Source organism: Heteronotia binoei, chromosome 21, assembly GCF_032191835.1.
Source record: "Heteronotia binoei isolate CCM8104 ecotype False Entrance Well chromosome 21, APGP_CSIRO_Hbin_v1, whole genome shotgun sequence".
Classification (NCBI taxonomy): Eukaryota; Metazoa; Chordata; class Lepidosauria; order Squamata; family Gekkonidae; genus Heteronotia; species Heteronotia binoei.
The window spans coordinates 110,411,715-110,555,893 of record NC_083243.1 but is presented as its reverse complement, the minus strand read 5'-3'; positions in this window follow the sequence as shown (position 1 = coordinate 110,555,893).

Sequence of the window (144,179 nt, the reverse complement as noted above, 5' to 3'; positions counted from 1 at the left end):
TGTTGTATTTCCAGACACTATTGGATATTAACATTCAGATGCCTCTTCCCTGTGACAAAGATCACAATAAGAACAGATAAGGACACTGCTTGAATCTTTTCTTATGACAAAGGTAATCAGGAAAATGGAAAATAGTGGGAACTCTGTACATTCTCATGACATTGTTCAGATTGCTTCCTGTTTTATGTATCCCTTCTTAGACCTCACAACAGTAACACAAGTTTTGTTAATTTTCTGCAGTGATGTCTCAGTAGCCTTTAACAATGCATCAGTAAACTTCAGGTAACTGTAGTTTCCCTCCTGTTTTTGATGAGGACCTCAACACCTGAAGGAACTAAGGAATGCTGAGGACAGACAGGCTTTTATAGCCAGTGTGGTAGTGTAGCATTTAACATGTTGGACTAGGCTTAGGGAGACCCAGGTTCAAATCCCTGCTTATCCTCTGTAAGGATAACGGCCGGATCGCCCACTAGGCAAACTAGGCATTTGCCTAGGGTGCCGGGAAGGGGGCGCTGAATTGGGCTCCCTCTCCTTCCAGTACCCTAGACAAACACCTAATTCGCCACCCCCCTGATGCGCTGAGAGGAGTGATGTGCCAGTCTCCCCTTACCCACTTCAATGTGGGCATCTCTGTAAAGCATTCTTTTAAGAGAGCACAGGACACAATGAGGCTTTGCTCCCCCCTCGGAGGGGAGCAAAGCCTCATCGCATCCTGTGGTCTCTTAAGAGAATGCTTTACAGAAATGCCCACATTGAAGCTGGTAAGGGGACACTGGCATCACTCCTCTCAGCTCGCTGGGGGGGGGGGGCGCGAAGGTGGCCTGCCCACCACCACCCCAGAGTGCTGAGAGGAGCACACCAGCCTCCCCTTACCCGGGCCACTTCAACTTGGGCATTTTTGTAAAGCGTTCTCTTAAGAGAGCATGTGGCGTGACAAGGCTTCACTCAGGATGGGAGGGCTGGCAGGTCTCACCACTGCAGAGGGGACACTGCTGGGCAACGTTGCCTGGGACATGGGACACGCTAGGGTTGGCCCTGACTCTGTCAGGAAGTTCTTCCTAATTTTTAATGAAAAACTATTTTAATTTAATTTCAACCTGTTGGTTCTGGCCAACCTCCTGGGGCAACAGAAAACAACTCTACAGTCTGCACCATTATAGCAGCGCCCACCTCACGGCCTCCCTGGATCTCTATATTTCAGTCTCTTCGGGGTATTTTACTTGTTCTGTTGATGGGACTACAGCAGCTTTGTTTATTCTTCCCACAAAATATATAGGCTCACGAGAACTTTAACTTAAACCACAGATTTATTATAACAAAATGTCTTAAACTGGGGATATGGGAGATAATTACATAGGCTAGTACGTTTGTTCTGTTGTTCAGGCTTTACAATCACTTTTACTTTCTTGAGTCTTTCACAGTTACATGGTTCACAGTTTCCCTTCAACTCACTCTCCACCTCTAGCCAAGGTCTGGCCTCTGGGGATTGATGTGTCTAGTCTCACCCCTCGACTGAAGTCTCTCCTCTCAGCCCTTCTTGGTGTCTCAGACCCACATCCACTCCCTCAACCTCCTCACTAGATCTTCAGAGTGGTTCCTAGGTGTTTGTGACCATTCCGGTCTTAACTGACTCACACACACACAGCCCTCTTGGCTGGTTTTGTCCAGCTGGCAGTCTCTGGAAGACTTCCCCGTCTCCATCTCCAGCTTCTTCACAGGATCAGCTGCCCTCTCAGCCCTTCTGGCCGGCACTAACTGACCCTCTCAGTCTCTGTCAGGCCCCAACACTGACAGACTTCCCTGACAGGCCTCCACTCTGTCAGACATCAACTGATTGCACTCTTGCCTCAGCAGTTTCTCCCACTGAACTACTTTTTTCCCTCCCTGAGAGCTCTGAGCACTTTGCCCCCCACCCTCAGGTCACCTGATGCAGCCCTGTGCGTCTTCAGTTTATGCTTAACCCATTGCTTTCCGTCACAACCATCCTCTATATGACAGCCCTTCAAGTACCTGAAGATAGTTATCATATCACTTCTCACTGGAGAGCCAGTTTGGTGTAGTGGTTAAGTGTGCGGACTCTTATCTGGGAGAACCGGGTTTGATTCCCCACTCATCCACTTGCACCTGCTAGCATGGCCTTGGATCAGTCATAGCTCTGGCAGAGGTTGTCCTTGAAAGGGCAGCTGCTGTGAGAGCCCTCTCCAGCCCCACCCACCTCACAAAGTGTCTGTTGTGGGGGAGGAAGGTAAAGGAGATTGTGAGCCACTCTGAGACTCTTCGGAGTGGAGGGCAGGATATAAATCCAATATCTTCTTCTTCTTCTTGTCTCCTCTTCAGGATAAATGTACCATCCTCTCCAGGCTAAACATAGCTTCCATTGTCTTCTGCGATGCTGCCTTCGTGCTGCTGATCACATGACCTCGAATCCTGCTGCTACTGAACTTGCTGCTGCTGAACTCTGCTGTTCTGTTGCTGTCAAAGGGGTCCTGCTGTGAAAAGCCATGATGCTGACTGAACCCAGCAGTGCAATGAAGTCCCTTAGTAATCCAGTCAGACAAACCAGATGGTAGACTCCAGGTCAAATTTGATCAGACTGGTCAGGGAAGGGGACTGGAGAAAGCTCATGTAGGTGCAGATGCCTCTCCAGTTGTTACCCTGCTATGCTGCTGATCCCAGATGGCTTCTGAGCAGCATTGCCTCTTTCATTGCCCCCCACTACATACAAATGGGGCCTATGTAAGTCTGGTGTCTCTAGGTTATTTTAGTCTTAACATCTCAGCTTATTGGTTTGATCATTTATGAAAAATTACACTCTCTAGTGTGAACTAAACCATGGGCTAAAATTCATCAGAAAAAAAATTTGTGAGATTCTATCATGTCTAACATTTCAGACAAGTTATTGATAAAAAATAACATGTTGTGAGCTCCTTATATTTGTAGACACAACTTCAAATTGTGCAGAACACCTTATTCCCTACACTGTTCTACCATTGAACTTCATTAGTTGTAATTACTGTAGTTCATGTTCAATGGGATAAATATGATTTTCCCTCATGTCTTTTTCATGGTAACCTTTTCCTCATGGCAACACATTCCTATAGAAGCCCTGGTGTTGCTGCACCTGCTGATGTAGTGCAGTGCCACTGGTGTTTCTGGGTAGCAGCTTTCACTGAATTTGCCCTTTCTCAGTCCTCACAGTTGTCAGTCTCCTTGCATAAACACACACTGAGAGTGGGAATTTATCCACGTTTATTTTTTAAAGTGGTAATGGATATACAAAGATACAATTATAAGGATATATCAATTGCATTTTTTTTTGCAGGGGAATGGAAAAAGCCCCCTGGTGCTTATTTTTTTAGGGGAAGAAATAGCTGCTGAGGCACTGGTGCAGGAAAAATTGATGGGACTTGGTAAATCATTTTCCTGCCCACAAGGTAGTCCAGATTTGTTATAATCTTTCTCAAACTTCAAGCAAAACAGGTTTGGAAAAGATCTCAAAACAACAGAGGCAAACCAGGATGGTACATTAAAGGACCACAGTGGTGTGGGAAAGTAGGAAGACAGGATTTCCAAGCCACAAACTTTTTTTTCTTACAGAGGCCTGAATGTGTGGAAATGGCCAACGAGGTGATTCATCTCTCTATTATCAGTATGGAACAAAGCATTCCTGTGATTATTAGAATGTTAATAATGTGTGTGGCCCTTTTCATAAACAATAAATTACATAAAATAAAAGCCCAGGTCTTTGTCTCCATTATTCGGCCCCGCCCCGGCCGGGCTGCGAAAGCGGCTACGCACCACGGGGCGGGCTTTTGCATCCTCGGAAGGATGTGAGGCTGCGTGGAGCTTCCCAGGCATCCGGGTGCTTCAGGAGGGCGGGGCATTGGGGCTATATATAGCCTCTACCCCGCCCGTCCTATGCAGTTCTTTGAAGGCTCTCAGCTGGTTAGGAGGTGCATCTGGTGCCTGCAGCCGAGAGCATGTGGCAGTGAGGACGCGGGTGGCGGGCCTGCCGTTGGAGGGACAGGAAGGCAAGCGGCGAGGGCGGTGAGAGCAGCATGCTTGCAAAGCACGTCGGCTGCTCTCCACAAGTGGTCCAGCATCGTCGAGCCCCAGAAGGGGCTAAAGTAACTGTGGGGAGGGTGGGGATGCCTGGGTGCAGTGGCCTCGCGTTCCGCGGCTGGGAGCCTGGTGGGGTGTTGGGCACAGCGTATTGTCAGAAGGTTGGGGGGAGGTAGTGTGCAGGGGTACTGGCCTCATTTACGGAGTGCACTCTGCTAGCTCACCCCCCGCACTCCCCCCCTGGGATTATCTATAGGCCCCCTTTGGCTGATTGGGGGTTATTGGTAGGTGAGGGTTGCTACCCCATTCATCCTACCCTCACCCCCCCCTTATAAAAATTTCTTTGGGGTTGGGGTGTCCTTGTCTTTTACAATGGGGCCAAAGAAGGGACAGGGCCCTTCCAAGGGAAAGCAGCCTGCTAAAGGCCCTAAAAAGTGGGTCTGGCCGGGGGCTCCGGGGGAGGACCAGATGGACAGAGTTGAGATGAGGCAGGCCATAATGGAACAGCTGAGCGCTTTGGAGAAGGAGCGGGGCACGTCTGGGTTGCTTATGGTCTGGCCGAGGCATCACAGTGCCACTGGGCGTTTGGATACCCTTACTTTTGAGAGAGAGGTGCTATCAAGACTTTCTGCCTTGCAGGAAGGTATGGGCTCTAGGATGACGCCCGAATGTGACCAGGTGGTGAACATGAGCAGGGATGCGGTGCTGAGGGATGACATGGTGGAGCAGGAAGTGGTGGAGGACAGACAGCAGCTGGCCCAGCCAGTGGCAGTGGTGGTGACACTGGCTGGTGTTGAAGGTAAGATAACAATGACACAGCAGCACACCACATGGACCTGGGGACCGTGGGGTCATGGCGTATTGCCAGGGCCTGTGGGTGCGAGGCAGGTGTCTATGCTGGTCGAGCAAGGTGGACAGTGGGTTTTTCCGGCTCAGCCCGGGCCAGAATGGGCATCAGGGAATCCGGCTTTGGGGTTGATACAGAGCACACCGGTGGGTTGGTGCCAGCCACTTCCAGCTTCCTCGGGGAATGAGGCCGCCCAGGGGTCGACAGCATCGACGGTGGCGACAGGGGTGTTACCCTGGGGAGGACAAATGTCCTTGACCCAGCCATCAGGATGGGCTTGTGCCTTGTAATCCATGGAATTATCCCCCTAATCCTTATGGGTCAGTCCCCTTTTTGGCTCTCCCTTTTGGAGACTCGGCAATGCCTTTGGGGGACCACTTGATCCCCGCGACACGGGAAAAAATTCTGAGGGGTGAATATGTTGATGTATTCAGTCTCTTTTATAGAGAATTGGAAAATAAAAGTAAGGAAGAAATGGACAAGAAGGAGAAGGAGAAGCTCAGATGTAGGTAGGTGAATAGGACCTGGGCCAGTTGGCTGCCGGGTTTTCTCATATTCGTGGGAGTGATTGCAAGGGCACAGCCGGGTAGGGCTGCTCCATTGTTTCAGTATTGTGACATCATTTATAGGGCATACACTGATTTTGCAGGAGCGGCCTGGTTACAATATGACGAAAATTTTAGCATGAGGGCAGCAATTAATCCGATGTTGCCGTGGGACCAAATCAATCAGCAGTTGTGGTTGCAACTGATGGCCCCGGCTAAGCCCAATTTTGGTGTGGGTGATAGGGCTGACAATGGGCATTTAGTGCATAGACAGCCTGGTACCTCAACAGCCCGCTCCACGGCGGGTCAGTCGGTTCAACCCCGGCTGTTGTGTTGGGAGTTCACCTCTCAAGGAGTGTGCTCACGGAAGGCATGTAAATTCAGGCATGAATGCCCATTATGTGGTGGTTCCCACGCATTTTCAGCATGTAGTAAAGCCAAACAAAAAGGGGGGTCAAAGAGCCCTGGAGGAGGGGGCAATTCACAGGCACCTGGTAAAGGGTCCCAGTCCCAGTCAACTGAGAGTTCTTAGACATTTCCTGGAAGGTTATCCCAGGGGCGCTGACAGAGATTATTTGTGGGAAGGGTTTAATTTGGGGTTTAGGATACCATTTCAGGGGCCTAGGGTGCCTTGTAGGGCATCCAACCTTCATTCTGTTGTGGGGCTGGAGCATGTTGTTAGGGCAAAGATAGCAAAGGAATGTGCGGAAGGGCGTGTTATTGGTCCTTTCGAAGCCCCCACCCAGTTCCATGTTTGAGGGTCTTCCCATTGGGAGTGGTTCCTAAGAAGGCCGCGGGTGAATATAGGTTGATTCACCACCTTTCATATCCCAGCGGTGGGTCTGTGAATGATGGAATTCCCAACCACCTTTGCTCAGTTAGATACACTTCCTTTGACCAAGCGGTCAAGGTCGTGTGGGGGTGCAAGTTGGGCGCAGAAATGGCGAATTGCGCTATTTTGTCTTCTACCAGTGCACCCGGAAGACTTTGAGATGTTGGGGTTTCAGTTCAAGGGAAAGTTTTACATGGATAGAGCATTACCGATGGGGTGCTCTGTATCCTGCGCTGCCTTCGAGCGGTTTAGTTCCTTTTTGGAATGGCTGCTGAAGGATAGATCGGGGCACGTGGAGCGGTTCATTATTTAGATGATTTTCTGTTCATGGGTGTGGCAGGGACCGGGCATTGTGCCAAGCTTTTGGAGCTTTTCATTAGGCTGGCGGAAGAGCTTGGTGTGCCGTTGGCACACGAGAAGACGAAGGGCCCTGCTACCCGGCTTACATTTTTGGGTATCGAGTTGGATACCGTCCAGCAAGCTTCTCGGCTGCCAGTCGAAAAGGTCCAGCAGCTGAGAGTGAAGATAGCAGCATTAAAGCGAAAACATAAAGGTGTCACTTTTGGAGCTTCAGCAACTGGTAGGGCATCTCAATTTTGCCTGTAGAGTGGTGGCGCCGGGCAGGGTATTCCTTCGGCGCCTTTGTGATGCCATGGAGTCTCTGCGTTTACCTCATCATAGAGTGCGCATAACGGCTAGCATGTGCAGCAATTTGGAGGTCTGGGAGAACTTCTTGGAGTCATTCAACGGGGTATCCTTTTGGCGTGAGGATATGAAGGTCGAAGCCGACCTCCACATATCCGCAGATGCTGCAGGTTCTACCGGTTTTGGTGTTTTGTTTAGGGGGCACTGGTGAGCGGAGCAATGGCCTGAGGAGTGGCAAGCCAGTGGCATCTGCAGGAACTTGACATTTTTGGAGTTTTTTTCTAATTGTGGAGGCGGTATTTGGGGGGAACAGTTGGCCAACCAAGTTGTGCACTTTTGGTGCAACAACTTGGCGGTTGTGCAAGTCATCAACTCCTTGTCCTCCAAGTCCATACCAGTGATGAACCTGGTCAGGGTGTTCACACTGCGCTGCCTTCGTTTAAATATTTTGTTTTTAGCTAAGCACGTGCCTGGGGTTAATAACAGGGTGGCAGATGCTCTGTCTCTCTGACAGATGGAGTGCTTTCGTCAGCTGGCCCTGGAGGCCGATCCTCAGCCGGTTCAGATGCCTTGGGACCTGTGGCAGCTTGGCAGGCAGAAGCCGGTAGGACAATTCTTTTAGCATTGGCCCCGAGTACCCAGAAAGCCTATGAGTGGGCTGCCTTGCAGTTTAGGGTATTTAGGAATTCGGTGGGACAGGGGGATCGCTGGCCCATCCCGGTCTCACACCTGATGCAGTTTTGTGTGCACCAAAAAAGCAGGAGTTTAGCGGTTAAATCCATCCGGGGCCAGTTGGCGGCTTTAGCTTTTATTAGTAAGGCACAAGGGTACCTGTCGGCCGTAGATGATTTTAGAGTAAAAAATATGCTAGAAGGCTGGTCTAGGGAGCGTGGGGGGCGAGCAGATGCCCGACAGCCCATCTCCCCATCTATACTTAGAGGGCTGGGTGGTGTTTGGCCAGAGGTTTGCAGTTCAGATTATGAAGTGGCACTGTTCCACGCAGCAGCACTGGCATTTTTTGGTGACTTAAGGGTATGTGAACTAGTGCGGCTGTCATGGAGCGACCAGTCTGATGGGGCATTGCGGTGCAGCGATGTAACATTTGCTGATGGACACGCGTTGTTGCATGTCCGGCGATCCAAGACGGACCAAAAGCAGAAGGGCATCACGGTTAAGCTCGGTCCCTGTGAGGAGTCTGGTTTATGTCCAGTGCACGCGTTACAGCAATATGTGGCTATCCGAGGGAACGCCCAAGGGCCGTTTTTCTGTCATACGGTGGGGGGGGGGGCCTTTCACAAAGTATCAATTTTGGGTGGTGATGGCACGGGCTCTGGATAAGTGAGGATTAGGAAATTTAAGTTCAGGACTCATGCATTACGAATTGGGGCTGCATTGACTGCGGCAGCAATGGGTTATCCCGGACCGGCCATCCAAAGGGTGGGCCGTTGGCGCTCGACTGCTTACCATGTCTATGTGTGTCCATTGCTGTTTCCCTGAAGGGCTGGGAGTTTTGGGTTTGGTTATGGTAAGTTGATGTTCAGTTGTTGATTGTTTTTTCATTCCAGGTGCTGTGGCTCATCAGGGGAGGCTGCGGATCTTCATATGCGGGCACAGTATCATATTTTGGGCCGCCCACTTTGCGAGGAGATCGCCAGTCAGCTCACAGTTGGGGCTGAGTGAGTGGGCTATGGTTGAATGGCAGGGGCGTCGGGGGTTAAGATGGCCTGGGCTCCTGCCTTTGCTGTTTTCAGGAAGGGTCGGTTCCCCACCGCACATACCCGTTATTCACCTTGGGGGGAATGATCTGGGTTTGATGAAAGGGAAGGCCCTATCCTTGCAGGCAGTGGCAGATCTCCGAGCCATCATGCGGAGGTGGCCTGGAGTTTGCCTGATTTGGTCTGCCATCCTGCCACGGAGAGTCTGGCAGGCCGCTTTGGACCCTGCGGGGATTGAGCGGGCCAGAAGAAAGGCAAATCGGGCCCTGAGGAAGGCCTTAGCAGGGGGGCAGGGTACCTTCCTTCCCCACCCTGGAATTAGGGTGGATAGGGCAGAGTTGTACTAGCCAGATGGAGTCCATCTGTCAGACGTGGGAAATCAGGCCTTTTTTAGTGACTTGCGGCAAGGTCTTCGAGTGGCTCTGGGCTGCCCGGGGGGCGCTAATGCCTATGCAGAGGCTTGGCATTGGCGGTGGCAGAAGGAGCAAGGGGTTTATACCTTGCTGGTGAGCACCTAGGCCTCTGCACCTGATTAGTGCAGTCAGTCCGCAGGAACGGCAGATGGGCTTTACGGCTCAATGTTGTAGAATGCAGATCGTATTCATGCCTCTCCTTATTTGCCTCCTTCTGGTGATTGGGGCTGAAGTGGAAGGGGAGGGCATTTGTTGGCCTGGCACTAGCTACATTTGTATGGCTGGTGCTGGGGGCAAGGTGGCTCGCCTTTGTTGGACTTGGTGGGGTTGGTGGAAGACCCCAGGGCTTGTCCAATAGCTGTTTTACCTTGTCGTGTTAAAATTGTGTAGTTAATAAAGTGGCCTGTTTTCCCAATATTATGTGTCAGTCTCTTTATTCCAACTGGGGGTACAAATTTGATTACACATGCTTTTGCGTTTTTTTTGGTGGGTCTCCTTAGGTTGCTACTGCTCAATCAGCAACTTAGTCACCATGAACTCGTTGACTGACTCAATTTGCTACTTCAGTTAACCAAGTTTCAAGTTCTGACCAAGTTTCAAGTTCTGACATGATTGTAAAGCTTCTGGGAATTGTCCCCTTAGAGTCACTTTGTGCCTCAATTTCACACTGAAAGGAACAAGCATATGGATGTGATCTACTAAATGAGCAATGGTGAGTAGAAGTCTCAAGGATACAGTTTGACTTTGTTTTAGTTCAGCACCCCAAAACTTTAGCTAAAGTCTGCAGCTGTTTAATACTATATTGGAAGTGCCTAGAAAACAGTAATCCATATGACCTAGATAGTACAAATACAACTTGCAATAGCACAAGACAACTGTATTTCTACTATTATCCTTCTTTGAATTTCTCATAAGGCTCACTAACAACTATCTATGGAATGGTTTAGTTAGAAAAACAACTCATAAAACTCAAACCATAGAAAGGGGTGGCTCCACCTCTGGAGTGAAATAATTCTACCTTTGGACTGTGGAAGCGTTATTAAAGAGATTGGAGAATGGAAGAGATTGGAAATCTGCCTGGCTTCCACCAGGTCCATGTATGGAACTTTTTGCTTTTTTTCTTACAGAGGCCTGAACATATTAGCTAACTGCATAATCATCCAGAAGATGGCCCAGTTTGTTTGCTTGCTTGTTTGTTTCTTTAGTGAATTTAAATGCTGCCCTTTCCCATGACAGGCTCAGGGCAGATTACAGACACAATAAAACAGTTAAAACCTACGCTAAAATAATAAAACAGTCAAAGCTCAACTAGGTAAAAAAGGTAATGTTTCCATCGTTTTCAGATTATAACTGATTAATTGGAAGCTGTCATTATTTAGATGAGATGGGCTTTACAAGTCTAACATTTTCTGTAACTTTATTTTTAAAAAGCACATTTACAATTAATCTTGTGTCTGCAAGAAATGATACTCATGAAACAGATATGTATTTTAGAGGATCCTACGGAGTCCCTGTGGATCATTAAAAAATCAAAGTGCAAAAATTATCTCCTGTAGTTACTCTCACAGCTGTCAACTCCTGTGGGCTCCTGCATTTGTTGCTGGGCTCTTGTCTTTTATGTGGAGAGATAACATTAAAAAAATGGATTTGTAAAATATGAGGTGCACAGTCAGAATATGTGGAGCACTTGAGAGCCTTTAGCAAAACTTGGGGCTTCTTTAAGTAAGCATAACAAAGGTAATTCATTAACTTTTTTCTTAGAAAAAGAAAATATTTAATATTATTTAGATTAGAAAATCATAACACTTTTAAATTATATTTTAGGAAAATGAATAATGTGTTGAATCCTGCAAACTCTAAGTAGGAATTTACAGAGATGGACCTTTCTCACCTTCCTCTCCTCCAGTAAATCCCTGTGGTCCCTGAAAGGCTAATGCTGATGGTCTGGGGAGCAAAATGTCATTGAACATTTTCGCACACAGCTAACCTCGCAGTCACAATCCTGTTCCCTCCGCAGCATCCAATCGGATTTTGCACCATCTGCACCGGAGTTACAGGAAGTGCCGTGGCTTTTGCGTAGCAAACGTAAACCGCTAAAACCCAATTTACATTTGCTACGCAGAAGCTGCAGCATTTCCTGTAACTCCGGCGCAGATGGTGGGAAATCTGACTGGATGCTGTGGAGGGAACAGGATTATGACTGCGAGGTAAGCTGTGTGCGAAAACGGTAATAGATTATACAAGACAGCAATTAGCAAGGAGAATGGGATGAAATCATTCCACTAGTGGAAGAAGTTGTGCGGCATCCTTGTGTAGGATCCAGCCAACCTTTGTCAAGTTTCTCATCCATCCTTCCTGAGTATTTACAGCCCTAGCGGCCCTGGTAGTATAACAGTCTGTTTTTTATTGTTCTTTCCTGTATTGTGTCTTCAGAAAGAATGTGAGGTGTGACATCCTTTAGTTCCCAGGTTCTTATCAGTTCCCAAGTATGTAGTAGAAGCCTGTGTAGTGAAATTTACAATATTGATGTAATCCTGTGACCCCTCACTTTGAATAATGCCCACCATTTGGTAACTGTCCATACCTATCTATCAAGTCCCTGCTTTGCCTTTGCTTCTCTGTTCTTCTCATTGAACCATCAGTGATGAGTTCAACCTAGCTCTAATAAATGGATCTATTTGAAATAACAAAGGATCTCATTATTTGGAGTATTGGGGACTTGACAATCTTCTTATATTAAGAAGGTATAATGGGGGGGGGGTGGCGTCGCATGCATAGGGAATGGACGCCTGAAAACAGAGCTCCGTACTTACCCCTGCCAAATCCACTTAAGCAAGCGCCCAGCGTTGTTGTTTGTTTTCTTTTTTTCCTTTAATTAGTATGGGAACAGTAGATGGTCAAAAACCCAGATCAAAAAGAAATTCAAGGAACTCTGTTAAAGACTATTTTCCAAAAAAGCCTAAGGCTAAGGCCTCAGGAAAAGCAAGCAGCCCTGCAAGCAAGATGGCGTCGGGAGGAGGGGAAAACACAGCAGCAGACCTAGCTTCATTTCGTTCTGAGGTAATGGAGGCTTTTCAAAAACTGGAACAAAATATGACTGACAAAATATCTGCCATGATCCAGCCCCTTTCTGCTGAAATGGAGGGTTTCAAAACGTCCTTAGAGAAGGTGGCAGAAACGGCAGATTCTGCTTTTAACATGGCAAGTGCTGTGCAGGAGGACACTCAGTATTTTTATAAAAGAGATGAATGGGCCACTGATAAAATTATTGCACTTGAGAACCAACTGAAAATGGGGAATGTTAAAATTCGTGGGCTCCCCAAGAATTCTGCCTCCCCCTCTGATCTAAAAACTCTTATAGCCTCCTGGCTATCGAAGGCATTGGGTTTTTCTGAATCTGATCTCTGTGCCCTGGAGACAGTATATAGAATTGGCCCATTGCGCAGACAGAAAACTTCGTTGCCTAGGGACATTTTAGTCCGTTTCTCTTCTGCCTCAGTTAAATCCAAGTTGCTGCAAAAAGTCCGGGCTATAAATCCTCTTCTGCTAGGAGATTACAACATCCAAATTCTACAGGATTTGTCTTCTGAAACCTTGCAAAGGCGGAAAAATCTGAAGCCAATTATAGAAATCCTGAACAGGGAAAACATCAGATATCGATGGGTTGCTTCGTACAAGCTGCAAGTTACAGTACAGGATCAGTCATTTGTAGCTGCAGACCTTGACTCAGGCCTAAGCATGCTGCGCGATATGAATCTTCCTGTTCCCACCGGCCTTATGGAAGCAGCCTCCCATGCTCACTCAATAACTTCAGACACTAGATGGCGTCATGTGCCTATGAACCGTCCTGATCGGCCTGTTTCTTCTAGAAGCTAATCGCTGGAACTGTTGCTATGCAGAAATCCTCCCCCCCTTTTTTTTTTGTTGAGGATTCCTGACGTCCTTTCCCCCCCCGACATATAAGCTTTGCCTACTGAACTGCTGACTTATAAGCTTTGCCTACGTGGTGCTTATGAAGCAGTGTTTATATATGAAATTGGGGGGTTCCCCCCCTTCCCCCCCCTTGTTATTTATATTTTTTGAAAGCAGTGTTATGAATGTGAGGGAGTTATTAATTTAAATCAACTCATTAAAGGAAATCTTCTTGGTTGATTGGGTATGCATGATTGGAAGAATGGAGTGACTTGGAATATATGGTTTAAAAAGTAAGTGGAAGTAGGTGTTTGAATGGGGAGGCTGGGTGATGAGAGAGGGTGTGGGAGTGAGTGAGAGAGTGAGAGAGAGAGAGGGGGGGGGTAGATCTGAGTGAGAAACTTGAATAGTATGATCAGGGTTTTATATCAATATATTTCTTTCTACTGTGAGTTAATGAATTGTCAGGACCTTTTCCCTTCCTTTGTGAATTCTTGAATGGAAATGAGTGTGTGAGACAGAGGGTTGGTAGGGAATGTATGTGTGTGTCAGTTTGTGCCTTATGCTATTATGAAGGTTTGGAAATTTGTTTCCCTTACTATCACATCTCCCTACATAGGCTTATAAGTGGCTGAAGGATAGTTGGTGGGGAGTGTTTGGGGAGATCAGTATTTAATAGTGTTCATAATTCTGTTTAAAGTTTCATTGTATTTTTATCATAGTGTCTTAAGTCTCACTATAACTTTGTGATCGAGATCTGATGCTGTTACACATGGTATATTAGTTTGCCTGTACTTATCTTTAATTCACTAATCTGAGTTGATAAAAGGCACAGATTTTATTATATGTGGCTTTCTAGGCATTTTAGCCTTGATTCAATCAGCTTTATGTGGCCTTTCATTATAAAACTCTCTATACATTCGGCTCTGTTATTCTGTTTATAAATTTTAATTTTGCTGGGTTGATATTGTTAAATATAAGCATTTTTGGCAGAGAGGGAGAATGGAGAACTTCGGGTTTTTTTAAATAGCTCCATTTGGTAGTTGTTGCTAGTTGTGTGGTGTCTTCAGTAACGAAGACTTCCGCTTCAAATTTAACCTTTTAAGTAAGTAGTTGTTGTTTTCCCAAGTTTGGGTTAACAGAGTTGGAGGGTGAGTTAGTGGCTAGTGTCTGTTAATGCTAGACCACTGGTGTTGGTTATGGTTTTTTGTTTTTGTTATGGGCAGCATAACTGTATTGAATTATTATGGTTTTAGCTGGAAGTTTTTTAAAGCCTTTGATTTGAAATCTGTCCTCATACCTTTGAAATTTGATCTACAGGATTCATCTCGAGCTATCCTGGTGGCACCTGGGTTAAATGCTTTAAATTGTAATAATTTTGATAACCTTGGTTATTTCCTCTTTCAATTATGGCGGAGTGCCACTTGAAATTTCTTTCTCTAAACTGTAACGGGCTAAATAATTTAATTAAGAAAAAACGGGTTGCCTCTGCCATCTCTCGTCAGAAACCAGATATAATTTTTTTGCAAGAAACTCACCTTAAGGGTAACCAGCCCAGGGTCTTCCAGTCCAAATTTTTTGTTCATCAATTTCAAGCTTATGGGTCTTCCAAAGCAAGAGGTGTGGCCATCCTAATAGGTAAATCAGTCCAATTCACTTTTGAAAATTCCTCAATTGACCCTGGGGGTCAGTATATTTTTATCAATGGGGTCTTTAATGGTAGCCCTTATACTCTGGCATCGGTGTATGCTCCAAATGATGGGCAAATTGCATTTATTAAAGATACCTTGTCACAACTTCAAACCTTTCATACAGGGCCCATTATCTTGGGAGGAGATCTCAACTATGTTGTCAATCCTTCTTTAGATAGATCTCAAAAAAGCCTGCTACCTCTATCTGCCAATAAACGGTCTCAATCAAAAGATTTGAATGGCCAAAATGATTTAGCTCAAGTTTTTCAATCCTATAATCTGTCAGACATTTGGAGAAGCAGACATCCAAAAGAAAGAGATTATACCTTTTTTTCTTCTCGTCATCAAACTTATTCCAGAATAGATTTTCTTTTAGTTTCAGATTCTATTTCTAATCTTTTTTCTAAAGTAGAAATTGGCCCAATGATTTGGTCTGATCATGCATGGTTGGAAGGGTATATGTCAGGCGTTACTGACAGATCTTTTTCTTTTAATTGGAGATTGGATAGTAAACTTCTGTCTATGAAATCGGTTACAGATTCCATTGAAAAAGACATTAAATAATTTTTTCAATTCAATATGGAGTGTGGAGTACCCCAGCATATAGTTTGGGATTCTTTTAAAGCTGTAATTCGTGGCAGATTTATGGCTATTGCCTCTTCGTATAAAAAAGAAAAAGAAAAATTAGATCTGATTTGGTTGCCAACATTACCAAATTGGAAGAGAAATTTAAAAAATTTGGTAGCAAAAAAACTTATTCAAAACTTCTTATAGAAAGAAAAAAATTAGAATCTTTTGATGTCTCCAAGATTCAAAAACAAATGGCTTTTATAAAACAAAAATATTGGTTTCGAACTCCTCAATCTCTTAAACTCCTATCTTGGAAGGTTAAAAAGAGAGTATCCTCAATGGCTATTTCTTCCATTCGTTCTAAATCTGGTACCTTGAAACATTCCACTAAGGATATTGTAGGAGTGTTTAAAAAGTACTATTCATCTCTATATTCCTCCCACCATCCATCATCAGACCTTATTTCATCTTTCTTAGACACTCACTCAGTTATTAAGCCTGTCTCTCCTGAGGTTAAATCCTTTTTGGACAAACCTTTTACTGCACTTGAAATACAGGAGACTATCAAGTCTATGAAATCCAATAAATCTCCAGGCCAAGATGGCTTTATACCAGAATTTTATAATTTTTTTAACATTTTGTTGGCTCCCATCTTGGCAGACGCCTGTAATCAGTTTGTACAGTCTGGTTCTTTCCCTGTTACTTGGTCACAGGCAAAAATCATACTTCTTCCAAAGAAGGACAAAGACTTACTAGACCCTAGTTCATACAGGCCGATATCGCTCCTTAATTGTGATTATAAGATTTTTACAGCAGCCCTGGTGGCTAGGCTTAATACCTTTATAGGGAACTACATTCATCCTGACCAATCGGGCTTTATCCCACACTGTGAGTTAACGGACAATACTAGAATGGTCCTTGATGTTATTCAATACTGCCGGAAATTTAATATTGAGTCTTCTTTTATCTTATCTATTGATTTTGAAAAAGCCTTTGACTCCGTTGAAGTGCCTTATCTTACAACCTTACTGCAGAAAATGAACTTTGGCCCGAATTTTCTGAAGATAATCCATTCTTTATATAAATCGCCTTCTGCTATTCTTTCTATTAATAATTTGGATTCTGAAGAATTTAATCTTTTCAGAGGGACGAGGCAAGGTTGCCCCTTGTCTCCTCTGCTTTTTGCGATCGCAATAGAACCTCTTGCTAATGCTATCCGTGATACCAATATTATCGCTGGTCTCTCTCTCTCTCTTTCGGCTTGGCTTTGCGAACGAAGATTTAAGAAGGGTGCAATAGTCCACGTCTGCTGCAGGCTCACTGGTGGCTGACAAGACCAATGCGGGACAGGCAGGACCGGCCACAGTGGCTGCAGGGAAAAGTCTGATTTAGGGTTGGTGCTGTAGCAGTGCGATTCTTCCTCAATCTCCTTTTGTCCTCAAGACCAGCTATGCGTGCGTTCTCAAAAGAAGAGACAGCCTGGTGGATGGTGTGCCTCCATGCTTTGCGATCTGAGGCTAGGTCAGACCACTGGTGATCTCGCTGGTATCCCTATTAGAAAGAAACAAATTAAGGTGTCTTTGTTTGCAGATGACCTAGTGCTTTTTGTTACAAAACCTAAGTCTTCTTTACCGGCTGTCTTTGATTTATTATCTGTATTTTCTTCTATATCAGGCCTTCGAATAAACCCATCCAAAACCATTCTTTATCCCATCACAATTTCGGATGCTCTCCAAGACTCCATCTACTCTAATTATCACTTTAAAAAAATTGATAGATATTGGACATATTTGGGGATCAATATACCTTTGAAATTGGGAGATATTTTTAAAGTTAATCATCATTTATTGATTAAGGACGTTCTTACCCTGCAAAAGAATAAAAATTCTTCACTCATTCCCTGTAATGAAAAAAAATCAGATTATTAAATCTTTTATTTTCCCCAAATTTCTGTTTTTATTTCGAGCCATTCCTATTCTTATTCCTGAGGATTTATTTGTGGGTTGCCGTTGTTCGTTCTTAAGATATATTTGGAACAAGGGCTTGTCTAGAATAGGGTATGCAACTCTTATTCGTTCTAAATCCTCAGGGGGTCTGGCTCTTCCGGATCTGCATAAATTTTATGAAGCTGCCATTTTAGGTGGCCTTATTAGATACCATGATGCTGACTTAAATTCAGGTTGGAAGGCCCTAGAAGATACCTATCTAAATAACAAATCGTTTCACTCTATATTATGGGAATTTCCGAAGAATAGACCTCCTATTATCTCCTCCAACCTTTTTCTTAAAGCTATTTTTCAGATTTGGGACAAACGTCGCCTCTCTTTAGCCCCTCCAATATCTCCACTATCTCATTTTGTGGATGTTTCTTGGTTTCAACCGGGGTTTTTTTGCAAGTCTTTTCCAATTTGGAAAAAATATAACCTTTATAGGTTTGTGGATATTTTGTCCAATGGAAAAATGCTCGACAAAAAATCTTTGGAAGAGAAAACTGGTGGGACAAAAATCCCATGGTTTGAATACTTGCAAACTAACAACTTGGTGACATCACTCTTAAAGAAATACAATTTCAATTGACCTCTTACTTTCTTTGAACACTTGCTATATTCTCCTTTTTTAAAGCGGAAGGGACTGATTTCATTTATTTATAAGGGTTTGCTAGACATTGATGCTGTTGATTTGTTATCCTATCAAGAAATTTGGCAAAGGAATAGTTCAATTAATTTTCAGGAGGATGTTTGGTAACAAATCTGGTCATCTCCTTCGTTTGTTTCAAAATCATTGAATATACAATTACAAACTCAAAAAATTTTGTTTTGGTGGTATTTAACACCTCAGAGATTAAGCCATATGGCGATAAATCAATCCTCCAAATGTTGGAAAAATTGTGGAGAGGTGGGCACATTTATACACTGCTGGTGGTCTTGCCCGAGGGTGCAGTCGTTTTGGGCAGTAATTGTGGCAAAAATCAAGGATATCACGGGCTGTAGTTTACCCTTAAGATTGGAACTCATTTTGCTTGACTGTTGGAAAGATATTTCTATTACTTCTCTCAATAAATCCCTGATATCCCTTTTACTAGTTACTGCTAAAATGGTGTTAGCCCAATTTTGGAAATCTCCCAATATTCCTCCAGTTAAAGCCTGGTATGCTAAAATCTGGGAGGTCTATGCTATGGACAAGATAGCAGATAGTTTATGCAATATAAACAATTCAGAAAGTAACGAATCTCTGATGTACAAGTGGCTTCCATTTCTTAAATTTTCTTTTGGTCCTGTAGATCAGATGCGTACATGTATACCTGGTAGATATTATGACATTATTAATTTGATGTAATTAATATATGGACAGAGTACTTATTTTTTAATTCAGCTGCCAATTATGTATGTGTGTGTGAATGTATGTATGTGTTGTTTTGTTTGTATTTTGTATATATATATATATATATATAAATATATATAAATATATATAAATATATATTGTTTTCTGCTGGTATGCTATGCTTATACACAAAGAATGATTGCAGATACAGTCATTGATTGCTTTATTTGTATGTTTATTAAATTCAATAAAAAAGTTTTTGGACAAAAAAAAAAGAAGGTATAATGTATATATGAAGTTATACATCATGTTGGGTATATGGATTTTTATATGGCTTCCATCACATCTGCTAGTTCTTGCCAGGTTCAATTATTTAGAATAATCCACTCTCTTACATTCCTTTCAGAGAGGATCCAGAATAACTGCAATTTTTTTATAAGCTGTGAGGCATTTGTGAGCTCCTTGCAGATAAAGTCATGTTGTTCCCCTGCAACCTCTCAGCCAGTGTTGCTACAGTACACAAACTGGAGGTGGGCAAATGTCCCCATCTTCAAGAAGGGGGAAAAGGAGGATCCAGGTAACTATTGACAGGTAAGCTTGACATCTATACCTGGAAAAGTTTTAGAACAAATCATCAGTCAGTCAGTCCTGGAACATTTAGAAAGGATGGCTGTGATTAGTAAGAGCCAGCATGGGTTTCTCAACAATGCAAGTCATGTCAGACTAACTTGATCTCTTTTTTTTGAGAAAGTGACTATCTTGCTGGATCAGGGGAATGCTGTAGACATAGTTTATCTTGATTTCAGTAAGGTTTTTGATAAGGTTCCACACACTATCCTTGTTGACAAGTTGGTTCCTGGATCCTGTTACCACTAGGTGAATTTGTAACTTGTTGACAAATCATACTCAGAGTGTTTGTGAATGGTTCCTCATCCTCTTGGAGAGGAGTAACAAGTGGAAAGGATATGTCCTGGGGCCTGTTTTGTTGAACATCTTTATAAATGATTTGGATGAAGGAATAGAGGGAATGCTTATTAAATTTGCCGATGATACTAAATTGGGAGGGATTGCAAATACAGTAGAAGACAGAAACAGGATACAGGATTACCTGGACAGGCTGGAAAACTGGGCTAAAACCAATAAAATTAATTTTAACAGGGATAAATGTAAACTTCTGCATTTAGGTAGGAAAAATCCAATGCATGTCTGAGCAGTAGTATGTGTGAAAAGGATCCAGGGGTCTTAGTGGACCATACACTGAACATGAGTAAACTGTGTGATGCAGTGGCTAAAAAGGCAAATGCAATATTGGGCTGTATTAACAGGAGTACATATCCAGATCACATGAAATGATGGTATCGGTTTACTCTGCTCTGGTAAAACCTCACCTGGAGTATTGTGTTCAGTTTTGGGCACCACATTTTAAGAAGGATATAGACAAGCTGGAATGGGTCCGGAGGAGGGCAACAAAGATGGTGAGGGATCTGGAGACCAAGTCCTAAGAAGAAAGGTTGAAGTAGATGGGCATGTTTAACCTGGAGAGGAGGCAGCTGAGAGGTGATATGATCACCACCTTCATGTACCTGAAGGGCTGTCATCTAGAGGATGGTGTGGAATTGTTTTCTGTGTGGACCAAACCCAATAGGTTGAAATTGAATCAAAAGAGTTTCCAACTCAACATTAGGAAGAACTTCCTGACAGAGTGGTTCCTCAGTGGATCAGGCTTCCTCGAGAGGTGGTGGGCTATCCTTCCTTGGAAGTTTTTAAACAGAGGCTGGATGGCCATCTGACAGCAATGTGGATCCTGTGAATTTTTTGGGGGGGGCAGTATTTGTGAATTTCCTGCATTGTGCAGGGGGTTGGTCCCTTCCAATTCTATAATTCTGTAACTAGAGGACACATGGCCATCTTCAGATTCAGTTTTTGACTTCTTCAAAGCTGAGGTTGACAGGATTCTAGATGCTGTTAGGCCAACCACCTGCTTCCTAGATTAATGCCCCTCATAGCTGGTGAAAGCCAGTGGCGAAGGGCTACAAGGTCCTCTGAAAGATATCAGTCTATCCCTGGTCTCAGAGACTTTTCCAGCAGGGTTGAAGGAGGCAGGGGTTACCCCGCTTTTGAAAAGATCAAACTCAGACCCTATGGATCTGACCAATTACTGCACAGTTTCTAATCTTCTGTTTCTGGGCAAGATAGATGAGAGAGCAGTGGTGGAACAGCTCCAGAAATTCCTGGATGACACATTGGTGTTGAACTCATTCCAATCCAGCTTCTGCCTCAGCCACAGGACAGAGACGGTGTTGGTCACCCTCACGGACAATCTCCTCTGGCAGCTGTATTGAAGTGGGTCGGCATTCCTGATACTGCTCAACTTTTCAGCAACATTCAACACAGTCAATTACCACCTATTGATTCACCACCTCACTGGCAAAGGGATTTGTATTGTAGCCCTTGAATGATTCACCTCATTCTTTTATGGTTGGGGACAGAGGGTGGTGTTGGGAGGTACAGTGTCCCAAGGTATCTGATAGAAAGCAGGGTCCCTCATGGGTAACTTCTCTCCCAATGTTATTTAACATCTATATGTGCCCCATCACCTAGCTGGTGTGGCGTTTCAGGCTAGGATGTCATCAATATACTGCGGGCACCCAGCTTTTTCTTCTTATGGGTGGCTAACCAGATACCATTCCTGTGAATTTAGCTGAGGGTTTGGAGGTCATGGTTGAGTGGTTAAAGCAGATCTGGCTGAAACTGAATCTGGGTAAGATGGAGATTTGGCTGGGTGAGGAGAGTTGTTATCTCCCAGCTCTTATCACTTGCCCTGTCGAGAGCTTGGGAGTAACTCTGGATGCCACCTTGTCTATGGAGGCCTAAGTCGTGAAGGCTGCCAAACTGACATTTCTCCAAATGTACCAGGTTAGGCAACTGGCTTCCTACCTGTCTCACCTTGACCTAGCCACAGTAATCCACACAACCATCACCTCCAGGGTAGATTGCTGTAATTTGCTCTGTGTGAGCCTACCCTTGTGTCTGACCTGGAAGCTTTAACTGATCCAGAATGTGGCCACACAGATCCTAATAGGGACCCCTCAGATGGCACACATACAACCTGTACTGCACAAGCTGCACTGGCTGCCAGTGGAGCACCAGATCTGGTTCAAAGTTTTGGTTTTGATTTTTAAGGCCCTTACCAGTCAGGGACCCACATATTTTGGGGGCTGCGTCTCTTGTTATGTCCCTGGAAGAGTTTTATACTCTGGGAATAACAACCTCCTGGTAATTCCTGGCCTGATATAGATAAGGCTGTCTTCAGCTAAAGCCAGGGCCTTTTTGGCCCTGGTCCTCACCTGGTTGAACTCTCTGCCTGAGGACATCCATGCCCTGTGGAATTTATTATCATTTAATAGGAGTTGCAAGGCAGAGATATTGTGCCAGACATTCAGTTGAGGACAGCAATGGTCTGACACTCTCACATCCCAACCTCCCCACTTTCACTTTCCCACATACGCTCTACCCAGGGGACAAGTAGGTACTGAATTTTTTATCACCATCTCAGATAGTGTATTGTTTATTATGGATGTTAAGAATTTTTTAATGTTAACATTTCTGTTATTTATTGTATTTATTGTTATTGTGTTATTTATTGTATTGTAAATATTTGTTATTAATTGTATTTCCCCCTGATGTAAGCTGTCCTGAGCCCTGCTTGCAGGGAAGGACAGCCTAATAAGTTTAATCAAATAAATAAATTAATATTTAATTTTTCACGCCTCCAGATGTATCCATCTTGATTCTGAACCAGTGCTTTGAGATTGTGGGCAAATGGCTAAGGCAGAACAAACTGAAGCGGAATCCAGATAAGACAGAGGTGATGCTAATTCAAAAGACTGATATTCTAGAGTAGGGGCATCAAAATGATTTGTTATGAGGGTCAGATCTGACATAAATGAGACCTTATTGGGCAGGGCCATGTGTGTCATAAAATGTAATGCTGGTTGCAGAGATATAAACTTTATAAAGAACACAAACACAATTAAAGATTTTTTTTAAAAAAAGAACAAAACATGCTTAAAAGATTAGCACTCTTGCAATATTTTGTTTATTTAATAGTCTCTGATAACTTGCTCTGAATTATTGTAACAAAACCTGGAGACAATGTCTATGCTGTAGCAATCTTGAATATGCTGTTCAAGTGTGTCTAAGACCCAGAGGAAAACACGAAATGACTGGGCACTGATAGCCTTTGTACCTCAGTTGCTTCATGTGCTGCTCAAGAACATGTGAAGGCACCATGACACAGACTGAGAACAATGTGCCTGTCTAAAAAACTATAGGCTTCCCCAGAGAAATAACTACAACTCCTATGAGGCAGTTCAAGAATAGCAAGACAGCCATGTATAGTGGTTAGCAGGGCTTTTTTTGTAACAGGAACTCCTTTGCATATTAAGCCATACACCCCTGATGTAGCCAATCCTCCAAGAGCATACAGGGCTCTTAGTACAGGGCCTACTATAAGCTCCAGGAGGACTGACTACATCAGGGGTATGTGGCCTACTATGCAAAGGAGTTCCCGCTAAAAAAAAAAAAAGCCTGGTCAATATCAGCCTACTTATATGGGAAAACTAGGGTAATATCCCCAGTTTATAAAGCAAATGTACTGGGTGAAATTGGTCTGGACATATGTCTCAGCCAAATTCACCACAGAGGCTTGTTGTTGTTATTCCTCAACATTGCTTTCCTACTGAGAAAGACTGGATCATGAAGGCATGAATACAATGAAAAGGGGGAGGCAAACCCAGTTGCATCCATGAGATCCTTAGCAAAATGAGCCAACAAAATTCTCTCTCTCTCTCTTTGTAGCAAAGTGAAAAGCTTATACCTTGAATAAAACTTTGTTCTTAAAGGTGCTTTCTTTGAATCTCTCCATGGGATTGAGGGAACTGGGCAAAGGAAACTCTGGCTCTTTCCCTCACTTCCCAGGGGATAAGGAGGAGGAGGAGCCTCAGCCAATAGAAGGAAGATATGCTTGGCTCAGTAGCTCTGCTGTGCGATTGAAAGCCTGGCAAAGTAAACTCTCCCTCCCCTCCTTCCTCCTCAAGGGAGGAGCCTTAGCCAATGGAGATAATAGAGGCTTTGCTCTGTATCTCCTGTGCAATTGAGCAAGCCTGGCAAAGCAAGCTGTGATGCAGAAGGAAGCAAGAGAGAGGGAGAAGGAAGCAGACTTACTCGTGGACTTGATATGAGCCCTCCAGAGGCCTGATCTGTCACCGGGGCCACATGTTTGACACCCCTCTTCTAGAAGAACTGCATCCAGTTATACTAAATGGATTTTCCAAATCTGATAACATTATGCAGTTCTGCAGGGCATGAAAGGCAGAGATGTTCCACCATGCTTTTGGTTGAGGACAGCAACAGGCACCATCTTATCTGACACTCCCTTCCCTTCCCCTCCCCTTCCTTTCTCCTGCTTTTGGAACAGTAATATATATTGTATTTATTTTGGCACCGTTTGATGTTCATTTAACTTTAAGTTACCTGCTTTATTCTTGGTTTTATATTGTGCTTTTGTTGTATTGCATTTTTGTTGTCAACTTCCCTGAGCCCTGTGAACTCAGGGAAGAGAGGGATATAAACTGAAATTAAAAACAAAATAAATAAATAATAGTGGTGGAATGGGGGCTCTTCTTGCACCATCTGCTACTTTTTTGTACTCCTTTGGCATGCTCACCTTTGTGGATGTTGACAAGATCCTGATAGCTGTGAAGCCAACTACATGCCATGAAATTTAAGTGGTCCTAAGAGATGATTCCCTCTCATGGATTGCTGCCCTGATGTGGCGAGAGGGCTTGCGGTTCAGTGAGACTGTGGGTTATGTCATGCAAGGCCACCCAAGATGGACAGCTGAGAACCCAGAAAAAATGTGATCCACAAGAGAACGAAATGGCAAACCACTCCAGTATTCTTGCCAAGAAAATCTCATGGACAGGGGGGGAAAAAAGGCTAAAAGATATGGCGCTGAAAGATGAGCCCCTCTGGGTCAGAAGGTGCCCAATATGCTACTGGGGAAGAGCAGAGGGCAAGTACAAGTAACCACAGAAAGAGTGAAGCGGCTGGGCCAAAGCTGAAAGGACACTCAGCTTGCGGATGTGTCTTATGGTGAAAGGAAAGTCTGAAGATGCAAAGAACAATACTGCATTGGAACATGGAATGTAAGATTTATGAATCAAGGTAAGCTGGATGTAGTCAAACAAGAGATGACAAGACTGAACATTGACATCTTGGGAATCAGCAAAATAAAAGGGTTGGGAATGGATGAATTTAACTCAGAAGATCGTTACATCTATTATTGTGGCCAACAGTCCCGTAGAAGAAATGGTGTGGCCTTTATAGTTAACTAGAGAGTAAGGAAGGCAGTAATGGGATACAATCTCAAAAATGACAGAATGATCTGGGTACATATCCAAGGCAAACCATTCAATATCAAGAAGAAGAAGATATTGGATTTATATCCCACCCTCCACTCTGAAGAGTCTCAGAGTGGCTCACAATCTCCTTACCTTTCTCCCCCACAACAGACACCCTGTGAGGTGGGTGGGGCTGGAGAGGGCTCTCACAGCAGCTGCCCTTTCAAGGACAACCTCTGCCAGAGCTATGGCTGACTCAAGGCCATTTCAGCAGGTGCAGGTAGAGGAGTGGGGAATCAAACCCGGTTCTCCCAGATAAGAGTCCGCACACTTAACCACTACACCAAACTGGATCTCCAGTAATCCAAGTCTATGCCCCAACCACTGATACAGAAGAGGCTGAAGTGGACCAGTTTTATGAAGATCTACAACACCTTCTAGAATTAACACCAAAAAAAGATGTCCTCCTCATCATAGGGGACTGGAATGCCAAAGTAGGAAGTCAAAAGGTAACCAGAACAACTGACAGGTTTGGCCTTGGAGAACAAAATGAAGCTGGGCAAAGACTAATAGAGTTTTGTCAAGAGAACAAGCTGGTCATAGCGAACATTCTCTTTCAACAACCGAAAAGGCAACTCTACACATGGACATCATCTGCTAGGCAACACAGAAATCAGATTGATTATATACTATGCAGTCAAAGATGGAAAAGCTCCATACAGTCAGAAAAAAACTAGACCTGGAGCTGACTGAAGCTCAGACCATGAGCTACTCATTGCAAAATTCAGGCTTAAACTGAAGAAAACTGGGGAAGCCATTAGGCCATTCAGGTTTGATCACATCCCTTATGAATATACAGTGGAGGTGAAGAATAGGCTTAAGGAACTAGAGTTGATAGACAGAGTGCCTGAAGAACTATTGTACAGAAGGCAGCAGTCAGCACCATCCCAAAGAAAAAAGAAATGCAAGGAAGCAAAGTGGCTGTCTGATGAGGCTTTACAAATAGCTGAGGAAAGAAGGAAAGCAAAAGGCAAAGGTGAAAAGGGAAAATTCACCCAACTGAATGCAGATTTTCAGAGAACAGCAAGGAGAGATAAGGAGGCCTTCCTGAAGGAACAATGCAAAGCAATAGAGGGAAATAATAGAATGGGTAGGATAAGAGATCACTTCAAGAAAATTTGAGAAATCAAGGGAATGTTTCATGAAAAGATGACCATGATAAAGGACAAAAACGATAGGGACCTAACAGAAGCAGAAGAGAGCAGGAAGAGGTGGCAAGAATACACAGAAGAATTATACAAGAAGGATCTCAATGTCCTTGACAACCATGACAGTGAAATCGCTGACCTTGAGCCAGACATCCTGGAGTGTGAAGTCAAATGGGCCTTAGAAAGCATTACTAACAACTAAGCGAGTGGAGATGATGGTATCCCAGTAGAGCTATTCAAAGTCTTAAATAATGATGCTGTTAAAGTGATGCATACATTATGTCAGCAAATTTGGAAACTGCAACAGTGGCCACAGGATTGGAAAAGGTCAGTTTATATTCCAATCCCAAAGAAGGATAATGCCAAAGAATGTTCAAACTATCACAGCATTGCACTCATTTCACATTCCAGCAAGGTCATGTTAAAGATCCTACAAGCTAGGCTTCAGCAGTATGTAGATTGGGAACTACCAGAAGTTCAAGCTGGGTTTCGGAGAGGTCGAGGAACTAGAGATGAAATTGCCAACATTCGCTGGATTATGAAGAAAGCACAGGAGTATCAGAAAAATGTCTATTTCTGTTTCACTGACTATGCTAAAGCCTTTGATGGTGTGGATCACAACAAACTGTGGCAAGTTCTTAAAGAGATGGGAGTACCAGACCATCTCACATGCCTCCTGAGAAACCTGTATAAGGGTCAAGAAACAACTGTCAGAACAGGATATGGAAATGATTGGTTTAGAAGAGGAAATGGGGTTCGACAAGGATGTATATTGTCACCCTGCTTATTTAATTTATATGCAGTGTACATCATGCAGAATGCTGGTCTGGATGAAGCACAAACTGGAATTAAGATTGCCGGGAAAAACATCAACAACCTCAGATATGCAGCTGATGCCACTCTAATGGCAGAAAGTGAGGAAGACCTTAAGAATCTCTTGTTGAGGGTGAAAGAGGAAAGCACAAAAGTAGGCTTGAAACTCAACATCAAAAAACTAAGATTATGGCATCCGGCCCCATTACACCTTGGCAAATAGAAGGGGAAGATATGGAAGTAGTGACAGACTTCACATTTCTGGGATCCAAGATCACTGCAGATGGTGACTGTAGCCATGAAATTAAAAGACGTTTTTTCCTTGGGAGGACAGCTATGCTGAACCTGGGCAGTATAATAAAAAGTAGAGACATCACCCTGCCAACAAAAGTCCGTATAGTCAAAGCTATGGTATTCCCAATAGTAATGTAGTGCTGTGAGAGCTGGACCATAAGGAAGGCCGAGCGCAGAAGAATAGATGCTTTTGTGATGTGGTGCTGGAGATGACTCTTGAGAGTCCCTTGGACTGCTAGAAGATCCAATCAGTCAGTCCTAAGGAAAATCAACCCTGACTGTTTCCTGGAAAGTCAGAAGCTGAAGCTCAAATACTTTGGCCACCAAATGAGAAGGGAGCACTCAATGGAGAAGATCCTGATGCTGGGAAAGACAGAAGGCAGAAGAAGTTAACATGGATGGTATGGTATGGTAGGGATGGGATGGTAGCACAGTGGTAGAGCATCTGCTTGGTAAGGAGAAGGTCCCAGGTTCAATCCCAGGCATCTCCCAAAAAGGGTCCAGGCAAATAGGTGTAAAAAACCTCAGCTTGAGACCCTGGAGAGCTGCTGCCAGTCTGAGTAGACAATACTGACTTTGATGGGCCAAGGGTCTGATTCAGTATAAGGCAACTTCATATGTTCATATGAAGAAGGGGATGGCAAAAGATGAAATTGCTGGACAGCATTACTGATGTAACTAACACAAATTTCAGCAGACTTCGTATGATGGTGGAAAACAGGAAGGCTTGGCGTGACTTTGTCCATGGGGCTGTAAACAGTCAGACTCGACTGTGCGACTAAACAACAACAAGGGATGATTATTCAGTTCTCTCTCATATAAGTCTGTTTCTCCAGTTTTCTTGAGGAAGTTATTGTTATACCTTTGCTAAAGAAACACTCCTTTGATAAAAAGGAGATGGCCAATTTGATAGATGAGGTCACTTATTTGCATAATTAGTTTACATTACCAACCCAGAGGCACACCAAGAAATCACAATTTATACTTAGAACCACATCAGAATATGAGTTAAAGTTCATTTTAACTCCAGTAGCTTCCTAACATAAGATAGCCAGCAATAGCCACCAATGTCCTTGAAGAAGATAATTAACTTCTCAAATGAGCTATCATTCCAATCACAAGACACCAAGTTCTAATCTTTTTTCTGGGGAAGGTAATTAAGCAAGTAGGGGATGAGCAACTGCAGATTTTTCTTAGTTGGTTCTCCTTATTTCTCCAGGGATGGTCTGAGAAGATTTCTAACAAGGAGGAGATGTCTTCCTGATCGGACCTGAATAGTGGAGTTCCACAGGGTTCAGTCCTTTCTCCAATGTAACATGTATATATACACCCTCTTGCCAAAATCATCAGGAGGTTTGCAGTTGGGTGCCATCAATACGCTGATGGCACTCAGCTCTTCCTCCTGCTGAATAAGCTGTCACCATGGGAAGGACCTTCTCAGTTATGGCCCCTATCCTGCAGAATGCAGTCTCAGATGACTACCCCTCTCCCCATGCCCTGCTAAACTTGCCTAGTTTCTGCTGAGCATGTAAGGCCAAATTGTTTATGTTAGCTTTGGAGGGTAACCTCCAACATTTGGGTTGTTTTTATTTGCAGTAGCTTAGTATTTTAATGTTAATATTCTATATTTGTTTTTTTGTTGTTTTTACCTTATTGGTTTTAATCTAAGTCACTGTGAGACGTGAGCAGTGACTACATAGTCTAATTAATAAATTATAAAAATAATGGCTATAATGACCAACCCACTCTGGATTAATTCAGTAATGGCTGGTAGTAACAAGTAGCCTACCATGATACCAGCATTTTGGGCAAATCCATCCTGCCTCCAAACTTAGCCAGAATTACTGCTGGCTTTGTTTATCCCTACCTATACTGAAGCAACTTCCGCTGTTCTTATTTGTAGTATCTTGTTTGATCCAGGTGTAGAGGATAGTCACTTTTCTACATCCATACAACAAATAGTCTCAGAAATACCTCTACAAAGATGACTATACACTAAGTTGAGATAAACAGGCTGCCAAAATAGCACTAAGCTAATACATATTTTACACCTGTGCTGAGAGACTGCTCCTGATAAAGGGACATTACATCACATCCAGTGTTCCCTCTAAGCTGAGTTAGTGTGAGCTAGCTCACTTTTTTTAGCCTCCAGCTCACCCATTTTTTTCTCAGCTCAAGAAAAATGTCCCTAGAGCAAACTAATTTATGCAGTAACTCACAACTTTAAAGTCAGTAGCTCACAACTTTAATACCAGTAGCTCACAAAGTAGAATTTTTGCTCAAAGACTCCACAGCTTAGAGGGAACATTCACATCTCCCCTTCACAAAAAATAGATACAATAAAATAGATAAAAACATGATTTACAAAAGAAAATATGTATTATACAAAGGAGAAGGAGGGTGATGAAGATGGTGAGGGGTCTAGAGACCAAGTCCCATGAAGAAAGGTTGAAGGAACTGGGCATGTTTATCCTGAAGAGTACGTGAAGGGCTGTCATCTAGAGGATGGTGTGGAATTGTTTTGTGTGGCCCCGGAAGGTAGGACCAGAACTAATGGGTTGAAATTAAATCAAAAGAGTTTCTGACTCAACATTAGGAAGAACATCCTGACCATTAGAGCGGTTCCTTAGTGGAACAGGCTTCCGCAGGAGGCGGTGGGCTCTCCTTCTTTGGAGGTTTTTAAACAGAGGCTGGATGGCCATCTGACAGCAATATGGATCCTGTAAATTTAGAGAGGGGGCAGTATTTGTGAATTTCCTGCATTGTGAAGGGGGTTGGACTAGATGACCCTGGAGGTCCCTTCCAACTCTATGATTCTATGAGTCTATGAATATAATCAGACCCCAGATTCAGTGGGAGCTCACAGGAGCACAGCTCCTGAACCTTTCTGAGAGTTCCATCTCCTCCTTCTTAGCGTTCCACCTCCTTGTCCATTGAATAGTATATGCAGCTGCATAACAATCCCTGGATGAGCTCCACCACCTATTTTTCTACAAAACGACTCCTGAATATAATCATTATGGTGTATATCTTTCTGGTGAAAAACATGTCTTCCATGAGTTGCTATATATCTTGGACACCTTTCTTCAGCCTGCAGAACACATGTCTTATGATTAATATATTCCATATTACCACTAGACATATAATGAGGCCTCCACATTGCATATCAAGTTATTTAATAGTAGACACATCATGCCCTAAACCCATAGGATCATTATTTCCAGACACCCTATGTTGACACATTAACTTGCATCTATTTTGTCAATAAACACATCACTCAATATGTGTGGGGTTTATCACACTTTTTCTGTTACAACTGCAGGGAACCAATGTTTGCCCCCCCCCCAGTCGGATAAAAAAGCTAACATGGTATGTTGGGTAATATGGGCTGTTTTATTAACATAATTAAAACAACTAAGGATGGCAAGGGCAAAACCTAGCAGGACAAGCCCCGTGGTCAATCGTGACCCTTCCTTGTCCTGCAACGGGCGAGACACCTCTGCCCTCAGCATGAGCCATAGTGTTATGGCTGGAGCCAGGCTGGCCAGGCCCAAAATCTGTCAAGAAAGATCCGCACACGGGAAACCCCCTATGTGATCAGCACTCCCAGCATTGAGCTGTAAAGCCCATCTACTGTTCATACCGACCACCTGCACTCAAACTGGTGCAGAGTCATGGGTGCTCACCAATTAACTTAAACAAACTTATCAGTCCATCTGTCCTGTCCAATTATCAAGCAGTATAAGATAGGCAAAAAACGCTCCCACTCAAACCAATCATGTGAGAGTGAAAAAATTCCTACGTGGCCCCAAATATGGCAACCGGCCAAACCTATACTGCTAAAGGGTGGGTGGGCCAAGAGCCGAAATGAACTGCAATAAAGCCCCGATGCTCCGCCCCCTTACAGTTCCCCAGATGCCTGGGAAAGGTCCCAGCCTCCAGCCTGTAGCCGCGGCTCGGCCAGAAGGGGCCATATTATTAGATGTTGACTATACTGAATCTCTTTGTTGTAAAGGTTTAAGGAGTTCTGCTATATGGTCATAAAATATTTTTGTCTATCCTAAACTCTCTGAAGGTCTTCTTGCACCCCAGCCGGTATTTTAGTGTAAAATAAACCAGTAGTTACTGGCAGTTTCCTTCTTAATATTCTGCCCATTAGCATCTGAGCTGGTGACTACAAAATTCCAGTAACAGGTGTATTATGATATTCCAGCAATGTCAAATATGGGTCCCTTTGTGCATCTTCTTAATAAGCTGTTTTATGGAACACATTGCTCTTTCAACCATTCCATTTGGTTGTTGGTACTCTAGGCTACTAAAACATCGTTCAAATCCCCAATCATACACAAACTGCCAAAACTTATTACTAGCAAAAGGCATATCACCCACAACTATCATAGGAATGCCATCTTAAGCAAACACAGCCTTTAGTTTGGCCATCACAGTTCTTGCAGTCTTATCAGACAAGCTCACTACTTTTGAATAATTTGAAAAATAATTTACCACAAGAAGGAATGGGGAGAAGCTATATTCAAAAATATATATACCCACATTTTCCCACGGTAATTCAGGAATCTCATGTGGTATAAGTGGATCCTTTTGATTTTTTGGTGCAAGACATGTGCACAGAAAATAATTCCCAACAACTGTTTCAATATCATTATACATATCAGGCCAATATATTAACACTCTTGCCCTAGCCTTGTTTCTCTGCATGACCTGATGCAAATCATGAAGTTGAGAAAGCGTATTTCATCTTTGGCTCAGAGGAACAACTACCCTTTCTTCCAGAAACAATACCATCCTCACAATGCAATGAATCCTTCACAGACCAAAATAGCTTTGCAACAGGATGAACATCTCTCAAATACTGTGTGGCCATCCTTGTGTATAAGGGTTACTACCCCCTGAAGTTGACAATCTTGACTTGTAGCTTCCTGCATAGTAGCTACTCCTTCTGGATGCATAGGTATTGTATTCATTTCATGTACTACTTTCTACTAATTCTTCATCATTTACAGGAGAGTCCAGAGTAGCCAATGATAATGCATCAGCCAGATACATATACTTCCCTATGATATGCTCTACATTACATTGATGTCTCTGAAGCTGTAAAAACATGTACTGCAAATGAGCAAAAAAAACCTCCAACGGACTTCTTTTTTAAAAAAATACTTCCAATGGTTTATGATCAGTCTGAACTAAAAAAAAAACTTTACTAAATATATACTGATTGAATTTTCTCATTGCATACAATTCAGCAAGCAATTCCTTCTCTATTTGAGCATAATTCTATTCTGATTAACTAAGTGACTTTGAAGTATAGGAGACTGGTCTATTCTTCAGAAGCAAACATGCCCCCCAGGCCCATATTTTGATGCATCTGCCTGCATTACTACTGACTTGGTAAAATCAAAATATTAAGTACAGGTGCCTGACACAACTGCTGTTTAACCATTTCAAAAGCCTTCTGATGTTCTGGCATCTACTGAAATAAAACATTGTTTTTCAACAAATTTCTAAGCTTTGCCTCCCATGGAATATACTTTTACAGATATTGTACAAATTCCAAGAATCTGAGAACACCTTGCCTATACTGTGGTTGTGGCATTTCTCAATAATTGAAATCTGCCTCCATTCCTGAGGACTGGAAAGTAGCAAATGTCACCCCCATCTTTAAAAAAGGTTCCAGAGGAGATCCGGGAAACTACAGGCCAGTCAGTCTGACTTCAATACCGGGAAAGTTGGTAGAAACTATTATCAAGGACAGAATGAGTAGGCACATTGATGAACACAAGTTATTGAGGAAGACTCAGCATGGGTTCTGTAAGGGAAGATCTTACCTCACTAAACTGTTACAGTTCTTTGAGGGGGTAAACAAACAAGTGGACAAAGGGGACCCAATAGATGTTGTTTACCTTGACTTACAGAAAGCTTTTGATAAAGTTCCTCATCAAAGGCTCCTACCTCGGTGGGGTAGGGCGGGATATAAATCGAATAAAATAAAATAAAAATAAATTAGTAAGCTCTAGAGTCATGGAGTAAAAGGACAGGTCCTCTTGTGGATCAAAACTGGCTAATTAATAGGAAGCAGAGAGTGAGTATAAATGGGGAGTCTTCACAGTGGAGGACAGTAAGCAGTGGGGTGCCGCAGGGCTCAGTACTGGGTCCCATGCTCTTTAACTTGTTCATTAATGATTTGGAGTTGGGAGTAAGAAGTTAAGTGGCCAAGTTTGCAGATGACACTAAATTGTTCAGGGTGGTAAGAACCAGAGAGGATTGTGAGGCACTCCAAATGGATCTGTTGAGGCCGGGTGAGTGGGCGTCAACGTGGCAAATGAGGTTCAATGTGGCCAAGTGCAAAGTAATGCATATTGGGGCCCAAAATCCCAGCTACAAATACAAGTTGATGGGGTGTGAACTGGCAGAGACTGACCAAGAGAGAGATCTTGGGTTCATGGTAGATAACACTAGAAATGTCAAGACAGTGTGACGTTGCAATAAAAAAGGCCAACGCCATGCTTGGAATTATTAGGAAGGGAATTGAAAACAAAGCAGTCAGTATCATAATGCCCCTGTATAAATCGATGGTGCGGTCTCATTTGGAATACTATGTACAATATTGGTCACCACACCTCAAAAAGGATATTATAACACTGGAAAAAGTGCAGAAAAGGGCAACTAGAATGATTAAAGGTTTGGAACACTTTCCCTATGAAGAAAGGTTAAAACGCTTGGGGCTCTTTAGCTTGGAGAAACATCGACTGCGGGGTGTCATGATAGAGGTTTACAAGATTATGCATGGGATGGAGAAAGTAGAGAAAGAAGTCCTTTTCTCCCTTTCTTACAATACAAGAACTCGTGGGTATTCAATGAAATTGCTGAGCAGTCGGGTTAGGACGGATAAAAGGAAATACTTCTTCACCCAAAGGGTGATTAACATGTGGAATTCACTGCCATAGGAGGTGGTGGCGGCTACAAGCATAGACAGCTCAAGAGGGGATTGGATAAAAATATGAAGCAGAGGTCCATCAGTGGCTATTAGCCACAGTATATTATTGGAACAGTCTGCGGCAGTGATGCTCTGCATTCTTGGTGTGTGGTGGCGGCAAAGTGGAAGGGCTTCTAGACCCACTTGTGAACCTTTTGATGGCACTTGGGGGGAGGGGAGGGTGGCCACTGTGTGACACAGAGTGTTAGACTGGATGGGCCATTGGCCTGATCCAACATGGCTTCTCTTATGTTCTTAATTAGCCTTTACCTTATAATCCTCCAGTTGAACACCTTGGGCAGTCACTAGGAGTCCCATATATTTTACAGAGTCAAGCTTAAATTGAATTTTTTCCTTATTAAATTTGATGCTTACCTGATGTACATTTACCTGATGTAAAAACTGATTATACTTTTCAGAAGTTTTTGCTGCTATGATTGTAGCATCAGCTATCATACATGCTCCTTTTATATGCCCAAAAGCTTCCTCATTTTTCTGCTGGAATTCTATATGGGAGGATTTAAGTGCAAATGGTAACCAGTAAAAACAATAGCTTCCCTAGGCTGTATTGAATGTAAACAAATGCGATGAAGCATTGTCCAGTTTCACCTGCCAGTACAGTACCCATGTTTCTTGTCTACATTAGTTTAACAAATAATCCCAGCTAATTCACTCAACATATTGTATACTGTAAGAATAGCATAAACCTTTGAGTTGCTTTATTCAAGTCACACAGGTCAAGATATATGCATAACTTCCCATTCTTTTTTTATGTGATAACCAAACTATTCACCCAGTCTGTAGCCCTACAATTTTAGATATCATTCCTGCACTTTCTATTTGACATAAAGTCTCCTTTAGACTATCGAGTTCTGCAAAAGGTATATTCCTACAACAATTAATAACAGGGGAAACCGATGGATCAACATGTATATGGTAAAAACCTTCACATTCCCAAAGACCTTCAAAAGCATCATAATACATTGCAAACAATTGTTCCCATAACAAAAGTTCAACTGGATGTATAACATCAACTAAATGAAACAAATCGAAAGCCTCGCACGCTACTCTCCCAATAAAGGGAGAGTTGATGTATCTGTTATGTAAAACAATAATCTAGCTTTTTTTTCCTTTGAAGTACAACCTTCAAGGACCATGGTTCCTAAAAGCTTTGTTCATAAATTGCAAGAGTTGTATCACTTTTAGTTAATGTTTTCTGGCCTGCCATTGAATATTTTAAGTGCAAAATATTTGCCTAAGCCCCTGTATCCAACTTAAATGTTACTGTGAGTCCTCTTAAAGTTACATCAGTTACCACAGAACCAGGGGTTTTTTGAGCAGGAATGCACAGGAACGCAGTTCTGGCTGGCTTGGCATCAGAAGGTGTAACTTTATACACAAATGAGTTCCTGCTGGGTTGGGTTTTTTTTAACAAAAAAGCCCTGTGTGAAACAATGGTTATGTCAGGGGTAGACCTAATATGCAAATGAATTCCTGCTGGGCTTTTTCTACCAAAAAAAGCCCTGCACAGAACCAAAAACATTGTGAGACAATGTGTAAAACCAAGTTATGAACTTGGTATTTTTGTTGACCTTTGTTGCAACTTATTGATGTTATATTACAAAATTTGGCATGGTGTTTTTTTTCTACCAAAGAGCCCCATAGTGCAGAATGTTAAAACTGCAGTACTGCAGTCCTAAACGCAGCTCACGACCTGAGTTCGATCCCCGGCGGAAGCTGGGTTTTCAGGTAGCCAGCTCAAGGTTGACTCAGCCTTCCATCCTTCCAAGGTCGGTAAAATGAGTACCCAGCTTGCTGGGGGGGGGGGAAGTGTAGATGACTGGGGAAGGCACTGGCAAACCACCCTCCAGAAAAGACTGCTGTGAAAACGCTGTGAAAGCAACGTCACCCCAGAGTCGGAAACGACTGGTGCTTGCACAGGGGACCTTTCCTCCTTTTTCCTACCACACTTATAACAAATCTTTCCAAATGCTGGACATTTTTGTTGCTTATGCACAATACCACACTAAAAACATTCTTCATCTCTAACATTCAGAGTGTGACTTCTTATGTCCCAGTACTTGGATAGGAATCCCCTCACAATCCTTATCTATTGCAGACTCTTTATACAGCTGTTCAGAAAAAGTTGCCATAGTTTGCAGTTGGGTTGTTGTTACTTCAGCTGATTGACATATCTCAATTGCTTTCTGCAGTGTAAAATCAGATTACTTTAGAAGTCTTTCCTTTAACTTCTCCGTAGTACTAAAAACAACTTTATCTCCAATCGTTTCATTAGTTGCAGAGCCAAACTCATAGCTGCCAGCTTTGACTTTAAGTTGAATTACAAGCTGTTTGATGGTGTCTTCATGTCTCCATAAGAGGTTCCAAAAAGAATGACAATCGAATATCACATTCCTTTGAGGAGTGAAGTATTTCTTAAACTGTTCAAAGACTTCTCCAATATATTTTGGCTCTTCATCAGGAAAAGTAGAAGTATTATAAACCAGCAAGGCTTCCTCTCCCATATAGGATAGCTACTTGCCATTTTTTAGATACATTATCAGCCCCAGCTACTGTAAGATATAGCCAAAAAGCTTAGTCCCAATGCTTCCACTTTTCAGCCAAATTGCCTTGCAACACAAGTGGAGGTGGAGGCTGAAAAAAACCCATAACTTCTGACACCATGTAGTATCTTGTTTGATTCAGGCATAGAAGATAGTCACATTCAGGCATCTATGTAACAAATAGCCTGGTTTACTAACATCTCAGAAATGCCCTTGACATAACCATTGTTTCACACAGGGCTTTTTCGTTAAAAAAAACCCAACCCAGCAGGAACTCATTTGTGTATAAAGTTACACCTTCTGATGCCAAGCCAGCCAGAACTGCGTTCCTGTGCATTCCTGCTCAAAAAAACCCCTGGAAACAAAAACCTCTGGGTGCATAAAACATGGATTCTGATGTCTACACTAATGCATAGAGTATGGGAAACAAGCAGGAGGAACTGGAAGTCCTAATACAGGAAGAGGACTATGACCTAATAGACATTTCTGAAACTTGGTGGAATGACACTCACAACTGAAATATTAGTACTACAATTTATTTAAAAGGAACAGACAAATAAATAAAGACAAAGGAGTTTTGTTATATTGAAAAGAGGTATATACTTGTGAGGAAATACATGAAACTGAGCATGGAAGTTCAGTTGAAAGTCTCTGGGCAAAAATAAAAGGAGTAAGAAATAACAGTGATATAATATTGGGGTCTGCTATAGACCACCAAGCCAGGCAGAGGACTTGGATGAGATACTTCTAGAACATATTTAAAAAGTTCTCAAAGAGATGGAACACAGTGGTCATGGGAGATTTCAATTACCCAGACATCTCTTAGATGTCCAAATCTGCTAAAAATGAAAGGTTAAATACATTCCTGATTTGTCTTGCTGACAATTTTATTTTCCAGAAAGTGGAGAGGGAAACAACAAGGTGATCTGCTATCTTGGATATGATTCTCACCAGCAGGGAAGAACTGATTGACAAGATGAAAAAAGTAGGTACCCTGGTGTTACCCTAAAGGGTTGTGAGGGTCTCCTGTTTGTTGGGGGAATTAGCTAGGAGGCCAAGACAATGTGAGAGAGGGTGACAAGCAGGATCTCCACCTATGTTTATGGGGATTTTTCCCTCAGTAGAACTCTCAAATGAACCAGGCCTTAATTAATGCAATGATTTTTATTAATAAAAGTTACAGAAATAAAAATGTTATCACTTGAAGAGCAATCTAAACACACATACAGGTTCAGAAAGTAAAGGTAGTAGTTCATAGAGACAAAAAGGAACTTATTCTATGGGACTATATTACCTGTCCAGAGAACACAGATCCAAGTAGAAGGATGAGCAAAACAAACCAGCGTTCCACTCAAGTTTACCCAACCTTGTGGCTGGAGGTGTAAGTCTGTGGATGTCCAAACACACACTCTTGGACAGAGGGTGGTTGATATAACTTTGGATAATAGTGTGATCACTCCTAGAGAAATGGTGTGAATGAAACAATGTATTTGAATCAGGGAAGCTGCGTAGCTTTCCCATGGGTTGTGAATGCAATGTAATGTTCATGTGAAAATGTCTATTGTGCTTGGTGACCTCTAATAGATGGGACAAGAGAACTATTACAAAGGGGTATCATGGAATTAAAATGGTTTTGACTATAGAGTCACATAGGATGAACCAGGTAGGGGGAAAATCAGGCAAGGTAGGGGAATGAGTTAGTTGTACTGTCTTTTCTGGAAATTAATCTTTGGCATTGATGGACTTAAAAGAAGGAAGAGAACTATCAAAAGCCAGAACTTTGCATCTTTAGGATCACTTTTCCCAGACAAGCCTCTGGCCAGTATTTGATGACACATATTCCATGTGATTGTAGGACCTATTTTGATCCTATTTGCAGACCAGGTAACAGTCTAGAGGCATGACCCTGTGAGATGTTGAGAAAGAAGGTTGCCTGTGTCACCTTGTCCAAGGTACCAGACTAGTCCTTTGGGGGAGGAAGGGCCCATGAAATAACACTGGGTTGTAGTGACTGTGTAATTTTGGAATTTACAGTCTTGGGGAAGGGAAAAGCTGTACATAGACATATATTGGACCTAAGGAAAGCAAATTTTGACAAACTTAGAGTTATGCTGGGTAAAATCCCATGATCAGAAATACTTAAGGAGAAGGGAGTTGAAGAGGTGTAGGAATTCCTTAAAAGCGAAATATTGAAAACACACTCACACACACATTCCTATGAGAAGAGAAAATTCTCATTTTCTATAGGAACCTATAGAAGTCAAAGTGGCTTCATAAACAGCTCTCTAAAGACTTGAGAAATAATAATAAAAAAAAGATTTGGAAATGGAAGGAGGGTCTTATAACCAAGAGTGAATATAAACAAATGACCAATGCTTGTAGAACGAAGCCTCCTGCGATGCAGCGGGCTAAAGGGGAAGTTTTGCCCCCCCTGGAGGGAGAGCGGACTTTTTCAGCGCGCTTTCCAGCGCGTCCTGAGGGGGCGGGGCTTCAGCGCTATTGCTGAAGCCCCGTCCGTCGCCGTAGCAGTCCGCTCGGCGTTTTCTGAGGGCTGGGAGTGTCTTGGCACGCTCTTGGTTCGAGCGGAGCTGTGCGGGCCTGGAGGGCTTTGGATCATCGTCGGGATCGGCTTAGTGGATCTGAGCGCGTCGTGGGAGCATTGCTGAAGCAGTTTGAATGAGAAGGGGTTGCTGTGCCCTCAAGCATTTTTGTGCTTGTATGGTTGTAGGGTGCCCTTTGGGCTGGGGGAGACTTTCTTTACAGTGGTTTTACTAGCTGCGCTTGTGGGAAAGAGCAGTCCATTTTGGGGCCCCCTTTATATTATCAGGGGATTAGGTGGCCATTTGACCTGGGCTGTGGTGATCAGCAGGGTGGGGTGGCCGGTTTTTGAGAGGCGGCCATTTGTCAGAAGTTCAGGGGTGCTTGCAAACATACTTCCCCCTGGGGTTTGGCTGGCCATTTTAGCCTTGCTTCTTCTTTCTCAGACCTCTTGCTTGGGGCGGCTATTTTTGGAGTTGCTGTTCTTCTCCCAGGTGCTTGGCGGCCATTTTGGCCTTGCTTCTTCTTTCCCAGACCTGGTGCTTGGGGCGGCCATTTTTGGTGTTGCTGTTCTTCTCCCTGGAGCTTGGCAGCCATTTTGGCCTTGCTTCTTCTTCCCCACACCTTGCTTGGGGCGGCCATTTTATGAGGAGTTGAGGCGGCGGCCATTTTAGAGTCCACGGGGGTGGTGGCCATTTTGAAGGCTGTTTTGCCCCCCCATCCTTTATTTGTTTGTTTGCCTCTGGCTTGGTTAAGCTAATTACAGAAATTCTGCTTTGTGTTGTGCTCTTTAGCGAGCATGTCGGGTCGCAAAGGCAGTGGGAAGTCAAAAGGGAAGCAGCCTGCCCCTAAAGCTTCTAAGCCTCCATCTAAGCCTCCGCCGCCCCCTTCGTCTTCGGACGATGAAGAGGATGATGAAGTTAATGCAGCCATTTTTCAGCGGCTGTGGGCACTTGAGCAGGCATCGGGGTTTCCACCTTCTCAGTTGCCTAAGAAGGGGCGGTTGTCTAAGCGTGCTTTGCAGGCAGATATTGACCCGCTTATCTCTTTTGGAGGGCAGATCTGCTGCGGTTGCTGCTGGAGGAGCTGTGGGGCCTGCTGGCTCTGATGTTGGAGCGGGCCCATCGTCCGGTGCGGGTGGTACTGGATCAGCTTTGATGCCTGCTTCACCTTCTGGTAAGTCGGGGGACGTCTCTTCGCCTCATACTGGGCCTGTGTGGCCTTGGGGGGCTTGGGGGTCTGCTGGTCCTAGTGCGGCGGGTGCGCCATTAAGTGGTGCTGGGGCTCCTGCAACTCTAGGCTTAGAGCAGTAGAACAACTGGATGTGGCCACAGGGTCAGTTCAGCCCATTTGGTAATTGGCCCGGGGTGGGGCAGCAGGGGTCAGCAGCGGCTTGGCCTGGATGCTGGGGTTTCCCATCTCCGTATGGGGCGGTCCCCTTTAGTGCTATGCCTTTTGGGGAAGTGGCTTTGCCTCTGGGCGATCACCTGCTGCCTGCCACGAGGGAGAAAATCTTAAAAGGGGAATACTTGAACGTATTCTCCCTTTTATTTAGGAAATTGGAGAAGAAGGACAAGGAGGAGCTGGATGATAAAGAGAAGGAGAAGCTGAGGAAGAGGAAGGTTGAGCGGACCTGGGCCAATTGGCTTCCGGGGTTTTTCATATATGCGGGAGTGATAGCACATGCGCAGCCCTGGCGGGCCGCTGTGTTGATTCAATATATGGACATCATATACAAGGGGTATATGATGTTCAGCGGCCCAGCCTGGATCCAATATGACCAGGAGTTCAGGATGAGGGCTGCTTCGTACCCTTCACTCCCTTGGGATCGGATTCACCAGCAGTTGCGGCTGCAGGTGATGTCACCTGCTCGGCCCAATTTGGGGGACCGATCTGACAGTGGTCACCTGGTGACTAAGGCTTCCTCTTCTACTTCTGGCGTGACCTTCTCCTCCTGCAGTGTTGCAGGGCAGGTGGTTTAACCCCGCTCGCTTTGCTGGGAGTTTGGGTCGCAGGGGGCGTGCAGTCGGAAAGACTGCCACTTTAAGCACAAATGCCCCTTTTGTGCTGGCCCACATTCCTTCAACAACTGCCCTAGAGTTCGACCATGCAAGGGTCAGAAAAGATCAGGCAGGGGTCCTTTTCAAACTGGAAAAGGGTCCCAGCCCGATAAAGGTGGGGCCTCTTAAAGAATGGCTTTGCAGGTACCCACGTAAGGAAGACAGTTTTTATTTGTTGAACGGTTTTAAGTTGGGTTTTAGGATTCCATTTCAAGGTTCTCGTGTACCAACTTGGTCCAGAAACCTTAGTTCAGTTGTGGGTTTAGAGTATATAGTTGAAGCAAAAATTGCTAAGGAGTTAGCGGAGGGCAGGATTTTGGGCCCATTCGCCAGTCCTCCTGTGTTTAATTTTAGGGTTTCCCCGTTGGGGGTTGTGCCGAAGAAAGCACCTGGTGAATTTCATTTGATTCACCACCTTTCTTACCCCAGGGGTTCCTCTGCCAATGATGGCATACCTGAGGAGCTATGCTCCGTTAGGTACACCTCATTTGATCAGGCTGTGGGCGTCGTGCGACGCTGTGGTCAGGGGGCTGAGCTGGCAAAATGCGATATCAAGTCGGCATTTCGCCTTCTCCCTGTCCACCCGGATGATTTTGAGCTGCTGGGTTTTTTGTTTGCAGGGCAATTTTACATGGACAGGGCATTGCCTATGGGTTGCTCTGTATCATGTGCCGCTTTCGAGTGTTTCAGCACCTTTTTGGAATGGGCTGTGCATGAGAAAGTGGGTTTGCAGGATGTCGTTCATTATCTGGACGACTACCTGTTTGTGGGCCCTGCTGGCTCGGGTCGTTGCGCTCAGTTGTTAGCCGGCTTTATTGAATTGGCCGCGGAGTTGGGCGTGCCATTGGCCGAGGAAAAAATTGAGGGCCCAGCCCAATGCCTTGTGTTTCTGGGGATCGAGCTAGATACTTTAGAGCAGTCATCTAGGATTCCTGATCAGAAGCTGCAGGACTTGAAGGAAAGGATTAATTCCTTCCTGTGCAGAAAGAAGGTTACATTGCTTGAGTTGCAGCAGCTGGTGGGGCACCTTAACTTTGCCTGCAAAGTGGTTGCCCCAGGTAGGCCTTTTCTTTGCAGGTTCTGTGACGCTATGGTGGGCCTTCGCTCGCTACAGCACAGGACCAGGGTTACTAGCAGCATGAGGGAGGATCTCAGGATGTGGCAGGAGTTTTTGGAATCCTTTAATGGGATTTCTTTTTGGAGAGAGGACATGAGGCTTGAGGCTGAGCTTCAGGTCATGCCAGATGCTGCTGGGTCATTGGGTTTTGGGGTCTACTTCCGTGGACATTGGTGCATGGAAGAGTGGCCAGAGTCGTGGGTGCAGGCCGGTTTGAGCCGGTACCTCACGTTTTTGGAATTCTTTCCTATTTTAGTTGCGGTTTGGCTGTGGGGGAATGATATGGTTAATTGCACTGTTCATTTTTGGTGCGATAACATGGCAGTTGTTCATGTTATTAATTCCTTTTCATCCAAATCGCAGCGGGTGATGAGGTTTGTGAGGGCCTTCACTCTGCGTTGCCTGCGGCTTAAAATTTTGTTTTTGGCCAAGCATGTTCCTGGGGTGAATAACGGGGTGGCTGACGCTCTCTCTCATAAACAGATGGAGAGGTTTCGTCAGCTGGCCCCAGACGCCAATCTGGATGCGGTGCCAATGCCCCAGGAGCTATGGCTGATTGGAGAGCCAAGGCCTGCAGAGCGATAGGCTTAGCCATTGCACCCAGCACCAGGAAGTCTTATGAGCGTGCCGTGCGGCAGTTTGAGGACTTTAGGGCTGAGGTAGGGTATCGCGTTGTTTGGCCCCTCCCAGTGGAGCAGTTGCTCCATTATTGTGTTTCATTGAGAGGTAAGGGATTGGCCGTGCGATCAATTCGGGGACGCATGTCTGCGCTGGCCTTCGCTAGCAAGGCCTTGGGGTTTAAGGAGGAAACAGCAGATTTTCGTATTCGAAAGATGCTGGAGGGGTGGTCCAGGGAGGCTGGGCCTATGCCTGATACTAGGGCCCCTTTGATACTAGGGCCCCTTTGTCTCCTGAGATTCTTCGGGGTTTGAAAGGGGTTTGGAGCGCAGTGCGTGCGTCTCATTTCGAGGCAGTTTTGTTCCACGCAGCCTCCTTAGTGGCCTTTTTTGGGGCTTTGAGGATTAGTGAACTGGTGGCAAGCTCCAAGAGTGATTTTTCAGGTAGGGCGTTGTTATTGAAGGATATTACGTTGCTGGGGGGTAAGGCGGTCCTTACTGTCCGGCGATCTAAAACTGACCAAGAGGGCACGGGGACTGTGCTGGAGTTGGGTCCGTGTTCAGAGGTGGAGCTTTGCCCCAGAGGGCACTGAGGTCACCTGGGAAAAACCAGTTGAATATCCCTGGGCCAAGGGAGGCCAGACTGAAGGCCACCCGGGATCGGGCCTTCTCTGTCACTGCTCCACTACTATGGAACCAACTTCCTGAGGAAGTGAGGGCCCTAAGATGTTTAGATCAATTTCGTAGGGCCTGTAAGACCCACCTTTTCAAGAGGGCCTTCAACTAGTGACAGAATCAATAACAAAGCTAGGCATGCTGCTGGAAATGTTTTAATGTCTTATTCTTAGAAGTCTACCAAATCTAATGTTTATAATGCCATATTGTTATGTTATGTTAATTTTAATAATTTATAACTGTTTTAACCATGTTTTATAATGTAAAACCGATGTAATGTTTATTTTATGTTGTGAGCCGCCCTGAGCCCGCTCCGGCGGGGAGGGCGGGATAGAAATAAAAAATTATTATTATTATATTATTATTTGCCCAGTTTCCGCATTGGTCGACTATTTGGCTGTGCGGGGAGGCTGCAAAGGATTGCTGTTTTGTCATGCGGGAGGCAGTCCTCTGACAAAGCATCAGTTTTAGGCTGTGACGTCTAAGGCTTTAGCCTTGTTGGGTTTGTCTGGAATGAGGTTTGGTACCCATTCCTTTAGAATCGGGGCAGCCTCTACGGCTGCCGCCTTGGGTTATCCTACTTCGGCCATTCAACGCCTTGGCCATTGGCGTTCCCAGGCTTACAAAGGTTATATTCGCCCTCTGCTCCGCTAATGAGTTTTGGTTAGGAGCTTGGGTAGTTTGAGGTTGGGTTGTATAACTTGTCTGTTTTTCCTTTTAGATGCTTTTGTTCCTGGCCGGAGGAGCAGAGTTCTCATCTGCGGGCACAGTTATGTGTTTTGGGCGGCACATCAAGCTTGGAGAACTGCTGTTGGCTCTCAGCTGGGGCTCAGCAAACATGTTACGATAGAATGGAGGGGTCTTCAGTGGCCTGGCTTGCTTCCCCTTTTGTTTCATGGGTCTGGGGGCCCTCCTCCACAGGTATTGATTGTTCACCTGGGAGAGAATGATCTCGGGCTGATTAAGGGCAAGGCGTTGATCTTGCAGGTCCGAGATGATTTCAGGTACATAAGGAACAGATGGCCTGGTACCATTATAGTTTGGTCGGCCATGATTCCACGCTTGGTGTGGCACAGTCCCTGGAATCCAGCTGGGTTAGAAAGGGCTCGTTATAGAGCGAATAAGGAAATTCGCAAGGTTTTGGAGGGTGGTTTGGGCCACTATTTGCCCCATCCAGATATTTCTAAGGAATGTCCTGACCTCTACAGAGGGGATGGTGTGCATCTCTCGGAAAAGGGTAATATGCTTTTCCTGAGGGATTTATGGCAAGGGCTTGTGTTGGCTTTGGGCCTTTCTGTGGGTGCTAAGCCCTAAGTAGAGACTTGGCCTTAGTTGTGGCAGGTTTTACGGGGTTTATGGCACCATGTGACCTGGGGAGGACTGGTTAGCCTCCCCCTTTTGGGGAGTTAGGGGTCTGGCGGGGACCCCTGGCCCTGACCTGGCCGCAGTTCGGTTGCCCTTGCTGTTGCTGGTTATTTTAATAAAAGTGGCCCATAGTTTCACCAATCTAATTGTGTCCATCTCTTTATTCCATCTTGGGGGACAACGAAGCCTCCTGGAGCTCGCTGCATCGCAGCGTGGCTAAAGGGGAAGTTTTGCCCCCCCTGGAGGGAGAGCGGGCTTTTTCGGCACGCTTTCCAGCGTGTCCTGAGGGAGCGGGGCTTCAGCACTATTGCTGAAGCCTCGTCCATCACCGTAGCAGTCCGCTCGGCGTTTTTGGCCCACCCGCCCGCCCTGTTTGTTATGTAGGCAATTGCTGGTCGCTTCCATTTGGAGGGGCCGGGTAGGAATTTTTTACTCCCCGGCTATTTGAAACGTGACTGGGGGGTGTTTTTTGCCTACCCTGCATAGCATTTCAGTGGATTGAGGAATTGCCTTTGGGTTGGTGCCTTGGTTGAGTTTGGTCACTTTTTAGGGCAGGTTTTACGGGGTTTATGGCACCATGCAGCCTGGGAAGGACCGGTTAGCCTCCCCCTTTTGGGAAGTTAGGGGTCTGGCAGGATCAACCTTGGGTGTGGCCCGAGGTGTGTGAATGCAGACTGTCCTGGAGACTCGATTGGATGGGTGCCTTTCGCTGAGACTAGCGTCTGGTGTTTGGGCCCTCTGGTGCGAGCTTCCCTGCTGGCCCTGCCTAACGGGAGCTGTTGCTCACAGCTCTGGCTGGGGGGCCAGGTCTCTCGCCCGCTGAAAAAGGCAGGTGAGCGGTCTGAGGAGACCCCTGGCCCTGCCCTGGCCGCAGTTTGGTTGCCCTTGCCGTTGCTGGTTATTTTAATAAAAGTGGCCCATAGTTTCACCAATCTAATTGTGTCCGTCTCTTTATTCCGACTTGGGGGACAAAAAGAGTTAGGAAAGTTAAAGCTCAGTATGAGCTTAAGCTAGTGAGAGATGCTAAAAACAATCAAGAAAAAGGTTTTTTATGTACAAATTAAGAAAAAGAGCAAGGACATGATAGGCCCATTATGAAAACAGGAATGTGAAATTGTAACAGGTGGTGAAGAGAGGGCAGAATTGTTCAATTCCTAATTTTCCTCAGTCTTCTCTTGTGCAGGAAAAGGTGTTCAAGGTGGCAAAAACCGAACACATAATGAGGGAAGGGAGTTGCAGCCTAGGATCAACATAGGGGTAGTATATAAACACTTAATTTCTTTAAATGCCATTATGTAGGCAGTAAGCACAATATTGTCTCCAGGGCCGGCCCAACGCCCTGGGGTGCTTTAGGCAGACTTGCTGCCTGATGCCCCCCCAAAGCACCCCCCACGGCTCCCCACTTTGTGGCTCCGTGCCCCCTTTCCCTCTCCTCCCCACCCCGCATGGTGTCCCGCCCACCGCTTCTGGTGCTCCGCTCGCCTTCCCATTGCCGCTAAAAGCAGCGGTGCTCCACTCGCTCCCTTCCCCCTGGGGCTTGCAGGCTAAAAGTAAGACTTGCGGCCCATACCTGCGCATTTTGTTAAAAGACAAAATGTGCAGGAGTGAGCTGAGAAGCTGACTAAGCTTACTTTTAGCCGGCGAGCCCCAGGGGGAAGGAAGCGAGCAAGTGGAATGCCTGGGGGGGCGGGGGCAGGTGGGACGCCATGCCAGGGGGGCAGACGGTGGCAGCCTCGAGGGGGCTAATGGCAGAGAGGGAGGAGGGAGGCAAGCTAAGTGCTTGCCTGAGGCACCAGAGGCGGGGGTGAGAGCCCAATTTGCCACATCCCGCCTCTCGGCGCCCTAGGCAACTGCCTAGTTTTCCTAATGGGAGAGCCGGCCCTGATTGTCTCATTCAGATGCATTTATCATGTAAATGTGAACAAAGTCATGAGAGATAAGGGAATGACAGAGGCCACATTCTACGTAGAACTCTACATCCTTACAATATTATTACTACAGGAAGCTCAGATAATAAATATTCCGAAATAAAATGGCTCTTCTTGACTTTTTTTTTGCTGTTGAAGAAAGAAATAGAAGAAAGAAATAGAAACTTAAGAAAGAAACTCACTTTGAGACAAATAAGGAATGATGGAAATTAGAAATCAACATGAGCAAAGAGCTATAATTTGGCTGATGGAATAAAAAAAGAGGAAATGTCAAGAAATGAGGTGAACTGATGCAAACATAATTCCAAATACTCCTCACCCCTGAATATTTAAGGTGACATAGTTGGAACCTGTCTTAAAAGCCAACATGTCCAGCATTATCCCCTAATTGTAGTCCATAATGAAGACTTCATTCTACCTGAGAATTAAAAAGCCATTATTTTGCAATGCACTCCATTTTCCAAATGGCAATCATAAAATGATTGCAATTCATGATCTAGATGTCAGATTAAGTTGTCTTTCACACAGCTGGAGCCTGTTCAAGTGAAATGGAACTGCGAAGAGTGATTTTTTTTTTTTTTTTGCTTCTATCTCAGCAGCTTTTCACATTGAGTCCTGGGATGGCTGGATTCAGGTTATGACTAATTCTTTGAAAACATATTAAAATATGTACATGCTAGTTTTCTGCAAAATGTTCTGTGGATATTTTCTGATTTCATGGAGTCTCATGTTGCAGTTTTCAAATGTAGCCTATATTAACAGTTCATGCGTCCACATTCTCTCTGATGACTTTCCTACAGCAGAATTTTAAATGGTTTGCAAGTTCATATTTTCAGGATTTTGGGGTGCTTATATTTCTATGTATTTACTTATGGAATTATTTATTATTTATTTCATTTACAGCCTTCCTTTTTCACAGGGATTTAAAGTGGATTACAAAATACTGAAAATAACTCAGTAGTCAACACATTGCATCAAGCAGGGATGCAATAGGATCAGGACTACAGTAATAAATGCCAACGACTTGAGGTTGGTTACTTTTGCTATCCAAATGAATTTAGTACCTGTACTGAATTATTATTGGAGAGCCTGATAATTCTTCACACAGCCTCCTAGTTTAGTGGTTAATATATTACTTTAAATCAGTAAAAGAGACCTTTGGTTTCCATGGTAACACACTCAACACACGCAAGGGTTGGAGTAACTCCATAACACAGGCATTAAATGACTTTCACCCTACCATCAACATGACAATGAACCAGTCTATGCAAGAAATACATTTTCTGGTCAGCACTGTAAAAATACACAATGGACACATAGACACTACCTTATACCAGAAGCCTACTGATTGACAAACATACCTGCATGCCTCCAACTACCATCCCAAACATACCACATGATCCATTGTATACAGCCAGGCTCTACGCTACAGACGCATTTGTTTATTATTGTTTATTTTAGTATATTTCTATTCCACCCATTCCCTGTAGGGCTCAGGGTGGAGTACAACATATGATAAAACAATAAAATACAATAAAACATTTTATAAACAGACAACTCAACAGCACTCAGAAAACTTTACCATGTCATCACATTTGCTCCAGCCATACCGACACAGATTTTCACCTGAGGGATCTACAACAAACCTTTTTGGAAGCAAAGTATCCACCTGATGAAGTCAGGAAATAAAGCTAGAACGATACCCAGAGAAAACCTGTTACAAGACAGACCCAAAAAAGACAATAATAGAACACCATTAGTGGTCACACACAACTCTCAACTGAAAACAGTTCAACATATCATCAGTGACTTACAATCTCTATTGGATAGTAACAGCTCTCTTTCAAAAGTACTGGGGGGCAAACCTTTTCTTGCACACAGACAGCCCCCTAATCTCAAACAACTCCTCACTCACAATACATCTCATTTGAGCATGGACACTAGTACCAGAGCTTGCAATAAACCCAAGTGCCAATTTTGCTGCCACTTAAACCCAGACAATACATTCACTAGATCCAACAGCATTAACTACACCATCTCAGGCTCATTCACTTGTTCATTTTCCAACAGTATATATACTATTAAATGCCAACAATACCCTTCAGTTCTCTACATAGGGCAAATAGGACAAACTCTATGCCAAAGGATAAATGGACAGAAATCTGACATCAGGAATGACAAAACTGAAAAACCTGTAGGAGAACACTTTAACCTTCCAGAATATTCAATGGGTGGCCTCAGAGTAGTTTTTTTATTGCAAAGGAACTTCAAGAACAGAATGGAGAGGGAAATTTCTGAATTACAAATTATTATCAAACTTGGAACAAACACCTCCCTGGGATTGAACAGGAATATTGGGTTTTTTTCACATTATATGTGCTAAACCCATTCTCACCAAGTATAGCTATATATCCACAGTATTCCAATGTATTTCTTTTTTAGAATAGTGTATCAGAATGATGTTTTTTGTATACTCAAATAAGGAATATTGGCTGTTTATCTCATTACATATACTAAACCCATCTTCCACTATATTTTAATGTATTTTTTTTCTAATGGTAAACTAGAATGATGTTTTTAATGCATGTTACATGTTAAAAAGTAAATTAGGTTGACAAGAACACCTCTTGGAAAGACATGTTCTTAGTTTAACCCAGACTTGCAAACAATAGAGCAATTAACAGACAGCATTTATTGCCTCATGACACTCTCACCATCATTTTCCCATTCTGACATATTACTGTTTTATTGGTTTTCCACACTATCCAGACCAAATGTTCTTTCAATTCATTAATGTAATTATTTTGCCATTGGATTCTAACTTTGTACCACTTTTCATTTTTAATCACTGCCTACCAGCTATATGTAGCTCTGCTCACTGTACCCCATTCCATTGTCTGATGAAGTATGCATGCATACTTAATAAAACTTTGTTGGTCTTAAAGGTGCTACGGGACCCTACTTTGTTCAGTTGCTTCAGACCAACATGGCTGCCCACTTGGATTTATCCATAACATCTCGACATAGAAAACTGGAGAGTCACTGCCAGTCTGAGCATACAACACTGACAGTGATGAACCAATATCTGATTTAGTATAAGTGTATGTGTCCAGGGCTTTTTTTGAGCAGGAATGCACAGGAATGCAGTTCTGGCTGGCTTGGTGCCAGAGGGTGTGGCCTAATATGAAAATGAATTACTGCTGGCTTTTTCTACAAAAAAGCACTATGTGAAACAATGGTGACATCAGGGAGTGTGACCTAATATGCAAATGAGTTCCTGCTGGGCCTTTTCTACCAAAAAAAAGCCCTGTACTTATCTATGTATAAGTGTCCATGTGTGTATCACATCTAATTATCAGAACTTGAGACTTTAGAGATTCAGCCTTTGCAGTCAACAAGTACTGAAATACTTCACACAATAGTGCTGGGTGTGAACTAACTGATCCAGTGATAGCAGAGAAGTGGGAATCTTTGTTGCTCTCATCACTGCCTCATAGGTCCTCCAATAAGCTATATACTTATCTCTGTCTGATTAAAGTCTGATTATCTCTGTCAATTAGTTTTCTGCCAACCCCATTCTAGAAGTCTCCCGGACTTCAGTAGTTTTTTAGAGCTCCACAGCAAACCAAGCTGACAGATCCTTTCTTGAGGTTGGCAGAGGAGTATAATCACCTCAATAGCTGATCATTCAAAGATCCCACCACAGTCTGAAAATCTTCCTAGGCACTTGGGAAACCAGTTATATGTGAATCTCTAGGCTTAGTATCATTTTCACATTGACTTGTATCTTGAGGAGGAAGTAGTCAGACCATAGTACATGTTGAACTTTCATCCCCCATACCAGAACTTTTTCTAAAGGCTCAGTGCAAAAAAGGTCAAAAATATGTATTTATGTACTGGACCTTTTTTGTTATTGTTCAGTCACACAGTCGAGTTTGACTCTTTGCAACCCCATGGACAAAGTCACACCAGGACTTCCTGTCTTCCACCATCCTCCGAAGCCTGCTCAAATTTGTGTTTGTTACATCAATAATGCTGTCCAGCCATCTCATCTTTTGCCGTCCCCTTATTCTTTTGCCTTCTGTCTTTCCCAGCATCAGGGTCTTCTCCAGGGAGTAGTTGAATCTATCTTTACACAGTTTGAAAGCTCTATTATGACAGCAGGTGATCTAGCTGGCATGCTAGGTCACAGTGACCTTATCTACAGGCCGGTTCTAGCCGGCAGAAGACAGGTGGAAAGGACCTGCTAAGTCAGCATGACTGTGGACTGCCAGGATTGGCTGATAGAACTATATATGGACTGTGCGTGCGATGCACAGGTCTCTCTTCGAGAGTTCACATGCTGGCGGAGCACTTTGGTCCTGTGATTAATGTATTCTTCTGCACTAGTGAGCACGTGTTGTATATATTGTAAATACACTGTTTTAGCACTAGCTGCAGGTGTCTGGCTCACTTCTTTACTGGGGCTCACCGTTGAGCACATCACACTGCTCTCTCTGCAAACACCCGCACCGACAGGGTTATGGGCCCAGTGCGGTTCCGCTGTGTGGAGGAGCAACGTGAGTGTTGAGCTGACCGAGAGTTGTGAAGGAGCCGGAGGCAAGGAACGCCGGTTGAAGGACAAAGGAGTACCAGCTATCTCATTCCGAGAGCCAGAGGGAGGACGGCAGCCAGCTGTGTGGAGGAGTCGGCGTCATGGCTCAGCAGCAGCTTGCAGTGGCCGTTGAGAAGCTTAACTCAGCCAACTACGCGGTGTGGAGCCTACGAATGGAACACTATCTTAAGCGTGAGGGGCAATGGCTGTTTGTAAGTAATCCCCCTGCCGTGTTATCTCCTGCCGAGACTGTGTTGGCTGAGAAGGCACTTGCAAATATTGTGCTAGCAGTAGGAGATGACCAGTTGATATATGTGCGTGGGAAGGACACTGCCAAGGCTGCCTGGGATGCGCTCAGTGGGGTCTACGTTAGTACCACTGCAGGCTCCCTAATGGCCTTGACCAGGAAGATGTTCCACACTTTAATGCCGGCTGGAGGGTGTGTAAGGCAGCACATCAAGAAGCTGACAGACTGCTTCGTTGAGCTTGAAGCCAGGGGCAAAACTGTAGCTCCTGATGACAGGCTGTATATTTTGCTGTCTTCGTTGCCGCCGGAGTTTACACCCTTAATTACATCCCTGGAGACGGTTGATGCGGCGACTCTGACTATGGAGTACGTGTGTGCCCACCTGCTGGATTTCCAAGAGAGGATTGCAGCTGTGAGCTACCCGGGAGTGTCGGCTGGAGAGCGTGTGGCTATCGGCTCGTCTGGGAAGGCATCCAAGAGTGAGCTGGCTTGTGCTGCTGGCAGACAACCAAAGGCTGAAGTGGAGCCGACTGCACTGTTTGTCAGGCGTTGCTTTGGTTGTGGATCATCCTCGCACCTGTTGCGCGTTTGCCCAGAGAAAGGGAAGCGGCGTGGACGGAGGCAGCAAGGGCAGAGGATCACCAGCAGATGTGAGGAAGAAGCCCGGCTGGTCACTTCTGCAGGAGAGAGTACCGGGTCTGTGTGGATATTAGACTCTGGTGCAACGAGACATCTCTGCTGCGACAAGGAGCTGCTGAGAGATGTTGACATTCCTGAACTCAGTCATGTTAGATTAGCCGACGGTACTGCCTCTGCTGTTACATGTACTGGCTGTGTAGAGTTTCCTGTTTTGGATTGCACATTGCAGCATGTTTTGTGTGTCCCCTCATTAAGGTCAAATTTGCTAAGTGTCAGCATGCTAATTGATGATGGCTATCAGGTAAAATTTGAAAAAACCTGTTGTAAGATCTTAGGAGGTGGGGGGAAGCTGCTTGCTACTGGGGAAAGAGATGGGAATGTATATGTGGTCCAGAGTCATTGTGCCCAGGCTGCACAAGTGTCAAATGTGCCAGTGCACGACCAATGCATCCATCTGTTCCATAGAAGACTTGGGCACTGTGGGTTTAATGCATTGAAAAAGACCCTACAGATGGTGCCAGGTCTGAAAGTAAAGCCCTGCAGGTGTTACTTAGACTGCCAAGTCTGTAAAAAGACTAAGAGCAGGGCTTGTGCAGTAGCTAGGAAAAGCACCAGAGAGAGTAAGTGTGCTTTAGAGCTCATTCACCTCGATGTGATTGGCCCATTTCCAAAAAGTCTGTTGGGGAGGCAGTATTGCCTAGTGGCCACCGACGACTATACAAGGTATTCCTGGGTGTTTGCCATGAAGCACAAGTCCGAGGTATGTAAAGTGTTTACTAAATGGGCAAAAGCGGTGGAAAGGGAGTTGGATATGCATATCAAAGCTATTCAGACTGACCGCGGCGGTGAGTTTCTGTCAAATGAGTTTAAACGTTGGCTGGAGAGCCAAGGCATTGCCCACAGGTTAGCGAACCCGGCCACGCCCCAAGAAAATGGGCTGGCAGAGCGGCACGGAGCTATATTGCAGAATTTAATGTACAGCATGTTAGAAGATGCCAAGTTGCCAATTGCTTATTGGGCCGAGGCCATGTACTCCGCAGTATATCTTTGTAATAGGATTTGGAGTAAGGCTGTGAATGACCTACCTTATAAAAGGCTATATAATAAAGTCCCTGACTTGCGTTTTCTAAGAGTTTTTGGGACGCAGGCTTGGGTTAACATTCCCTTGGAGAATAGGAGGGAGGGAGCTGGCCGGGCAGTAAGCCTAACTTTTCTGGGCTACAAGCCAGAAGCAAGGTGTTATCGCTTTTGCGATAAGAGGGCCAAGCTAACTTTCAGTAGAACTGCCAGGTTTAATGAGCACACCAGGTGGCCTGAATTATACAGTACTGAAAGAGAACTTGTACTGCTGCCAAGTACTGATAACAGTGCTGGAGTCCTGCCAAGGGTGATTAAGCAGGAACAACAAACTACAGCCCAGGAGCTGGCAAGCAGACAGGCAGGAGAAGGTGAGCCCAACACTGGCACAGAGCCACAGGTGCCAAGTCAGGAAGTGGAACTTCCAAGTCAGAAGGTGCAACCTCTGAGTCAGGAGGTGGAACCAGCCCAGGAGGTGGCAAGCAGACAGTCTGGACAAGACGAGCCCGTTGCGAGTGCAGAGCTTCGAGTATCTGCCAGAGCCACAAAGGGTATCCCTCCTGCTAGGTATAAAGTGCCTTATGTAACACTGGTAGTTAAACCAGACCCACCAGGGTTCCAAGAAACGCTCAGGAAAAAGGCTGAGGCGTGGAAGGTCTGGGTGGCAGAGTGGGAGGCACGTAACAGGGAGGCTGAAGCCAAACGCCAGAGGGAACTGGCTGACCAGGACAATGATGATGAGTTCCTGGATTGGAAATTGTAAACCTGTAAATGTGATAAGTGTATGATACTGCTGTCTAGGAAACAATGTGTAGGCATGTGTGTGTAACATTGCATAACATTGTGTGTGGTATACAGCTGTCAAGTTTGTATGTAAACTGTGTCCAATGTTTAGATTCACTGTGTACGATAGATTAGGAGGTGTGTCAGTAGTTGAATCTATCTTTACACAGTTTGACAGCTCTATTATGACAGCAGGTGATCTAGCTGGCATGCTAGGTCACAGTGACCTTATCTACAGGCCGGTTCTAGCCGGCAGAAGACAGGTGGAAAGGACCTGCTGAGTCAGCATGACTGTGGACTGCCAGGATTGGCTGATAGAACTATATATGGACTGTGCGTGCGATGCACAGGTCTCTCTTCGAGAGTTCACATGCTGGCGGAGCACTTTGGTCCTGTGATTAATGTATTCTTCTGCACTAGTGAGCACGTGTTGTATATATTGTAAATACACTGTTTTAGCACTAGCTGCAGGTGTCTGGCTCACTTCTTTACTGAGGCTCACCGTTGAGCACATCACACCGCTCTCTCTGCAAACACCCGCACCGACAGTGCTCCCTTCTCATTTGGTGGCCAAAGTATTTCAGCTTCAGCATCTGACCTTCCAGGGAACAGTCTGGGTTGATTTCCCTTAGGACTGACTGATTTGATCTTCTTGCAGTCCAAGGGACTCTCAAGATTCTTCTCCAGCACCACATCTATTCTTCTGCGCTCAGCCTTCCTTATGGTCCAGCTCTCACAGCCATACATTACTACTGGGAATACCATCGCTTTGACTATGTGGACTTCTGTTGGCAGGGTGATGTCTCTACTTTTTATTATACTGCCCAGGTTCGCCATGGCTGTCCTCCCAAGGAGCAAATGTCTTTTAATTTCATAGCTACAGTCACCATCTGCAGTGATCTTGCATCCCAGAAATGTAAAGTCTGTCACTACTTCCATGTCTTCCCTTCTATTTGCCATGGTGTGATGGGGCCGGATGTCATGATATTAGTTTTTCTGATGTTGAGTTTCAAACCTATTTTTGTGTTCTCCTCTTTCACCCTCAACAAGAGGTTCTTTAGGTCCTTCTCACTTTCTGCCATTAGAGTGGTATCAGCTGCATATCTGAGGTTGTTGATGTTTTCCCCAGCAATCTTAATCCCAGTTTGTGCTTCATCCAGGCCAGCATTCCGCATGATGTACTCTGCATATAAATTAAATAAGCAGGGTGACAATATACATCCTTGTCGAACTCCTTTTCCTATTCTAAACCACTCAGTTGTTCCATATCCTGTTCTGACAGTTGCTTCTTGACCCTTATACAGATTTCTCAGGAGACATACAAGGTGGTCTGGTACTCCCATCTCTTTAAGAACTTGCCACAGTTTGTTGTGATCCACACAATCAAGGGCTTTAACATAGTCAATGAAACAGAAATAGACATTTTTCTGATACTCCCGTGCTTTCTCATAATCCAGAGAATGTTGGCAATTTGATCTCTAGTTCCTCGACCTCTCCGAAACCCAGCTTGAACTTCTGGTAGTTCCCAATCTACATACTAGCTTGTAGGATCTTTAACATGTCATTGCTGGCATGTGAAATGAGTGCAATGGTGCAATAATTTGAACATTCCTTGGCATTACCCTTCTTTGGGATTGGAATATAAACTGACTTTTTCCAATCCTGTGGCCACTATTGCATTTTCCAGATTTGTTGACATAATGTGTGCATCACTTTAACAGCATCATCTTTTAGGACTTTGAATAGCTCAACGGGGGTACCATCATCTCCACACACTTTGCTGTTAGTAATGCTTTCTAAGGCCCATTTGACTTCACACTCCAGGATGTCTGGCTCAAGGTCATTGAGTTCACTGTCATGGTTGTCAAGGACATTGAGATCCTTCTTGTATAATTCTTCTGTGTATTCTTGCCACATCTTCCTGATCTCTTCTGCTTCTGTTAGGTCCCTACTGTTTTTGTCCTTTATCTTGGCCATCTTTGCACAAAACATTCCCTTGATTTCTCCAATTTTCTTGAAGAGATCTTTCGTCCTTCCCATTCCATTATTTTCCTCTATTGCTTTGCATTGTTCTTTCAGGAAGGCTTTCTTATCTTTCCTTTCTGTTCTCTGAAAATCTGCATTCAGTTGGGTGAATTTTCCCTTTTCACCTTTGCCTTTCAGTTTCCTTCTTTCCTCAGCTATTTGTAAAGCCTCATCAGACAGCTACTTTGCTTTTTTGCATTTCTTTTTCTTTGTGATGGTGCTGACTGCTGCCTTCTGTACAATGTCACAAACCTCTGTCCATAGTTCTTCAGGCACTCTATCAACTTTAGTTCCTTAAACCTATTCTTCACCTCCTCTGTATATTCATAAGGGATGTGATCAAGGTCATACCTGAATGGCCTAATGGCTTCCCCAGTTTTCTTCAGTTTAAGCCTGAATTTTGCAATGAGTAGCTCATGATCTGAGCCGCAGTCAGCTCCAGGTCTTGTTTTTGCTGACTGTAAGGAGCTTCTCCATCTTTGACTGCATAGTATATAATCAATCTGATTTCTGTGTTGCCCATCAGGTGATGTCCATGTGTAGAGTCACCTTTTCGGTTGTTGGAAGAGGGTGTTCACTATGACCAGTTTGTTCTCTTGGCAAAACTCTATTAGCCTTTGCTCAGCTTCATTTTGTTCTCCAAGGCCAAACCTGTCAGTTGTTCCGGTTACCTTTTGACTTCCTACTTTGGCATTCCAGTCCCCTATGATGAGGAGGACATCTTTTTTTTTGGTGTTAATTCTAGAAGGTGTTGCAGATCTTCATAGAATTGGTCCACTTCAGCATCTTCTGCATCAGTGGTTGGGGCATAGACTTGGATTACTGTGATATTGAATGGTTTGCCTTGGATATGGACCGAGATCATTCTGTCATTTTTGAGATTGTATCCCATTACTGCTTTCCTCACTCTCTTGTTAATTATAAAGGCCACACCATTTCTTCTACTTGCCCACAGTAGTAGATGTAGTGGTCCTCTTAGTTATATTCAACCATTCCCATCCATTTTAATTCACTGATTCCCAAGATGTCAATGTTCAGTCTTGCCATCTCTTGCTTGACTACATCCAGGTTACCTTGATTCATAGATCTTACATTCCACGTTTCAATGCAGTATTGTTCTTTGCAGCATTGGACTGTTCTTTCATCATCAGACACATCCACAGCTGAGCGCCCTTTCAGCTTTGGCCCAGCCGCTTCACTCTTTCTGTGGTTACTTGGACTTGCCCTTCACTCTTCCCCAGTAGCCTATTGGGCACTTTCTGACCCGAGGGGCTCATCTTCCAGTGTCATATCTTTTAGCCTTTTGTTAATGTCCATGGGGTTTTATTTGCAAGGATACTGGAGTGGTTTGCCATTTCCTTCTCCAGTGGATCACATTTTTTTCTGGGTTTTCAGCTGTGGCCTGTCCATCTTGGGTGGCCCTGCATGGCATAGCTCACAGCCTCACTGAACGACGCAAGCCCTCTCGCCACGTCAAGGCAGCAATCCATGAGAGGAACTAGATCTTTTACAACCTGATGAAGACCCAGAAAGACCAGAAAGAAAAATCATGAGTCAGCCCAGACAAGGTGCAATTAGTGTCAATGTTGAAAACTTCAAGAATAATCACTCTAGGTATCTCCAGCACCAATCCCAAGATCACCTCCACTAGATCAGACAGGGTGCTCAATGGGGAACTGGGTAGCCAGTGCAAAAAACTGTGCAAAAGGGAAAACATTCACAAAAGATGGTAGCCACTTTGACCCCCAGTGTGGGGTTGATGAAGGACCATATAACCAGACAGATTTATTTGAGACAGATATACCTCATCACTTTCTTCCAACTGGGTTTCAGTCAGACAAAACAGATCAATGTTCTCTTCCTTCAGCAATACAGACAAAATTGTTGTTTTATTCCTCTCTGATCTGGAATTGTTCAATATTAATGGACTAGAGGCAGTAGGGTTAGTAGGGGTTCTTGCACCAACAGTACTCAGGATGGGGTGGAGGTTAAATAAGCAGTGAATTTATGTCATCTTCCAACTTTCAAAACTCCCACTACCATATATCCTAGCTCCCACCTGCAAAATAATAACCCTACCTAACCCTACCAAACACCCTAAACCAAGTTGAAAACTATCACCAGCACAACACTCAACATCTTGTGATTCACAAAAATGCTACAAATTATACAGATTTGCATTTCTGTGGAACTGTATGAAAATATTCTGCACAAAATAATGTGTTCTGGGTTATTTATTCATATTGACCTATCACTTTTACTAACAAGTATATCAGATGCATAGGTCGGGTATATGATGGCAAAGATGAACTTGTGGTTGCCAAAATCATAACCCACTGAGAACATGTCTATTCCTTCCCTCTTCAAAGAATACTTTTTTAACCGTATAGCAATTTTAACCAGTACTGTCATGTCATATGTATTTTAGAGTTGATTGATGTATCTTAGAGCCTATTGTGTGATCCTCCCTGAGCCCACTTGCAGGAAGGGTAGAATATAAATTTAAATAAATAAATATGTGACAATAGAGATTTGTTTTCTGTCTCAATTGCACTGATTTAATAAAAAGTTATGGCATTGTGTTAGTATTAGGCTCCCCTTGCACCAATGTGATTCTCCCACCCTCAGTCATCCTGTTTGGGATCAGGTATGCTCCCCCACAGGGGTAATTTTGTGGAAAAATAGGTGGTGGAACTCATTAGCATAGCTCATTAGCATATCCCCCAAGCCAAAAGCAACCCAATACAAGAAAGGAGAGCCACGGGCGAATGAGTCCTGCTTGGGCTGGTTAGAGATCCAGGTGTGGGTCAAAAGGCCAGCAAGCCACTTGCTGCTCAAAATCACATAAGAACTGGAGAAGCCCGGGCTTCTCCAGGGGTTAATGAAGGATGCTGGGGGCGTGGCAAAGCTCCTGGTGGCTGTCTCTCTGCCTGCTCTCCTAATCCAGGGATTGTTATGCACAAGGTAGGTGGGGAGGAAGAGGAGCAACCATCAGAAGGGTTCTGAAGCTGTGTTCCTGTGAGCTCCTGCTGAATCTGAGGCCTGCTCCCCCATAGAATGGAAAGAAGAGGGGGTTCTACAACCTGGGCCCTCTCTCTTTTTCTCTGTGGTACCACTGTAGCACAACCCTCTTTCTTCCTTTTGACTAGTCAGGGAATTTTCCTTTTAAATGACCCACCTTTTAAATGACCCACCTCTTTGGTCCTGCCTAATTTCTGCCTCATCTTAATATGATTAAAGGAGGAGGAGCAAACCCTGCCTTCTCCAGGGCCAACCATTCCGTTTCTGTTCCCTTACTGCTCTGCCGTAGGGTCTGAGTGGTGGTTCCCCCAGCAATTTCTCTTTGACTTACCCATCCCCATCAAGTGCTGTTTCCTCCATGGACTAATGCCAGGCTTGCTGTGGAATTCCCCTACTCTCTGGCCAAGCTACTGCCTCCTGCCACATTGGGACGCAGCAAGTCCCTCCTCTGTCTGCCAGGACCTCTGGCAATCTGTCACTAGCTGATAATCATGAGGTCTACCAGAGCATTCCCAGCCCTGTTCTCTGTGGCCACTGCATCCTGTCTCCCCTGGGTCAGTGAAATGCTGGCCAACAAACTGGGACTCACACCTGGAGCTGCTACTTCCTTTGTGGCCAGCTCCTCTCACTAAGCACTCTTTGGGGTCTCAGATGGCCCTGTCTGGGTGCCAGTGGGCCAGGGTGAGGCCAGGACAGGCCCTGGCATTGCACAGCTGGATTGCAAAATTGTTGGATCTGATCCTGAGCATGATTTGGCTGGCACAATATGTCACAGGACTGAATTGTAATTGCTGTCTTTCCGCAAGAACATTATGACTGCAATCAGAACATCAGTTTATCTTTTGTGAATGTTCTTACAAATGTGAGCAATCCTTTCTGGCTTTCTTTGATAAACAGATTTATTTACTTTCAGGACAACTGGAGCTGAAATATGTCTTGGGGCTATTTCCATTTCTAGAGAAGGCTGTAGTCTTTCTCTTTCCCTGACAAATCCCTTCCCTGGCCATTTCTGCTTGTGTGTGTGTGTGCGTGTGGGGGGCATGAGTGCTTACCATTGCTGAAGCAAACACAAAAGTATTTCAAATGAATAACATTGCTACATAATGTCACAGCTTCAGAGATATAATAAAAGAGAGGCCATCAAATGAAAACTCCTTGGAATGTTCATAAATTCAAATACTATGATCACTGCTTTGTAAAACAAGCACTACAGTCAGTAGCTTCTAAAACTGCCATCACTGAAAAGAAACCGCAGGTTTGCTAAGGTCATTTTGCAGCTTGCACTTTTATATTATCCTTATTTTAAGTGGTATTGCTTAACCACACAATTTAATAGACTATAGATGTGAAGCCATTCCACAGCATGATGGGGAAGGTGTATTTCCAGATTTGTTGTGGTTTCTTTTGTGCATTGATATGAATACTGAACATTTCATATTGAAAGATATTGATTCATTTATATTTATTCATTTAAGATATGGTTGAGAGTGGCACAGGAACCATGAGCATTAAATGTTTTCACAAGTAACAGAGTGAACATATTAACTGAAATGTAAGTAATGTAAGGACAGGAGTGAAACAAATAGAGTATATATCTCCTTCGTGAAATCTGTAGATTCTGGGCAGGGCAAAAACTTGCCTCTTTGCTGAAATGATTGCTCTTGGTAGGTAGCCCTTTTCTATTGTTGAGGGTTTTGGATTCTGCAGGCTGTTCTCAGATGTCAGTTTCTGTTTGTACCACTCTGAGTAGAGCTATGGTGCCTTCTCTTTTTAGGTCTGCCAGGGACCCTTTGAAAACACAGTTGTCCTACAAGTGTCAGACCTGTGCACTTCACATCTGACATTTGGACTTTCCCTCAGTCACAGCATGGTGACCTGTGAATGTTCTGGGTGGGAGTGGGGCAACTAACCAGGGTGAGAGGGTTCATAAGGGCCAAATATTGCCTACATTCCAATGCCAACACCCCTTCTGCTTCTCATTCCAAGCAAAAAGGTATAAAAAGTTCACCCTTCAGCCCCAATTGTAGCTGATTTTGGATTTATCCTATTACTCCACCCTCACACTTGGCACTTCATCTCTCCAGTCTCAACTCTCCACTGCAGGGACCTGCTGCTGTGTTTTCTTTCTCTCACCTTGTCAGATTCTTTCCCACTTCTCTTCAGGATAAAGCTTGCATGTCTCTTTTTTTTTAGGTTTATTGTCCGTTTAAGCAGGCAGGCTCTCTAAAGAAAGTTTTTTGTGCTTCATTTGCTGTTTTATGTTTTTCATTTCTGTATCTTTCATTTTGCTCTACCATATTGCATAGATTACTTTGGTTTCTTTTCTGTTTATAAAATAACCCGCCTCCTTCTATTTAAGAGTCTTTTCTCCTCAATTTTCTGTGTTGATCTTAATCTGGGCCTCTGTATACAACGGCTAAGATCCCAAGTATGTAAGTGTTCCAAAATACATGAGTTTTGTAAGTGTTCCAAAATACATGAGTTTTGTACCATGCAAGTAGGAGGATGCCTTTGAGTGTCACAGTCCTAATAAATGTATATCAATCTAGGTAGCACTTGAGCAGGAAAGGCAGCCTTGCCAAGCATACCAGCCATTCCCCAAAGAGATGAGCTTCCTTAGTAGATATGGAGTTTGCAGGCCAAGAGGGACACACTGCTTCAAGAGAGGAGGGGAAAAACAGCTGCCCCCCAACTGTTCCCCTTTGGGACAGGGTCCTCCCATGGCCTCTCCACAGACAGCCATTGCGGAAGCAGTTGGTGTCCATGAAACATGAGACACATTAATCAAGTTTCAGAGGGTGAAATTGTAAGAGTGAACCTACCTGAGTCCCTCAAGTTGCATGCCACTGATTTGCTGAGCTACTGGACCAAGAAAGAGATGGTCTGACTGGACCTCAAGCTGCTTTCATGCCTTCCACTGAGTATGCTGACTGTGTGTGTCTGTGCTCCCCCCTCCCCCCCCAGGTAGCTGATATTTTTAGTTTAAATCACTCATGTGATGGGTTGAGCAATGACTTAAGGTCAACTTGCTGCTCATTAGCTACCCAGCCCTGAAGTCTGAGAGAAAGTGGAGTGAGCATGTGTTTCTGCTTGCTCTGGGGAGTCAGGGAAGAACACTCTTCTCAAGATTGAAAAGTAGAAAGAAATAGCAGGAAAGTTATCAAAGTTGATACCATATAAAATCCACATTCCAAACTGTGTTAAAAAAAAACTTTCAAAAAAGCCAAAGTCATGCTAGTGTGTGTGTGTATGTATCATTGTGTTGCCTGATCAGGCTCATTGCCTTGGTGTACTGGCTTACCAGGTTGGTTTGGCTTGGATTCGCTGGTTTGATGGTTGTGTTAGGCTTCCTGCATTGGTCTGATTCTGCTTTTTTATTTGTTTGTTTGTTATTGGTTGTCTTGAGCTTGTTGGCTCTGTTTACATTTAGAGGATTTTGGCAAGTGGTTGCTCTTGTCTGCTTGGGTATTGACGACTTGCTCTGGGAAAAACATGGGATTTTTTTTCTCCATAGGAAACAATGGGGCATCACTGGGATGCTCATAGAATTGGGCCCCTTGATCCAAATACACCCCCTTGGTGTGGGGTGTATTTAGTGGCCAGATTGGATTATGTAATGTACTGAGTGACGAGACGTGTTGAAGGCAACATGCTTTATTAGCGAGTAAGTCACAAGGCAGAGTAAAGCGGGCCGGGTCCCGATTATATACATACCCTGGAACAACCCTCAGTCTGGCCAGGTCCAATCCTGGCCAGTTAAACTTCCCGCCACAGATCTTGATTGGCGGAGTGTATTTGCGGAGCTACATCCAGGGACCAGTGGACTTCCACTGGTCACCTCCGTAGCGTCTGCTGTGTTGTAATTTCAGGATTGAAATGCAAGACACAACAGATTAGGTTCCCATAATTTTGGTGCAATTTACATGAAGAACAGCCAGAAATGTAACCCTTGCTGCCTTAGGGAATAATGGACCTAGAAAAAAAAATCACTCTTTCCTACATTCATACAAACACACACACACACACAAAGAATCAGAATTCTGGAATGGTATGTGGGGATCTGAATACTCTGATACACTGCTATGGAACTCTTTCCTGAAATCCAAATCCAGGAAAAGAAAGAAAAATACCAAACTCTTTTTCAGGTTCACATCCATATGGGAGATACCTTGCAATAATTCTGGTAATGTTTTAATAGAAAAGCTTTTATGTGCCCCAACACTGGAATACAAAGCTTGGTAGAAAAACAAAATACATTTTAATCCAACTAATATCAGAGGGTTATGGGTACAGGACTAAGGTGTTGTGTGAAAAAAAAAACCCTAATGATAGGGCAGTCCATTATATAACTATTTGAAACTTTGCACATCTTTGATAATTCTATGTTGTTGTTGTTTTTTTTAAAGAAAACAGAACCATAAAAGTACTTTTTATTAGGTACATTTTCCCCTGGCTCTGCAGCTCCAGTAATTAACATCAAGACCTTGACATCCTTTATTTGTCTTTTGCTTTCAAGGGTCAGTAGCTTTAGTTGTAGCAGTGAATTGGAAATGCAGGTACGTCTGCTTGCCTGCCTGCCTCAGAGTCTGGTTCACTCCCTAATAAAGGAAAACAATATTGATTTCATCACAGAGACAGCTTCTGTCAGGTGTGTTTGGCACACTTACCTTATAAACAGCATGAATTAATTAAAGCATCCTCTTAGAATCTGAAAGGCTGCATCTTCATCTTTAATGCTATGTGAAACTCCCAGAAGTCTTCTATCTTTTTGTGCCTTAACTAAAAAAAATTGAGTCAATTTTCTTTATTTCTGTTGTGTATACGGACCAAAGTGAAGACTACTATGGGTGTTCCTGCCTGGCTCATTGGAACCATAAGGTCTGAGCTTGGGGACTGTAGTGCATTGTGCTATATGAAGTAGCACCACATGGCCACGCAGCAGAGGCATCCAAGGGAAGTCCCTTGGTCACTCTGCGCAGCGTGGGAAAGTCCCCGCCAATCAAGACCAGTGGCGGGAAGTTTGACTGGCCAGGATTGGACTGGCCAGCTGGAGGGCTGTTCCGGGGAGAATGTATATAAAGCGGGTCCCGGCCCACGTTGCGCTGTTCTGTGATGTACTTCTAATAAAGTATGTTGCCTTCTGCACGTCTCGTCACTGAATACATTACACTGGCGACGAGGATGGGATCTGGCTAGGAAGGCTTCCCCCAGTGGAAAGCAGATGACCTGGCTGGAGATGAGGAAGGCGCAGGACTGCAAGAGACTGAGTCGCCCGCCGCCACAATGGCGAACACTAGCATAATGACGGGCCATCTTGCTGAATTCAACCCCGACCACCCCGAACGGTGGGAGACCTACACTGAACGGGTCGAGTGCTACCTGAGGGCCAACATGATCACGGATGACAACCTAATGAGGGACGTCCTGTTGAGTGTCTGCGGAGAGGCAACCTTTGAAATCGCACGAGGCCTCTCTGCCCCAGAGAAGCTCACCGAGAGGACATATGGGGAGGTCGTCAGACTCCTCACAGGGCACTTCTCACCCCAACCGTCCCTTGTCGCCCGCAGATTCCTCTTTCACAAGAGGGATCAGAAGCCCGGGGAAACGGCTGCAGTATACCTGGCCACCCTCCCCCAGATCGCAGGGAACTGCAGTTTTGACAAGCGGGAGGAGGCTCTGAGGGACCGATTCGTCTGGGGCCTCCGGGACGAAAGGCTGCAGCAGAAGCTCTTCGCCAAGGAAGAGCTCACCCTCCAACAAGCCTTCAATGAGGTGACGGCCTTCGAGAGGGCCACCAAAGCGTACAGCCACCCACGTGGAGAGGCGGTCCACCATGAAGAGATGGCACTGGGCGATCGGGAGGACGAAGAGGCTTTCCAGCTTCGCCGGCCACAAGGAGCGGACCCAAGAGCCCCCATGAGACAGCGAGCGATGGAGAGACCTCCCACCATCAAATGCGCCAGCTGCGGTGACCCCCACGAGAGGAGGGACTGTCCATACAGCAACATGGACTGCTGGAACTGTGGAAAGATGGGCCACATCGCTCGGGCTTGCCGGGCCAAGAACAGCTGACGACGACCGACAGCGCATCACGAGTCCACCGAGGCCCACATGACAGCATCTACCAGCCTGCAGGTATTGAACTTGCCCCTCTCCGCCCCCGACAAGGTCAAAATGACGGTCCTCATTGAGGGCGCCCCCTGCCTCATGGAGGTGGACTCGGGTTCCTCCATCTCCATAATTTCGGAGGAAACCCTGAGGAAACTATGTCCCTGTCGCTGCCTCACCATGAGGCCGGCTGACTTTGTTCTGAGGGACTTCCAAAAAAACCCGGTGCACATCATGGGCTGGGCCCGGGTACGGGTAGAGAGAGGGAACTTCAGGGGTCCCCTGGACATTCTGGTGGTCAAGCGCCAGCTCACCACCCTACTGGGGCTGGCCTGGTTCCAACCATTAGGGATCCAGTTAGTGGGGGTGGAGCAAGTGCAGACGAGCAGTTTTGAGGATGTCTGCTGAGAGTTCCCTGCTGTTTTCGATGGGTCCCTGGGGAGTTTCAAAGGGCTGCCCATCACCCTGCCATTTGATCCCCTGGTCAGACTGATCCGGCTCAAGGCGAGGCGAGTCCCATTCGCCTTAAAGCCTAAGATAGAGGCGGAACTGGACCGCCTCACAGCCCAGGGAGTCTTGGAACCAGTGTCTTACGTGGCCTGGGAAACCCCCATAGTCACACCGGTGAAGCCAAATGGGGATGTGAGAAACTACGCTGACTACAAGTGCACAATAAACAAAGCGCTCCAGGACAACCCCTACCCTGTCCTGGTGGTCAGCCACGTACTGGCGGCATTAGCGGGGTCCAAAATTTTTGGGAAGCTGGATTTGGCACAAGTGTACCAGCAACTACTGGTCAACGCCAAGACAGCTGAGGCACAGACCATTGTGACCCACAGAGGAGCCTTTAGGGTGCGGAGGCTACAATTTGGGGTTAGCGTAGCTCCGGGGATTTTTCAGAGCATAATGGACTCTCTCCTTAAAGGGATACCCAGAGTGCAGCCATTTTTCGATGACGTTCTAATCGCCGCCCCAGACACAGCTCTGCCGCTGATCTTGGCCTGTGACGCTTCCCCGTACGGGGTGGGGGCAGTCCTGGGGCACCAACTCCCGGACGGGAGGGAGGTTCCGGTGGCATATTATTCCAGGACCCTTACCTCCGCAGAACGGAACTACGCCCAAATCGATAAGGAGGCTCTGGCGATTGTGGCTGGAGTACACAAATTTAACCATTACTTGTATGGCAGGCGGTTCACCATTGCCATGGACCATAAGCCGCTCCTGGGCCTCCTCGCTCCTGACCGCCAGACCTCTCAAATTGTGTCTCAGCGGGTCCTGAGGTGGAACCAATTCTTAAACTCACACGTACACCCTGGTGCACCACCCGGGCAAGGCCATGACGCCCTGAGCCACCTGCCGCTTCCATCGATGGGCCCCGATCCTGCCCCAGCCCACCATGTGATGCTAGTGGAGTCTTTACCCGAGCGGCCCCTCCACCCCGCTGAGGTGGCTTGGGCCACGGGAAGGGACCGCATACTCACTCGAGTTTCTGACTGGGTGGGAAGGGGGTGGCCCACGGACAAGGTAGGCATGGAGTTAAAACCTTTCGCTTCACGCAGAGATGAGCTATCCACCCACAAGGGATGCACACTCTGGGGTAGCAGGGTGGTGGTTCCCCCCCCCCATGTGGAAGCAGGTGTTAGCCGCCCTTCACGAAACGCACCCGGGGATAGTGAGGATGAAAGCCCTGGCCCACAGTTACTTTTGGTGGCTGGGGATGGATGAAGAGATAGAGGGTTGGGTGAAATTGTGCCAACCCTGCCAGGAATCCCAGCCCGATCCGCCGTGCGCCCCCGTCCACTGCTGGGAGTCCAACAGGCGGCCGTGGTCCCGTCTGCACTTAGATTTTGCAGGACCCTACCAGGGCCAAATATTTTTCATACTGGTAGACGCATATACAAAGTGGCTAGAGGTAATCCCCATAGCTTCCACCTCAACAGCAGCGGTGGTTAGATCCTTGCGAAGGGTATTTGGCACGCACGGAATCCCCAATACCCTGGTCACAGATAACGGGACGGCCTTCACCTCCCGGGAGTTCCGAGAGTTCCTAGATAGGTACTTGATCAAACACGTTCGATCCGCCCCCTTCCATCCAGCCACCAATGGGCAGGCGGAGCGAATGGTGCATACCACCAAGGAAGCCCTGGGGCAGATTGTACAAGGGGACTGGGACCACCGCCTGGCAGCCTTCTTGTTCCACAATAGGATTACCCCAAACCCCCTCACAGGGTCGAGCCCTGCGGAACTACTCATGGGTAGGAAACTAACCACAAGGCTAGACCAGCTACATCCAGACAGGGCCACCGACGTCCGCAGCACACCTGAGATCAGGGAAGCGGTGCAGGGGTTCTTCCCGGGGACCCGGTCTATGTGAAAAACTTTGCAAATGGCCCTGAGTGGGTAGCAGCTCAGGTGCTCCGGGTGACAGGATCCTGTTCTTACGAGGTCTCGACAGAGGGGGGCCAGATCTTAAGGCGGCACATAGACCAGCTGCGCCACCGAACCTTGCCGGAGGAGCCAGCCGGAGCCGGGGAAGCAGCAAGTGGAGAAGAGTCAGCCGCAGAACCACCCGAAGTAACCCCACAGGTGCCGACCCTGCCGATGTACGACTACCCGAGACCGGTAGACCCGGAACCACAACCCGGGTTGGCCGACCGGCCGCCAGACGTGAGTCTGCGAGAGGAGACCCCCTTCCCGGGGACCATGTCAACGCCCCTAGCGACCCCGAGGTGATCTACCCGGGAACGCAGGGCTCCCGCATACTTGCAAGATTATGTACAGTGAACTAGGGGGGGGGGAGGAGTGTAGTGTATTCTGCTATATGAAGTAGCACCGTGTGGCCATGCAGCAGAGGCGTCCAGGGGAAGTCCCTTGGTCACTCTGCGCGGCGCGGGAAAGTCCCTGCCAATCAAGACCAGTGGCGGGAAGTTTGACTGGCCAGGATTGGACTTGCCAGCTGGAGGGCTGTTCCGGGGAGAATGTATATAAAGCGGGTCCTGGCCCGCGTTGCGCTGTTCTGTGATGTACTTCTAATAAAGTATGTTGCTTTCTGCATGTCTCGTCACTGAGTACATTACAGGGACTCAGGAACAATAGGCAGCAGGATCCAAATACCTGTTGCCCTGCTCCAATCATGGGCCCCTTGATGGTTTGAATGATCCAATGGCGTGCGAGCGTGGGAACCTTAAAGTGTATATAAGTTGGCCTCATTGGCCCAGTTACTCAGTCTTAGAATGCAGCCCTATTCTATGCTATACAGAATAAAAGAGCTATGATCACTACCACCTCGTCTCTTCCTTGCACTGAACCCACTATTTTACAGTGGCAATGAGGATGGGATCCGGATGAGTGAAGCCCACGGCCAACTGAGCTCCAGTGCCACCGCACAATGGACACTGCCACCTGGCCCTACCATGACTGCCACTCCCAGACCACATGGATACATCCTGGAATTTGACCTAGCATACCCAGACACATAGGATACCTGGGAGAAGCGGCTAAACTACTTCGGTACCATAAGATTACTGATGAGGACCAGCAGAAGTCTCTCCTGTTCAGCATCTGTGGCATGGTCATTTTGTGGTTGGCTGAGGACCTCATCTCACCCACCATGCTTGAGGAAGCAATGTAAAAATGCTGGTGGAAAAACTATCCAACCACTTCTTGCCCCAGCTGACTTGCATGACCAGCTGACTTGACTTCCACAAGTGGAATCAGAGGTCAGGGGAGCCTGCAGCTGACTTCATTGCTGAGCTTAACCAGCTGGCCCTAAAGTGCGCATTCTCGAACCTCGAGGAAGCCCTGCTAAATCGCTTTGTTACAGGCCTCCAGGATGAAAAGATGCAACATGAGCTGGCAAGCCATGAGAACCTCAAGCTAATGAAGGTGCTCAGCAAGGCCTCTGCTTATGAGAGATCCCGAAAGGAGCGATCCGTGACCGGGGTGCACCAGGCCACTGTCGCATCTGTGTCTGAGGACTCCGATGGTGATGATGCCCTCAAGCTTCACCACACAGTCCCAAAGTGCCCGCTGTCACACGCAACGTAAATGGTGCCTGCCCGAGAGCACACCAGCTGTGGGGAGCCCCATGAGTACCGCTCCTGCAAATTCCAAGATGGCGTTTGCCACCAGTGCGGAAAGACAGGCCATCTGGCACGAGTTTGACGCTCCAAGTCAACCCACCAGCCATCGGAGGGAGCAACCAGGCAACAATATGGCCGATGCCATGAGGTCGCCCTTATCTAGGAGCTGCACTCCCTCACAGCATTGGCTGACCAGGTATGCCAACTTTCTATGCCTTCCCCGGAAAAACTTAAAACTACTGTACTCATAGAGGGCGCTCCATGCAAAATGGGGATTGACTTGGGGGCCACCTATACAGTCAACTCAGCCCAGACCCTCAGGCAGCTAGGGGAACCCTGGCTGCACCCTTTCCCGGTCATCGTTTGGGACTTCCAGAAACAGGAGTTTGCTGTACAAAGGGTAGGGTTTTTCAGGGTGAAATATGGATAGTTCTCAGGAACACTCCCCCTGCATAGGGGACCCCTGCTAGAAGTACTCCGCTCTCAGCCCCAACGAGGAAATGGGTGGAATATAAATAAACTAATAATAATAATAATTGTAGAAGGGGCCCTTTGTAGCTTATTAGGCCACGCTTCATTCGATTCCTTGGGGATCAGGGTGACGGGAATTCACCAGACCCCCACTAGCATGGACTTTCAGTGAATTTGTGGGGAGTTCCCATCCATATTCGATGGGACCCTAGGAACTTATACAGGCCCCCAGTAGCATTGCAGCTGAGCCCCAAGATGCAGCTCATACAGCTGAAGGCCCGGTACGTACCCTTCGCCCTAAAGCCTAAGATAGAGGAGAGCTAGACCGCATTGTGGCACAAGGGGTCTTAGAGCCGGTCACCAACGCATGTTGGGAGACCCCCATCATTACCCCAGTGAAGCCCAACAGCAGTGTCCACATCTGAGTGGACTACAAATGCACTATTAATAGCGAGCTACAGGACCATGCCTACCTGGTCCTGGTGGTCAGCCATGTTCTAGCATCACTGGCAGGGGCTGAAATTTTCAGCAAGTTGGACCTGGCCCAGGCTTACCAAAAGCTCCCTGTAGACGCCACCACGGCAGAGGTCCAAAGGATCATGACACACCTGGGTGCTTTCCGAGTCAACCACCTCCAGTTTGAGGTCAGCGTGGCTCCAGGGATTTTCAGGAACTTGATGGACTCTTTTAAAAGGCATCTTTGGGGTCAGCCATTCTTCGATGATGTGCTGATCGCCACCACAATGGAAGAGGAGTTCGCTGTCCGCCTTTGTACTGTGCTCCAGCATTTTGATTCAGCCAGTCTGAAGGTCAAGCGAAAAAAGTGCCTCCTAGGGGTCTCTAAAATTGACTTTCTGGATTATACAGTGGACACTAGTGGCATCCACCCAGCACAGGACAAGATCAGGGCCATCTGTGATGCACCAGCCTCCACCAACAAGGCAGAACTACAGGCATTCCTCAGCTTCTTGAACTTCTACCATGCCTTCCTTCCTCACAAGGCAGCCGTGGCTGAGCTGCTCCACAGCCTTTTAGACAAGAGGGCTCTGTGGGTTTGAGATCACCGGCAAGCTGTTGCTTCCCAGGCAGTAAAGGACCTCCTAACCTCCAACAGCTTGCTGGAGCACTTTGACGAATGGCTGCCCATCATGTTGGCTTGCGAAACATCTCCATATGGGGTTGGTGTGGTCCTTGCACATGTGCTGCTGGATGGCTGTACGGTCCCAGTGGCATACTATTCAAGGACCTCGCAGAAACCACAGAACAATTATGCGCAGATAGATAAGGATGGTCTGGCTATAGTGGCAGGAGTAAGAAAGTTCAATTATTACCTCTATGGCCAGCCGTTCACCATCCTCACAGACCATAAACCCTTGCTAAGTTTCTTTGCCCTCGACTGCCAAACACCCCAGATGTTGTCACCATGGGTATTGCAGTGGTCCATCTTCCTTGTGGGGTACAAATACACATTCCCGTTCCACCCAGGGAAGGTGATGGGCCATGCAGGGACACCCTGAGCTGCCTGCCACTGCCTTTGGTGGACCAGCACACCAAATCCTGCTTTTTGAGTCTCTCCTGGACTGCCCAGTGCATGCAAAAGACATTGCCCACTTATCCACCAATGACAAGATCCTCTCTTGAGTTTTGGACTAGGTGTGGAGAGGATGGCCTACCAGTTGGGTGGGCCCAGATTTTACAGCATATGCGTCCCACTGGGATGAACTTTCAGTGCACAAGGGGTGTTTGTTGTGGGGTAGTAGGGTGGTGGTGCCCCCAACTCTGCATCAGCGAGTCCTCACTGCGCTGCATAAAACCTACCCAGGGATTGTGCGGATGAAGGCACTTGCCCGCAGCTATGTCTGGTAGCCTGGGATTGATGAGATGATTGAGTCCTGGGTCACCCAATGCCAACCCTGTCAGGAAACCTGACCAGCACCACACCACGCTCCAGCCCAACACTGGGAATCCACGCGCAACCCCTACACTTGGACTTTGTGGGGCCCTTCCAGGGGCAAACTTTCTTTCTCTTAGTGGACTCTTACTCAAAATGGATAGAAGTGATCCCAGTGGTGGCTACCTCCTCCCAGGCCAACATAGGGGGCCTCTTTGCTTCACACAGGCTGCCGGACACACTCGTCTCAAACAATGAGACAGTGTTTTCATCGGATGAGTTTCAAGACTTTTGCACCTGGAACTTGATTAGGCACGTTTGGTCAGCTCCTTTCCACCCGGCCTTGCTGAGTTCCTACTGCCCCAGCAGGCTATCCCCTGTACTGCCACTGGCCACAGCTTGGCTGAGCTCTTAATGGGCTGGCAGTTGTCCACCCTCTTGAATTGGTTGTACCCGGACTGAGCCCTAGACCTGCAGGAGATACCAGAGGTGCTCTGGGTGCCCCAGGGGTTTAATACAAGGAACTGGGCATTTACTAAGAACTTGAGGGGTAGCCCAAATTGAAGGGAGGGAGCCTGGTGTGGGGAGCACGCTGTGGGGAGGCGGAGTGGGGTTGGTCATTTGCTCGTTGGGTTCCCTGAGAGGAAGCCCAAAGAGTGTAGTGGAGGGGGAAAGCAGCCTCACAATAATATCACATAATGATGCTATGAGTGCACAAAAAAAAAAATTAAAAATGAGGGAGCTGGGAAGGTGGGGGGCATGGCGCAGGGGTCTGCCTCTAGCAGCAGATCCCTTAGCGCCGGTCCTGGGTGCTGACGTCCATGACCAGTTTGACTCAATGAAGTGAGTGACTGCTTCCTGGGCATTCCACATAGCTCTTTTGTCCTCTTGAAGGGTGGACCACCTTGATGTCCAGCAGCCCTAGTGTGGAGAGCCTTCCTTGGAGGGGCCTCCTGCTCCTCCTCAGCTTCTCCTCGTCAGCAGGCCTCTTCCTCCCTTTGGCCACCACTCTTTCCTCCAACAGCAAAATAGTTGGGTGCATCCCTTGCAGGTGCTTGTAAAGGACAGAGGAGGACAATTGTTGGGGTGGTTTTGCACCCCATATGGGTGTGGCACAGATGGTACTCTGCCATGCAGAGGTCATGGGAGAGTGTAGTAATGTTTCCAAACTGTGCCCCTAGGATTAGAGAAGTCAGGAGGCACAACTGCTTTCTGTTGCTGGGCTGGGAGGAGCCATGGAGGAGTGTACTTGAGGCAGGAGCAGCATGTACTTGAGGCCGGAGTCAGGATGTGGAAGGGGAGGATGCTTCTCCCCTAAATTATGAACACTACTGTCAGAATCCTCCTCTCCAAAGAGTGTTAGCATATGTTGGTGTCACTGGGCCGTGCTAACTTCTGTTTTGCCTCTGTGGAGAATTCCAGGAACAGAACAGGGAAGGGAGTCTTTGCTGGAACTCTGGGAGATGGTTGCCTTTTTGTCCTTCAGAACTTCCCCTTAGAGACTGGGGGGGGGGGGGACTACAAGCATGGGGTAGTGCTTGCCTTACTTTCAGTGTTTGGCTGGGTATGGGGTCTACCCACATGAAGTTTCTCTGTGAGTTTGGTGTCATTGGTTTGTTCCTGAGCCATTTCATAAACTTCTGTAACTGCAGCTGTCTTTTCCAGAGTGAGCACTCAGAAGATGTTTTTGGAGGTCCATAACTAGGACCCCAGAAATGCAATCTTCTCCCAATTTGGAGAGATGTAGAAGACTGGGCAGCGGAATGAGGTTTTCTGTAAAATTGGTGTGTGTAGCTTTCATTCTGTGCACCTTTAAATCTGTGCCTGACATTATTCCTGGGGGCATCTTAGGGGGCAGGGTATAAATAGGGCACCGGCCCTAGGGGGTGCCAAATTGGGCGTCCCCTACTCGCAGAGGCCTTCCCCGCCATCTTTTTTCTGCTGGCCCCCAACTCTTCCGCTTTCCTGCTGCCTTTTTCTCTCCGGTCAAGGTTCTCTCACTTCCCCGCTACCCTTTTCCCGCTCGTTCCAGCTCTCACATTTCCCTGCCGCCTTTTCCCCATTCACCCCTGGCTCTTACACTTCCCTGCTGCCTTTTCCTCCCTCCCCCTGGCTCAGTCGCTTCCCTGCTGCCCTTTTCCCACTCGCTCCTGCTCTCATGCTTTCTTGCTGCCCTTTTCCCACTCCCCCCAGCTTGCTAGCTTCCCTGCCACCCTTTTCCCACTCAACACCAGCTTTGTCACTTCCCTGCCACCCTTTTTCCCACTCGTCCCCAGCTCTAGCGGGTGGTATAATAGTGGCTTCTTGCTTTTTCTCCTGCCACGAGAGAGGGCTGCACTGGTAGGCCTGCCCTGACACAGAACAGCCCTTGCACTCAGCCTGGGTGCTCAGCAGCTAGAAACTGAGCCTTGTGTGGTTGCTGACTGCTGCTGGGATCGCCTCGCCTAGTTGTCTCTCTGTCTACCCACCCAATCCAGTCTACGGTGGCCAAGGCATTCCAGGCGGGCTGCAGAGTGAGTGCCTGGTGACTGTAGGAGCAGTGCAGCACAAGGAGGCAGTGGCGCAGTGTGTTTGTGTGAGAAAGAAAGAGAGAGGAGCATGAGAGGTACAGTGTGGGACGAGGAAGCGGAGGGAGTGTATTTTGTGTGTGTATGTGAGAAAGAGAGAGAGATCATAAGAGGTGCATCTCCCCCCCCCCATTGGAGACCAATCTGGCTTCCCTCTTTTTCTGCTGGCTGGGGGGGGGGGGGGGTTTGCTAGTATCCAGCCCAGGTGCCCCCGGGTAAGGAAAATTCGCCTACTGACAAGAAAGTGGGCCAGGTAACACTTTCTAAAGCAGTCTTTTTGGGTTGAGGGTTTGGAAAACTGGGACGAGTTGCCTTCTCCCCCCAGCCCTGTAATTCCCAGTCATCTATAATTTCAAGCTGGAGCTTGAGCCAGGACTGAGCCCCAAGTCCCATTTATGAGAAATGTGAAGTACTACAGAGGTAGGTCACCCTATTAGTCTGCCTACAAGAACTGAAGCCTGGTGACTCCTTAAAAAAACACATTTCAGCACCCACTACCTGCAGTACAGGGTAGGCAAAAATGCCCCCCGATCAGCCAATTTGTCAGGGGGTGAAAAATTCCTACTCAGCCCCATAAAATAGGCGACCAGCCTCAGCCTGAACTGCATGATGGGTGGGCAGGCTGAGAGCTAATTCCATCTGCGCATTTGGAGGCGGGGCCGGCCTTTTAAGGCCGCACCTTGCCCCCACCCAAGGTAGGAAGAGTCCACTGCCTCCGATCCATCTGGGGAGGCAATGGACAGCCCCCTTCCTTAGAGGTCGATTGACCGCTCGGCAGGGAAGGGGCCGAATTGCCCCCCCACTCGGAATAATGAGACAGACACAGGAATGGATTAAAGGGCCACTTTATTAACTTAATGGCAAGGGCAGAAACATGGGGACAGATCAAGCCAGGGGTCAAGCCAGACCACCTCCTTGACCTGAAAATGGGCGAGCCCCCAAAGCCCCGGGTATGAGCCAACCAAATGGCTCAGACCTGGCCAGCCCAGCAACATGATCGCCAAACCCGCTGGGTCCCAAGCTGCCCACCAAATGCGGCATGGCAACATAGCCAACCACAGTATACGGACGCCAGGCCATCTTTTGCCAATCAAGGTGATATCACCTTGGGCCTGAATCAAAAGAGCCTTCCCCTTCATCAGGCCGAAGTCGTTTTCTCCCAGATGTATCACCAAAATCTGTGGAGGAGGGCCCCTCACGCCCCTGAACAGAAGAGGCAGGAGCTCGGACCACCTCATGCCATGGCGGCCCTGCCACTCAATTATGGCTCTGTCGCTCAGGCCCAGCTGTGAATCAACTGCCGTCCATCGGGCCTGATGTGCCTCCCAAAGCACAATACTGTGGCTGCATATAAGGATCCTTTTCCTTTCAACACCAGCCACAGCACCTAGGAGAAAAAAGCCATTAAAACTGAACGACAAAACAGCACAATAACATATTAATAGCTAAACAGGAAAAAAGGGGGATGGGGCTGCTAACATGGAGAGGTCCAGGCCTCATGGCCAAATGTAAGAACGATAGGCCCCGGACTTCCAACATCCCACCCTACGAATATCCTCACCCCCATAACCCAGCACTGAGGCCGTAGAAGCGGCATCAATCCTAAAGGAATGGGTACTGAATTTTACCCCCCCGCCCCGAGACCAAGCAGGGCCGAAGCTCGGCACGTGATGGTCCAAAATTGATACTTAGTCAAAGGTGACATATCCACATGGCAGAAAAGAGGACCATCCGATCCTCCGTGCAATTCAACGTAATGCTTAAGTGCGGCGACAGGGCATAACTCCCTCTCCGAGCAAGACCCAATAGTGACCGTGCAACCATGCCACTTCTGATCCGTCTTTGAATGACGGACACATAACGCCATCTGGTCAGCGGAAATTCTAAAATCCCCGAACTGTAGGGCCCTTGCAGAAGCATCACCACGAGAGAGTGCTACCAACTCAGACACTCTGAAAGCCCCGAAAAAGGCCATCAATGCTACAGCATGGAAAAGCGCCTCCTCATAAATGGAGCCACAAACAAGGGCCCATGTGGAATGAAACCTGATGAGGATAGATGGCGAAATAGGCTGCCTACTATCGGCCTGATGACCGGTCTCTTGAGACCACCCCTCTAGCATTTTTTATATGTGAAAATACTTAGTCGCATCCTGATGCCTGCGCGCCCTACTAACAAAAGCCAACGCCGCCATCTGACCCCCGGATAGATTTTACTGCAAGGCCCCGTTCCCGAACACAAAATTGCAACAGCTGTTTGACAGGCATGGGCCATACATGCGGTAACCCGGCCCCTTCCCTGAAGGCTAAAAACTGGCTAACCGCCCGGTCATATGACCTTTTAGTACTGGGCGCTATGGCAAGGTGGATTGTCCGGCTAACTTAATCCCTCCAATCTGCCACAATTCTGCTGGGATGTGCATAGGATACAGGTTGGCCTCCGGAGCTAACTGATAAAAGCGCTCCATCTGTTGGCGAGACAGGGCGTCCGCCACACCATTACAGATGCCAGGAACGTGCTTTGCCAAAAACAAGGTATTTAACTTCAGACAGCACAAAGTAAATGCCCTAACCAACCTCATCACCGTAGGGGACTTAGGTGTCAAACTGTTAACCACATGCACAACAGCCATGTTGTCAAACCAGAAGTGCACCGTGTGATTAGCGAGAACATCGCCCCAAAGGAAAACGGCCACAACAATTGGAAAAAAATCCAAAAACGTTAAGTTCCGACATAACTCAGAACCCAACCATTCCTGTGGCCATTGTTCAGCACACCAGTGCCCCCTAAAATAAACCCCAAAACCAGTGGTACCAGGAGCATCCGATACTATCTGGAGCTCTGCTTCTAACAGCATATCACCACGCCAAAAGGAAATGCCATTGAACTCCTTCAAAAATGTCTCCCAAACCCCCAGGTCACTGCACATCTCCCTAGTGACCCGGATAAAATGATGCAGCAGACGCAGGGCAGCCATTCTGTCACAAAATTGCCTTAAAGAAGCCCTGCCTGGGGACACGACTTTGCACGCAAAGTTCAAATGGCCAACCAACTGCTGAATTCAAGGATGGCCAACCAACTGCAGCAATTCACCTTACGCTTACTTCGTACAGACCTAACCTAGGCCAACAGGCTCTCACGCTTGTCCTCGGCAGCCTGGAAAACTGGCGCACAGTATCGAGCTCGATACCCAAAAAGGTCAAAACCGTACTTGGGCCCTCCATTGTTTCATGAGCCAGTGGCACCCCCAACTCTTTGGTTAACCCCTCGAAAGCCGTTAACAAAGCGAGGCACTTCCCCGAGCCCACAGGGCCCACAAAGAGAAAATCATCAAGATAATGCGCCGTGTCCTGCACCCCAGCTCTAACACGTAACTGCCATTCCAAAAAGGTGCTAAACCGCTCGAAAGCGGCGCATGAAACTGAACACCCCATCAGCAATGCTCTGTCAACATAATAACTCCCTTCAAACGCAAAACCTAACAATTCAAAATCCCTCGGGTGCACAGGAAGAAGGCGGAATGCTGACTTAATATCACACTTTGCCAATTCCGCGCCCACTCCACACCGTTGAACGATCTGCACTGCCCGGTCAAAAGAGGTGTACTTTACTGAGCAAAGCTCTGCTGGGATAGAGTCATTCACTGACCACCCCCTGGGATAAGAGAGGTGATGAATTAACCGAAATTCACCAGCCGCTTTCTTAGGCACCACCCCCAAAGGGGACACCCACAAATCTCCACCAGTGGAGGAGATGTAAACGGGCTTAACAGTCTGCCCTCGGTGCACTCCTTCTTAATCTTTGCCCTCACAATATGCTCTAAACCCTTAACTGAAAGCAAATTAGAACAAGAAAACGGGGTCCGTGGATCCTGATAAGGGATTCTGAAACCGTGGGAAAAACCCTCCAAAGGTAACGTGCTTCATCCAGACGAGGATAATCCCGCAACAATTCCCTAAGAACCCTCAGCCGAATGGGGCTGGGCCCCTTTTGCAGTATGCTGCCCCGGCCCTCCACTTGGCCACTTATTAGGTCCCCTCGGTTTGGACCTGTTACAGGCTGTGAATGCATGCGGCCCTCCAGAAAGCGGGCACTCGTGTTTGTACTTACAAGCCTTCCTGGCACACACGCCTTGGGAGGTAAACTCCCAGCAAAGCAGCTGTGGCTGAACCGACTGCCCCGTGGTCGCGCGGGAGCCAGTAGGAGTTGCTGTCTTCTGAACCAGGTGACCACTATCGGATCTCTCCCCCGCGTTTGGCTTTGCAGGTGCCATGAGCTGCAGCCACAGCTGCTGGTTAATTTGGTCCCAGGGGAGACTTGGATTAACCGCCGCCCGCATGCAGAATTGCTCATCATACTGAAGCCACACCCCACCTGCAAAGTCATTATAAGCCCTATATATAATGTCACAGTACTGGAAGAGGAAGGCAGCCCGCCATGGCTGGGCCCTGGCTATGACTCCCGCATAAATAAAAAAACCGGTAGCCAATTCGACCACGTCCTATCCACTTTCCTCCGCTTCAGCTTCTCCTTATCTTTCTCATCGAGCTCAACCTTTGACTTCTTTTCTAATTCCCTATACAAAAGGCTAAAAACATCCACATATTTGCCTTTTAAAATCTTGTCCCTGGTGGCAACGGTAAGATGATCACCCAAGAGCATGGCAGGGTCCCCAAACGGCAATGCGTGAAAATCCACCATGCTGTAAGGGACTGGTGGGGAGATAGAAACTCCCAAAACCCGTTCTGTTGTGGGGACCAAGATGACGTCATAGAGGGGGCCTGCTGCCAACCCCATGGTAAAGCGCCCCCCGCTGTAGTATGTCCACTTGAACCGAGGCCGCTAGCTTGACCTCCTCCCACAGAAGCCGAAAACCATGGTGCCCAAGCACTCTCCAGAGCAGGGTTCATGGCAGAACTGCATGCTTGTGGAGACGCGGTACCTGAAACTGCCTGCCGTGACACAGGTGGCCCCGCCCCAAAGTAGGTAGTCCCTAACGCCTGGGGCCCTGGAACCGACCTAGCACACAATGCCATACTGGGACCCCGAGGACCCCATGGCCATACCACCCCCTGCTGCCGTGCAGGTAACTTACTTCAACCTCGGGCGGCACTACCACCAGTGCATTAGGCTCGTCCCTCTGCTCATCCTCTGTTGGCACTACCTCCTTTGCGCCACCACTGCTTCCCTCGGCACCCTGCAAAACAGAAAGCCAGGCAAGCACCTCCTTTTGGAAGGATATGGTGGCCACTCTCCCAGAACCCAAGACCTCAGAGGATCTCTGAGAAGGGCCACCCACCCCTCTTGCTTCTTCCAAGGCAGCCAGCTGCTCCATTATGGCCTGCCTGGTACATGCCTCTTCGCCTTCATCTAGCGGGGGCTGTTCAGGGGGGGAGGCTCTTAGTAGGCCTCTTTGCAGGCTGCTTGCCTTTAGAATTTCCTTGGCCCTTCTTAGGCCCCATACTAAATGCTGCAGTGGCCTGCTACCTACCCAGATGAAAAATATCGCAACTATCTAGGAGGGGCTCTCCTACTCCCCTTAAGCTACAAGAAACTCCACTCTCCCCCCCAATAGGGGCAACGGACTTCTATAGGGAACAACCCAATGCCCCTGAAGCCTCCTCAGGGCCCCGCACCCCCACTGCCTGGGCCTTCGCTTCGGCCCAATCAGGTGCTGGATTCCCTCAAGGCTCCCACTCCGCTCGGCACGAAACTCAGCTGCGCGGCTCAAAAGAAGCTGCTGCCTGTTCGTCCTGGGTGCAGTACCTGCTTCCGCAACCGACACCCGACGCTGAGGCCCTCTAAAAGCTCCGGACGCAGCAGACGCTGCTCTGCCATCCGAGAGATAATTCCATCTGTGCATTTGGAGGCGAGGCCGGCCTTTTAAGGCCATGCCTCGCCCCCGCCCAAGGTAGGATGAGCCCACTGCCTCCAATCCGTCCGGGGAGGCAATGGACGGCCCCCTGCCTTAGTGGTCGATCGACCACTCGACAGGGAAGGGGCCGAACTTCATAAAATGCACTTGGAAACATGTGGCAGCCATGGGGAAGATCTTGTATATACCATCCATGACCTATTTTAAACTATTTTAAACAGCAACAGTCAAAAGAGATGGATTCAGAAACCTCAAGATTAATGTGTAGGTGATCAGATATTTTAAAAATGACAGTGACATTGTTAAATAATCATAATCAGAGGGAAGCTGTGGTTACCTTTGCTCACACATTCCCCCACTTCCTTCTGAGTAAATAATGGATGGACATTCTACTACACAACCCACCAAGGCAAGGAGATATTGCAGCAGGTACATTGTGGAAAGCTGCTTGCTGGAGTATGCTTTTCTTGTTTGAGAATTACAGTTCCATCCTAAAAGGTAAAGGTAGTCCCCTGTGCAAGCACCAGTCATTTTCAACTCTCGGGTGACATTGCTTTCACAACATTTTCATGGCAGACTTTTTATGGGGTGGTTTGCCATTGCCTTCCCCAGCCAGCTGCTCCATTATGGCAAGCTGGGTACTCATTTCACTGACCTCGGAAGGATGGAAGGCTTAGTCAACCTCAAGCCAGCTACCGGAATCCAGCTTCCGCCAGTATCGAACTCAGGTCGTGAGCAGAGCTTAGGACTGCAGAACTGCAGCTTTACCACTCTGTGCCATGGAGCACTTTCATTGGAGATTTCAGGTTTTCTGCAAAACACCCTACAGACTATAAATTGCAGAAAGTCTCAGAACAACCAGCAAATTCCACAGAACAATCAGCACAGTCAACAACCATCTTCCTTATCTTCAAACCCCTTCCAACCCTCCCAGCAATTAACACAGAACAATGGTCACATTCAACAACCAGTTTCCTTATCACTACCCTTCCAGGAAGCCCCACCAAACAATGGGCACATCCACAAACCAATTGCCCTTTCATCACACCCTCTCCAGCCTAGAAATAGCAGCTCTCCAGCAGCCCTGGCCCCACTCAATGCACAGCAGCCAAGAAGGTCTGAGCGCCTGCTCCGGCCGCAACACCACTGAGGATGTTCTCCGCAGCTGAGAACGAAACATCTGGAAGGAAAACTTTCTCCAGTAGAACACGGCACTTGATCCCGAAAGATTCTACAAACCCTAATCACTTTCATTGGCTTTAGAAGGGCATATAATTCTGCTTTGTTAGAGAAGTTATAACCTTCACAGTGGCATTGAAATGTTAGGTGATCAAGGGAAGGAGTCAGGGTGTTTGGACTTACTTAGGAAAAACTTCTGTTGAAGCATAGGAAATGACAGTGAAGTATTGAAAGATGTTGAAATGTGATTTTAAATTCTAGTATGGTGATGTGTACATTTTTATCTTTGATGGGTATGTAGATCACTGTCTTTGGGGTGAAGTGCTGTAAAGAGAATGCAATGCAAGGCTCAATGCAGACAAATAGATGTATAAATACACAAACATTCCTAACCAACTTGGGAGACTCATTAATTTCTGGAGCGTTTGCTTCTACCTAAGTGTGTTCAGGATCCCAAGTTACAGGGAATATCAAATCCACCAGCACCTTGTGATCTGTGAGTTAAAACTGCTTTCTTGAAAGATTGTTGTATTACTTGTTCTCAGAATTATTTTAAAAAGTACTAATTACAAGTTAGTTAATTGGTTTGTGTGTGTGTACATGCGTACACCTGGAAATTATGTCAACCTCTGATGACTGACCTATACTGGGGGCCTGGAGGATATTCAGAGAGGTGGCTGAATGGAGCCTACCCTCCCATCTTCATTATTTCCAGACCTCCCATCCAGATACTTGCCAGAGTTGGCCCTGCTCAGCTTCCGAGATCTGGCAAGATCAGGCTTGCTTGGGCTATCCAGATCAAGGAGCAATTCATCTGTTTTTGAAAATTGTTGTGGGGGGGCACCAGAATTTAGTCTTGCCTAGGGCGCAGGATAGTCTAGGGCCAGCCCTGAGTATAACTCAAACCTCCTGGCGTTGACAATTTGAAGAACATGCAGAGGAGCAGCAGGGGGAGACTGCCTGTGAGTTTGATGCCTCCACCTTGCACAGGTTCCATTCTATACACTTGTGAACCTCCTGAATCTGTGTCTGTCATTTCTGCCATTTCCCCAGAAAGCTCCTTGTTGGGGTCACCTTCTGCGGGGGGGGGGGGTGTAACTCAGATTTATCCTCACCAAACTTGGAGGGCAAGTAGAGGAGAGTCAGCTGGAGGTTCCCTGTGAGCTTGATGTCTCTAGCATGCTGAGGTGGGCATTCTATCATATTATGTACCTCATTAATGGAATTCGTTCATTTAGCACTTAAAAGTTTTGGACGGTTCATGGTTATGCCACAAACTGAACTGTGTTTTCCAATTTCATACCCATCCCTAATCATTGTAGTTCAGAGCCAATCATTTTGTTGTGTTTTTTTTTAAAATTGGAATTTCTGTCCTAATATCATTTTATATATATTATTGATCTGATTTGCTGTGTTGTTGCTGACTTGTTTTCCAGAGATCCTTCACCATCTTCTTTGATATCATCATCAAGAATAATTTTGCGAGATCTGCAGACCTGGTCAATTCACTGCTCACTCCTGGGTCCCAATTACTTCTGAATAGCATTGGTCGATATCAGACCCAATGGAACCTCAGTGCTTACTTCCATCCACCGCAAGATCTGTTTGTAAACCCTATTCCCAGGTTGATTTTTTTTTAATAAGCTAGGAAGCTACACAAGGACTGGTTCTCTTATTCATGACTACTGAGAAGCCTTTGCTGTGCTGATTAAGGTCCTTTGTCAGAACTTTTCTGGAAGTCCAAGTATGAAGTGTCTACTGTATCACCCTTATGCAACTATTTACTGACACTTTCAAAGAATTCTGAAAGAACAGCTGCCATTATGACTTTCTGATTCTTCATCCCTAGTCTTACAGTTTATTATGCTTAATTATACTTCTAATAGCATTTCCCACTATTTTACTTGAAACAGACATTAGGCTAATAGGACTATAAATTATTATTGTGTTTGGTTTATCTTGATGCTGTCTCATACCCCATGTCCTTGTTGGGAGTGAGCGTTTAGGTGCAAGAGAGCAGCTGGTCTTTCAAAAGCCATGCAGCTGAATAGCGCTGACCAGGGCTTTTTTTAAAAGCAGGAATGCACAAAAACGCAGTTCGAGCTGGCTTGGTATCAGGGGGTGTGGCCTCATATGCAAATGAGTTCCTGCTGGGCTTTTTCTACAAAAAACCCTTTGTAAAATAATAGTGATGTCAAAGGGTGTGATCCAATATGCAAATAAGTTCCTGCTGGGCTTTTTCTATTAAAAAAAAAAGCCCCGGCCCTAAAAGTCATCACCCCGCCTCATCTTCTACCATGAATCTTCCTCCAGTCTAAACTCCACTCCTGCTAATCCTCCACTCTTTCACTGTCCTCTTATTACCTCACAGCACACATCACAAACCATGCTTGGAGAAAATCTGCTAATTCAGCAGCACTCAATCCTACCTGCAGAAGACCAGGATTTTTGAAATTAGAAATGGTCAATTCTAGTGTTCACTGGGCATTCCTTCTTTATTATTCTTAAACTCAGAGCACTTTTAAAAGAACAACTGGGGGATTTTCTAGTGCCACCAACTAAAAAGAAAAGCAGGACAGGAAGAATCTGGCAGATTATGGATGCAAACATGAGCCTTTATAAATATTAAAACATGGCAGGAGTTCAGAGTATTTAAGACTTTATGAGATATCTAGCATTAAACTACGAAAGCAAATGAACTTTTAATGTCTTGATTATAAAAGGAAATAAATCCACAACTAAAGCTTTGAAATGCAATACTGATGGATTTCAATGGTACTTACTGCCAAATAAATATGCTTACAACTGCAGACTAGAAAGTAGTGCTTATGATCCAGTAATATGGACTTCCCATCAATCCATGGAATTCTTAGGACAGAACAGAACATAATCTCGCATACAGTCCCATGGAGATTTTTGAATCATAATGATTCTGTTGAGTATCAAGTTATTAATTTTGTAGTGCAGAAAGTATTTTCTGAACTGTTCTGCCAACACAGGAGGGGGGATGCTATTGAATCAAAAAGACAATAGGATATTTACTTTTTATAACCTGAGTATGAGGGGAAAATGACCTTGTACAAATATAGGAGTGATTTAGTATTCCAGACCTCAGGAGTGGTAGGTTGTGCTCTGGTTTCCTGTACCACATTGTTTCTTACTGCCCTTTGTGAATCCACAGACTGAGACACAAACAGAATAGGTTATAAATTTCAGTCTCATTGTATAACACAAAACTATGAGTAGAAGATAGGGGGCCCCTATCATCATCAAGCCGCATTCCAAAGTGACAGCTGCCCCGCCCACACATGCGTGCACACACGCAAAAACAAACGCGGTATGTTTCCTCATGGAGGAGTGACGCAACAGTCCCGAGGGGGCGGCTAGGGATCCGCCCCCCCCAAGGAATGCCAGCTGTTTCCTAAGGGGGAAAGGAGGGTCAGCCACTGGTGTAGCAGCCTTCATATTGTTTAGGGGAAAGCGTGTTTTGCAACACAGACATTATTTAGAGAATTGTGGGGATGCAACGGTTCTAAGAGGCCATAGTTTGGAGAGGAGACATACTCAATGGATAAAATGATGGCTTTAAAACTGAGCATGGCTAACCTTATACGTGTAACACGTTCCTTTAACATCAGGTTGCATTAGGTTGCGTGTCGATACAACTCTCTAGGGACTCAGTAACGCCATAGAATTTTGCACAAATCCTAGATCCTTGGTTTGTCAGCCCTCCCCCCCAAAACAGTTATTTGTTGAGAGGATGCAGTTGTGTGTGTGTAAAATGGTATCTATTTTTGCACCAGTTTGTGTTTGCATTGCGGGGGGAGAGCTTTTCAAAAACACGCTTTGCTTTTGGACCCCCTAAGTCAATAGTTTACAGGTGGGAAGTGCAGGTGCCAGAAATGTCATTGTACAATATATCTGCAATGTTGCCAGACGCCCCTGGTTGTCACGGGGCGTGTCCCCTGTGACATTTAAACACACCAATGAGTTATCAAAGATTTCAGGTTTTCACGGCTGGTAACATCATTAGGGTTTGTAGAATCTTTCGGGCTCAAGTGCTGTGTTCTACTAGAGAAAGTTTTTCTTCCAGACATTTCATTCTTGGCTGCGGAGAACATCCTCAGTGGCGTTGCAGTCGGAGCAGGCGCTCTGACCTTCTTGGCTGCTGTGCATTGAGTGAGGCCAGGGCTGCTGGAGAGCTGCTATTTCTAGGCTGGAGGGGGTGTGGTGAAAGAGCAATAGGTTTGTGGATGTGCCCATTGTTTGGTGGGGCTTCCTGGAAGGGTAGTGATAAGGAAACTGGCTGTTGAATGTTACCATTGTTCTGTGTTAATTGCTGGGAGGGTTGGAAGGGGTGTGAAGATAAGGAAGATGGTTGTTGACTGTGCTGATTGTTCTGTGGAATGTCCTGGTTGTTCTGTGAATTTCTGCAATTTATAGTCTGTAGGGTATTTTGCAGAGCTGGATACCAAGATTGGTGGATGGAAATGCCTTCTTCCTTTCTGTTAAAGTTGGGCTGGTGTTTGTAAATCTCAATAGCTTCTCTGTTCAGGCGGGTATGATAATGTGAGGCTGTAGAAAGGGCTTCAGTTCTTTCAAAGTGGATGACGTGGTCTCCTTCTTGAAGTGCATGTTCAGCTACATCTGATTTTCTGGCTGAAACAAGCGACAGTGTCTCTTGTGTTCGGTGAGGTGGGTGTTGATACTGCATTGGGTAGTGCCAATGTAGACTGCACCACAGGAGCAGGGTATTTGTAGACTCCAGGGGTTGAAAGTGGATCTCTCATATCTTTGGCCGAGCGCAGCACGTGGCGGATCTGTTGTGTGCCGCAACATTGTGCCACAATGTTGACACAGTCTTCAAACCCATACAACAGATCCTCTTAAAGTAGGCTATGCTTGTAGCTGCCACTACCTCCTGTGGCGGTGAATTCCACATGTTAATAACCCTTTGGGTGAAGAAGTACTTCCTTTTATTTGTTTAACTCCTTTTATTTGTTTTAACAAATAAAACTTCCTTTTATTTGTTTAATGTTATCCTTTATTGATTTTAATTGCTTGATTTTGTTGTAATCTGCCCTGAGCCTGTTCACTGGGTAGGGTGGAATACAAATAAATAAAAGAGATAAGAACCATTTGGAAGAAACTAGACATAAGAAATATGAAAAATCAGCATCTAGGAATTCAGAAGTATTTGTGACAGGATGCACTCTTCTTTTACTCTATTTATTATTGCCATTTTCAGTGTGATTTGCAGTGCAACCCTAGACAGTCCTACATTGTTCTGAATGTGTTGATTTCAATGGACTTAAGAATGTAACTTTTCATAGGAATTTCATCTTAAAACATTATGCACATTTGTCTTTCATGGAAACTAGGAAATTCCCAGTGCTTCTTTTCAGATAAGTAATCTCAGTGGATTGGTTTTATAGTGACAATGGGACCATCTATCAATGATGGATTGCCCCAAAAAGATATGACTGATTCAAGCCAGCACACCTTTACATACCTTACCCAAATAATAATAATATATAATAATAATAAAATTTTATTTATATCCCGCCCTCCCCACTTAAGCAGGACTTCATTCACCACTCCAAAAAGATAAGAGCAGCTCGACGGTACTTGGAAAAAAAAATCTGTGTCCCTCAATTTACTTGAGCCCCTGTCCCTGTCCCCTTCCCCTCCTTAAGCCCCTCAAATGTGTCCTGAGAAAAAAAGGAGGAAAAATTGTCTGCTGACAAGAAGTTCCTCTTCTTTAACCCACTATCTAAGAATTAATGGTATGGACAAGGAAGTTTATTAACTTTTTGTGGGCAACATGTCCTTTCACTGGAGTGAAACAATTAATTAACTCATGACTCCAGGAAGTGAAGTTGCCAAAACCCAATAATTTCATCAGGCAGGGGCCAGGACAAAAGTGTGTGTTCTAAATGTGCCAGACACAAGGCCAGAAAGATATAATCCTATGTCACACATCCTATCATCTGATGATATCATCTGAGAGCCAGTTTGGTGTAGTGGTTAAGTGCGCGGACTCTTATCTGGGAGAACCAGGTTTGATTCCCCACTCCTCCACTTGCAGCTGCTGGAATGGCCTTGGGTCAGCCATAGCTCTCATAGGAGTTGTCCTTGAAAGGGCAGCTAATGTAAGAGCTCTCTCAGCCCCACCTACCTCACAGGGTGTCTGTTGTGGGGGAGGAATGTAAAGGCGATTGTGACCACTCTGAGACTCTGAGATTCAGAGTATAAGGATGGATATAAATCCAATGGAAATGGAGAGGCAGTTGTGTTTTCCTTCTGCATGTATTGTATAAGGGTTTTTTTCCAGGTTATACTAGAATTATTGCTCATGTTGTGTCAAACAGGAGCAGAGGCTTTGGAAGTAAAAGCCTAGGATACCTACATAGACATTTCAATTCCTGATAAGTTCTATTACCACTCATTTTTATGCCAGTGCTGCAGACATACCAGCCCAGAAACTTTGGTGCACCAGCATGGATTGGCCCTGCAGTATATTCAGATATGCTGGTAGATTTAGGATTTATGTCAATATTGGGTTTTGTCATTATCCTGAAGTATTCAGAGGCAGGTTTAGAATAGCACCTTAAGTCACCTCTGCAAGAACTTACTATCTTTGGCTTAACTCTTCCATGTGTAGATTTCATATACCAAATAATTGAGTCATTACTGGGCTCAGTGTAGCTCCTTGTCTCCTAGTCACATTGGATGTTAGAATGTGCATATATCAAATGGTATATGCAAAATTTAAATTCACCAAGACCCAATTACAATAATGGCAAAGTGTAATATATAATGCAATACATGACTAGAGAAGTGGGTTAAATTCTAGATGAACTGCTGCCAGTTTATAGTAAGTGCTCTCTGAGTGGTCTGTTGGTGAAGCACATTTCAAGTTGAATTATGTTTGATCAAGCTAAGAACTGGTAGAATTTTTTCCTCTCTGGGGTTCCTTCCTAATACTAGGTCTTCCCCCGTTCCCCTGCAGGTTGGATTTGTACATTTCATTTTGAAATGCCATATATCCTGCTAACAGCTTGCTTATTTATTTTTTTTGGAAGATCATATAATGATCATTTGATTGGCACAATCTTGTTACTGGCAGAGTGTGTAGTGAAAATCTGGTCTGAATGGCCTTGCATATTTTTAGTTTAGAGAAACAAGGAAAACCATTTTGGAGAAGCACAGAAATCATGAATACTGAAGAAAGGAATAATAATAATAGCTTCAGCGTGGACATCACAAGCTAGTTAGAGGTGTTTAAATTGCTGAGAGCACAGGGCAGAGGTAACATAAATCCTAGAGTAATTTGGTTAGATTAAAAGATATATTGGAGAAGGAATAGCAACTTTCTCTCGGCAAAGCACAGTCCCTCAGAACTGAGTGGTATTGGTATTCAGTATGGAATAAAATAGAGATATCTGTAATATAAATTAAATAAAACATATATTTAAACTTACTCTGATGTTTCATTCTGAATAAGTGGAAGGAAGATTTGGTTGAAGTATATAATCCAGTTTTCCAAAGAGCAGTCACAGAAGATATGTGAACAATAAGGGAGCCTAATGTTACTTTGCAAAATGTTCCCTATTATTTTGAGTGGATATTTCCATTTTGTTGAACAAAAATGATATTCAAGGCATTTATCTGTAAAGGTAGATATACAAGTGAACACCATGGTTTATTGCACAAAAAATCTGCATGATACAACACGTTTTGTTTTATGTTTGTCTGAATAAATCTGTCATTCAGATACTACAAACCAGTGAAATTCAGGACATTCAGTTTTAAATTACAAAGTATGAGTCCAGCGGCAGCTTTAAGATCAACAAAGCTTTATTCACTGTATGAGCTTTTGTGTGCCCACACACTTCTTCAAATAAAATGAAACAGAATTTAGCAATCCATACATATAGGAGAGGTTGAGCAGTAAATTAACAAGTGGCATAATGAAGATATTTATTAGATTCAGGAATAGCAAGCTTCGTTTATATGGTTGCCATTTAAAATAATGAAGATGTTTAAACAGATGCAAATATCAAACAGAGATAACAAGTCATCTTAATCTGTTACCCAGAATGGTCTAATTAATCTGTTATTTGGAGTGACCTAATATTTAATTGATTGGTTGACTGGGAAATTTAGCTTTATTGAGAGGTATATACCAGAATCCTTCCCTCAGAGAACTCTTAAATAAATCAGGCTGATGTTCTACTAGTAGTGTTTTTATTGTGAACTAGTACAATAATACAAGCACACAAAGCACACTTGAGAATCACACTAAGAGAAAAATAAAGATGGTAGCAGGAAATAGTGTTTTAGGATGGGCAATATTTACTAGTCTCATAGATTCAAGTCTGCTGAAAAGAAAAAGTGACCAACACTTGGTGTGTGGTTGATGTTGAGAAAACACACACACACACAAACACACACACTGCAATATATTTATACCCCAAAATGATACTGAAGGGTCTGCTGATGTGTTTGTGTCAAAAGGATGATAATGTTTGAAAGGAAAGAAAAGGTCCCCTGTGCAAGCACCAGTCGTTTCCGACTCTGGGGTGACATTGCTTTCATGGCAGACTTTTTACAGGGTGGTTTGCCATTGCCTTCTCCAGTCATCTACACTTTCCCCCCAGCAAGCTGGGTACTCATTTTACTGACCTCGGAAGGATGGAAGGCTGAGTCAACCTTGAGCCACCTACCTGAAAACCCAGCTTTCACTGGGGATCGAACTCAGGTTGTGAGCAGAGCTTAGGACTGCAGTACTGCAGCTTTAACAGTCTGTGCCACGGGGCTCTTATGATAATGTTTATATGGTTACAAAAGGTTTTTTTAAAAAATAAAATAAAATAAAAGAATGTACATGGTCTTCTAAACAATAAGGGGAAACAAAAATAGTCTGCATAAATATGAAATAACAGATATGGATTAATAAGCACAACTGACAACAATTGACAGGAACTCATTTGCATTATAGGCCACACCCCCTGATATCACCAGAAGCGATGTCACCCATTCAGTAGATTATTTTCCACATATTGACACAAAACAGTACAGTACCCCCAGCTGTATTTCATGGATGTGTGTTCTCACACAGCCCAATGAGAGACCGTGTTTCACCCCTCCCCCAAACATAGCCAGAGAGAGCACCACATGCAGTGGAGTGGGCAGCAGCAGGCCCAGCTTCTTACAGGAGGGGCACTTGTGGGTGGTTCCACATCTCTCACTCTCTTCACAAGATTCATATAATGCAAAAATGGCTCTCTCTCTCTCAAGTGGAGAGATCATGCTTGAGAGGAGACAAGTGGAGCGTAATACAGCATCTCAGTTAATTACTTTTTAGCATTTCACAGTTAAGAATTATATATTTACACATCAGTCTCCAAGTCTGACACATTTATTTGCCTCTCTGTGTTTTCTCATAGAACCGAGAAACAAATGGTGACCATGTGGATTTTAACTTATCTCTGTTTGGTCCTTGCTTCTCCAGAATTCTGCTGGAGAAGTATGCTCCCCTGTTGCTTTGTTTGAGCAGAGACAGCCTGTCTGGACATCTATCCATTCATGAATTGGAAACCTCCATGAACAAAAAGGTCTTAAAGCTGCCACTGGACTCTTAACTTTATTCTATAGTTAGTTTAATAGTTTGACCGGCACAGGTAGAAGTATACTTTGAGTGTGCTGTTAGCCAAAATGCCTTTTTCAAATTAATGTGCGGAATTTTAGTTAATTAGGCAGAATGGTACAAATAGCACGGGGTCTATGTATACCAGAGTCAGTTCTTCCCAGGAGCCCTAGAGTCAATAACGAGATTTTAACTAAAGCATATTATATTTATTGGGGAAAAACTCAAGCACACAAGATAAAAATCACACATTCTACATGCAGTTCAGAGCTAAGAAAAAATTAGGGTTTGTAGAATCTTTCGGGATCAAGTGCCGTGTTCTACTGGAGAAAGTTTTCCTTCCAGACGTTTCATTCTCAGCTGCGGAGAACATCCTCAGTGGCGTTGCAGCCGGAGCAGGCGCTCAGACCTTCTTGGCTGCTGTGCATTGAGTGGGGCCAGGGCTGCTGGAGAGCTGCTATTTGTAGGCTGGAGGGGGTGTGATGAAAGGGCAATTGGTTTGTGGATGTGCCCATTGTTTGGTGGGGCTTCCTGGAAGGGTAGTGATAAGGAAACTGGCTGTTGAATGTGACCATTGTTCTGTGTTAATTGCTGGGAAGGTTGGAAGGGGTTTGAAGATAAGGAAACCCCTTCCAACCTTCCCAGCAATTAACACAGAACAATGGTCACATTCAACAGCCAGTTTCCTTATCACTACCCTTCCAGGAAGCCCCACCAAACAATGGGCACATCCACAAACCAATTGCCCTTTCATCACACCCCTCCAGCCTACAAATAGCAGCTCTCCAGCAGCCCTGGCCCCACTCAATGCACAGCAGCCAAGAAGGTCTGAGCGCCTGCTCCGGCTGCAACGCCACTGAGGATGTTCTCCGCAGCTGAGAACGAAATGTCTGGAAGGAAAACTTTCTCCAGTAGAACACGGCACTTGATCCCGAAAGATTCTACAAACCCTAATGATGTTACCAGCCGTGAAAACCTGAAATCTTTAAGAAAAAATTGTTATGAAAAGCATTTCACCATTATGGTGTTATGTTATGCTGTTAGCCATCAGTCACATGCTGTTTACCGGAAGAAGAAAAAGCATTAGGCTCACGGCTAGTTACTGCAAAAATTAAAATGATTTATAAACAGTAAATGTGAAAAACTGAACCACATCAACAATTCACATGCACAAAATGTTGCAAATTCACAATGTTGACTCGAACTAAAAGTCATTCCATTGTGCCGCTCCACTGGCAAAAGTGAATCTCCCGGTGATTTAAAGAGCAATCGCTCTATTCCTTCTCCTCTTCGCTTGCGTGGAGTCAATGATGACTGGGTACATAGTTCCTTACAACAGATGATGCTTTCCAATATTGTTGTCCCCAAGGTGAAAACTAGCACAACGGTGAACCAGGAAACAGTCTGTTTCCCAAAATGCTTCATCTGGCACAAACATACTGAATGGGACTAAATTTCTAGTGATACAATCACACTAATTTTTCGAGTCAAACATGCATAACTGGTGTCTCTGAAAAATATGTATTTGAATATGACATTTATTGTTCCATTCACACTGTAGTCACACATCTTTCCCCCTATGACTGTATATTTGCCATGATATTTGGAACTCCTTGTGTTTAACAGTGTAGTCATAAACAGAATCATACCTTTCTAAATACATTGTTTCAATGGAACTAGAAGTTTCTGATTCTGCTGGGGACTTTATTGTAAATGTTGGGGTTTTTTTAATAGTGCTGTTTGCCCCTCATGTTGCTGTCTAGCCTACACAACTTACACTTTTCCGTGCACCGTGGTATAACATTTGATGATGGACTAAAAGCCTGTGAGGTAAATAAATATATATTAAAGAATCATTTGTGAACTGTGAAATGAAAGAGAAAGAGAAAGTGTGCTATGATGTGTCACAACTGAAAGTGAGCAAATAAAATTGGATGAAAAAATTCAGAGGAGAATTTTGTGACAATCTCTTCACATAACACACTATGATTGCAGAATGCAGAAACTATGAATATACCATTATGAACACTAAGAGCATATCTAACATTCATCATGGCTACCCAAAGCTTCCCCTCTACAAGCTTCGCTGAAATGAATAAGTTTTGCCATAACAAAGTTATGGGATTTTTTGAGTGTGCAGAATTTCCATTCATTCACAAAGGTCATCTAGAAGAGACATTTCTGGAAGATTATGCCCTATATCAGGGGTGTCAAATGTCCAGCCTGTGGGCCAGAACTGGCCTGCCGAGGCTCTCAATCCAGCCTGCGGGGGAGGACCCCCCCACACCCTCATACCCAGTTGGGGTAGGCTGTGCAACCCACAGCTCAGTCTGGGGCTCAGAACGGCAGATTCCCGCCCATTCCATCATTCTGCCTTAAGAAGAAGCTGCCTGGTTTGATCAGCAGGTCATGTGACCCACTGCTATTTTCTTCTTGGCTATAACTGCTTCCTCTTAGTGCATGGTTCTGGTTCAGCTGCAAAGTTTCAGCAAGAGAAATGATCTCTGGGTCCCACTTGGAGGCTGGCGTCTCTGCTATGTGTGAGCAAACTAAAAAAAAAAAAATTAAAAGTTCTCTGGGTAGCAGCTGTGTGAAGATCAGGCAGCGGAAGGGAGTGGGTGATTGGCACACAGCCTCTAGCCATGGGAAAGCTTGCTGGCATGGGCTCGGATCCAGGAGCAACTGTAAAGGCTTGCCGAGGTGTTGGGGTGAGTCTTTGGGGGCTTTGTGAAAATCAGGCAGGGGAAGAGAGTGGGCAGCTGGGTGCACAGCCTTTTGCTGGGGGAGAGCTTCCTGGAGCAGCCTCAGCCCTAGCAGCAACTTTGCAGCTTCAGAGAGGTGTTTGGGTGCGTCTCTGGCAGTCACATGAAGGTCAGGCACGGGGAGGGAGGGAGCGGCCTGAACACAGCTTCTTGCTGGCGTGGGCTCGGCCCCAGGAGCAACTTCACAAATTCACAGAACTGTTTAAGTGTATCTACGGTGGCCATATGAAGACCAAGGAGGGAAAGGAAATTGTCAGAGGGCACAGCCTCTTGCCGCAGGAGAGCTTGCAGATGTGGCCTCAGCCCTAGGAGCAGCTTCACAGCCTCACGGAGGTGTTTGGATGTGTCTGCAGGGGGTAGGGCTGCCAATCCCCAAGTAGAGATAGGGGGTCCCCTGGTTTGGAGGTCCCCCCTTCAGGGTCATCAGAAACAGGGTGGGGGGGAAGGTCTGCTGGGTACTCCACTATTCCCTATGCAGATTGATTCCCAAAGGGAATAATGGAGAATTGATTTGCGGGTAGCTAGTAGGGATGTGCAAAAAAAAAAAAATTCGGAATTACACGGATTCGGAAGTACACGGGGGAAAAAAATTCGGATTCCCCATGCACTACTGAATACCGTATTCGGAATAGCCGCATATACGGTAGATGCACGGCTATTACCGAATATACGGCCCTATTATACCCTATGGGCCATTGAAATCAATGGCAAATAGGGTATATTTGAAGCCGCCTGGAGGGGGGGGGGTTTGAGGGAGAGCCCCCAAATTTGCAGGGGACCTGCAGGGGACTCTCCCCTCCAACCTCCCCCCCCCCAAGTCCCAAAAAGATTGGGCCAGGGGGTCCCTGTTTTTGGGCTCCCCAAAAGGCCCATTGCCAACAATGATGGGGAAAGCCCAATTAGCCACTTCCTCCACTACAATTGCTGTGGGGAAAGTGGCTCTGGCCAGAGGGGGGTTTGAGGGAGAGGCCCCAAAACTGCAGGGCAGCTTCAGGGGACTCCCCAGCATGCAACCCCCCTGGCCCCAAAAGACAGCACCCATCTGTGGGCACCCCAAAAGGAACACTGCTCCCAATGGTGAGAAAAAACCAATTAGAGCCACTTCCTCACTGCAATTGTCATGGGAAGTGTGGCTCTGGGGAGCAGGAGGTTTTGAGGAGAGCCCCCCAAACTGCTGTGCAGCTTCAGGGCACTGTCCCACACAAAACCCACAAGGCCAAAAAAAATTGGACCAGGGGGTCCAATTCCTGGGGCACCCAAAGCCAAACCTAACTTCACACCAGAGAATCTCTATAGGCCCCAAATGCACTACATCCCTCTATCTAATCTATGAACCCTGGGCCTGCAGGCCTGGCACCAATATAAACCCAGTTGCCAACGTCACTGCCACACAAAACACAATCTGCTCAAGGTCTGCTCTGCAGACCTGGCTGCAGCAAACCCAGATGCCAGCTCTCCAGCCCTGCCCCAAACAACACAGGGAGAGCTGGCCAACCACAAAAAGCCTGCTGGTTCTGGGTCTCTCACCCAGGTGCCAGCTTCCCTGCCACAGAACACACAATCTACAGATGCCAGCTCTCCAGCCCTGCCCCAAATAACAAGGGGAGAGCTGGCCAACCACAAAAAGCCTGCTGGTTCTGGGTCTCTCACCTAGGTGCCAGCTTCCCTGCCACAGAACACACAACCTACTCTATAAAAACAAGAAAGTGACCGAGCCCACACACACCCTCACCAACCCCCACACCAACCAGAGGCAATTTAAAAAACCAAAACAAAACCAGCAGAATCACAAAAGGCCAAGTGTTAAAAAAGTGGCCTTTTCACCAACAAGAAAAGGGGGACAAAAGTGGCCTTTTAAACTATGGAAATTAGGCCAAACAGCACCCGCCCCAAGAACCCAAAGAAAAGAGTAACAGCAGCAGCACAACACAGCACAGCAGCAACAAATCAAACACTGAATACTTTTAAAACAGTAAAAAATTAACTTTTAACAATACAGGAACTTTGCCACCCCTTCCCCCCCAAAAAAAACCCTTCACCCTAACCCCAAGAAATCCAAGCCACCCAAATCAGGAGAAGTAAAAGGACACTGCACTTTTAAAAGTCCTCTCACTAAATTAAGATATGGGCAAATTGGCAAACCCCCCCACCCCAGGCCCCCTCCCCAAGCAGAAACCCCCAAATAAGCTACCCCACCACCACCCAAATCTGGATAAGTAAAGGGACTCTAAGTCTTTAAAAAAAGTCCTTTTACGAACAATAAATAAAAACAAGAACCCAAATAGTGTCTTACCTTGTCTTCTCTAGTCCAGGGAAGTCTGAGTGAGAGAGCTGCAGCAGGCACCAGGCAGCAGCTTAAGCAAAGGCCAGCCAGCCACTGCCAGCCCTTTGCACAATCTCTCACACACAGCATGGAGGAGTCAGCCAGGAAGGGAAGACTCCTTAGAAAGCCCTTCAAAGCATGCATTTGCAATGCATTTTGCAAATGCATGCTTTGGATTGGCTGCTGGGGCTCCTCTTCCCCCTCCCCCCCTCCCTGATCCCAGGGAGGTTAAGGCAGAGGCGGGAAGAAGCCACTAAAGGCGCCAAAGCAGCTCCTTTGAAGCTCCAGAAGCTAATTGCCGCCTTTTGAATTGACAGCTGTGTGCTTACAAATAGCTATTCGTAACTACACAGCGAGCCTATTCGGCTGCCATATAATGGGCGCTTATGGAAGTCGGCTGCAGGCTATTCCGTATGCGGCCGAATCAGCACTGATTCGGCTGTAAATACGGCTCGGCCGAGCCGAATGCACATCCCTAGTAGCTAGGGCTCTGAGGGGGCTGTTTTTTTGAGATAGAGGCATCAAATTTGCAGCATTTCATCTGGTACCTCTCCTCAAAACACCCTCCAAGTCTCAAAAGGATTTGACCAGGGGATCCAATTCTTTGAGCCCCCCAAAAGGTCTCCCTAGCCATTATTTCCAATTGAGGGAAAAGGTGTGATGTGATGGCCGGAACTCCCTTTGGAGTTCAATTATGCTTGTCACAACCTTGCTCCTGGCTCCACCCCCAATGTTTCCTGGCTCCACCCTCAAAGTCACCATATGTTTCTTTGACTTGGCAACCCTAGCAGGGGCTGTGGAAATATCAGGTAGGGGGAGGGAATTGGCAGCTGGGAGCACAGCCTCTTTATGCGGGAAAGCTTGCTGGTGTGGCCTCAATCCCAGGAGCAGCTGCACAGGCTTGCCAAGGTTTTTGGGTGCATTTGTGGGGGCTGTGTGAAGAGCAGGTGGGGGAGGGAGCCAGCAGCCAGGTGCACAGCCTTGCTAAAGTGTTTGGGCAGTGGCAGCAGTAGTTGCATGAAGTTGGAGCAGCCTGTGTGCCTCTGGAAGAGTTAAGAAATCTGTGTAAGAAAGCAGCTTTTTCTGTGCTTGGCAGTGGCTTTGATTCTGATGTGTGTGGGGGAAAGGAGTGAAGGGGTTCCAAACCTGGGCTAGCTGTTCCTCCTTTGTGCTGTTCCTCTGGGAGCTCCATCTTCCCAGTTTGGCATTGGTCTCTACCCTCTGTGCTGCCCAGGGCTGTTTCCCTCCTCTTGACAGCACCACCTGAAGAATGTCATCATGTTTACAGGTGGAGAGGAGGCAGATGCAGTTCAAAGGCCCAGGGCTTTGCAGCAGAAGGAGATGAAGAGACTTGAGGAGGTTGGGGAGGGGAGCACTTGGCTGGCATGATTTCAGTCACCAACTCTAGTTGTTTCACCCACCTTGAGAGGAACTGAGAAACTGGCACAGCTGCTAAGCTTCATGGGGTGCCCAGAGCCACATTTTGTGGTTCTTGGGAGACTTTTATGGCTAATGAAAAGTACTTGGATGTTTGTCTATGTCCTTTATTAAGTTTATATCTCCACTATCTGGCATTACATTTTATGACACACATGGCCCAGCCCCCCCCCCCCCCCAATGTCCCATTTGTGTCAGATCCGGCCCTCATAACAATTGAGTTTAACACCCCTGCCCTATATCTTTCAAAAAGGTATCCATTGACTATTCTGTCACTGTATAACATTGGTATTTCAGACTGTTCTGATTCCACTCACAGTCAACATCCTCCCCTCATTTGGAAGTGAAATACATTGTAGTAACTTAACCTGTACTGTGTACAAGCCACAACTAGCAACATTCATAGGCATAAACTATTCTCTACAGAGCCATTTTTTTCTTTAGTGATGCCAATAAAACTGATAGCTGGTTTGTTATACAGATTTGTCTAGCTTCTAATCTTCAACAGATATTAGAAACAGGGTGCCATTTTCCCTAGAAACGATTAGCCAACTTGGTATGTTAGATTCTGTACATGCTTAGGCCATTGTCAGCAGATATAGTACCATAATTCAACTAATGTTTAATCACACATCATGAATTTCATAATCTGCTTTGCACATGAATGTACTGAATTTCTTTAATGTCAGTTCCTTACCCTGGTAAAAATTCTTGATATGTGGCCATGCTACTTGAGGAATTGCCTTTCCTTTGACATCTCCACACAGAAACTTACATCAGCTAGCAGAAACATTTTGATATATTCAGAAGTTCACCAAGTGCAATGTATATATTAAAGAAAGCCTCTCTCCTTCCTTCCTTCCTTCCTTCCTTCCTTCCTTCCTTCCTTCCTTCCTTCCTTCCTTCCTTCCTTCCTTCCTTCCTTCCTTCCTTCCTTCCTTCCTTCCTTCCTTCCTTCCTTCCTTCCTTCTCAGGAAATGGAAGTTGATTTATATAACCGCAAGAAAGTTAAATTAAAGCCCTTGGAAGATGCCATTATACTACCACTGTCAAAAAGGTCATCCAACCCAACCCAGCTAAATGCCTTTTGCCAAGAGGGCAGCAAATACAATTTACAAACTATTGGGATGCACCTGTGTGTACCTCAATCTGGTCAGCTGCCACCAATCCTTTGATCTGTCCCTTCAGTCAGAAGTCAAAGGATAAACTCCTGACCTTCCCAGGAATGACTAGGAAGTCCTCCCTGCTCACAGTAGAAATTCCCCCCAAAGCTAAGTATTGTGCTAGGTGGTCTGCCAGTCTAGGTACTAGATTCAAATTGCAGGCTGTGAAGACAAGTGACCAGAGGTTATATTTAAAATATATTTTATTAAAGTGCAAAGAATACTCAAAATAAAAACAGTTACTGTGAGGAGAAAAACAGAATCAGATATTCCATTACCAGCTAAAACGCTTTTAAGACTTTGATTCACGAAGTACAAGATGTTATCTATTCATAGCTGTGTGTTCCAGAACAACTCTCTCCAATGTCAGCAAAGCCAGTGCTTGTTGATTTCAGCAAACAAAGCCCAGGATAGCCATAATGAACCAGAGCATGCCAACGTGTCTTGGTAACATGTGGGCACCTTTCAGCCTACTGAAGAATAGATTTGAATAGATTTATTGCTAAGGGCACCAAATGTTGCTAGGCCTTTGCACCAATCAAGGCCCTCAGCAATTAGGCAAATACATGAGCCAATCGCTAAACAGATGATCTAATGGTACCCAGGGGGGTCTTATGTAGCTAATCCTTCAAGAGCTTATAAGGCTCTTAGTACAGGACCTACTGTAAGCTCTTGGAGGATTGGTTACATCAGGGATGTGTGGCCTAATATGCAAAGGAGTTCCTGCTACAATAAAAGCCATGATGGTATCTCTGATCATGTGAGAAAGGAGAGGAGTCAGCCAGGTTTCTCACAGGTGCTTAATTGGATGGAATGTTAATTGGGAGACAGTACCAGGAGATGATTCTAACATAGCTGTCTTATCTCTCCATTGCAAGGTCAATGTGTTCTCTTCTCAGCCCAGCAGTTTGAGTCTCTGAGGGAAAAAACACTCCCCCCCCCAAAAAAAAAGCAGGCCACAGAAGCCTGAACCAAACTTTTAAATCAAAACTCAATTTTGAATGCACCAAAAATCCGTAACAATTACTGTAACAACAATAGCAATACTAATTGTTGTAAGATGCTCTGTAGGAACAAAACAACTGGCAAACATTATATGAAAGTGGAGTCTCCAAGATGTACTGCTTTATTGTTTGCACTACAGTGTTCCTCAGCTGGACATCAATATAACCTATTTATAAAATTGTTCTATGATGGCTATTCTCAGCAGTGTATCAACATAAAACCATTCAGGATAAATTACATATTTTGAATCTGTATTCTTGCTGTGTGAGTTCATAATGCATTAAATCAGTCCTCCCATTCCTTTACCTTCCTAATTATTAAAAAAAAAAAACTATTATAAGGCTAGTTGCATATTCAAGGTGCTATGGAAGAAAGAAATGGTAACTGATTAGGTAGGATTTTAAGCTATTTGGAAACCTTTATTCTGATAAAGAAGAAAGGCCTCAGCCTGGACAGAAGACCACATTGAGTTGGAGTGAATGCAGAGGTACCATAAACAGAAGGCCCTTTTGTTAATGCAAGGAATGTGGATATCTTTATTCAGATTAATGCTGATTCACCCTTTCCTGACACAGCCCCTGTAACACATTCCATCAAAGGATCTGCCTGCCTTTCTGAGTAGCTTGTCAGTGGTGCAGGAGTCCTGCATTTTGGGGTAGGAGAGTTGTGAACAGAACTCTACTCAGTTTGTTGGATTGAAGCTCATACTTATTACTATGTTTTCATTATATTTTTCATTGTGATAAATCTGTTCCAGTTGCATGGATTTATGCACAAAATTGCTTGCCAATTGGAAAAGACAAAATGGATTGTGTGACAGTTCCCACCAACCAACCCTGATCATATAACAATATTAGAAGTAACCAATCTTGGCTGATTCCGCACTAACCTTGCTCCGCGCCAGGCTTCTGGTTCTCTCTGGAGCAAGCCAGTGATTTTGCACCAGCTGCTCCATGCCACCATTTTGCAGTGCAGCAAATTGCAGGTTTTCCCTGCACAAAATGGCAGCATGGAGCAGCCAGTGCAAAATTGCTAGCTTGCTCCGGAGAGAAACTGAAACCTGGCATGGAGCAAGGTTATTGCGGAATCAGCCCTTGTCTAAACTCCAGCACAATGTTGGCATCTTGCACTCAGGTCCAGCGCATGGAGTTCTGGGGTCCCCAGAATGCTGGGCTGGATGCTGGGGAAGGGAAGCACTGCTCTTTAAGCTCTGAGGGATCCAGATAGCTCCTCCGATCCCTCAACTGAAAGAACACTTGGTCCTTTGCTTCCCCAGTGCCCTCGGAGGATGCTGGGGAAGGGAAGCACCACTCTTTCGGCTCTGAGGGATCGGGGGAGCTCCTCTGATCCTTCATAGCCAAAAGAACACTCAGCTCTTCACTTCCCCAGTGTCCTCAGAGGGAAGCACCACTCTTTCAGCTCTGAGGGATCGGGGAGCTCCTCTGATCCTTCAGAGCTGAAAGAACACTCGGCCCTTCACTTCCCTAGCACCCTCGGAGGATGCTGGGGAAGGGAAACCCAGCTCTTTCAGCTCTGGGAAAAGGACATCTGGGTGCTTGCCTAGGGTCTAAGCCACATCTGGGTGCTTGCTAGGGTCTTCTAGAATAGAAAGTATTTAGTGATATCACAACAACTTTCAAAGACCACTATTTAATTTAAAGTGGAAAATATAAATGTCTTTATTTAAAAATATTTTAATGCTTTAATTTTGAAGCATGTGGCTCCAACACACTTATTGGTGAATGACTCCAATTATGTTTGCCTTCATGTTGCATATGCATAGCTTCAATAATTGGGGGGATAAGTTTAGTGCCTGTGGGCTTTGATTGGGGTTGTACATTTGGATATTCCGTACCTGGCATTGCTTGTTTCATTTTAGATTTGGAATAATAGAAACAGGGCTGGTATTTCAGGAAGAATGGGGGGACCCATCTCTCTCTCTCTCTCCCTCTCCTGTGCTGCCTCAATGGGGGAGGCAGTGAGTGCACTAACAACTGTGTTCTAAGGACATAATTTTGGGATGCAAATGCTTTAGAATTATCAGCAATATGAAGATATATCACTTTAACTGACACAGCAAGAAACAAAGTGAGTGAAGAGTCATTTAAACCTATATTGTGACCAATATTCATGATAGCGAAAAGTTGTCCTAAAAATGGGTCAGATACAATATATACAGGCCTCAGATTCAGTGGGAGCTCACAGGACCACAACTCCTGAACCTTTCTGAGAGTTCCACTTCCTCCTTCTGAGAGTTCCACTTCCTTGTCCATTGAATAGTATGAATAGCTGCATAACAATCCCTGGATGAGCTCCACCACCTATTTATATATATATATCTCCTTTTTTGAAGAGGCAAGAAGAAAACAGTGCAACATCTTACTGCAAATAAAATTGATGAACTGGGAATGAGTCTATGATTCTTCCTTTGAAGAAATTGCTTTAAGGAAGCTTACTCTGTCCCTGGAGGATTATATGTTCTGGTAGTTACTTGATGTATTATTGGCATCATTAGGCTGCCTTCTCATTAAAGAAAGCTCCACCATGTAATGATGCAGCTGTGGGATCGCATTTACATAAGTGTGTCTTTAGTTCAGTTCTTACATATTAAATGCTATCCCATCCACCCACCCCACACACAAATAGAACCAAAGTTTGGCCCTTGAGGGGAAACTCTGATCAAGAATACTTTCTTCATGACAGGTTCCATAAAAAATATAACAACTCCTAGCTAGATTTCACATTTTTGCCTGGTCTTCAGCAGGTTCATTATACAGTTCACAGTGAAAGAGAGGAACACTATGTTGTAATCTGGTCTCTCTCATATACATTGGTGGATTTAGCTGTCACTATTAATCCTGTTACCTGCTAATCCTATATATTACATAGGAGGGGGTAGGACAGTTTCAAGAGGCAGAGACTTCCAAGCCAATGCAGTACCTCTTCAGAACAAATTTCTTCTACCAGAAGAAAAGCACTGTGCAGCTTTCCCCCTCCCCCATGTGCTTATCAGTTAGATAATCTTTCAGAATGCATACTTCCCTTAGTCTTTTGTGCTTCAAAGAAATGAACAAAAATGGTGCAATGGGAAAGGAATTCTCTGTTCCAAACAACAATACTCCTATGTGTTTTGTGCCACTAAACCAGTGGAAACACTGTTATGTTTACATTCTTCAGAACCCTCTGAGGAAGCTTGGCACAAAATGTGTAGGGGTATTGTTATTTGGAATAAAGATTTTTTTCCCCCACTGCACCATGTTTTCATTTGTCTCTTTGTTTCTATTGGTGCAGACCTTCATTCTTTTATCTTTTCTGTAGTGTATTGTGCTATATGAAGTAGCACCGCGTAGCCACGCAGCAGAGGCGTCCAGGGGAAGTCCCTTGGTCACTCTGCGCGGCGCGGGAAAGTCTCCGCCAATCAAGACCAGTGGCGGGAAGTTTGACTGGCCAGGATTGGACTGGCCAGCTAGAGGGCTGTTCCGGGGAGAATGTATATAAGGCTGGTCCCGGCCCGCGTTGCGCTGTTCCGTGATGTACTTCTAATAAAGTATGTTGCCTTCTGCACGTCTCGTCACTGAGTACATTACATTTTCCGTTTCACCATCAGTAGATCATCTACTGATCTACAACAGCAAATCTGCAAGTTCACATGATTATTTTTTACATAAGATATGTACATAGTTTCTTCCCATACTCATACATAAACATTCCCTTTATTCTTGCTATGTATATCTATTTACAGGATTTACAGATGCACTTATTGTGAGCAGTGATTCAGTGTTCGCATAGGGAAAGTTTTGGAAAAAGCACATCAAGTCATTCACCAGCAGAGAAGTGGTTAAAATAATGCTCCATCTGCCAATACTGCTTTTCAAGCTGCTTTGAGTTTCAAGGGGCGAGAGGAGGAATTGGGTGGACTTACTGGCTAGCTTTAGAAACTGCAACTCCTTGCCTGCAAATGGTAAAGAGCAATAGGAACATTAAAGATGGAGTTACTGGATCAGAATAGTGTTCCACACCAGCTATTGCTTCTTCCACTGTGCTTCAAGCTGGAGTTGTCTAGCAGTTCTGCTCTTTGCATTTCCCCAGAAGAGAAAGAGAGAGAGACTGAAAAAGCCTAACAAAGCTTATACCTCCCTCTCCCCCCCCCCAAAAAAAAATCTTGTTGGTATCTCACACATTACCGAACTTGAATCTAGCTGTTTAAAAAACTGTACAACAGTTGGTACAGCATTACCTATAGCTGTTATAAGTTTGTGGACATTTTTAATAGTGTCAAGAAATTGACCTCCCATCATACTGTTGTCAACAGTAAGTGTTTGTTTGTACCCTGGACTGTAAAAAGTAAAAATCTTGGTTTGTAAGTGCATATCCAGGACATTGTAAGTGGTAACAGCTCTGTATAGCATTCACCCCTTGACTGGATTAACTGGGGGCTGTCAGTTGGCCATCTAACTTTGACCATTCAAGATCTAGATCATTCAAGATCTAGATGCTGGCTGGGGCTGATGGGAGTTGTAGGCAAAAAACATCTGGAGTGTTACCATTGGCCACCCCTGATCTAGATCACCTTAGATCATTTGTTTAATTAGCTGGGCACAGTGATCAGTTGTTCAATTAAGGAAATGACAGCCAGCCTTGTATAGCCCAGTCAACACCATTCAAGATCTATTCAGGATCACCACCCATTCATGCAGAAGCAAGGAGAAGAGAGACCCAGAATCCAGAAGCTCAGGGAGAATCTTGATGCTCTTGCCAGAGGACGATGCTGGAAGGTTGTGGATCTGAATGCTATGAAGGGAGGTTTTTCTTTAATTCTTTCAGAACTTCCACTTAGCTGACTGAAGACAGTGCAGCTGAGTTACTGCTATCTTTATTGAAACCTTGAGCCAGGAGATGGCTGAAAACAAGTGTTGGTGAGAGCAGTTTAGAGAGGTTTGTTATTGTGTGTGTTCCTTTGTACCCTGTATTCTCCTTTTTCCGTTACATGGTGTTTTTACTTTTTATTCTCCTTTGTAAATAAATTTTATCTATACTTTAAATAGGGAGCCCCATGACACAGAGTGGGAAGGTGCACTACAGCAGTCCAAGCTCTGCTCACAATCTGAGTTTGATCCCGGCAGAAGCTGGGTTCATGTAGTTGGCTCAAGGTTGACTCGAATGAATGAATGAATGAACTTTATTACAGTCATAGACCAATATAAAAACTATAACACATCATATAAAACCCTCCTAAAATACCTAAGATAGTATATAATACCCTCCTAAAAAAACATAAAATACAATAAAATACATAAACATTTCCCCACCTATACAATCCAAGATAACTAAAATATAATTGAACCAATTTTAAAATTCAAGTCAGTTCCAATTTATATAAATCCTTTAAATCAGAGTATATAAAAACATTTATAAACTAAAATTCCAAGAGATCATACAAGACATGCAGTTTCCATCCTTCTGAGGTCAGTAAAATGAGTACCCAGTTTGCTGGTGGTAAAATGCAGATGACTGGGGAAGGCAATGGCAAACCATCCCGTAAAAAGTCTGCTGTGAAAATGTTGTGATGTGACATCACCCCAAAGTTGGAAATGACTGGTGTTTGTACAGGGGACTACCTTTACCTTTTAAATTGGAGTGAGTACTGTTTCCATGGGCAAGCAAGCAAAAGAGGAAGCCGTGTAAACAAACCAGGAATACAAAAGCATAAGCTCACGGCTAAATATTGCAAATACTAATATATTTAACCACACATGAAAAATCACTTATCAAAAATACCATATCCAAAATACAATTTTAGTGCACACACAGTCGCAAAATCAAATCCTGACCCGAATCAAACAGTCTTTCCATAAATGCTGCTCCACTTGAAAGGTGCACGTCTCTCTGTGTTTAAAGAAAAAGAACTCTATTTTTGCTCCTGCGCTTATATAGAATTAAATGTGGTAAGATGAAATTTTTTTGTAGATGATCAATATATTCCAGATGTCCCAAAATTGGAAAACCAAGTGCAACGGTAGATGGGTAAACAAACCATTTTCCAGAATGCTTCGTCAGGCACAGATGTAATATTGAGACTAACAAGTGATGCAATCACAGTTACTTTTCGAGTCAGTCAAACTGTGTGCGACTGTGTGTGCACTAAAATTGCATTTTGGATATGGTATTTTTGATAAGTGATTTTTCATGTGTGGTTAAATATATTAGTATTTGCAGTATTTAGTAATGAGCTTATGTTTTTGTATTCCTGGTTCCATGGGCAGGCATAGTATTAATGAAAAGAATTTTTCTACCCAGTGTAAAAGATCTTGTTAATTGGCATTATTGTTTTCTAAAATTTGGCCAAATATTTGAGCAGGTACACCCCTAATGTTTTGACAGATAGGGAAGCCAATCTCTTGCCTTATAAATTTGAAACCGCATGATCTAATACTTTGTGAACAGTTATAACATGCAAAGATGTGTACAAAGCTGAACTATTTTCTTCTGTGGTCTATATGCGATCATTCCTCTGTAGATGTAATCAAAGTTAAAATGTAGAGAAGGAAGCTGGTTTTGAAGGAACACACACAGGGAATGAAAGAACCACAGCTATATTGAAACTCAGTTCCACAACCAACTGGAATATTACCAGGGTTTTTTTTTTCTTTTAGCAGGAATGTACAGGAATGCAGTTCTGGCTGGCTTAGTGCCAGGGGGTATGGCCTAATATGTAAATGAGGTCCTGCTGAGCTTTTTCTACAAAAAGCCCTATGTGAAACCATGGTAATGTTGCAGGGTGTGGCCTAATATGCAAATGAGTTCCTCCTGGGCTTTTTCTACAAAGAAAGCCCTGAATATTATTATTTACAATAGTTATTTCACTAGTGAGCCATGCATTCAATTGGAAGACTCACTTGGAAGTCATTTGAAAGATGAGATAATAGGGAAGCTCATAAGTTATAGACTGGAAAGAGTAAATGGAAAAGAGTGGGATCAAGCATATTGAGACCATCCCTAAGTACTTTTTGGTTAAATTTGTAAACCAGTTGTAATGGTTTAAGTGTTGAGACTAAAGGTAATATACAGGCCTCGGATTCAGCAGGAGCTCACAGGAGCACAGCTCCTGAGCATTCTTCCCGGAGGAGGGTGGTTACTATATCTTCAGAGGAGCCCTGCAGTGTATATTTATACAAAGCTGAACTATTTTCTTCTGTGGTCTATATGCGATCATTCCTCTGTAGATGTAATCAAAGTTAAAATGTAGAGAAGGAAGCTGGTTTTGAAGGAACACACACAGGGAATGAAAGAACCACAGCTATATTGAAACTCAGTTCCACAACCAACTGGAATATTACCAGGGTTTTTTTTTTTCCTTTTAGCAGGAATGTACAGGAATGCAGTTCTGGCTGGCTTAGTGCCAGGGGGTATGGCCTAATATGTAAATGAGGTCCTGCTGAGCTTTTTCTACAAAAAGCCCTATGTGAAACCATGGTAATGTTGCAGGGTGTGGCCTAATATGCAAATGAGTTCCTCCTGGGCTTTTTCTACAAAGAAAGCCCTGAATATTATTATTTACAATAGTTATTTCACTAGTGAGCCATGCATTCAATTGGAAGACTCACTTGGAAGTCATTTGAAAGATGAGATAATAGGGAAGCTCATAAGTTATAGACTGGAAAGAGTAAATGGAAAAGAGTGGGATCAAGCATATTGAGCCCATCCCTAAGTACTTTTTGGTTAAATTTGTAAACCAGTTGTAATGGTTTAAGTGTTGAGACTAAAGGTAATATACAGGCCTCGGATTCAGCAGGAGCTCACAGGAGCACAGCTCCTGAACATTCTTCCCGGAGTAGGGTGGTTACTATATCTTCAGAGGAGCCCTGCAGTGTATATTTATATAGAACAAAAAAATTAAAGCTATCAAAAGTGTGCCTTTTCTTAAGGAAATGGCTGACTAGCAGTGCATCAATTACAAAATTTTTAATCTGGCTGCGGTGTTCCAAAATTCTAATCCTTTCATGGTGAGTTGTATTTCCAATGTAGGGGAGGCCATAATCGCACAAAATTAAATAAATTACTTTTTTAGTTGCGCAGGAAAGAATGTTATTGGATCCACAAATTAAATCCTGTAGTGCTATATGGACTGAATAACTGTTTAGACTTCATGTTTTCTGTAATATGTAATTGACTAATATTACATGCATGTAATTGATTTGGGTTTTGGTAAATACTGTTGTTGATACTAAATGGCTGATAATGAATTGTGTTTTGTTCCCATAATTGTTTACAATTTATGTATTTTATGTGTGTAATTGACTAAATTATATTGATTGCTGTTTCATGTGATATATTATTATTGAGTGCAAACTAATATTATGATACTGGTTGTAATCTGCTAGTATGTACATTGCCTTTTAAAAAATGTAGCTACAGGTGATGTTGATTATAGCTTTACAAGTGCCTATGTGGCAGTGGTTTTTTGCCTTGAGTCGTTTTTGAGTATAGTGCCAGTTTGAAATTATATTAGAGACTTTGAGACTTTATTTATCCATTTAAAGCAGTGAGTACAATTGGATGTTTGTGTGTATTTTAATGTTCTATTATCATTTACCATGGATAGTGGTTTACTGTACATTTCATTGCAGTCCAAACAGTTGTGAAATGCATTGAAAATATTGTTGCAAATTCATTTTGAGCTTGCACATCTTGGGAGTATGAAGTTTTTGATACTAAATGTTGCAGCTATAATCATGGCACCTTTATGATGTATAGAATGTACTGTATGATTCTGTATTTTTTGTTGTAATTGTAATACTTTATGGAGCACTTTATGCTGAAAAAGTAATCGAAGCAGGACCTTTTAAGCCGACTGCAAACCCTGTTTCCAGGCTTTGGATCCAAAAATGACACAGAGCTGAAAGTGCTAGTTGAGAAGAATTCAACAATCTTCCCCATGGTTTGTTTGTTTTTAAAGAACAAGCCCAGCAGGAACTCATTTGCATATTAGGACACACTCCTCAACACCAAGCCAGCCAGAACTGCGTTTCTGTGTGTTCCTGCTCAAAAAAAGCCCTGCTTCTCCATGGGAGAGCAGTGGTGGTCAGGAAGACCTGAAGAATCTGAGAAGAGCAAGGAGCAGGGTCTGCTGACAGCTGAACTCTTCACTGACTGCCAGAGATCAACACCCTAGTACAGAGCTGCCCTACTTCATCTCGCCAGGAGGAAAGCGAAACTGCTCCTAGGGCAATGAACAAGTTTAAGGATTTGTTCAGCATCTCCACAAGAAGAAATCCTGCTGTTGTAAGAAGGCCTTCTGGATATCTGGTATCTGTTCCAAGTATAGCCTCTGGATGATGAAGAAGAAGACTGCAGATTTATACCCCACTTTTCTCTCTTAATCAAAGACTCAGAGCCGCTTACAATCTCCTATATCTTCTCTCCCCACAACACTCTGTGAGGTGGGTGGGACAGAGGGCTCTCACAGCAGCTGCCCTTTCAAGGACAACCCCTGCGATAGCTATGGCTAATCCAAGGCCATTCCAGCAGGTGCAAGTGGAGGAGATGAGAATCAAACCCGTTTCTCCCAGATAAGAGTCCGCACACTTAACCACTACACAGTACTGTCTGCACCTTCTTCAGAGATCTGTGGACACTGGTTAATGAAGTTGTATTGATTGTTTTGGGGATTTTTTGTCAGTTGTGTTCAGTTATATTTAAATAAATTGGACTTACATTTTGGATTTGTGGACATTACTCTAGAATTTGGTCCTCAGGACTCAGGGGCTTACACATGCAGTTACATTCCATTTAAAATATGGCAAATAAAATGGTTTGCTGTGCCTCTTAACAGTTCCTAAAGAGGGATACCTCCTGAGGAAGCCTGTTTAACAAAGTGGGAGTGACAATGGAGAAAATGCAGCCTCTGATGCCAGACAAACTAGCTTAAATGGGGGAACTGCCAGTAGGCTGCAGCCTGAGAACTGAACTTGGTGTATGGAATATTTAGGGGGAGACAGTCCTTCAGAAAAATGGATCCTAGATTGTTAAAGGGGCTTAAAAGTTTATATCCAGCTCCTTGAAGTGGACTCAAAATAGACTGGCAGCCAATGTAGATGTTTTAAGATAGACAAGATGTGATTGAATTGCATTGAATGAGTACAAATCCCCTGGGCCAGATGGTATGCACCCAAGAGCACTCAAAGAACTTTCCAGAGAGCTTGCAGAGACTTTGTCAATCATCTTCCAGACCTCTTGCCACAAGACTGGAGGAGGGCAAATTTCATCCCAATCTTCAAAATTTCATTCCAATCTTCAAATGGAGGAGGGATGACTCAGGAAACTACAGGCCAGTCAGTCTGACCCCTGTCCCAGGGAAAATACTGGAGCAGATTTTAAAGGGATCAATCTGCAAGCACCTAAAGGACAACTTGGTGATCCGGGGGAGTCAAGCACAGATTTGTGTCTAACAGGTCCATGCTGTTGATGTTGTTTACCTATATTTCAGCAAAGCTTTTTGACAGGATTCCCCATGATGTTTTATTGGGTAAACTAGAAGACTGTGGACTAATGTGCTGCTTCTGTTGCCTCCCCAGGCTCTTTTTACCTTCTCCACCAATGCTGCAGAGTCCATCTCTCCCCTTTGAGATGGACTCAGGAGGTTGGGTTGGTCACCTTCTAGATTGTGGATGCTGGGGACTCTCTGGGTCAACTGGGTGCAGACAATTGCTGCAGCAGGCAGACATGTCCTTGGATGAGGCCAGAGTGGTGACTGAGGGAGCAGGGGGAGGTTGTTGTGATGATGCTTCGCCTTGGGCTGACCCCTGATGCTATGGCTAGTGTGGTCCCCAGAGTCACTGCTTGGCCTCTCAGGCACAGAGCTTGTTTCCTGCACAGTACATCTGTCCCTCTTGCCCAAGTGAATGGCCATTACAGGCAATGGCTGTAGACTAGGTGCAAATGGAGAGATGTTGTGGCCTGGGAGCTGCAGTGCTGGGGAGTTGACCCCCTCCCAGCCGAGCGGCATCACCGCTTCAGGCTGGGGGCCGGGTTTTGCCCTCCCGGAAGGAGGGAAGGAGGACTCAGCTCCCCGACATATGGGGAGCTGATGGGGAGTGGTGTCGGGGCTATAAAGCCCTGGCCCCTCCCCAACCAATGCAGTTCTTCTTGGCTTTCGGGGCATGGGAGCCACGTTGGTTTGGGAGCCAGGAGCCGAGGAGGCCGTGGAGCACGGGCGGCCAGTAACGTGACGCGAGCGGGGCTGAGGCAATCGGGGCGCAGAGCGGCTGGCAGCGCAGCATGGGTTTTTTTTTTTCAGAGTGTGCAGCTCCGTGTTAGCCAGCAAGTTAGGGGGAGATCTTTGAAGGGGTAGGGAGGCATTGGAGTGGCAGCGGGGCTCGCCCCCCTGTGCATTAAGAGTGGTGGGAGGCAACTTAGGGGGTGTTGGGCTCCCCCTTTTTTCTTCAGTTCATAGTCCACCCCCCCTCTTGCTGGCTCATCTCTTCCCTCTCCCTCTTCAAGAGGGCAGCAGGAGGTGTGGGCCTGGTAGTGAGGCCTTGGGGAGGGAGATTGGCGGGGAGAGATGTTGGTTCAGAGGTAGAGCATCTGCTTGGTAAGCAGAGGGTCCCAGGTTCAATCCCCTGCATCTCCAACTCAAAAGGGTCCAGGCAAAGAGGCGTGTAAAAGCTTCCATCTGAGTAGACAAGACTGACTTTGAGGGACCCAAGAGGGTCTAATTCAGTAGTAGGCAGCTTCATATTTCTCGCCCCCCCCCCCCACACACCCTTGGGTAGCAGGGCTGTGAGAGGCAGCTTCGGGGTGTTGGGCATCCGCCGCAGGGCGCACCCCTACCCTTTCCCATCGCCACATTTTTAAGTGTATCCCTGTCTGGGGATCAGGGTTGTTAGTGAGGTGGCATGGCACCCAAGAAAAGTCAGGGCATGCCCAAAGGGAAGCAGCCTGCAAAAAAGCGAACCCAGTGGCCGCTTCCCCTGGGGATTCAGGTGAGGAAGCCCATCTGAGGCAGGCCATTATCGGGCAGCTGGACGCACTGGAGCAGTAGCAGGGTGCCGCCGGGTCTCCTATATGGGAGGGCTGTCGCCGGGCGGTCTTCCAAGCTGACTTTTGAAAAAGAAGTCCTGGCTTGCCTTTCTGCTTTACAGGGTACAATGGCGGACGTGCGGCAGGAGCCAGACCAGGAAGATGAGGCCGATTTGGAGGCGGTAGGCAGTGGGGAGCGCGGCGCTCAGGGATCAGAAGGTGAAGTAGCGCATCCAGCTCTGGCTGTGGCAGTTTGCCCTTCGGGGGTAACAGGTAAGTCCCCAGCACAACCCCAGCTGCCAAGCTGGCCATGGGGCCCGATCCAGCCTGGTGCCTCGCAGGGCTCGGCGGGTTCAGTAGTGGCATCGTCAGGGCAGGCGAGGCCTTTGGGGCAGCAGGCGCAGGGCAGACCCTCCTGGGCTTGGAGCCCGCCTTGTGCAGCGCCTCAATACCAAGGTTTGGTTGGGCCTGTTGCACAACCCCCCGGGCAAGGGATGGCCACAACTTCATCACAGGGCTTCTCCACTTCGGTGGCGACATCAAGGATATTGCCATGGGGCGGCCAGCATCAGCTGTCTCAGCAAAGTAGGTGGCCTGGTTATCATTGGGGTACTTGGCATTATCCCCCCAATCTGTATGGGTCCATCCCCTTCCATGTCATGCCATATGGTGACACTGCCCTACCACTAGGGGATCATTTGATGGTGGCAACTCGGGGAAATATTTTGAGGGGCGAATATGTAGATGTGTTCAGTCTCCTCTTTAGAGAGCTCGAGAAGAAAGACAAGGAGGAGCTTGACGATAAGGAGAAAGAGAAGCTAAAATGCCGTAAGGTGGACAGGACCTGGTCCAACTGGTTGCCGGGTTTCCTGATTTACGCGGGGGTTATAGGAAGGGTGCAGCCTTTACGGGCTGCGACTTTGTTTCAGTATTGTGACATGGTGCACCGGGCGTACACGGATTTCATGGGTGCAGCGTGGTTGCAATACGATGAGGCCTTCAGGATGAGGGCCGCAGTTAATCTGGGGATCCCGTGGGATCAAATCAACCAGCAGCTTTGGCTTCAGTTGATGTCCCCCACGAAGCCCAATACAGGGGACAGGGCCAACAGCGGGCACCTGGTACATAGACAGCAGAACAGCGCAGGGGCCCGCAGTGTGGCGGGCCAGTCGGTACAACTCCAGCTTCTTTGCTAGGAGTTTACATCCAAGGGCGTGTGTTCCAGGAAGGCCTGCAAGTTCAAACATGAGTGCCCGCTGTGCAGGGGGCCTCACGCCTTTTCAGCCTGCAGTAGATCAAAGGCGAAGGCTGGTTCCAAGCACCCTGGTGGGGGGGGGGGAGCCAGCAGCCACCTGGAAAAGGGGCCCAGCCCCATTCATCTGAGGGTACTTAGAAGGCTGCTGGCTAGTTACCCCTTGACGGCTGATAGGGATTATCTGATGGATGGTTTTACGTATGGATTTAGGATTCCTTACTGGGGCCTAGGGTCCCTGGTTTTGCCCCCAATCTTCGCTCGGTAATAGGGAAGGAACACATGGTCAGGGCCAAAATAGTGAACGAATGTTTGGAAGGGAGGGTCATTGGCCCATTTCAGAACCCGCCATTACCCACATTACGGGTATCCCCGTTAGGAGTGGTGCCTAAGAAAGCGCCGGGGGAATACCGCCTGATCCATCACTTATCTTACCCCAGGGGCGGATCGGTGAATGATGCCATCCCGGAAGTTCTTTGTTCCATTAGGTACACTTCCTTTGATCAAGCGATCAAAGTTGTTCAGGGTTGTGGTGTGGGGGCCGAAATGGCAAAATACGACATTAAGTCTGCATTTTGTCTTCTGCCAGTACACCCACAGGATTTCTATTTGTTGGGTTTTGCATTTGAGGGGAAGTACTACATGGATAGGGCCCTACCCATGGGCTGTTCAGTGTTCTGTGCGGCTTTTGAAAGGTTTAGTTCCTTCATGGAATGGGCACTGCGGGCTAGGTCGGGGTTGAACAATAGCATTCATTACCTGGACGACTACTTCCTCTTCGTGGGCCCTGCTGGGTCGGGACAGTGTGCCAGATTATTGCGGTCATTCATGAACCTTGCTCAGGAACTCGGGGTGCCATTAGCACATGAGAAGACTGAGGGCCCCAGTTCACTTCTTACTTTTTTAGGCATCGAGTTGGACACCACGCAGCAAACTTCTAGGCTGCCGGCGGACAAAGTGGAGTGCCTCAGGGTCACGTTGGCTTCTCTTAAACAACAGCATAAGGTGACGCTATTGGATCTTCAGCAGCTGGTGGGGCACCTCAACTTTGCGTGCAAAGTTGTAGCCCCGGGTAGGGTGTTCTTGTGACACCTATGCGATGCAATGGGGTCTCTGAGGCTCCCCCACCACAGAGTGCGAATGACAGCCGGTATGCGAATGGACTTGGAAGTATGGGAGAAATTTTTGAGTTCCTTCAATGGAATTTCATTTTGGTGTGATGACTTGAGACTAGAAGTGGAGCTCCAAATATTCACAGATGCTGCTGGGGCTACTGGTTTTGGAGTATATTTCAGAGGGCACTGGTGCACGGAGCAATGGCCTGCGTTGTGGTTGGACAGTGGGTTATGTAGGGACTTAACTTTTTTGGAGTTTTTTTCCCATCATGGTAGCAGCTTGGCTTTGCGGAGATCAGTTGGCCAACCATGCAGTGCATTTTTGGTGTGATAATATGGCCGTCGTACATGTTATCAATTCTTTGTCATCAAAATCAGTTGTGGTAATGGATTTGGTGCGATTGTTTACATTGCGTTGCCTCCGGTTGAATATTCTTTTTCTTGCCCGGCATGTTCCGGGAGTTTGTAATGGGGTGGCGGACACACTATCTCATCAACAGATGGAGCGTTTTCACCTGCTTGCTCCGGAAGCAGACCAGTGACCAGCATGAATGCCACGGGAGCTTTGGCAGCTTGGGAGGTGGAAGCCGGTAGGGCAATTCAACTAGCTTTAGCACCTAGTACCCAAAAAGCATATGGGAGGGCAGATTGACATTTCTGGGCTTTCAGGGAGGCTGCCGGGCTCCCTGACAGCTGGCCGGTACCGGTGGCCCACATTATTCAATTTTGTGTTTACCAGAAGGAGAGGGGGCTGGGACTGAAATCCATCAAGGGGCAATTGGCTGCACTGGCTTTTATTAGTAAAACACGGGGCTTTCCGGAGGGCACTGGCGATTTCAGGGTTAAAAAGATGCTGGAGGGCTGGACAAGTGAGCGGGGACCCAGGGCGGACACACGACAACCAATATCTCCTTCAGTGTTACAAGGGCTACACAGGGTTTGGCCAGAGGTGTGTTCCTCTTCGTTTGAGGCCTCTCTTTTCCATGCGGCCTCCTTGGTCGCTTTTTTCGGGGCCCTTCAGATCAGTGAGCTGGTGGTGCAGTCGAGGGCAGAGCTTTCGGGCCGGGCTCTGTGTGTCGGTGATGTAAAGTTTGTAGGGGGACAGGTTAAGCTGACGGTACGTTGGTCAAAAACCGACCAGCATCTGAAAGGGACGGTCATTATGATCGGCCAATGTGCTGCAGCAGAGCTGTGTCCAGTTAGAGCTCTGGAGCAATATATTTCGCTCAGGGGTGAGGGTGATGGCCCTTTGTTTTGGCATCTGGAGGCCCCCCCCCCTCACAAAGTATCAGTTTTGGGCGGTGACTGGTAGAGCCCTGGCCGAGCTGGGTTTGGGGGTTGTCAAATTTGGGACACATTCATTCCGAATCAGGGCTGCATCTACGGTGGGGGCAATGGGTTACACCCCCCCTCGCTATACAGCGGATGGGCCGATGGCTTATAAGTCCTATGTGCGCCCTTTGGTTAGATAAGTTCCTGGGATGTAATTGCAGTTGTTGCCCGTTGGCATGTTATTTCCAGGATCTGACCGTTTTTCTGTTTTTCAGGTGCTGTGGCTCGTAGTGCGAGGTGTCACATCCTCATCTGCGGGCACAGTATGGTGTTCTGGACAGCCCACCAGGCTAGGAGATCCCCAATTGGTACACAGCTGGGTCTCAGCGAGTGGGCGACAGTGGAGTGGCTTGGCCGCTGTGGCCTGCATTTGCTGGGCATCATGCCGCTGCTTTTCCAAGAAAGGAGAGCACCCCCTCTGGATATCTTGGTCATTCACCTGGGTGGTAATGACCTTGGCTTTATGAAGGGGAAGGCCCTTTCCTTGCCAGCGGAGGAGGATCTGTGGGCCATCAAGCGGAGATGGCCGGGGGTCCTCTAGATCTGGTTGGCAATTTTGCCACGTAGCGTCTGGCGGTCTGCCCTATATCCTGGGTGTATCAAGCACGCCAGATGCAAGGCCAACTGGTCCTTGCAGAAGGTCATAGAAGGGGGCTTGGGCATAGTTTTTCCTCATCTGTCAATATGGGTCAAGAATGTGGACCTGTATAGGCCAGATGGGGTTCATTTATCAGAGTTGGAAAACCGGGCCTTTCTGCACGAGATAAGAAGGGGGTTGCGGTTGGCTGTGGTCCGCCCAGTGGGCGCGAATGCCTAAGCAGAGGCTTGGCAGTGGCAGTGGCAGGATGAGGTATTGGCTATAGTATTTTAGGGGAGCATCTATGGCTCTGCAACAGCTGGTGCTGGTGGTCTGTATGAACTGCAGATGGGCTTTACGGCTCAATGCGGGGAGTGCAGATCACGACAAAGCCTCACCGGGGTGGATCCTTCTAGTGGGTTGGATGCCGGCCTAAGTGGAGGTGGAGTTTGGGTCTGGCTGCTCAGCACCAGACAGATGATATTGGGCTTGTGCTGGGGGCAGGGTGGCTCGCCCTCCCAGGACAAGGCGGGGTCCTGGGTTTGACCCCAGGGCTTGTTCTGTTACACCTAGACCTCTTGTCATTCCTGCTCGTTCAAGTTATGTTAATAAAGCGGCCCAGTTTTCATTCAACACTGTGTCAGCCTCTTCATTCCGACTGGGGGGGGCAAGTCGGCTCCCTCCCAGCCAAGCGGCATCGCCGCTTCAGGCTGGGGGCCGGGTTTTGCCCTCCCGGAGGGAGGGATGAATGACTCAGCTCCCCGACATACAGGGAGCAGATGGAGCATGGTGTCAGGACTATAAAGCCCTGGCCCCGCCCTAACCAATGCAGTTCTTCTTGGCTCTCAGCCCACCTGCCCGCCCTATGCAGTACAGGTTTTTACCAGTCGCCTTATTAGGGGTCAGGTAGGAATTTTTTCATTTTCACTGGATTGGCATAAGTGAATTTGTTTTTCACCTACCTTGTACTGCTGGTTAGTGTAGAGTTGGGGGGGGGGGAGTTGTTAGTAAGGTCGCTTGGCAGGATGAGATATTGGCTATAGTATTTTAGGGGAGCACCTATGGCTCTGCACCAGCTGGTGCTGGTGGTCTGTATGAACTGTAGATGGGCTTTATGGCTCAATGCGGGAAGTGCAAATCACGACTAAGCCTCACCGGGGTGGATCCTTCCAGTGGGTTGGATGCTGGCCTAAGTGGAGGTGGAGTTTGGGTCTGGCTGCTCAGCACCAGACAGATGATATTGGGCTTGTGCTGGGGGCAGGGTGGCTCGCCCTCCCAGGACAAGGCGGGGTCCTGGATTTGACCCCAGGGCTTGTCCTGTTACACCTAGACCTCTTGTCATTCCTGCTCGTTCAAGTTATGTTAATAAAGCGGCCCAGTTTTCATCCAACACCGTGTCAGCCTCTTCATTCCGACTGGGGGGGCAAGTAAACTATTATTTATTTATATTTCTTGTGGCTGATTTATTTTGAAATACTTCCCAGCCTTAGTGTCCAGCTCTGAGAGAACCCTGTTTAAGGTCCTAGATGCTCCACAATTGCTATGGTGTCTTAGTCTTTTATCTGTTTTTGTTTCTGATTTATTTTTTACCACTACACTTCATACAAGCAGAAGTGAATCTGTTTGAGACTTAGTCAAGAGCTTCATAATTCTAATTCCTATTAACAAAAACAATTTCTGTGTATGTATTAAATCTGTTTAGAGGGTTTTTTTTCTGAGAAAGTTATTGAAGTTGCTGAAAGACTACCTTACATGGAGCCACAAATACTGAAAGTCTTGCTTGATCATTAATGTGATAAAATTTTCTTCCATTACTTTAAAGATCAATTGTAGCACAGATAATGTACTTGCTCTGCTAATACTCTTAACTCACGAATAACATTTGTTTCAGCTTTCCCTAATTCCTCTTTTAATCCTCTTTCTTCATTACACAACTTTGAATAAACTTCAGAAGTCACTCTGAGATGTCTATTAATATTGTCTTTACACAAGAGTTCTTTCTTTTCTGAGAACTCTTCTTTCAAGAAATAATTACAACTCATTACCACCAGTGCCCTTTCTTGGCTTTCTCCTAAAACAGTCAATTGTTAAGATCTATTTGCATTATTAAATACTAAACTAGACTTAAGTGTCTGTTAACCAAGAAAATCAGAAAGGCAAATTATTTCTGCCCAAAGGATACTTTATTTCAAGAATAAAGGGAATAAAGCAGTGAACAAATATGACAAGTTGCTGCCAAATGTAGATTCTATGCTGTAGCACAAGCAGTAAAAATTATAATAAGCATACGTTGTTATTTATATGTAAGTTACATGTAATACACAGGCTAACATTTTATCATTTGATGTGATAGAACAAGAGCTTTCGGTTGTGATTTTTGAGAACAATTGTCACAGATCTATAATGATCAGAAAGGAAATCAGTGCACCTTTATCTTTAACAATAGTGCATAAGTAAAATCTGTAGTTTATCTTTCAGGGGTTTGAAATCTGCAGCTACAGTAATTCTCTGTTCTTCACCATTATGGATGGTGTAGAAGCTCAGTCATCTATTGTATATCATCACATCTGAAAAGGCAACATGTAGATGCAAAATGACAATGCATCTCCTGAAGCCTTGATAGAAAAGCCTGTATTTCTGCTACTAGAACAAAATTTGAGTCCAGTGGCTCCTTTAAGAAAAAAAAATGTTTAATTCTGGGTATTCTCATGCTTTTGTGTGCATGAGTATCAAATGCACATAAAAGCTTATACCCATAATTAAACTGTGTTAGTCTTAAAGGTGTCACTGAACTCAAACTGTTCTATTGCTTCAGACCATCACAGCCACCCGCTTGAATCTATTTGCTGCTACTAGATATCTGTAATAGGCATGACTAGGAAGTGGTATATACAGAAGCAGAAACAGTAAAAGAATAAACAACAAACAGGGTGCCACAAATTTCTTCACTAACACATTCAACATTTACTCTCCCTGTATTCTTAACACTGGGTTTTATTAACAATTTTAGTGGTGTATTACGTTTTATTTTAAAAGCTTTTCAGTATAGATTTCCTGGTGTGGCAGTAGGCTTGTCAGTCCCCAGATCTAGGCAGAGAATCCCAGGTTTTGCAGGCTCCTCCCTGCTGCCAGCCAGCTGGCCAGCAGGGGAAGCCTCATCCCAACAGCCATGATGTACCTTTAATTCTCCACAGGTTTAGAAATGCTTGCAAAATGTGCTTTGGAATGTGTGTGTGCCTTTAAATCTCAGTAGAAGGAAAGCTGCATGGGGGTGGGGGCAAGCAGGCAGAGCCAGATGCCTCTTTCTGGTTAGTGTATGAGAAAGGAAGAGAGCAGAGTCTCTCTGTTTTGCATTCGTTTCAGAAGTCACTTGCATGGCAAAATGGATAGTAAAGAGTAAGACAGAACCTGATTATGGGATGATAGAAAGCTCCACCTCCTAGACTGCTTTGTTCCTTACTTTCATTTTCCTGTGTTAGTCTGAAGAAGTTTGTTGAGATACAGCAGCATTACATTCAGCAACTCCCATGAGTAAATTGTCCCAGTGAGATCAGTGGACTTGAGAACTGTTTGTATTTATTTTGGCTGATCTGTGAGTGTATGTGTCCCTTAATAAAGCCATGCTGGAAATGCTATTAAAGGGACTTTGGGGGTATGACAAATTTTACTTTCATTTAGTGGAAGTGCAACTGCTGGGAAACTCTTTGAAGGTAAAAAGAAAAAAAGAGGATGGCGAAATGAAGACTGTATTCAGGGGAACTGGACTGCTGTATTATTTATTTATTTAGGAAATGGGAAAGTCTCCAGGTTCCACCCACAGATTCCTGAGTTGGACTGGCAACCCTACAAGGCAGTACCAAAATTCACTAAATAAATAAATGTTCCATGTTTGAATGCCAATCAGATATATCCAATCACCTGTTTTGCTCAGCTAACACCAAATGACTCAAACACCTGCTGTACAGGTTGGCATATTTTTCAAAACTTGCATGAGTAAAACCTCTTGTTGATCTAAAGAGATCAGCAGCCATTAACATTGTTAAAAAGGAAAAGGTAGTCCCCTGTGTTTCCGACTCCAGGGTGACATTGCTTTCACAACGTTCTCTCCATTACCCAAGGTTGAGCTACCATGTGCTTTTTTCTTCCCTGCTCAAGAGGGAGGAGAGGAGAAGGCATGGTTGGATCTCCATCTTCACTGACCCCTAAAGAAAAATTGCTCAGTCTCTGTGCTGCTTTGGAATGGAGGGGTTGGAAGAGACCAATGTCTTGCTGCCCACAGTTGCCATTGGGGAGGTGAGGGCCATGCAGCTGGGGTTTGGGATTAGGGTGCAGAAAGTTGTCCTGATGGCCAATAATCTCCCTGTGGATTTGGAGTAAGCAAAGAGGGCAGGAGGCAGAGCCATTGCAGGTGCTGGTGCCAGGCTAGATGGAGGGAAGAGAGAGTGGTGGGAATGATTGGAGATGGATGGTGGTTAAATAAAGGGGGACTTGTCAAGGAGGTCTTCTTGTGTCCCTACTTGGCACTCTGAATCTTTGCTTTCCAGGGCTCCTGAATATCACCCCACACCTGCACACTCTTTTCCTCCTCTGCTGATGCCCAACTCTGCTGAAAGCAAAACATTTCCAGGTGCCAGGAGGCCTTGGGGGAGGATAGCACCTATGAATACAGGAGAAAGAAGAGGGGGTGGTTGTCAGGGGGGGAATGAAATAGGGAAGAGAAAGAGAGGAGCAAACTGTGAAGAGCTGGGGTAACATAGAGGTGAGACATACAAGGGTTGGGAGGAGAAAGGGCTAATAAAGGATTGTTAGAGAAGGGGGTAGGGAGGAAGGCTGAGATAGAAGTAGAAGGGGAAGTGAGGGAAGAGTGATAAGGTGTGGGTGAAGAAAGACAGAGGAGAGAACTTTGACAGAGAAAGGGGGAGAGGAAAGCAAATGCCCCCTCCCTTCAAGTTTCTTGCAGGTCTTTCATTGTCTTCCAGATTCCCTACATTGATATTACTTGTCTGTGGTTCCAGGTACAACAGCACACCCACAAAAGCCAGTATAAGAATATGAGAAACAACCTTGAGAGCACCTCAATATTTCAAGTCCTATCTGGGTATTCTTCCAGAGCACTTATATTTCTAGCCAGCTCAATGATTTTACATATTCTGACTATCAAATGGTGCTCATACAAAACAATTCTTCAAACACACAATTTGTATACATGCCGTTCCTTAAATAAATGGAGCTCTGTTTCTTGTGTTGATAGCACAGATATAATAAGGTATAAAATACAAACATTGTGGTTTTTTAATATTGTTGTTTTATAATTATGATTGTATCTAAGAACAGACAGTGGCCTTTGATTAATCTCTTCTGCTTGTGAAATCTTTCTTTCCTATTTTTTTAAAAAAAATACTGAAGTGGTACCTCATGAAACAAACAGCTCATTAGCTAATGAAGGCTTGTGATTCACCTACTAAGAATTGCAGTCACTGAAATATTAATTTCTAAAATAGAATTTTTGAAAGTGGCAGCTTGACCATCTGTCATAATTAGATCTGGACTCTAGTTGCCCCTTTTCTTTTTTTATTCTGTGGAATCACTGATATTGAGTTTTAGAAAACAAAATGGAAAACACTATCCTTCTTGCTCACAGGGTGAAATGAGTATGTCATTGCATATTAAACAATAATTTATGGGTAAATGTTACATTAAAGGATGAGGAAATGGGATCCTGCTGTTGTATTAATTATTCAAAATACCTATCTTGTAGAAAAGGGAGCATCCAGAAGTACAAGTTATTATTTAGAAGCGTGCACGACAAGTTTAGTAAATTAGAAGCTGCCATATCTAACAATCCCAGAGCTATTGCTCTTCATTTCCATAAATTCCAAAGTACAGAACAAATACTTTAGCATGATGGATCAGTCTTGTGAGCAGTGTTGCACAGTGAACAAACCTTGTCAATAGCAAAAGAGAGAGAAAAAAACACCCTTATGTTCTGATGCATGCCAAGTATGGCCTAATATGCAAATGAGTTCCTGTAGGATTTTTCTACAAAAAAGTCCTGTGTGAAACAATGGTGATGTCAGGGTGTGTGGCCTAATATGCAAATGATTTCCTGCTGAACTTTTTCTACAAAAAAGCCCTGTGTGAAAAAATGGTGAGTTTCTGCTGGGCCTTTTCTACAAAAAAAAAAAAAAAAAAAGCCCTGGGTGCTAGTGTAAATTGTATAAACTGTATCTCCCCTCACTATAATCTGCATCCAAGAGCTGTCTTTGCCCACTCTGGAAGGAGGAAGAGGCTCTGCCCCCACCCCCACCAGTCTTCACTTCATGCTTGGAGTATTTGGGGTGATGGTCTGTTCTTCTAGCTTCAAGCCCTCCCTTTTCCATGCAGCTGTGTTGGTTGCATTTTGGGGGCCCTTCGTATCAGTGAATTAGTTGTTCAGTCCTGCAGGGACATTTCCATCTGGGCTGTATTTGCCCAAGACATTAGCTTTCTCCTTAGGCCAAGGTCAGAAAGGATGTGTGTGCTGATGGGGGACTAAGCCCTGTGAAAACCCTCCATCAGTACCTAACAGTTTGAGGGATGGACCAAGGCATTCTTTTCCAGGACAGTGAATTAAGCTTGTTAATCAAACACTAATTTTGGACAATCACATCCCATACATTGGACAGACTTGGGCCTTTGGAGGTTAAGTTTGGCACCCATTCCTTCAAGATTGGCACAGCTTCTATGGTGACAGTCATGGATTATTTTGCACTGGCCATTCAGTGCTTAGTTGGGTGGCATTAACCCACTTACAAGTCCTATGTCCATCCAATGACTGACTGCTAAGTGCTGTTCTGTTGCTCACTATATTCTCTTTTCAGGTGCTGTGATCTGCCAGGAGAGGCAAGGGGTCTTCATTTGCAGCCCAAGCATGGTTTTCTGGGTAGCTCACTGGGCCCGAAAAACCTTTTGCTGGATCCATCAACTCTAGGGCAGTTCAGTGTAGAATGGTTTACAGTAATCCAGCCTGGAGGTGACCATTGCATGAATCATTGTGGCTAGGTTGTGAGGAGGGAGATAAGGAACCAGTTGCCTGACTAGCTGGAGATGGTAGAAAGCTGTTCTGGCAATGGCTGTGGCATGGGCCTTCGTATAAAATGAGGCATCCAGGATAATGCCCACACTCCTCATTATTGGTGATGGTGTCAGCAATACTCTAGGGTGACATCTGGTTGGCAACTGATCAATAAATGTAGCTGGGTATCATCAGCATACTGGTAACAACCCAGTTTAAACCTCCAGACCAACTGAGTAAGGGGCTCATGTAGATGTTAAATAACGTAAGGGAGAGGATCACCCCCTGTGGGACACCACACAATTAGTACCATCTTATTACTAAAATACAGTCTTTCACCTCCATTTTGTTTCAGCAGTGGGAAACATACCACAGGGATAATGTGATCTCAAATTACAAAGGGAGAGTTGATCTGACTCTCAGGTCCTGAAGGAAGAAGGGGAAGACAACAAAATTGGACCTTTGCCAAAAAAGAAAACAAAACTGCATTTTGAGGGAACACCCACTAGGTCATAGCCACTGAAAGGTTATGACAATAACAGAATATAATCTAATCTATAATAAACTTGTGGATTTCTTTTACAGCCAGGGGCCATTTAATAGGAAAAAGATGTGTTGGAGCTCATTAGCACAACTCATTTGCATATGCCACACACCCCTGACATCACCGGAAGGTGTACTAAATTATATCAGCTCAACATCTACCTTAAAATGCTTCTTGAATTATAATTGTCATAATAAAACCTTACTCCCATCATGCTTCTTAAATTACTTTTTCCTGTATGGCCATACTGCCAGATTTCCATCTGTCTGCTTTATATGTTTTGGTTATTTTCCCATTTTTTGTGGGGGGAAATATTAGAAAGTTTGTCACAGGGGGTTTGAAAAATGGAGTCCAGAAGCAAATATGGGGGGAGGGGTTAAGAAAGAAAGAACATAATAAAATTTAGAGGTTTCTGAGCTCAGCTCCTGTGAGCTCCTGCCCAAAATGAGGCCTGTTTACAACCATACAATCTATTGTTTCGAGACTACAGGACACTTGAAGTAACTATCACTAACAGTACAACTATGTTTTAAGAAAAGATAGATTTATATCCTGCCTTTCACTCAGAGTCTCAGAGTGGCTTACAATCTCCTTCCCTTCCTTTACCCACAACAGGGTGAGGTAGTTGGGGCCAACAGAGCTTTCAGAGAACTGCTCTTTTACAGGTAGGTTTGCTGTGAAAAGAAGATGTCTCTGGAGAAAAGAAGAGCTCTGTAGTGCAGAGTGTTAAAGCTGCAGTACTGCAGTCCTAAGCTCTGCTCACAACCTGAGTTTGATCCCCGGCGGAAGCTGGGTTTTCAGATAGCCAGTTTGAGGTTGACTCAGCCTTCCATCCTTCTGAAGTCGGTAAAATGAGTACCCAGCTTGCTGGAGGGAAAGTGTAGATGACTGGGGAATGCAATGGCAAACCACCCTGTAAAAAAGCCTGCGTGAAAATATTGTGAAAGCAACGTCACCCCAGAGTTGGAAACGACTAGGGCTTGCACAGGGGACCTTTTCCTTGCTGTGAAAATGTAGTGATGCGACATCACCCCAGAGTCAGAAATGACTGGTGCTTGCACAGGGGACTACCTTTACCTTTAACATTTGTTATGATAAAGCAATGCAGGATTTACACTCAGGGAGGCCTGGATCTCAGAAAGGCCCTGATCTTGGGAGGGGTGGGGGGACTTTCATTGGAAACAATAACCATAAATTTCTCAAATTACATGCTGAGAGGAGATGAGTTTCCTTTGTGGAGATAAATGGGCAGGATAGGAATAAATATTTGTCCACTTCCAGGAAGGGACAAGATAGATGGCTATTTTAATCCCTTGAGTGTAGTCATGCAAAGTTGGGAATGTGACCTGAATTTGATTGAAGAAGGATTATAGAGTGCTACACATAGATCACTCAGCTGGAACACATTATACAGCCTGCAATGAACATATATTGAGGCCTCCCTTCCCTCATACAAACCTACCCATTCACTCTGATCATCCTCAGAGGCTCTGTTTCAGTTGTCCCTGCCATCTGAGGCTATACTGGTGGTGACAGTTATTGGTCTTTTTAAAGTGTTGTTTGTTTATGTGCTTTGAATGCATTTTATTTAAGTATATGTTAATTGAAGTTATTGAAGAAGAAGATATTGGATTTATATCCCACCCTGCACTCCGAAGAGACTCAGAGCGGCTCACAATCTCCTTTACCTTCTTCCCCCACAACAGACACCCTGTGAGGTGGGTGGGGCTGGAGAGGGCTCTCACAGCAGCTGCCCTTTCAAGGACAACCTCTGCCAGAGCGATGGCTGACCCAAGGCCATGTTAGCAGGTGCAAGTGGAGGAGTGGGGAATCAAACCCGGTTCTCCCAGATAAGAGTCCACACACTTAACCACTACACCAAACTGGAACTCTAGTTTTTAATTGTTTTTATGTTAGCCAACATGGACCCTAACTGGGTGGAAAAGCAGCATACAAATGTTTTAAATAAAATAAACAAACAGGAAGGTTAATAAAGTCTGGACTATGTGTAGGACGCATGCAAGCTGAAGTCGAGGAAACAAACATGTTACCGGCAATGCTTTTAAGTCTCTTATTTTTAATGGGGAAATTAGCTAAGAGACTTGGTAGAGCGAATTTAGGAGCAAGGATCTTTGCTTTCAATAATACGGAGTTCAGGTTTTCAGCCAAGAATAATCCAAGCAATTGTATTTTGCCACCCCAGTCGGAAAAACGAGACAACACGGTATATCGGGTAATAAACAGGGCAACTTTATTGAACAAGACAGCCTGGGGAAACCTAAAACTACCGGATAGGCCAAGGGAAACACGCCAGGCCCTTCCCTGTCCGGATGGGCAAGTCACCCAGCCCCCAGCAGCAGCTGGTTAAAACCGGCTGCTGCCAGGCCAGCAAAGGCAGGGTATACCCCCAAGTGGCAGCCGCTCAGGAATGGCCTGCCTGAGGAGGGAACCCTATAGCGGGCAAGACAGCAGAGAGCTGTACAGCCCTGCTGCTGTCCGATCCCGCTACTTCCCTTAAAACCGGGAAAACTGTGGGTGCACACCAAATACCTGTACCTACTTAAACTCCCACCACCCCAATGCCAAGCCTAAGCTTAGGCACTTGGGCCCACCGGTTGGCGTAAAGCCAGCCGAAGCTCCAGCTGTAGTTCACCTAAAAATGCCCTGTTGCCAGTCACAGACAGGTGGACACCGTCCTGCCGATACAGGTCCGCCCTATCAGACCAAATAGCTGGGTGGGGCAGGTACACGCCAAGGCCACCACAAAGCGCCTTCTTAATCACCTTGTTGGCCTTACGCCTAGCTCTCTCAACCCCCAAGCAGCTCTCCACACCCGGCAAGGAAGGATGGCAGACCACAATATCAGCACCTCGGGCCACCAGCTCCGAATCAACTTGAAGTCTTCAATCGCCTGCAGTGACAGGGCCCTCCCCTTCACCAGGCCAAGATCGTTACCACCAAGGTGAATAAGAAGAATCTGAGGCGGAGGACCAGTCCTTCCCTGAAAAAGAAGCGGCAGGAGTCCATCCCAGCGGAGGCCCCAACGCCCCTGCCACTCGATGACTGCCCACTCACTGAGGCCCAACTGCAATCCGTTGGGTGAACGCCAGGCCTGGTGGGCAGCCCAAAACACCATGCTGTGGCCGGCGATCAGTATCCTCCTTCTCTCGCCCAGCGCCACAGCACCTAAAATAAAGGAACAGAGTAACCAACATGTAAAACTAACTACAGTCTAACACCCGCTGGGTAGAATTGGGCGAACATAACCCTTGTACACCTTGGACCTCCACCGCCCCACCTGCTGAATGGCCGGTCCAGGGTACCCCATGGCAGCAGCCGTAGATGCCGCTCCAATCCGGAACGAATGGGTCCCGAACCGAACCCCAGCGAGGCCAAGCTTCTCCAAGGCTCAGCCGGTGATGGACCAAAATTGAAACTTGGTCAACGGGGACCCATCCTCATGTCGAAATAAAGGGCCAGTATCGTCGCCCCGCACAGCAATATAATTCTTCAGTGCTAGTACTGGACAAATTTCCCGATCGAGACACGAACCCAAGGTGATCAACGTACCTCTCTGTCTCTGGTCAGTCTTGGACTTGCGTACCTTAATAGATACGCAGTCCCCAACAATTTTTACGTCACCCGACTGTAGTGCGCGCCCGGAACGATCCTTCCACGAGCTGAGCACCAGCTTGCTGACCCTGAGCGCCCCAAAAAAGGCAGTCATAGCAGCCGCCTGGAACAATAAAGCTTCGAACTCTGAAAAACAGACTGCAGGCCATACCGTCTTAAAACCCTTCAGAACGGCAGGGGGAAAGGGTTGCCGGGTGTCAAGCTGCGGCCCCTGCTCACGGGCCCATCCCTCCAACATCTTATGTAGCCTGAAATCATCCGAAGCATCAGGTAAACCCCTTATTTTACTAGTAAACGCTAGGGCTGCCAACTTATCCCTGATGGTCTTAACCACAAGCCCCTTACCTTTCAAATCTACGCAGAACTGCATAAGGTGGGACACTGGTACAGGCCAATGATTGGCCAACCCTACCTGAACCCTAAAGGCCTAGAACTGCTCGACAGAGCAATCGTAGGCCTTCCGGGTAGCGGCCAGAGCTAGCATCATTGCCCGGTCAGCCTCAACTCTCCAAGCCGCCACATCTCTGGGGGCATCCGAGCTGGCAGGAGGTCGGCCTGTGGTGCAAGCAGTCGAAATCACTCCAACTGCCGGTGAGACAGAGTGTCTGCAACTCTGTTGCACACACCAGGCACGTGCTTAGCGAGGAATAAGATGTTCAAACGTAAACAACATAACGTAAAGGCCCTAACCAGGCACATAACTGGAACCAATTTGGAGGTCAAGGTATTGATCACATGAACTACAGCCAAGTTGTTGTACCAAAAGTGCACGACATGGTTGGCTAAGTCCATACCCCATAACTGAACTGCCACAACTAATGGAAAAAATTCCAAAAAGGTCAAATTACGACACAAGTCGCTGTTTATCCATTCGGTGGGCCAAACCTCCACGCACCAATGGCCGCAGAAATAGACCCTGAAACCGATTGAGCCAGCGGCGTCCGACGTGATCTGAAGATTGGCCTCGATCCTCATATCCTCGCGCCAAAAGGACACCCCATTAAAGTCAGACAAAAACCACTCCCAGACCTCAAAATCCTGCCTCATTCCCCGGCTGATCCTGACTCAATGATGGGGCAAATGCAGCGTACCCATAGCGTCACACAGGCGCCATAAGAATGCCCTGCCCGGGGCCACCACTTTGCAAGCAAAGCTAAGGTGGCCCACGATCTGCTGCAGCTCCAGTAGCGAAATCTTACACTTACCTTTTGCCGCTGCCAGCTTCTGCCGTAAACTGTCAATTTTTTCAGCCAGCAACCTGGACGCCTGCTGCACTGCATCCAACTCTATCCCCAAAAAGGTCAAAACCGGGGCCGGGCTTTCCGTCTTTTCGTGGGCGAGTGCTTCTATTCAGACGCACAGGCCCTTCTGGAGTGCTACCTTCCTCCTCTGAGTCCGTATTAGTGTCAGGGGGCTCCTGGCTGGGCCTGCCGGAAGGGCCGGGCCGGGCTGACATGTCCTGCAAGGTAGAAGGATGTGCCAGGACCTCCTGCTCAAAGGCCCTGGTGGATGACCACGCAGCTTTACGTCCCTGCGGCAGACCAGTTGCCCCAGGGGCCAACCCCTGTTGCCGCTCCAAGGCAGCAAGCCTATCCAATATTGCCTGCCTGGTGCGAGCCTTCTTATTGTCACCCGGGTGACTTGCAGAGACAGGCCTTTTGGGGGCAGCCTTCACAGGCTGCTTGCCCTTTGCATTCCCCTGGCCCTTCTTGGGAGCCATGTCCAGGGACCCACTGAATGAAACAGGTGGGTAACCCCCCCCCCCTCTCTCCAACTAAAAGGTAAGGCCCAAAACCCAGGGGGCTATGCAACAAATTGGTGAACCCCCCACACCCTCAAACCACCGCAGGGTAAGGGCCCCAAACCCCAGGAGGCTGCTCAGTTCTGCGGCCGCTCCTGCAGGCCGACACAAGGCATGCTGGCTAACACTGCGGTTAGGGTGGAGTTATAAGCCCCTGCAAAGGATGGCCTCGTAATGGCCCACCGCCTCCTTTCGGGTGTGGCCACACTCCAAAGGGAACGCCTGCCTTGACCAACGTTCTCCCGCGCGATACACCAGGCCTGCACTCGAATGGGCAGGGCCGCCTATGCCCCGCTTGGGGGGGGATCTGCCCTCTGAGGATGGCCTGAAAAGGCCCACCGCCTCCGCTCACGCGTGCCCGCCCTCCCACGGGGGACACCTGCGTTAACTAACGCATTCCCGAGCAAACACAGGAGCCCAAGCGACCAAACAGGTCTATGCCGCCACCACCCCGCTCCATGGCTCCCACGCCGCCACCGCACTTGACATCGCTCAGGCCTCGCTGGACGCCGATCGGAGGAAGCTTGCACTCCCGCTCCCTCCAAAACCACCGGCGAAGTGCATGGCGCCGGGTGTGGCCAGGCTTATAAAGCCCCTAGACCATGCCCAGCAGCATCCCCGGATGGCTGGAGGACCGTTTGCCTCGGCTCCATCCGGGGAGGCAAAAGCGGCCCCCGCCCTATGCAGCCGAACGGCGGCGCGGGCGGGAAGGGGCCGGATTATAATGTTTTACTCAAATAAATGTAGGTGTTGCGATACAATCATTCCTTTACTCATAAATAATATAAGCACACACACATGACCTAAGAAATAAAGAGGTGAGACATAGCAGAGTCAAAGGGAAGACACACAGGGCATACTACCTTTCCAGGTGTGCAGAGGTCCATTTGGGACCTTGAAGATGAAGGCATGCACAGCCATGTGCATGACTGAGAGACCCCCCCCCCCTTACTTAGCATAATAGAAGGGGAACAATCTGGTTACATGGTGTCCAGACAGGAAGAGAGAGAGAGCAAGCATGGCTTGCAGTCCTGTATATAATCTTTGGAGGGGATGAGACCAACCCAGAAAAGGGGCTGGCTTGTGTGGTGGGCAGTGGTTAGTCTATTCTGGGTACCTGATTGGGTGTCCACCTTAACCAATGAGTAGAGCAGACTCTGGTCACCTGGATGGATCTTCAGGTAACAATAGTGGGGCTGATTTAGTAATGTCCTCCCAATAGGTTACAAAAGGTCAGGATATGTGTTAATGGTTTGGGCGGTTCAGCAAAGATACCCCTGGGGAGAGGCAAGCATAAAAAAAAAGAATCTGCCCAGATGTCAGACATTATAATAGCAGTAGACAAAGAGAAACTGAGTCATGGGAAGAACCAAGGAGATGGCTGATTGATCAGTAGCTGAAGATTAGGGGGGGAACAACACTTACCAGCAGTTCCCATGTTATTATGCATCCTGTTTGGGCGGAGGTGTTGGGGGGGAATAGGTGAGACTACACTGAGACAGAATTCAGGTGCCAACCAGAACAAGCTCTGGAGAGTCAGTTTGGTGTAGTGGTTAAGTTTGCGGACTCTTATCTGGGAGAACCGGGTTTGATTCCCCACTCCTCCACTTGCACCTGCTGGCGTGGCCTTGGGTCAGCCATAGCTCTGGCAGAGGTTGTCCTTGAGAGCCCTCTCCAGCCCCACCCACCTCACAGGGTGTTTGTTGTGAGGGAGGAAGGTAAAGGAGATTGTGAGCCGCTCTGAGACTCTTCGGAGTGGAGGGTGGGATATAAATCCAATATCATCTTCTTCTTCTTCTGTGGGGTCCACTCCATCTTTTTAGATGGGATGTTTTTTTGGCCTGTTTTTGGTCAGACTCCATTTTGTTTAACAGAAATAGGAGACCCACTCTGTCTCTAGGCACTGGGGTACTCCATTTTATCAGGCAGCGCCTCTCAGTAACAATTAGCAAATACAGTGAAGGCTGAGGAAGCAAACAGAGGAAATATAATGAAGCCTGTTATTTTCAAAGCTCCTGTGGGCTGGTGTCTATTCCAGGGAAAAGAATGCAAGGTAACACTAGTGACAGTATAGCTTAGTTAGCCTGAAGTGTTTTCTTTTTCTTTCCTTAGCTTTTTAACACCTTGTAGAGTTTTGATATAGGTTTCCAATGGCCTTGTGCTCTATTGACTTGAGATTGTGTTTTGGAAAATAAAAATCTGTTCCTTGCAAAGAACTTAGAATCTTGTCAAGTGTCTCACCCAGGTGCCTGACTGCTCATTCTACCCAAAGACCACAAGCTCCTGACTGACCTACAGAGAGCTAGCTGGCCAAGGAGGTATGTGGTCTAGTTCATAAAACCTTAACATTATTTCAGTATGTGTAGAAATTAGACTAGTATTTTTGTTAGTCTGAATGCAGTCTAGTTCAGTATCATAAATACTGTATTTAAAACATTGCATTTAAAAATTAAATGACTCTTGAGGCATTTTCACTGTTGCTTTTTAACATAATACAAGATCTGGAGCAAAGGTTAAAAAATGTTTCCTGCGGAATAAGGAGAATATTCTGTGCTCTCTTAGTGATGGATTCAATTTGTTTTGGCATCCATTGGATTTACAAACATTTTGCATTTAACTTTTTTGCCATTGTTGTTTTCATTGATTGATTTTAAAACTATTCAAGCTATGCAATATTATCAGAATTTAACAGTGACATGCAGTGCATCAAAAGTGTTCCCAAAACTTGACATCCTGTGAGAGTTTTAAAAAAGAATTTTCTGGTAGGAACATGCCTCTCTAACCAATCATGTCAATAATTCACAAGAATACTGAAGGAGATAATTAACACCTGCAATGCACTCAGGTAGGAACTTTCTCTCCCTGCTGCTTTTAAAAAAAAGTCATTCAGTCACAAAGCAGCAAAAGTATTCCTGTCAGTGTTGTTAAATCACCCAACAGGATAGTTTTGTTTTGTAATAGAATTGATTGCTGCTAGCAGAAACACTGGACAAAGAAGTTTTCATATTTACTTCTGAAGGACTCCAGGCAGAGAACATACTAAGTTTTACTGGAAGGAAAGAATTAAAACAACTATAGACACTTAGCCAGAAGGTAGCATAGTCCAGCTAGTATATCATAACCCTTATGAGATATTTATAATTTCAGCTGGTCCAGAACAGCAGCAGCCTGGTTATTAACTGGTACTAGCCCAAAGGGACATCTTATTCCTCTGCTAAAATAGCTCTATTTGTGGTTAGTACTTATGTCTCCAGATGTATTTCAAAGTGCTATTTCCAATGTTTAAAAATCCTGGATGGTCTAAATAGGATCCCTCTGAAAGCCCTTCATTTTATATGATCTTGTATTGTTAGGTGTGCAGACCCAAATCCTCATTTTGATTTAGCTTCTCCATTGTGTGAATTGAACCTGTGGTTATTGCACCATTTTCTTCACTCTCTTACATACAGTCTCTTACATACACAGAAGAAAAGGAAGAGGAGATTGGACTCCACCATTCACTCAGTCTCCCAGCAGCTTACAATCTCCTTTCTCTTCCCCTGCTTGCAACAGATACCCTGTTAGGTAGGTGGGGCTGAGAGAGTTCTGAGAGAACTGTTCTTGAGAGAACAGCTCTGAGAGAACTTGTGACTGAACCAAAGTCACACCAGTAGCTGCATGTGAAGGAGTGGGGAATCAAACCCATTTCTCCCAGATTAGAGTCCGTGCTCTTAACCACTACATCAAGCTGGGTCTCAAGAAGGCAAGCAACTTACTTGTAGAGGTCACTGCATATTCCACTGTATCTCCTTTCCCAAAGTATTTCTTCTTTCTTTCTTCCTGATATCCCCCATATCATCTCCCCTTCCCCTGCTTCCTTCTCTCCTACCCACTCACCAATCAACCTTTCTTTTATCTGCCCCCAGACTTCAGCTTTTAAAATCATTTGAAGTCTGTACTAGGGATGTGCATTCGGTTCGGCCGAACCGTATTTACAGCCGAATCAGCACTGATTCGGCTCCATACGGAATAGGCTGAAGCCGATTCCCATAGGCGCCCATTATACGGGAGCCGAATAAGGCTTCCCGCATACTTACGAATAGCTATTCGTAAGTATGCAGCTGTCAATTCTAAAGGCGGCAAATTAGCTTCTGCAGCTTCAAAGGAGCTGCTTGCCTAATTTCGTGCCTTTAGTGGCCTCTTCCCGCCTCTCCCTGGGATCAGGGAGGGGGGAGGGGGAAGAGGAGCCCCAGCAGCCAATCCAAAGCATGCATTTCCTTTAGGGGAACTGATCTCTGCCATCTGGAGAGCAGTCGTAATTTTGAGAGCTCTCCAGACCTCACCTGGAGATTGCAGCAGTGGTTACCCAGGAGGGAATGGGTAATTTGGAGGGTGGAATCTAGGCATTGTGCCTGTCTGTCCCACCCTTCCTCAACTCTACCCTCTCCAAGCTCCACTCCTCACATCTCCTGGAATTTCCCAGCCTTGAGTAGGCAAGTGCTGAGTCACTCTGGTTGTCATAGGGAGGCTGCTGCTGAACACCAGTCAGCAGCCAAGCCTAGCTAAGTCATGCCAGTCAAAAAAATAATTATAGAAGGTGTGTGTGTGTGTGGGGGATGATGACAGTCACACAGATGTGGAAGCTCAGTGTTCCTTTTGTTTGCAGTGTATTGTTGCCACCTTTTCCTGTCATGTTCAGCCTTGGCATTTACCATCAGCGTAAGCTTGAGGTCAATATTTTTTTTGGGGGGGGGGGTGCCTGGCCTGGTTTGTTATGGTATACTATAGAGTATGCACCTCAAGGCGACCATTTTCTGTAGGGAAAGTGATCTGACTTCAGCTTTCCATCTCCTCCCCCCTCCCTGCAGCTTCTATCTAGGAAAAATACAGTCTTTCTCCACAGTAGGGGATCAAAGCAGGAGGGAAGCAACTTCAGCAGGGCATAATGGAGGCCATTTGCCCAGAGCCTCTTTCTAGAGCCCCTTTTATTTTTCTTCACAATGGGCCTTATTCCTAGTACATAATATTCCCTAATGGTGGTGGCCAAATGGAGTGTCCCCATTCACTGACAGGTACACTTAACAAACCATTGGCCCATCATGCATTAGTCAGCACCTCTGGGTTCCCACTGGCTAACTTTCTGGTCCCCTGCCTACCGCAGGCCTGGGAACCAGGCTGTAGCCAGAAAACTTTTGGTGGGGGGGCAGCAGATAAATTTTTAGGTGGGGAGGCATAAAAAGCTGCTGCAGCAGCTGCTGCCCCCCTCCCCTCCTCTTCTGCAGCTCAGCACCCCCCCACACCCACAGCACCTCCTCCTCCCTCCCTTCTTCTCACTTTTAAGGCCCAGGGAAGGGGCGATGAAGTGCTACTCTGGGCTCTTTAAAAGGTGACCCCCCCAACCTGGGCATGGGAAGGAAGTGGGAAGGTGGCAAGGGCAATGGTGCTTTTTCCATGGGTTGCTCACTGCTGCTGTCCTCAGTGCTGATCGTGACTGCGCCAGAGGCGCATAGGAGTCCAGAGGCCAGCCTTCTGTGCGGTTTTCATGCCAATCAGCGGGGGGTCACCTTTTACAGAGCCTGGAGCTCCTTCCCTGGGCCTTAAAAATGTGAAGAAGGGAGGGAGGAGGATGCACCGTGGGGGGCAGTGGGGCATGGAGCAGCAGAAGAGGAGGGGAGGGGTGGCAGCATGCAGCAGTTTTACCCGCCAATCACCTGATCAGTAGGGGGGCCAGCAGTGTCTGCCTGGGATCTGGCCACAGAGCTTTAAGGGGGGATTGAATGGAGTGGCCATACCCCCACCCCTCCATGGCTATGGGCCTGCCAGGAACAAAGAACAAATCACCAAAACAGTCTTACCTCAGAGACAGACATGTCTCTGATGCTTCTTGATGAACAAAAGCTATTGAGGAAGCCTCCAGCATCAGTTCTGTAAGAAAAGATCTTGACTCACTAACCTGTTAGAATTCTTTGAGGGGGTGAACAAACATGTGGACAAGGGGGATCCAATAGATGTTGTTTACCTTGACTTCCAGAAAATGTTTTATAAAGTTTCTCATCAAAGACTCCTAAGTAAGCCCAATAGTCATAGGGTAAAAGGGTATGTCCTCTTATGGGTCAAAAACTGGCTAATTAATAGGAAACAGAGAGTGAGTATAAATGGGCAATTTTCACGATGGAGGGTTGGTAAGCAGTGAGGTACCACAGGACTCAGTATTGGTCTGATGCTTTTTGACTTGTTCATTAATGATTTGGAGTTGGGAGTAAACAGTGAAGTTGCTAAGTTTGTGATGACGCTAAATTGTTCAGAGTGTTGAGAACCAGGGAGGATTGTGAGGCACTCCAAAGGGATCTGTCAAGGCTGGGCAAGTGGGTGCCAATGTGACAGATGAGGTCCAACGTGGCCAAGTGCAAGGTAATGCACTTTGGGGCCAAAAATCCTACATAAAAATACATGTTGATGGGGTCCGAACTGGTGGAGACTAACCAAGACAGAGATCCTAGAGTCATGGTAGATAACTCACTGAAAATGTCGAGACTGCATTAAAATGGTCAACATTATGCTGGGAATTATTAAGAAGGGAACTGAAAACAAATCAGCCAGTATCATAGCACCCCTGTATAAATTGATGGTATGATGGTGTGGTGAAGTGGATCGCTTTTTGCCGAGTTCCGGCGAACGTTCTGTTTGATGAGCTCTAGAGGGCTTTCAGTTTGAAAGTACCTCTTAAAGAAGCATCGCGGGACGCTTCATAGTCTGGGGAGCCAGTTGAGATTTGGAGGGGAGGCGGAGGCTTCTTTTTTTGATCCCAGCCTTTCCCCTGTCTAAAGTTTATCAACTCTTCGGCATTTAACTAGGCCACCGGATAGAAGCGGACAGGACAACAGAGTTCTCTGAAATAGAAGACCCTATTTGAGTTTGTTACAGCTCTTAAATTTGGTTCAACTTGGAGGGGACAGAGAAGGATATCTTGGAATAGTTGAAGAAGATTTGGAGGTAATGGGGAAGGTGGTGGCAGGGAGAGAAGCAGCGAGACTTCTGACCTTCCTGGAGGCGGTGGTGAGCACGAAACTGAGACAAGGTGAATGAGAGAGGTCAAAAAGAAGGGATAATTGTAAGTCGGAAGGCAAGAGGAGACAGAAAGGAAGAAGCAGTTTGGTGTGGAAGATGGTGTGGAGGCGTGGAGATGTGAATGGTGAAGACGGCAGTGGTGGTAATGGCGACTGCAGAAGGGCATGAGAGAAATGGCGGCGCCTGGTGGAATCGACAGTGAGTAAGAGACGGGATAGAGTAAGAAAGTAGGAGAGGGTTTGTGAGGAGAGAAGATAGATGTAACTAGAAGGTTAAGGAATTTGAAGATAATATTGGAAAAAATCAACTTTGTAACTGTAAGTTGGAGTAAGAAAAGAATTGGCTTTGTGACAAACAGTAAAGGAGGGGGAGGTGGTTTTTAGTAATAGGCTCTATTACGTCTGCCTCTTCCTTGAAGAGTGGTACAAGATAGCAGGATAGAACAGACATTGAAAGTGAGAAATCGCTGTGTGAAGTTTTATAGAATAGTGAATAAGAGAGGAAGAGGAAGAAGAGAAGAAGGAAAGAACAAAAGGAGACTGAACTTAAAATTGGACAGTGTTGATGATATTGAGCTACTGAACTACTGAATTATTGCACTATTATTACTATTTTTGAAAAGAGCGCTGTGGATATATGAAAGTAATGAAATGGATGTTGAATTATTAATTTAATTTAATTTATGATGGTGATTAACTGAATTTGTGGAATTAATTGGTATGCTAATTAATTAATTAGGTGATTAATAGTAAATAATAGTGTAAGAGGTAAAAAGGGTAGATTAATTGAGTGAATGTATAGTGTGTTTAAGGGGATAGGTGACTAAGTAATTTTGGCAATTGGAATTCCAAGAAATATTGGGATTACTGTATTGGACGTATTGATCAATTTTAGGTGTTGAGAGAAATTAAGTAAGTACCTGAAATGAAGACTAAAATTAAGAAATTTGGTCAGGGTACTCCACCAGGAGGGGGGAAGTCAGTGTCATCGACCTTAAATCAGGATGCTCTAGAAAAATTGCAAAATATAATGGTGGCAGGATTTAAACAAAACCAAGAGGCCCTAGAGGAAATGAAGTCAGAATTGATGGGAGAAATTAAGAAAACAAATGAACAAGTTGATGAATTCCAAAAGCAGTTATTAGTAAATACGCAGCAAATACATAATTTATCAGTAAAGGTAGAAAATACAGAAGATCAAAAAAAGAGAACATCCGCCAATATTCGGAAAAATAAAGCTAGTTTGATAGAATTAGAAAATAGAATTGCAAGACTGGAGATGAATAATGCGGCTTATGTATTACGATTTCAAAATATCCCAGAGGAAAAAGGCATGACATCACCGGAAGTGACGTCACCGGAAGTGACGTCACTTCCTGTTTCCGGCGGCGCGCACGCTTTGCGCGCGCGCCCCTGCCCCCCCCCTTCCCCCCAAGGTGTCCCTGGCTGGCCTTCAGACATGGGGGATGGCAAACCTGTTATATTGTCAATATAGCACCATCCTGGCTATACTTTTCACCATAGCAATTTATAGCCCTTTGCAGGTTTGAACAGGGTACAAATGAATATGTGTGTGTGTTGTGATGGAAAAGAAGGATTGTGTTTTCTGGCCCTATCCCTTACTTCAAAGCTCTGGAACTCTATCCTTGAGGAGATAGTTCTAGAGATTTGCTGCCAAGACCAAGAAGGCCCTCTCCCAGGCTGCTACTTGTCTAATCTCATAAGGTGGGGGCACCCAAAGCAGGTCCTCTGAGGATGACCATAGTGCTCAAGTAGGTTCATAGGGGAGTACACAGCTCACTTGTACCCTTTTTGATGCTTTGGAACCATAGCATCAGATCTTGCTTATTCTGTTCCAAAACTCAGGAACCAATCCTATATATACTTCAATGAGAAGTAACTCTTACTGAATACAGTAAGTAAGTGAGTAAGAATGCCTAGAATTGTGCTGTTACATTGGAAAAATGCTTGCCATCATCTTCAGTAGGATTATTTATTGTATTTATTTATATTTTAAATTTCTGAATTGCCCAATCCCTGACCACACAGGGCTCTGTGGGATTTATAACAGGCTATAAGCAACAACATAACATTATTAAAACACAGCATTAAAACCTTAAAATCAACAAATCAGTCAATTCCAATTTAATAATCTCCAGATGGCGTCCATAATTTAATCTAACACCCACTCTGGACTGTTCTTCCATCCCATGGGCAGGTTAAGCAGGAGGCTGAAGCAGATAAGGTGGAGGAAAGGAGGAGAGTGCCAGCTATGATGCAAAACTGTTGTTGTCTTCAACCAAAAGCCTGCCAGAATATTTCTGCCTTACAGACCCTCCAGAATTGTATTAGATCCTGAGGAGCCCTAATGGAAGTTGGCAGAGTTCTACCGGTTAAGAGCCAGGGTAGAAAAGGTCTTTGCCAAGGACAGCTGAATATCTCTGGGACCAGGGATCAGGGCTGGCTTGCCCACTAGGCAAACTAGGCGGTTGCCTAGGGCACCAAGAGGCAGGGGGTGCCGAATTGCCCCCCCCCTCCAGTGCCCAAAGCAATCAGCTAGTTTGCCTCCCACTCCACTCCCCATTGCTACCAGCCTCCTCCAACGCACTGCCACTGCTCACTCCCACCCCCACCATGCTCCGATCATTTGCTCCCCCCCCACTCGCCAAGACTACAGCCCAACTGGCTTCTAGCAGCCCACGTCTGTGCATTTGGTTAAACATGCAAGCGCAGGCTGTGAGAAGTCTATAGGGCTGTTTTAGTTGTGCTGAGTTGTGGGGGGGGGGGTGAACAGAGCATGGCGGGGGGTGAATGGAGTGTGGCGGTGGGCTAGAAGAGGCTGGCAGTGGCCACGGTGGCGAGGGGGTGCCTGCCTAGGGTGCTATTTGCCCATGAGCCAGCACTGCCAGGAATCATCAGTGGATTGCTCTCAGAAGAGTGTTACATTCTCCCAGAGACATACCAGAGGAGATATGCAGGTCTCATAGATTATAGACTACTATAGATAAAGTATTTTGGAAATTATAATCTGAAACAACAAAAGTACAAATTTCCCTTAATATAAAAGCTCCATAAAATAAATTTTGAAATACTTGATCAAGCTATCCCAGTGGCCTTGATTTAGAATGTGTGTTTCCAAATAAATCCGCCAGCAATAACAAATTTGCTGGTTATGCCCTATCTCTTTTGCCATACCTTGTCAATTTGTAATCAAGTAATTTAGAGCTGGACAATTTAGTAAGTGATTAATAAGGAATGGAAAATCAGAACCCCTATAATTCCTTCTTTGCCTTTGACCTGTGCTTGGAAACTTGTTATGCCACCATTTTTCTTTGCTTCAGAATTGTGTACAAAATATGCATATAATAATCACTTTGTTTGCCAGAGTAAGCATAATTTGTGTGGTGGGAGAGTGTTAAAGAATACTTTCACAAAACACAATGTTATTGCTATTTCTACTCTTTGACTACAGTTTATTTCATTGTATATTGCAAATAACCAAAGTTTCTTTGCATCGGTCCCAGTACATGATGGAAATAGAGGACAGGCAAAAGAAAAACTCACGTGTCTTTGGGTGGCATTTCCCTTGCACATTAGATAGTGGGGCAATTCTTGTAGAAATGGAACTGAATTGAATGTAAATTCTAAACACAACACTATCTGAAATTGATATTGTCATATTCTGAATTTACATGCAACTCAATTACCAATTTGATTCTTACATATAAGATACAGTGAGTAGCATTCAGAATGCTATATGTGTGTGTGTCGAGAGAGAGAGTATGTGATTACATTAGTATTTTAGAGTTGGGAAAGACCTCTCAAGATGACATTTCTCTTCAGTACTAATGCAATTATGTGACTTTGTGGCATTATTTCAGAAATAAGATTGCTAATTTCCAAAATGTGTGTTCTAATGCATTTCATGATCTGGTAATGTCCTTGTGCTATGTGAGAATCTTTTTAAAAGACCACATTCTCATATTACTGCTGAAAGATAATAAAATTAACGAGTATTATCTCTGGTCATGTAAATTTTTTTAAAAGAATAGATTTAATGCCCAGTCTCACTGCCAGATTATCTGAAGGATGCAGTGATATATTTAATATAGAAAAAAACCCATAGCTCTCCCTGTGAGGAAGATTTACTTTTAAAATACTATCCAAATGTCTTCCTGCGTAGAATGTGGTTTATTCACCTCCCTGTTCTTGGGTCATGTGGAAATGTGTCTGTGGCAATTTAGAAATTCTGGTTTGATTAGCAGGTTGGATTAGATACCATTTTCATCCCTTTTTACCATTATATGAGAAATATGTTATATCAAATATTAGTCTGATAATGCTTTGATTTAAATATATAAAGATAGCTTGGTGAGTCTGAAGATGAGCTTGGTGAATGCTTTGCTGAGGGGGAACACCTGGTAATATGACATGCGCAGCTTTAAGCTGCTTGAAGGAAAGGTGGGGAAGATGAAATAAATGTATTTCAATGAAATGACTAAGTACAATGAAATGAATAACTACAGAAATTGCTTCTCACAGACTCAAACGAAGAAGCTTGGTCCCTTTGCCAGAATTAGGTGTTAAACTGGGCTGGCATGTGGGAGTCGGTGAACTAAGTGATTGCCTAGGTCGACAGCTCCCAACAAAGGCAGGGGGAAGGTCCCTCCTCCCTGCTCATGCTGTCCCTGAGCCTCCCACTCATTTTTCTCAGCTCTGAGAGATCAGAGGAGCTCTCCCTCAGAGCTGAAAGAGTGGTGTTTCCCTTCCCCAGCATCATCCAAGGGCTCTGGGGAAGGGAAGGGCTGAGTGATCTGGCCCCGCTAGGCTTTCCCATGCCTCGGGAAGGTTGGAGGGGGTGTTTGCATGGAGGGCTTCTCAAGAGGAGACCTCCATTCAAACGGGACCATCTGGCCCCATTCAGCCTTCCCATGCTGTGGGAAGGTCGAGTGCAGGGGCGCATTTGCATGGAGGGCTCCTCAAGAGGAGCCCTCCATGCAAATAGGGCCAATTGGCCCCGTGTAGGACGCAGATTCAGATTTGCATTAGAGCATGTTATCAGAGTTCTGTTAGCATCCTTTGATAAGGGGAGCGTTCTCCCTGCCTCAAGGAAGGACCTCCTAATCTGAAAGGAGCCATCTCGCCCACACAGTACAGATTGTACTTACTGACTCATTCTCTGGAACAAACCAGAAACTGGGAGGATGCTGGATGCCAGGAAGATGGGAGATTGGGAGTAGAGAACAAAGAACTCCCTAAGGAATTACCTTATCCTGGTAGAAACAGGTTTCTTTAAGCCAATGAGACACCACAAAAGGATAAGAGTGAGGATTTGTAACCAATCATCAAGACCTGCTTTGTTATCAGAAATTGTATAAATATGCTGTGTTTTGTAAATATGGGTTTGAGGAAAGACGCAGGAAAGATGGTGGTATAGAGAGATACGGGTCTTTCCTCCTGCCACTAGTGGTAATAAAGGAATCTCTGGATCAACTCACTTGGAGCTCTGGCTGTTGAGTCTCTTAATTTGGGCTGGAGGGACTCAACTCTCGGCACAGATGGTGTGTGCAACAATTGGTGACCCAGATGGGACTGATAGACTTCTGCTGTCCAAAAAAGCTCTACCAGGATGGGAGAAAATCAACCTTCAAGGACCCAGAGATGCCAAGAGGCTGAGTTCAGCTTCCCCGGAGTTCTTTGGCTCATCTCCAGCATGCGGTGACTCCATGGATCAGCAAAAGCAGGCCAGAGGTCCCGAGGAGTGGGTCCAGAGATTAAAGAAGAAGAGTCGGCCGACAGGTAACTTTTCTGGGAAAAGGGGAGTGCCTAAGTCCCTAGTAAGCCCTTTTGAATTGGCAAGAGGCCAGGGCAGTGCTCCTTCAGAAAAGATGGTGGGAGGGGTGCCAGAGAAAGCCCCGAGGAGGGACAAGAGAAGTCCCAGAGAATGGGATCCAGAAGAATGGAAAAGAGAATGTTGGGAATTGTTGAATGTGTTTGTCTATGTGCCAAATGTTTAGAACTGGATCCCAGAGCTGCAAGGTCTTCTCATTAGGAGGAATTTAGCACCCTGGTAGGCAGGACCTATTTTTCCTATCCTAATCTGTGACGTCTCGCTTCGTGCTGTAAAGCAGAGAGAGAGAGAGATTGGGCTGTGCAGCGAAGCCATAATTCCACAGAAGCTTAATTGCCCCTGGCAGAGAACCAATAGTACGCACCCTTGAATGGCCAGGTATTGCAAACCCCTACCCTTCCTTGTCTGTCTTTTTGGCACTGTTAGAAAGCTGTGAATTCTCCTGGGGGTCAGTAAAGTAATTAAATGGTTAAAAGGTAAATTGAGCTCAAGAGAGATAAAATTGCTTCACTGAGAGATTTTGTGAAATGCCTGCCTCTGCCGCGGCAGGGCAGAAAGGAAAAGCATTATTTGGGTTCTCCCAGTCAAGCAATAAAAAGAATAAATGGTGAATATGCACAAGAGCAATTGCTATTTGGTACCATGGGTGTAAGAAATCAGAGTGTTGGAAAGTTGCAAGTTTCTTTCAGGGAAGATAGCTGTAATTAAAGAACAGATGAGAAACCAGAAAAGAGAGTGAGGTGATGATGGTTGAGACTTTAACTGGGATGTATCTGAGCAATGGGAGCATGAGCCATAGAATTTATTCCATTGAGGAGAACTTATTCCACTTGTTGCAATGTACCCTTTTGCTCCTTGCTGGCAGGAGTGATTTGGCCCAGAGGAAGAGATTCTCAGTGGGATAACCAAAATTAAGGTATTGTTGCCAAAACAGAATAATGGTACAATGTGGTATAATGTTGTTAAGAAAGCAGGGTAAGAGAGTAGAGTTGGAGAAAACAAGCAAACAAATCAGAGCTAAAAGAGTTGGCAGACTCTAAGAAATAGGGAAAGTGATCAAGGGAAAGTTATGCTAGACCCCCTTCCTCAAAACCCCAAGGGGAAGGTTGCTACCCCATCTAGTGCAAAAGACTTAGATCAGATCCTGCCAGAAAAAAACAAGTGGGAAAGGAACAGAGCAAAGGCCAGCAGAGAAAGGAAAGGGGGCACTAGGATCACTCACTGCCTTTCCCCCTCCCTCGGAAAGAGACAAAAAAATAATGCTTTTTATAGGCATCCTAGCTGTCTGGAGACAGAAGACGGAAAAGTGGACATTAGTGAAACTGTTGGGGGAATTTGTTAATCCCAGCTACCCATCAAGGTTCAAGAGTGCCTATGGGGAAAAGAAGCAAGATATGCTGGAGAAGAAAAGGTTAGGCACTTGAACTTCTAAGACTCTGGTGGGAGGGAAAACTGCCAAAGCTAGCCTTTCTCGCCTCAGAAAGCCGGGGAAAAGACATACCTGACATTAACTCAATCACACACACTGAGGCATCTAGGGACAGCTACAGTCAAGTAAACACAGAGGCACGCTTGCTAAGCCAGTCTTGAGGGTCAAGAAGAAAGCTTGATAGCAGATCTAGCCAGAGCCCCCCCCACACACACACACAGCAGAAAAGCTTTTATGAATTCCAAAGAGAAAAGGGAGAAAACATTGACTTTCCAGCACACCTCACATGCTTAAGGGGGAAAGGCAGTGGGAGAGCACATATTAGAGAAGAAAAACCCATCACACAGAAGCTTCAGACACAGAAACTCACCCCATGAGCAACATGGAAAACCCTCAGAGAGTGGGAAGAAAAGGGGGTTGGGCAGGACCAAGAAGATGGGGAAGAAGGGCCAATTCAGAGAGGCAACTTAGAGAATTCCAGGATATCTCAAGCAGACCC